Source organism: Mirounga leonina, unplaced genomic scaffold (genome assembly GCF_011800145.1).
Source record: "Mirounga leonina isolate KUSES-001 unplaced genomic scaffold, KU_Mleo_1.0 Mir_114, whole genome shotgun sequence".
NCBI classification, from domain to species: domain Eukaryota; kingdom Metazoa; phylum Chordata; class Mammalia; order Carnivora; family Phocidae; genus Mirounga; species Mirounga leonina.
Genome location: NW_023270265.1, coordinates 31,169,989 through 31,307,493, shown reverse-complemented (window position 1 = coordinate 31,307,493; position 137,505 = coordinate 31,169,989). Strand labels below are relative to the sequence as shown.

At 36.6% G+C, this 137,505-nt stretch overlaps 1 long non-coding RNA gene across 1 annotated transcript; it reads left to right on the top strand.

Annotated features, from left to right (window-relative positions):
• Positions 1-20,111: 20,111 nt before the first annotated feature.
• On the top strand, positions 20,112-104,851 carry LOC118025985. Its single transcript, XR_004683440.1, has 3 exons — positions 20,112-20,332; positions 97,423-97,500; positions 104,246-104,851. It is a non-coding gene; the product is annotated as an uncharacterized LOC118025985 (long non-coding RNA).
• Positions 104,852-137,505: the final 32,654 nt, after the last annotated feature.

Sequence of the window (137,505 nt, the reverse complement as noted above, 5' to 3'; positions counted from 1 at the left end):
AAGGGATGGCATACAATGTGTTGTGGTCCCAGATATCTTCATTGCTTAAATAATATATATATAAATAATATATATATAAATTATATATATAAATTATATATATATATATAAATTTTAGGTAGTTAAAGCAATGAAGATATCTGGGACCACAACACATTGTATGCCATCCCTTCTGGCCCTAATCATCTGCTTAGTTTCTGACTTCAGTGAGCAGTTTTATGGAGGAAAATCACATACAGTGGGAACTCATGCAGAGCCTCATGGAGGAACAAACTATTCGCTATTTCTAAGAGAAATGAGTGAGGGCAAGCATGAAGGTGTGAGCCTGCCTTCCTATTTCGAGCAAGAGCTGTGTATTTTAAACAGGCCTCTTAATGAGGCACAGAGAGCTCCAGCCAGCACCACAGCTTCTATGTGGACATTGGGAAGCATCTTGCACTGTTTGAACTATATCTACATAAAAGGCAAACAAATAGGGACATACTCTGTTTCACTAGGAATCAGTGTTGCCCAGAAGGGTGTTGTATCCCTATGGAAGTAAAATGGTCAACTGCTGTTTCTTTACAGGTAAAATGCTGTTTCTTTACAAGATACCCCCTTGTGGGGGGCCGGGTGGGGCCGTGGGAATTTGCCTCTGGGAGGGATAGCTTGAGCTTCTGCCCATGCTTAACCCTCTTCCTCACTTCAAGTGCAGCTCAAGAGAAATCTCAAGGGAGCCTCTCTGGGTCTCTTCAAAGACAACCTTTCATCCACCTCTGATGTCCTGCCCAAGTGTCCTGGAATGAACACGTAGGTAATTTAAAAACAAAACAAAAATGAAATCTTTCCATACTGTTCGGTAAAACTGACACGATTTGAGCCCCCTAGTTTCCTCAGTTGCCCTGACCACTTGGGCTCCTTCCTGGAACCCACAGATTCTTCATGATCCAAGTTGGCATCCAGCCTGGCAGGTGGTCTTCAGACCTCTGTCTGAGCTCATGGGTGATGGTGGTTGTGGGTGTTCACTGCCTCCACCTAACAAAATGCTGCTGATGAATAATATTCCTCCTGATCAAAAGAGGGTACATTTTTCAGTGTCCTTTGGTCTCCCTTCACTTTTGAAATCTGTCCGATTCCTTTAGAGGCCTCTAGGACAGGACTAGGGACAGTGTGAAGAGGCACCACCGCCCAGCTGAGTGCAGGCCTGGGAGTCCACCTGAGCTGTGTTCAAACCCTTCTTGCTAATTGGGTGAACATCTGTGGTGTTGTCTCCACATCTTGCCGACACTGTTTTAGATCTGAATCTCGGGGCCTCGTTGTGAATTGGAGGAAGTAATTTGAACGTGAAGGCAAGAAACAGGAATCAAAGTGACTATATGCTTGAAAAAATAACTTTATTGAAAAGATCTAATAAATAACTTGAGTGTAGCTCCCAGAAATCGAAGGAAGGACTGAGCAACTGAACATTGTTGGAAAGAGCAAGAACCATAGCGGAGCTGGGTGTTTCTGAACAGATGACTGGACTCCAAATAGAATTCCTCTCCATATGTATGTTGTTCCAGTTTCTGGAGGAGAGAATCGGGCTGTGCTAGTTTGGGCTTCATGCCTGCCTTTTGTATCTTGGGGAGCAAGTCCCTTTAATTGGCAGCCCCACAAGAATCTCATGGATTAGAGAAGAGGAATCCCGAAGAAAAAGAAAAACCATCAACAACCAACCAAGAGATGTCCAGTAGACCAGAGTCATAGGGTCACCACAAAGTTAATAAATGTATCTAACATATCAGTTGCTTAGCTTAACACATCATGCAAACACTTAACAAATAGATGCCAAGTAGGAAATAAATGCTATTGATACAGCAAATAGTGTAGTTACAGTATCCATACTATTACCAGTAACAATAACATCAATAGCAGCAGTACCAGGAAAACATGGTCTTTAGTTTTGGATAGGCTGGCTGTAAGGTCAGTGGAAAATCCATGATTCATTTTCTTTCATCAGAGAATGAAGGGTATGATAGTTTCCTTTGGTTGCTAAATTAAATGACACAAGATACATAAAACACTTACTACATTTTTTTGGCTTGTGGCTAAGTACTCAATTTTATGTCTGCATAGGCTCGTATCTCTAGGTCTACATCTGTATTTATATATCTTTATCTGACATATATAGGATTACATATTAGGACTCCAAGAGAATCATAAAATCCATTATTAAGATAAGTTTGAGGTTGTCTTTCTTTAACCTTTTTTTGACCCCCTTCCATCTATAAATGTGCTTCTTGAACATCCACATGCAGTTAGAAGTGACATTTCATTCCACCAAAAAAAAAAAAAAAAAAATCATCTGCTGGCAGACTCTGGGAAACCCTTAAGTTTCCATCACCAATTTTTTAAAGATAACATTTATTTGAGAGAGAGAGCATGAGTGGGGGGAGAGGGAGAATCAGGCTCCCCACTGGGCAGAGAGCCCAATGCAGGACTCAATCCCAGGACCCCGGGATCATGACCTGAGCCGAAGGCAGATGCTTAACTGACTGAGCCACCCGGGTGACCCTCCATTATCCATTTTAATAATAATAATCAATTTACCCTTTACAAACTCCACACTGATGATTCAAAGTGGGTATTAACAGCTGTACTTTAATGAGACCCAGACATAGATAAAGGAAACTGCTCATGGACTAGTTTGTGCTACTTTCTGAAGACAAGCTCAGAGGAGGAAGCTTGTGTCAATAAGAACAAATTGTCACTTTTCCAGTGATTTCTTTAACAATTGTTTCCTTTGCCTTCCCTTCTGTGGCCCATCTTGGAAAAGCAGCTGGTGCTTAATAAGGAAATGAGGTGTGCGCTCTCTTCAGAGAGGTCTCTGCTTTGAGTTGGTTGTCTTTGAAGTTCATCAAATGAGTAAACTGATTTCATGACAGAGTGCTTGCCCCATCAATGTAGGTTCCCATTATATGCCTTCTTTAGTGATGTTTCCAGAATACAAGGGGAGAAAAATTAGGCAGAAGTATTCTCCATAATATTAAATTATCTTGAGGTAAATTTGAGCTGAGACCAAGTAGACATGATCGTAGTCATTTTCCCCTGACAACTGCTTTCCTTTTAATCCAATTTAGAAAATACAGCAGATTATTTGCCCCTTGCTGCCAACCCAGAAGTCATTAAGTGGCCCCAATCGATTGGTTAAATAAGGTACAGTGCACAGCATAGTATACAGACACAGCACTCTGGAACCACTTTTTTTGACCCTATCTAATGAATATGGGGATATCTTCCCAACATACTAGTAGGTAAGAAAAGATAGGGTTCAAACAACGTTATGTAACACAATCTCGAATAGTCAAAGATTTAAAAAAAAAAAATTCTGTATTGATAGTTCTTTGTTTCCCAAGGAGTATGTGTTTCTTTATAAACATAAAGAAAATCCCTGCTCTGCTTTTAAAAAGGGCTCCATTGGCCCTTCTATCCAGCCTCTGGATCTTGGTAAGGAGTGTCACTTGATCTACTCGTCCCTCATCCCCTTCTATCAAATACACTGCTCTACCTCTGTATGATTGCCTAGGATCATTTCAGTCCATGGACCAGACCTTCTGAGATTAGACTAAAAAATCTGGCTATTTCCTTAATGAACTCACACTTAGCAATTCTATTAGCTTCCCCAATTCATTTTTTCACCTTATGTTAAGTGCATATGTGATAAACTTCCTCTAGGTGGGGTCTGTGGAGGATATGGTGTCAAGTCCTGCAATGCATCCTTGGTATTAGCACAATGCCCATCACACCATGACCGAGAGTAAAGCAACAAGCAAACAAAATTGTATGATGCTGCCAGTTGACCTCAGCAAGGTACTATACCTACCTCTTTGGGGTCTGCATAGATGACTATAATCCACATATTTTCCTTCAAGGAGAGAACAAGGTGGGGTCGAGATGGTGATCGTGTGATGAGAACACAGATCACTCCTGCGTAGGACAGAAAGTGTATGTTCAGTTGTCATACTTATAAACAAAGGTCTGAAAGCTTCAAAGGAGGTAGAAGTCCTATGGTTTAGTGAGTTTCTGGAGATAATTTATGTGGGATTTTTCACTCAAGGTGGGACTTGAAGGAGGTAGAATTTGGTAAGCGGATGGGCACTTCAGAATGAAAGGCATGAGTAATTGGGAAGTGTGAATAATTTCCAAAGCCTGAAATACGTTTGGGTGCCAGAGGAAATTGGGTTGACTATCTCATGAGGAATAGTGTAGACGCACAATATTTAGGTCATGGTCCTACAGCAGAAAGTACTTTGGGAGAGTTTATTCTCCATTTGTTGGAACAAGAAACCACAAGCGGCTTGATATTCTTAGACTGAGTGGAAGTTTCATTTATATAGAAAAAAACCTGGGGATGGGGAGACCAGTTTAGTGGTTATTCTAACATTTCATTCAAAACACAAAGAGGGACTTTAGAGTGATAGTATCGGAAATATGCTGAGATGGACAAAATCCATGGGTTGAATTCTAGCAGTTTGCAAGGTAAATAATGTTCTTTACAACCTGTATTTAATTTATCTTTCTCGGAGTAGCATATTTCAAGGCCCACCTATCCGCATACGTTTCTGCCACTCAGATATACAATTCTAGGTAATTCTAGATAATTCGGGATCACTCTGTTCTTTTGCTTTGTACCTGCCACCTGCGTGCACAATGCCCTTCTCTCCCAGCTCAGATGTCCTCTCTCAGTATTTGTGGACTCATACAGATAGTTTCTCCATCCTAAATTTCCCCACAGTATTTTTTCACATCTCTAGTCCTTGACTATGCGTGATAAGTTTATTAAATGCATATCTGTCTCCTTCACTAGACTGTGAGTTTTCATTCCCAATTTAAAGATAGCTGCAAACTTGAGAAGATTTTCTTCTAGGTCTTCTAAGGCATTTCCCCAGATATTCAACAGGACAAGGCCAAGGCCTTGCCACACTCCAAATTCATTCTATTTAAAGTATTTATGGAGCACTGGCTGTGCTCAGTCTTGTGATAGATGCTGTGAAGGGTTTAGAAAAAAATAAAATATATGATCCATATTCTCAAGTTGCTCACCAGAGAGCAGGGAATCAAGATCAGCACTTGTAAAAACAGTAAGAGGGCAAAACGTGATATTATGTAATTAAGAGTTTAATGGTATGATGAAGATGTATAGAGATTTAAGGGGATGGAAATTGGTGAGTTCTGAAGAAGTCAAGGATGGCTTCATGGAGGAGATGGAAAGAAACAAAGGAGAAATGGTGAGGGCATTGGAAAGTGTTTCCTAACTAAACCCCTGTCTCTCCTTTGTTCCCTTGTGACATGTACCTGTGGGACTTGGCCAGGACAGGTAGAGACATGGATGTACAATGGCTCAGAGTTAGGATATTTGGGAAGAGAATACACTGAGTGTGTACATTTCAAAGATAAATAAGCAGTTTTTTTTAATGAGATAAATCAGCCTAATACATCTCCAGATATTTTTGTCTGAGGTTATAATTGAATTCAGTTGACTTACCTATCTTTTTAATCAGAATCCATAAAATAGTTGGTAAATGAGGAAGGAACTGATTTCTTTATAATAATTACTAAGAAGTCCTTGTATCCAAATGCTTTGTTTTGAAGAGCTCAAAGCAGTCAGATATTCAGAGGTGAACTTGAGATATTAAAAAATATATAAATAGCTATAGATATACACAATAATCCTAATATTTCTTTGGAAGGATTTGGTTATATTTGATGTCTTTCCAGTTTATCATTCTAGAATCAAAGACAGTATGGTGTTTGCAGATTATGAAAATCCAAATCAAATCGGTTATCCCCAGAATTGAGATGTGTTTGTTTTTAGCTTTAAAGCTGCATAATGTTAACATGATGTATTTAATGAGAAGTTGCCACCAATGGAAACCTACTGCAGTACTGTATTTTCTTTCCTTTATAACAACATTATTCTTTAATAAAAGGAATGCAATGTTTATGCTGTGTTAGACTCCAAGTACTTGCGAATTAATAATTATATATGGGATTGAGGTTGTGTTGACTAACCAAAATGAGAAGGTAGAGGTAAATTTAGTACTTCAATCTTAAATAAGATTTGTTGACTTTGTTTCTGTGTGTTTAACAAACACCACCAAAATGACATTTTGTATAAATACATGTACACCTGTGATTCCTTTTTAATATAATGCACTATATTTTTCCTTATGTAATAACCACATAATAAAGCGGGGTGAGGGGGTGGTTTACCTATAATCTTAAGGCAAATCTGAACCACTTTCTCTTAGATAATCTTTGTGTATGATTGAAGAAATATGTGGATTGTCAAGGTTAATATAAAACAGCAATCAGGTACAAATAGTAAGCTTGACATGTCCTATGTGTGAGCTTTTTTCCACCTACCTCTACTGACTTTTGTCCACAAGGTGGCACTCTCTAGATATGTCTAAATTCAAGCCTTTTTAATAAAGATGCATCAAAATAGAAATCTTCCCCAACCAGCCTCCATTGTTAAAAGCCTTCCCCAAAAGCCAAGTAAATCTACCTAATGCAGTTTAGAAAAATAGCATGGTTAAATGTGTCATATAGATCAGCAACAAGGTGTCATTCTTTATATTGTTAATGTATAAAGTCTTTAATTCTGCATCAGTCCATTTAGATCTGATTTTTGTTCCCAGGTATGCACAGGAAAACAGATTGTCCCTGCCAAATCTGATAGTCCTGAAGTCTCTCTATTCCAGGCTGCTTCTTAGGAAGTCCACAGGTGCATTCCAGTGAGGGTTGTTTATGGAAAGAGAAGGGGCTTGTCCACTTTGATTGCAGTGACTACTTATCCCAAATTTTCCAGGACAAAGATAACTTTAATTTACTCCATATGGATTTTTATATTTCTAGAGTTTATGTTCCACATTTTAGATTTGAAAATAGATTATTTGAAAGGCAATCTTTATTTACTTTTCAGCCACGGATACCTGACTCTGTCAAGAGCATGAAAACAGATACTCAGTCCCTATTTAAGTTTGGTTTTTACCCTAGGAGATCTCTTGTTCATTGGCTATAGCATAGTGCAAGGATGTGGCTCTGCAGCTGGATTTTAGGAACAAGTCATCCCTATTAGTTTTCACCGCCTCTTGTGTACCTGTCTCAGGACAGAGAGAGACCCTAACCCTTGGCTTGAGATACTTTGAAATTAAACTCTCAAAAATTAGAGCACCCACCAAAAACCATGTCATTGCTCTATGGTCTGGTTCTTCTAGGCAGAATTTTATTGTCTCTTCTTTTACCATTGAGTAATTATGAAATAAACAGACTTTCAGTGGCCAAAACAATGTATTTTCTATGTCATGCAACTGAGAAGGCAGACACGGGGTAGAGCTTACAAATGAGGCTGTCAGAGGACTTCTAGCCCTTCCTCCTCTCCCTTCTGTATGTGAAAGGAAACTGAGATCTAATGAGAACCAAGGATTAGCCAAAAGTTACACTGTAACTGTTGTCACTAGGACAGGTTAGTGTCATAGAACAGGTAACGTAATGTAACAGTTTAGTTACAATCTACGTTTGTATTTTTTTGCCCATTATTTAGGTACAGATAAGTCAGTGACAGATCCTACATTTTGTTAATGTGGGTGATAAGGACTTCTTATGTTTCAAAACTTTTTTTTTTTTTTTCCGTACATGGAGCAGGTGTTTAAAATGTCCATGAGAAACTTATGTCTGAAATTAACTGAACGTAAATTAAAGGAGGAGGAGACCATAGAAATTCTCAAATGCCAAATAATGTGGAGTGTGTGGTAATTACCAGGGACTACAAGTAAAAATAAACTGATTAACTGAAAAATGGCCTTAGACAGAGAGGCATCTTGTAAAATCTTCAGACCTTCAGTGACCTCCCATTGTGGAAGGCCCTATTGTGGAAATGACAACTGGGAGGAGTTTTAGTCTTGCAAAATTAAGTAGATGTAATGAAATGGGAAAGAGGTTTGCTCTGGGAAGCCTCTTTGATGCATACGGTGTTGTGAAATGCATTACGGTCCCAGCATAAATAACCTGGATATGAGTGTACCTGATAGACATTTGTGGGTGGTAATGTAAGTGGAAAGTAAACAGAAGGACTTGATTTGATTTAAAATGAGGAGGAAATTTGATAAAACAGGGACCGTGATGGAGAGGTCAAATTGGAGAACAGGGGTTTCAGAGCAGAAACAAATCAGCTTGAAAAAATGGAGATGTGTGCAGAGATGAGTGAACTAATCAGCCAAACACTAAATACATTATACACTGGGCTCTTGCTCTGCAGGAGGAATACGTGCTATGTGACCTCAGGGGCTACAAGAGGAATGGCATAAGGCAGGTCACTTTTTACCAATAATCTTACAATCTTACTGGGGAGGAGAGATGTCAGCACCTAAGAAAATTAGATTTTAATACAAATATTAACAAAAGACAATATGACAAAAATGGCACAACATAATATATGAAGAATTACAGAGAGACAAATCATAACTATCTGAAGATCCTCACCAACGTGAAAGGGACAGATTACATTAAATCCATTGACATGGATGGAACTGGAGGGAATTATGCTAAGTGAAGTAAGTCAATCAGAGAAAAACAATTATATGGTTTCACTCATATGTGGAACATAAGGAATAGTGCACAGGACAATAGGGGAAGGTCAGGGAAACTGGGAAGAAATCAGAGAGGGAGTCAAACCATATGAGACTCTTGAATCCCCAAAACAAACTGAGGGTTGCGGAAAGGGCGGTAGGTGGGGGATGGGGTAACTGGGTGATGCACATTAAGGAGGGCACATGATGTGATGAGCACTGAGTGTTAAATACAACTAATGAATCATTGAACATTATATCAAAAACTAATGATGTACTATACGTTGGCTAATTGAATTTAAATAAAAAAATTAAATCCATGGGGCACCTGGCTGGCTCAGTCGTTAAGCGTCTGCCTTCAGCTTGGGTCATGATCCCGGGATCCTGGGATCAAGCCCCGCGTCGGGCTCCCTGCTCAGCAGGAAGCCTGCTTCTCCCTCTCCCACTCCCCCTGCTTGTGTTCCCTCTCTCGCTGTGTCTCTCTCTGTCAAATAAATAAATAAAACCTTAAAAAAAATTAAATCCATTTATTGGACAAATCTCTATCCTATATAACTACTTGAATTCTGATGATTAATCATTAAATATTAATGTGGATGATGGGGCCTACTTATGTTTAAAAACATTTTCTTGGTATGTGAAATAGTGGATTGAAATGTTGAATTAACACTGTGTAAGGTAAAATGATAGAGACAAATGGATGCCTTTGCTTCCGTATGTACGACGTCCCAAAATTTCCTGCTCTAGTCTTTGATCTAAGGGTTTATTAGCTCAGAAGAATAAGCTTTCTAAGTCCTTTACTTTTAAATGTTTATGTTATTAAAGCAAAGAAGAAGGCTGCTAAAATAGAAAAACAGTTCCTACACTTAAAAGAACTTAGTTTACATATCAGTATTTTTTAAATTAACTTTTAGATTCCCAGGGAGAATCACACATTAGATTTTTTTTTTTTTTTTGGTCAGTGGTAGTTAATTATGTACAATCATTTGTGGCATTCAAAATGTTTTAAAAACTATAATTCACTTTGTGATTTAGGCTGAAGAAATTATATTTTTCAAGGAAGCAGTTTTCAAAACTCCATTTTTATTTATTTATTGAGAGCACATGCTCAAGTGGAGTTGGGGAGAGGGAGAGAGAGAGAATCTTAAGCAGGATCCATGCCCAACAGGAAGCCTGATATGGGGCTCAATCCCACGACCCCTGAGACTTTGACCCGAGCCAAAGTCAAGAGTTGGCCACTTAACCCATAAGCCACCCAGGTGCCCCTCAAAACCCCTATTTTAAATGATTGCTAAAATGCTCACTCAATAAACAGTAGTTGCTGTTGTTTCTATTATTGTTATTATGCCTCTGTTCAAGTACCTAGATCAGGCACTGTATATAAATCAACCATAGCTGACAAATTTGCAGTTTCACAAATCACTCAGAAGATGGAACAGTCAAGCTCAGAGAGGTAGCATCTTGTTAAAAAATGGCTCAGCTTAAGTTTACTCCAAAATCTCCCTGATTCCCAAATCACTGCTCTTTCCACCAGGTTATGCTGCCTCCTTAGGGAGTACCATATTGGGAAATTGTCCCATGACAAGTGTGTATGCACGTGTGTGTGTGTTTGCATGCACATGTACGGGACTTACGTAAAATTGTTGATCTCCAGACAAGTCCCTAATCAGCTTCAAGATTTGGAAAAAATTGAGACACAGGTTAGAATTAGATTTTATTTTTCTTTCCTGATCTCAATCGATACTACCCTCATCCCACTCCAGAAGAAAAACTCTAGCAGCATGCAATTTGTTGCCATCAACTCTTGGACATCTTTTCATCTCCATTTCCTTATAGTGTCCGACCTAAATCAGGTACTCCAATATCCTTGAAAGGCTGAATGCTATTAATCTGTATTTATATCTGATGGTTCCACAAATTACACTTGGTTTTCCCTCAGGCCCCAGAAAACCCAAAAGCACATTGAATTTTATTTATTAAAAAAAATATATTCTCAGGTGTACTTACATGTAGACAATAGTTTAAAGCTCACTTATACTGAATTTTTAAATGCTTATGTCAGTTATGTAATCTAAGATTTATGAGGGTCCTTAAAGATAACATAGTCTGAGTTTTTCATGTTATCAAAGAGTAAAATGAACCTTTGAGAAATTAGGATGTCCTTAGTTTAAAATTAAATAATATTTTAAATTTGCCAAGGAAATCCAGAGAATTCACATAAATATTTCTTTCAATAGTGAGAGTATTTTGTTGTCTCTTCCTTCCCTTATGTGTTGTGGTTGAGTAAAAGGCAGCATTGCATGGGTAGTGGAGTCAGGGAGATCTGAATTTGAGATCGACTTCTGGCATGTTTAACATGGGGCTTGGAGTATGTTGTACAGTTTTCTCTACCCAAGTTTCTTTTTCTATATATTGGATGTTATAACTATCTCATTCATTCATTCATTTTAGGGATGTCTGTTAAAATTTAATTATTGAACTCTAATTGACATACAATATTACATTAGTTTCAGGTGTAAAATTGATATTGATTCCATAATTTTATGCATTATTCAATGCTCGCTAGGATAAGTGCAGTCACCATCTGTCACCCTACATTAATACAATATTGACTACGTTCCTTGTGTTATACTTTTCATCTCCACAACTTATTTATTTTATAACTGGAAGCTTGTACCTCTTCCCATTCATCAATTTCACCTGTCCCACTACCCACCTCCCCTCTGGCAAACACAAGTTTTTTCTCTGTATTTATGTCTGTTTGGTTTTTAGATTCCACATATAAGAGAAATCATATGGTATTTGTCTTCCTCTGACTTATTTCATTTAGCATAATACCATGTCATCACAAATGGCAAGATTTCATTCTTTTTATGGCTGCATAAGTTTCCTCTGTGTGTTTGTGTGTGTGTGTGTGTGTGTATACCACATCTTCTTAATCCATTTATCAATTGATGGATATCTCGGTTGCTTCCATATCTTGGCTATTATAAATAATGCTGCAATAAACATAGGCAGGCATATATCTTTTTGAATGAGTGTTTTTGTTTTCTTTGGGTAATTAGTAGTGGGACTGCTGGATTGTATAGTAGTTCTATTTTTAATTTTTTGAGGAACTTCCCTCCATACTATCTTCCATAGTTTTTTTTTTTTTTTAAAGATTTTATTTATTTATTTGACAGAGAGACACAGCTAGAGAGGGAACACAAGCAGGGGGAGTGGGAGAGGAGAAGCAGGCTTCCCGCTGAGCAGGGAGCCCGATGCGGGGCTTGATCCCAGGACCCTGGGATCATGACCTGAGCCGAAGGCAGCCGCTTAACCAACTGAGCCACCCAGGCGCCCCGGATTGATGTTTTTAAAGATTTTATTTATTTATTTGACAGAGAGAGCGAGAGAGCACAAGCAGGGGGAGCTGCAGAGGGAGAGGGAGAAGCAGGCTCTCCACTGAGCAGGGAGCCCGATGCGGGGCTCGATCCAGGATCCCGGGATCATGACCTGAGCTGAAGGCAGACGCTGAACGACTGAGCCACCCAGGCGCCCCTATTTTCCATAGTTTTGTGCCAATTTATATCCTTACCAACAATGCATAAGGGTTCCCTTTCCTCAAGAAACTATTTTAAATATTAAATGAGATAATACATGAAAAGAACATAACACACAGTCTTATTTGTAGTAAAATTTCAATAAATATCAGTTTTCAGTACTGTTGTGTCACAATCCCTGCTTATTTTTTGGCTTTGGAGAGATACTATAATCTCTCTCAAAAAGACTGATATAAAAAAAAAATGGTAGTAATTCCTGATCTTTCTACCACAGTATGTGCTCTTTCTTGCTTTCTTTGCTTCTCTCCTCCTTCCTTTCTTTGCTTCAAATCCAACCCTTCAACCCACTTCTGATGTCAGTACTGCCATTGTGGACAGCTCAGTGCACCAGATGATACATGACCTGAAGTCTCTGCAAAGTCTCTTCACTTTTCTGCCCCAAGGCTTTCCTGCCACTGGAAGCCATTCAACCTGGCCTCAAGTGTAACCAGGAAGTGAAGGGGTGTTAACACCTACTCTCCATCAGTGGGATGTGGATATTGGTGGATAAATGTGCAGTCTCCTGTCCTTCAAAGGAACCACGCTGAGGCACATTTTACATTGATCCCTCAGGATCCCCAGGATTTTAACCCCAATTGCCCACAGCAGTGATGAACTTGATTATACTTCCTTTACTGGCTTTTATCTTTCCTTGCCTTTCTCTCTCTACTATCTCTCTCTTATCATCCTATTTAGAATTTTATCTTAAATAGGCTTCCTGGAGCAAGTCCTTGCTTCAGGCTCTGTTTTTAGGGCAGTTCATCAAAGATCTACCATACTGCTTTCAGTTACCAAATTAAAACTGATTGGGACAACAGGAGGTTTTACTGATTTGGAAAAGTAAAACATCCAGAAGAAGGATTAGTTTCATGTGCGTCTTCAACCTTGCATTTTTTTTTTTTACCACATTCCAAAGATTTGCTTTATCTTCATTATTCTCCTTGGCTTCCAAAATACCTTCTTGACCCTGTGGTAGATTTTCTTCATAGTCCCAAGATGGGTTTCACTGGCTTCCAGAGCCAAATATTTTATCATTTACAGGTGGTATGGAAGAGACAATATTTTCATCCTGGGATGTTTAGAAAATGTCAGCATGGGTTTTTATGTCCATGCTGGTACCAATCACTATGACCCCAGAACTTATATACACTGACTGGTTTTGATGATTCATGGGTTTTACACTAGATCTAGGAAAGGAAGCAGCTTCCTTTTTTTTTTTTTTAATTTTTATTGTTATGTTAATCACCATACATTACATCATTAGTTTTTGATGTAGTGTTCCATGATTCATTGTTTGTGCATAACAACCAGTGCTCCATGAAGAACATGCCCTCTTTAATACCCATGACCAGGCTAACCCATCCTCCCACCCCCTCCCCTCTAGAACCCTCAGTTTGTTTTGCAGAGTCCATTGTCTCTCATGGTTCGTCTCCCCCTCCGATTTTACCCCCTTCATTCTTCCACTCCTGCTATCTTCTTCTTCTTTGTTAATTGCATTATTTGTTTCAGAGGCACAGATCTGTGATTCAACAGTCTTGCACAATTGACAGTACACACCATAGCACACACACTCCCCAGTGTCTATCACCCAGCTACACCATCCCTCCCACCCCACCCCCCACTCCAGCAACCCTCAGTTTGTTTCCTGAGATTAAGAATTCCTCATATCAGTGAGGTCATATGATAAATGTCTTTCTCTGATTGACTTATTTCGCTCAGCATAACACCCTCCAGTTCCATCCACGTCATTGCAAATGGCAAAATCTCATTCCTTTTGATGGCTGCATAATATTCCATTGTATATATATATACCATTTCTTCTTTATCCATTCATCTGTCGATGAACATCTTGGCTCTTTCCACAGTTTGGCTATTGTGGACATTGCTGCTATAAACATCAGGGTGCACATACCCCTTCGGATCCCTACATTTGTATCTTTGGGGTAAATATCCAGTAGTGCAATTGCTGGATCGTGTGATAACTCTATTTTCAACTGTTTGAGGAACCTCCATACTGTTTTCCAGAGTGGCGGCACCAGCTTGCATTCCCACCAACAGTGTAGGAGGGTCCCCTTTCTCCGCACCCCTGCCAAAATCTGTCATTTCCTGACTTGTTAATTTTAGCCATTCTGACTGGTGTGAGGTGGTATCTTATTGAGGTTTTGATTTGGATTTCCCTGATGCCCAGCGATGTTGAGCACTTTTTCGTGTGTCTGTGGCCATTTGGATGTCTTCTTTGGAAAAATGTCTGCACATGTCTTCTGCCCATTTCTTGATTGCATTCTTTGTTCTTTGGGTGTTGAGTTTGATTAGTTCTTTATAGATTTTGGATACCAGCCCTTTATCTGATATGTCATTTGCAAAAATCTTCTCCCATTCTGTCAGTTGTCTTTTGGTTTTATGGACTGTTTCTTTTGCTGTGCAAAAGCTTTTTATCTTGTTGGAGTCCCAGTAGTTCATTTTTGTCCTTGTTTCTCTTGCCTTTGGCGATGTTTCTAGGAAGAAGTTGCTTCAGCTGAGGTCGAAGAGGTTGCTGCCTGTGTTCTCCTTTAGGATTTTGATAGACTCCTGTCTCACATTGAGGTCTTTCAACCATTTGGAGTCTATTTTTGTGTGTGGTGTAAGGAAATGGTCCAGTTTCATTCTTCTGCATGTGGATGTCCAATTTTCCCAACACCATTTGTTGAGGAGACTGTCTTTCTGCAACTGGACATTCTTTCCTGCTTTGTCAAAGATGAGTTGACCATAGAGTTGAGGGTCCATTTCTGGGCTCTGTATTCTGTTCCATTAATCTATGTGTCTGTTTTTGTGCCAGTACCATACTGTCTTGATGATGACAGCTTTGTAATAGAGCTGGAAGTCCGGAATTGTGATGCCGCCAGCTTTGCTTTTCTTTTTCAACATTCCTCTGGCTATTCGGGGTCTTTTCTGGTTCAATACAAATTTTAGGATTATTTGTTCCATTTCTTTGAAAAAAGTGGATGGTATTTTGATGGGGATTGCATTGAATGTGTAGATTGCTCTAGGTAGCATTGACATCTTCACAATATTTGTTCTTCCAATCCATGAGCATGGAACATTTTTCCATTTCTTTGTGTCTTCCTCAATTTCTTTCATGAGTATTTTATAGTTTTCTGAGTACAGATCCTTTGCCTCTTTGGTTAGATTTATTCCTAGGTATCTTAAGGCCTGCGTGCAATTGTAAATGGGATCGACTCCTTAATTTCTCTTTCTTCTGTCTTGTTGTTGGTGTATAGGAATGCCACTGATTTCTGTGCCTTGAATTTGTATCCTGCCACTTGACTGAATTCCTGTAGGAGTTTTAGCAGTTTTGGGGTGGAGTCTTTGGGGTTTTCCACATAAAGTATCATATCATCTGCAAAGAGTGAGAGTTTGACTCCTTCTTTGCTGATTTGGATGCCTTTTATTTATTTTGTTGTCTGATTGCTGTGGCTAGGAATTCTAATACTATGTTGAATAGCAGTGGTGATAGTGGACATCCCTGCCACGTTCCTGACCTTAGGGGGAAAGCTCTGTTTTTCCCAATTGAGAATGATATTCACTGTAGGTTTTTCATAGATGGCTTTTATGATATTGAGGTATGTACCCTCTATGCCTATACTTTGAAGAGTTTTGATCAAGAAAGGATGCTGTACTTTGTCAAATGCTTTTTCTGCATCTATTGAGAGGATCATATGATTCTTATTCTTTCTTTTGTTAATGTATTGTATCACATTGATTGATTTGCGGATGTTGAAACAACCTTGCAGCCCAGGGATAAATCCGACTTGGTCGTGCTGAATAATCCTTTTAATGTACTGTTGGATCCTCTTGGCTAGTGTTTTGGTGAGAATTTTTGCATCCATGTTCATCAGGGATATTGGTCTGTAATTCTCCTTTTTGATGGGGTCTTTGTCTGGTTTGGCGATCAAGGTAATGGTGGCCTCATAAAACGAGTTTGGAAGTTTTCCTTCCATTTCTATTTTTTGGAAAAGTTTCAGAAGAATAGGTCTTAATTCTTCTTTAAATGTTTGGTAGAATTCCCCTGGGAAGACATCTGGCCCTGGGCTTTTGTTTTTTGGGAGATTTTTGATGACTGCTTCAATTTCCTTATAGGTTATAGGTGGTTCAGTTCTGTTATAGGTGTGTTCAGATTTTCTATTTCTTCCTGGTTCAGTTTTGGTAGTTGATACATTTCTAGGAATGCATCCATTTCTTCCAGGTTATCTAATTTGCTGGCATAGAGTTGCCCCTAATATTTTCTTATAATTGTTTGTATTTCTTTCGTGTTGGTTGTGATCTCTCCTCTTTCATTCATGATTTTGTTGATTTGGGTCATTTCTCTTCTCTTTTTGATAAGTCTGTCGAGGGGTTTATCAATCTTGTTAATTCTTTCAAAGAACCAGCTCCTAGTTTTGTTGATCTGTTGTACTGTTCTTTTGGTTTCTATTTCATTGATTTCTGCTCTGACCTTTATTATTTCTCTTCTCCTGCTGTGTTTAGGCTTTATTTCTTGTTCTTTCTCCAGCTCCTTTAGGTGTAGGATTAGGTTGTGTACTTGAGACCTTTCTTGTTTCTTGAGAAAGGCTTGTATTGCTATATACTTGCCTCTTAGGACTGCTTTTGCTGCATCCCAAAGAATTTGACAGTTGTGTTTTCATTTTCATTGGTTTCCATGCATTTTTTTTAATTCTTCTTTAATTTCCTGGTTGACCCATTCATTCTTTAGTAGGATGCTCTTTAGCTTCCATGTATTTGAGTTCTTTCAGACTTTCCTCGTGCGACTGAGTTCTAGTTTCAAAGCACTGTGGTCTGAAAATAGGCAGGGAATGATCCCAATCTTTTGGTTCCCGTTGAGACTTGATTTGTGACCTAGGATGTGATCAATTCTGGAGAATGTTCCATGGGCACTAGAGAAGAATGTGTATTCTGTTGCTTTGGGATAGAATGTTCTGAATATGTCTGTGAAGTCCATTTCGTCTAGTTTGTCATTTAAAGTCTTTATTTCCTTGTTGATCTTTTGCTTAGACAATCTGTCCATCTCAGTGAGCAGGGTGTTAAAGTCCCCCACTATTATTGTATTGTTGTCAATGTGTTTCTTTGCTTTTGTTATTAATTGGCGTATATAATTGGCTGCTCCCATGTTAGGGGCATAGATATTTACAGTTGTTAGATCTTCTTGTTGGATAGACCCTTTAAGTAGGATATAGTGTCCTTCCTCATCTCTTATTACAGTCTTTGGTATGAAATCTAATTTGTCTGATATAAGGATTGCCACCCAGCTTTCTTTTGGTGTCCATTAGCATGGTAAATGGTTTTCCACCCCCTCACTTTCAATCTGGGGGTGTCTTTGGGTCTAAAATGAGTCTCTTGCAGACAGCATATCGATGGGTCTTGTTTTTTAATCCAGTCTGTTAGCCTGTGTCTTTTGATTGGGGCATTGAGCCCATTTACATTCAGGGTAACTATTGAAAGATGTGAATTTAGTGCCATTGTATTGCCTGTAAGGTGATCGTTACTGTATATTGTCTGTGTTCCTTTCTGGTCTGTGTTACTTTTAGGCTCTATCCTTGCTTAGAGGACCCCTTTCAAGATTTCTTGTAGGGCTGATTTTGTGTTTGCAAATTCCTTTAGTCTTTGTTTGTCCTTGAAGCTTTTTCTCTCTCCTCCTATTTTCAGTGACAGCCTAGCTGGATATAGTATTCTTGGCTGCATATTTTTCTCATTAGTGCTCTGAATATATCCTGCCAGTCCTTTCTGGCCTGGCAGGTCTCTGTGGATAGGTCTGTTGCCAATCTAATGTTTCTACCATTGTAGGTTACAGATCTCTTCTACAGGCTGCTTTCAGGATTTTCTCTTTGTCTTTGAGACTTGTGTGTTTTAGTATTAGATGTCAGGGTGTTGACCTATTTTTATTGATTTTGAGAGGGGTTCTCTGTGCTTCCTGGATTTTGATGCCTGTTTCCTTCACCAAATTAGGGAAGTTCTCTGCTATAATTTGCTCCAATATACCTTCTGCCCTTCTCTCTCTTTCTTCTTCTTCTGGGATCCCAATTATTCTAATGTTGTTTCATCTTATGGTATCGATTATCTCTCGAATTCTGCCCTCATGATCCAGTAGTTGTTTATCTCTCTTTTTCTCAGCTTCTTTATTTTCCATCATTTGGTCTTCTATATGACTGATTCTCTCTTCTGCCTCATTTATCCTAGCAGTTAGCGCCCCCATTTTTTATTGCAACTCATTAATAGCCTTTTTGATTTCGACTTGGTTAGATTTTAGTTCTTTTATTTCTCCAGAGAGGGTTTCTCTAATAACTTCCATGCTTTTTTCAAGCCCAGCTAGTATCTTTAAAGTGATGTTTCTGGGGGCGCCTGGGTGGCTCAGTTGGTTAAGTGACTGCCTTCAGCTCAGGTCATGATCCTGAAGCCCTGGGATCAAGTCCTGCATCGGGCTCCCTGCTCGGCAGGGAGTCTGCTTCTCACTCTGACCCTCCTCCCTCTCATGCTCTCTGTCTCTCATTCTCTCTCTCTCAAATAAATAAATCTTTAAAAATAAATAAATAAAAAATAAATAAAGTGATGTTTCTGAACTCTAGATCCAACATCGTACTAATGTCCATATTGACTAGGTCCCTGGAAGTCGGTACTACCTCTTGTTCTTTTTGTTGAGGTGATTTTTTTCCATCTTGTCATTTTGTCCAGAGGAGAATAGATTAATGAGAGAACAAAATGCTAACAGATGCTAACAGGGTAACAACCTCCCCAGAAGATATACTCTAAAAAAATCAGAAAAGACCCTGAAGCCAGGGGAAAAAGAAAGGGAAAGAAAGAAAAAAGAAAAAGAAAAAAAGAAAAGAAAAAGAAAAAGATAAAAACAAACAAAAACAGAACAAAACAAAACAAAAAGAATATGATCAAATATGATCAGGCTGGTGCATAGATCATTTCCACACTCTAGATTTTTGGTGTATTTTGGTCTGTTAGAAGGAAGTGCCTCTCAAAATTTTAAAGAAAGAAAAACATATATGTACAAAAATAAGGGTTGATATGATGAAGGGATGGAATATGACTGTAAAGATGAAAATTATAAAAAATTTTATAAAAGGAATTGATAAGTTGTTTGAAAAAAAGAAAGAAGAGGATTTAAAAAAAAAAGAGGATGTGATCAGGCAGGAGAGTAGAACAAAACCATACACTAGAGATTTAGGATATATTTTATTCTGTTAGAAGAAACTATCTCAAAATTTTAAAGAGAGAACAACTTATATATATATGCCAAAAATATGGGTAACTACTATGAAGGGATAGAATATGACTCTAAAAATGAAAAATAAAAATGTTTTTTTAAAAAAGGGATTGATAGGGTGCCTGGGTGGCTCAGTCATTAAGTGTCTGCCTTCAGCTCAGGTCATGATCCCAGCATCCTGGGATCGAGCCTTGTATCGGGCTCCCTGCTCCACGGGAAGCCTGCTTCTCCCTCTCCCACTCCCCCTGCTTGTGTTCCCTCTCTCTCTGCTCTCTCTGTCAAATAAATAAATAAAATCTTAAATAAATAAATAAAAATAAAAGGGATTGATAAGATGTTGGTTGAAAAAGGGAAAAAAGAAAAATTCGAAAAAAAGACAGTTAAAAAAATTAACTTTGAAAGACTAAAGAATCATGGTAAAAAAGCCATGGACTCTATGTGCATTATTCCCCTAGCGCTGGAGTTCTGCTGTTCTCATTGATCAGTAAACTTGGTCTTGGCTGTCTGTTTTCGCTGATCTTCTGGGGGAGGGGCCTGTTGCCGTGGTTCCTAAATGTCTCTGCCAGAGGCTGAATTGCCCTTCCCTTGCCAGTCTGGGCTAAGTAATCTGCTCGGGTTTGCTCACAGGAGCTTTTGTTCCCTGAAAGCTTTAGGTATAGCTTTGGAAGCCGAGAGTGAAAATGGCAGCCTCTCAATCTCCACCCTGGAGGAGCCAAGAACTCGGTGCCCCACGCCTCAGTGAGCCCCCAAAGAAAAGCAGTCAGTTCACTCCCGTCTCCGCGGTGTCTGGCAGCACTCCGTGCTCACTTGGCCTGTGACTGAGCGTTTCTCTCTCTGGCACCCGACCCCGGGTGGAGTCTCCAAACCCAGCAGATCCCTGCAGTGCGCTCCCACATGGCTCCTCCCAGGAGAAGAAGGTGAGTCTTCCCGGATCTGCCGCTTGTTGGGTCCCTGCTGGAGGAGCAGGGGCCCGACTGGGCCGTGGATCACGGTTTATGGCAACCCCGAGCTGCGAGCCCCCTCCTTGGCTCTGCCTCTGCAGCTGGCTTCCTCGCTCCGGTACCTGGGAGCTCTGCTGCACTCAGGCACCCCCGGTCTTTCTCTGACCCTGAGGGTCCTGAGACCACACTGTCCTGGAGGGTTCCACCCCCCGCTTAGCCACCAGAGTGACGTCCCTCAGCAGAGCAGACTTTTAAAAGTTCCGATTTTGTGCTCCGTGGCTCTATCACTTGCCAGAAGCGGCCGACGGAGGCCCCCTCCCCCGCCATCTGTCCTCCCAAATATCGCCTGGGATTCCCTTCTCTGCACGTCCTACCTTCCAGAAAGTGGTCGCTTTTCTGTTCGGAGAGTTGTTGCTCTTCTTTTCTTCGATCTTCTGTTGAGTTTGTAGGTGTTCAGAATGGTTTGATCCCTATCCAGCTGAATTCCTGAGACCAGAAGAAATCCAGGTCTCCTACTCCTCTGCCATCTTGCTCTGCTCCCCAGGAAGCAGCTTCTTGAGATTCACATAATTTATCTAACAGAAAGTGAAACTTCTGCAAAGGGTATATATTTAGGTGGAAGCTAATGTGGTAACCAAAAGGGTCTACTATTTTACCCCACATGACAGTGTTGAAATTAAAATGAGATGATATCTGTCAATATCCATTCATAGAGATATATATCTGTATATTTACAAATATCAGTGGTTGTTGTTAGAATCTGATTTTCCTTGTCAGGGGCATCTCATGAGGTTCTATCCCTTTGTTTTTAGTCTAAGGCCATCCCACCCTGAACGCACCCAATCCTGTCCCTTTGTTTTTAATCCACAACAAGGATTCTGTATGCAAAAATGTCTCATAACCACTCACTTGGTGTTCAGTAAGAGTTGTCATCTTTGTAAGGCTTGATACACCAGCAGATGTGCATGGGTAGGGAATCCAGAGAATTTCTGTATATACAGGAGGAGCAATGCAAATCTTCCTCTGGGCGAGATTTGATGTTCACTGAAGCAGCTGTTAGGTCTCAGCCACTGCACATAGGTGAAAGGGAATAGGATATAGTTAGTATGGGATCAAGCAGTTTTTATTTTAGTAACAGCACCATACCAGACATGGACCAATCTGCCATCTAGGAGACTGTTCAATTTCATTCCTCACAAGAGGAAATAAACAAATTGATTCCACAGGAAATAGTATAGTCTACCCTAAACACAATATGCATCCTGTTCTCCATATCTTAAAGCCATCTTAAAGTACCAGTTTGGGAAATAACTTTGACTTTTTGACCATAAACTATAATTTGGTTGAAAATACCATTGTTTGAGAGTACCACTTCTAAATCTGAGATCCAACACCATACAAATTCATAAATAAAACAAGTTTTTAAATATGTGGTAGTGTTTAGAACAAGGAGATCCCAAATGGAGTAGAAAATGTGTTATTAAGTAATATGATGACCATTTCAGATATGAACAGTGTTGGTCAGAGCACAGATAGAATCTTTGGATTAAATGGCAGTGAGCAAAACATTGTGAAGTAGGCCAATAAACGTTTTTGTAAACATTTTTCTTTTTTCCTTAATAAAAGAACATAGGGTTCATGTGCTAAGGCACAAATAGGAGAAAAAATGCACTAATCCAGGGAAAAGAAATAGGTCAGCATTAATCCTAGCCTTGCTTTATAGAGATAAATGTGTTTTTTAAAATGACTAATTGAATACATGACAAGAAACGACATTCCTGGAAAATAACTAGCAATTGAAAACATATCACTACCTTGCAGAAAGCCAGACTCGTGGTAACTCATACTGAAACACAGAGTAAGGATTGGTAAACCACAGCAATAACTCAGATTGTTGTGAAACGGCTGAGAAAATTGTCTTTACTCTGCAAACTTTTGGCATCAAGCTTCTTCTCTGATCCCACCTGCTTTTGCAGGGAATCCCACATGATGCCTAGAGAGAGGAAGTCATGAATATTTCAGGATATGGTAGTCCGAGAAGTACACATGGCAGGAAAAGTAAAGAAATGAGAAAATACCTAGAATTAGATACTTACAATGTTTGTTACTTGGTGGTTCTATGTGAAAACCCTCAAAGAACCACTTGGTTTCACAAGTTGCACCATGTCACCACAGATTGGATGTAGCAGCATGACCAAATCTGGATGAATGGTATGGGAGAAACATTGCAGGGAGATGTTCAAAATGCCACAACATAAGATATATCCTGTGCAAGGTGAAGAGCAAGTACAGTAAGAGCTCAGAGATGAAGTCTGTATCAATTTATTCTACATTGTTCTGGAGGACACATTCAGAACTATGTGGAAAAGTGACGAGGTAGTTGATTTCTCCACTATACAAAGAAAAACTTAATACCAGTGACAACAGTCCAAGAGTGGAAGGTCTAATCAGGTCCTTGTCAATGAACGTAATCAGAGACCCCATTGTCCCAAGATGCTGTTGAGGATCATGTTCAGAGTTCAACTAAATAACGAGCTAAGTCTTCACAGGTTCTATGAGAAAATAACTTATCTCTCAGCTATTGCAAATATTTTTATTTCTTTGGGATTTTTGGAAATGAGGAATTTTTTGAAACATTTGAAACATGTTTGGTATGGGAGACCTGAAAGCAAGAGATATTTCACTGAGCTTCTCAGAATTTCTGAATTACAGGATAAATATATTGGCTTTTATTAATTTGAAGGTAGATTTTCTCTAATTGATGCTTTCAACTCTTTTTAGTTGTTGTTTTTCCTGAGATTTTTGGCCTCACAGGCTTGCTTTTATTCCTGTTTATGAGTTGCACTTTACTATTTCCTTGCATGATTTATGATTTTTCCTTGAAAACTGGATATTTTAAGTAATCCAGCAACTCTGGATCCTTATTTCCTCTACCTTTGGGACTTACTGTTTGCATGTTTAGTTGCTTGATAATTTGACTAGTTTAGTGTATTTGATTTTTCCAGTTGTGTGAAGTCTCTCTAATGTTTCTTCCGAGAGTATGCAGCCTTGGGCATGAACAGTCCCCCTGAGCACCTGAGATGGTCAGCCTCTATTAATATCATACCCATTTGCTTTCACTAATTGCTAGATGATTGCTGTATTTTTTGCAACACTATCCTGAGGCATAAATTGTTCCACAGTCTGATCCAATTAAAGTAAGGCCCCTTTACAGGGACAGTCTTGCCAGTCTTTGTGGTTGTTCTGACCCCCTGAAGGCTCTGTTTAATTATCTCTTTCACTGGTTCTCTCAGTTAAAATTCTTTCCTGTTTACAGTTTTGATTTTTTGTGATTAGGTTCAGAGAGCTACCAATCTCTTAATTGCTCATTTGGTGATATCCGTTGTGTTCAAAAATGCCCATAATCTCTTCCAAATTAAGTGAAACTCAATTAGGAAAATTTGTGAACTCTGTGCTTACTGTCTGCTTCTCCTAGTGGACAGAACCACTGTGCCACACTGAGTCTGGGCTGAGGGTGGAAAACAATTGCCCACTTCTCCTAGAGTGACTCCCTGTTCAGCAAGTGGGGCTCTGGGCAGGAAAGTAGTCCCTGGACTTCTGGACTTGCCCCTTTTGGCATGGAACCTCTGCCCTACAAGTTAGGTGGGCAGGGGTGCTTGGGATCAAGCTTCCATGGCCTGTTGTGCTTGAAATAGAACTTCAGCCACATGAGTGTGACTGGGTAAAGGAAGAGACCATCGTTTTTGGCAACAGCTCCCAGAATAGGGTTTCTGCAGTTCAGAGTTGGGGTGGGATGTGGGTGCCCTCCTGGGTCCTACTGTAGCCCTAGACTGAGAGCTAGTAGACAGGAAGACCTATCTGCTTTGCTTCAAATGCCTGAAGTAGAGCTTCCATCACATTGAGCTGGGGGTGGAGGAGAACAGGATAGGAAATGATATTGAGTCATGGTTTAAATGCCACAGATTCTTACTGCTTTTACCTAGATGTAGTAAATTGTCTTGAATAAATGGTTGTCCATTTGCTATATACACTTAGGACAATTTCTAAAGCCTTTAGATGGTTAATTTCTAAGTTTTTCATTAAATATTTGTTTGCCTGACTGGACAAACGTTCTCATACTGTCATTTTGAAAGTCAGTCTCACTGGTTGCTCTTAAGATAATAGCTTGTCTTGGATATTCTGCAATTTTACCACAATGTGTAACTTGGATTTGCTAGCATTTATTATGTTAATGGATCATTTGTTTGTCAATCTTAAAGCTCTCTCTCTCTTTTCCAGTTTGGTGATATTCTCAGTCACTATGGTTTATAATAGTGCATCTTTTTTATTTATCCTACTCCTTTCCCCTAGAATATTTAAGGTATGTTGAAAAACTTCTATGTCTCCATATCTCCAAATCTATTTTTCATCTTCTCTAGTTCAGATATTCTCAAATATAGTAAATATCTGAATTACCTGGAGAATTTATTAAAAGATAGATTGCTGGCTTATACCCCCAGAATCTCTGATTCCATAAATGTAGGATAGGGCCCCCAAATTTTATTTCTAACAAATTTTCAGGTGATGCTGATACTTCTGATCCAGAGACCACACTTTGAGATCTGCCGTTCTCATTCTTTTTATCTCTTTACTGAACTTCAAATGATTTCCTTATATTTATCTTTCCATTTACAAATCTCTCTTTAGCAGTGTCAGATTCGCTATTTAACTCATTCTCTATAGTTTAAATTTCAGTTGATTAATCATAGCCCCCTGTTCTTTCATTGTGGTTTATTTTCTGTATTTTCAATCTTTATCTCATTTTAACATACTTATTTTAGACCTTTTTTTTAGATCACCTCATTACATCAAGTTCTCCAATACTAATTTTTTCTTGTTGTGCCAACAGGCTGTCCATTAGGTAGGATGACTTCAACATTTGTTAATTTTTGTTTGTAAATTTTGATGTGAGATTACCCTTGAAATAAAATATTTGCTTATGGGAGTTTTGTTCATGCTGGTTATAGTCATAGTGGGCTCTGTATCATGGGTGAAATCTGGAGTTTTATTTTTGCCAGGAGCTTGTAAAACTTAATAAACCTGGACCCATTTCAGTAATAATTGTCATCAGACAAATTCACAGTGTGTGTGGTATAAATTTGGATCCCAATTCTAAATTCAAGAAAATGTGCTGTACTTAAACACTACATCTCCTGATTATCTTAACTTCCTCTCTTGTCCATTTTTTACACCAGTCATTGTTGCAATGGAAATGACCAATTTCAAAGCTTTCCTATTTCCTGAACATGAAAGAGGAGTTGAATTTACTATTGTTTTGGGGGAACAATAGAACTGACAAGTAATTGGGCTGATAAGTCTAATGCCATTTTGATGGACAGTTGTCTAGTTCCACAAAAACAGTCACAGTGTGCAGGCAGTTCTAGTTGTTTTATTTACTCATATATCCTAGCACATAGAATAGTGCCTGGCATGCAGTGTAGGTTCAATAAATTTTGGATAACTGCATAAAACTGCTAAACTGATCTCAACCAAGGAATTGGTTGTGGTCTCTGGAATCAGGCTAAAATTCCAAATCCTGATTCCCAGTCAGAGCCCTAGCCCCTGAGTTCCTTTTCCTAATGGAATCCTGGAGATTAAATTGAGACCTCTAAATGTGAGGCAATGGTAAGGGTAGGGGGTGCTCTGTGAGACCATGACTTTGTGGAACTCACTACAGCTCAAGTTCTACCTTTGCTAAGATTTATAGTATTTCTAATGTAACAAGTGTCCTTTACATTAAAAATAATAAATATCTCATTAAGTGTAAGGTACTTAGACTATTATTTTCCCAAACCCATAAAGAGGAAAGGTGAACTCATATACATAGCTTGCTTAATTTGCTAATTACTAAGATCAGAACCTGAGCAGAAGATAAAAGGGAAGCCAGCACTATTAGAAAGATCTACTCAGGGCCACAAACATATCCAGTGTTCCCGCCTTTCTTCTATGAACAGAGATCTTGTCACTGGGATAGGAGCAGATAAGTGATGTAAAAAAAAAAAAAAATCTACCTTCTCCCAGTATTCTCTACATATTTGGCCATAAGACTGCATCTGAGGGTTGACTAATGAAAATTCCCCCATAGAATCTTACAACTTTTTAATGAGTATTCCTAGTCTGTAATTATTTGTATGATTTTAATACCTGTTAAATGAAAAGTGAGGTGAAGCCAGATCAGATTTTACCAACTATCTGGTAACTTAAAATCTAAGCTTCTAAACCCCTATTATTCTTTAATTCAAAGAGTTTCTCCTTCCCAATCAATGTGTCCATCAAGAGTCAGTTTCTCTGTGATATATCTTTCTTTCTAGCTCCAGTGGGATTTAGGGAGCATTTTTAAGATTAATATAGTATATAGGGCTTATCTATAGCCTTACATTTATTGTGACTTATTCTAATAATTAAAATGTTAAGGTCTTCTACTAGACAATACGCTTCTTGAGAACATGGTCCAAGTCTTATTTTCATATACTTGGTAGCTAATATGGTACCTGGCACAGCCCACTCAATATACATATGTTAAGTGAAGACATGATATATCATCCTCACCTCACTTATCACCAAATGCTTCTGAGGATCCTTAGGCAAGAAAAATCCCTTTCCTTATGAGATCACTCCTTCCCCATACTATGGAAAGCTCTTAGGACATCTCTCTGACTGAGCTAAATGAATTTAAATTTATATAAGTAGAATAATGTTATAGTTTAGCTAATCAAAAGCTAAAATTAAAGGGAAACTAGATCTTCATTTTAAAACACTCATGCTCTTTCTTACTTAAAATACTAAAATCGGGCACCTGGGTGGCTCAGATGGTTAAGCGTCTGCCTTCAGCTCGGGTCATGATCCCAGGGTCCTGGGATTGAGTCCCGCATCGGGCTCTCTGCTCCTTGGGAGCCTGCTTCTCCCTCTGCCTCTCTGTCTCTCATGAATAAATAAATAAAATCTTTTAAAAAAATACTAAAAATCATCTATTTAAGATAGATTATTTGAATACTTAACATTTAGTTGACTAGTAGTTTTGTTTCTTCTTCCTCAAATCTTCCTCCAAGGAGTGGCAGAGAGAAAAGGAAATACTCCATTGGAATTTGCTTCATTTAATCAGTTAATGACCTAGAATCATCCTCTTCTTGCATAGTAGTTCCCTGGTTAGTGATTTCTTCTCTGCTACTTTCTGATTGGCATTATTAAAGTTTCTAGGGAGATAGGGTGGGAAAGGAACAGGGTTCCCAGAGAGAGGCAGAAGCCAAGGATTTTAGTGAATTCAGACTTGAGTCAGGCATGCCACTTCTGTGGCTTCATGTCTTTATTAAGTAGATGTCTTGACCTAGAATATCTCTTCTAGTTTAAATGTTCTGTCCTTGAATTCTGAGACTCTCTCTGCCCACGATTCTCCCCCCCTCATACCATCACCACCACAGACACAGAGAAATCCTATAACTGCAAGGAATCCACTGGGATACAGACATGATAAGAGACAGATGTTGGGCTTCTATATTTGCACACAACTTCTAGTGCCTTGGGCATCCTCCCTGTCCACACCCTTCACGGGCATGCAGGATTCTCCAATACCAACATGTTTCAGATTATGTTTGTATAAGGTACTAGAGGAAGGGTGTAGGTGAGTGGTATATGGTAGAGAGGGAGAAAGGGAAAAGCAGGGTACAGTTTGATTATCACTGTGCTTTAATCTAATAGTTATTAAATGCTCACAATCTGCCAGGCATTGTGCTGTGAGCTTCTGTTCCTAAATTTTACTATTAGAATAAAACTTTGAGTTAGGCACTATTTTAAGTTCCTTACACAGATGCAGAAAAGGCTCAGGGAGTTGAAATAAGTTGCCAAGTTCACACGGATTTTAAGTGGTGTGAATGGTAAACCCAGGCTGTCTGACACCGGGGGTTATGCTCATAATCATTGATCTATCAAGGGTTTCTTACTCTTGCTATTTATGAGCAAACAAGCAAGCAAAACTCAGTGGGAGGAGAGGATCATAAGTTTCCAAGGCCTCAATGTGAGCAGCAAGACCTGCTCCAAAGAAGAATGTTGGTCTCCTTGGCTTTCAGAGCATTACCTTCACCTGAGAAGAGCCCTACATGTGAGATCATGCAGGACCAGCTTTGAGCTATAGGCCAGAGACTAAACAACAACAAAACAACATAAACAATAAGAATATGATTTCTGGTATTCTGGTTAAAGTATATGTATTAGTATAATTGAAGAGAAGTTTACAGAAGCCTAATTCTAAAACACAGTTTCTCAATGGTTACATTCATGCATGAAATGGCTCTTTTCCTTTATTGTAAATAGAAATTTTCAAATACTTTCTCTATAACTTGAGACCTTTATTAAATTTAGTTTAATGGCACATTGATGTATTATTCATATTTATTTATTTATTGAACAGACATCAGTGAATGCTTTCTATGTGTCGATGGGTAGGGTTAATGTGATTCTGTTGGCATTGGCATTGTACCTCACGTATACTTGGCATTGTACCTGACATACAGAATATGTTCATTTAATGATAACCATTACATTGATTAAGTATCCACTAGTTCTTCACTTAGGGTTTGGGTTTGAATGAACCAGAAGTATGATTTCATCAGATGCAGGCTAAAAGTGGAATGTACTGTATATGAAAATTTTTTCTACCTGTGGGGTCTGATGACATCTTTAATAGGACAGTGTCCGGCTATAAGGACGTACACAGGTTTGGATCACTCCAACCCTTGCTCCCATTGCCTTATAGCCTTCTACCTTCTGTATCTGTGTGTCTCTATGAATTCACATGGTTGTCTTAAAAGGATAACAGTCATTGGACTTAGAGCTTACCATAACCCAGGCAGCCTCTTTCTGCCTTTTTACATCCAGAAAGAGTCTATTCCAAGATGGGGTCATATTTATAGTAAATGGGTGTTAGGATTTCAACTTACCATTTTGGGGAACACAGTTTAACCCACAACACTACTATCCCATTTTCCTTTTTAGCCATGGTTCTTTGGGAAGTTATGTTTGGATTAGGTCTCTTGATGAAGTATTATACTTCACAGAGGATGCATAAGAGGCCAAAGGGTTTTAAATAAATCAATGGATAGGACAGAATTCTCCATTGCCTCACATTCCTCAGGCTGGTCCTTTGAGAAAAATGTGTGCTGTGTTCATACAGAGAAATGGGCAGCAGAGAGGGGTTCACTGTATAACTATAGTCCACTGTTGGAGAAAGAAAGGAAAATAAATTATATACAATTCTGAGAGGCTGATATGGTGTTATCATCCCTAATTCAGTGCATAGTGCTAATACTTAATAGTTGTTAGATGAACAAGTCCCATTCTATCTTTAGCAAATCTCAGCATGATTTGAAGAAGCCTGAGAAATATCCTGCCTTCTCACTATTCATTTACATTTTTCTATCCATTTATTTATAAGCTGCCTTGTTCCAACAAGGATTTAAAATGATATAAAAATATAGGCAAGTAGCTATAACAAATATAAACTACAGAAGACAATGAGGGAATTTAGATAACATTTTGGGGGTGAGGTCCTCCAAAAACAAATGTTCTCACCACTTAATCATTGTGCTGCCCCACAAATTAGTTGAAATTTGTGTATTTTAAAAACATAGTTAACTGATAAACCTTGAATATCATGTAGCTATTTGAATTCAGGTGCAAATGGGAATACCTTAAATGGAAGTGATGTATTTTAAAAGGATTGCAATCTATTTTCTTCTTAGACATTCTGGCCCTAAATTCTTAGCTACTTGCAAAGAGAGCTGATCCTTAAAAAGTGAGACCCCTTTGCTCATCTCTACAGAGTAACCTGAGGCAACAGGATGAGGTAGGCATCTCTCTGGGCTATACAGCTGTCATCCTTCTACTGAACCTTTGCTCCTCTTGTCACGGCACAAGTCAAGATCTGGCTTCCTTGGTAACCAAGAAGTAGAAAGCCATTAGTCTTCCTCCTTGAACACCCAACATTTGCCATACCTATACTAGAGTAGTGAACATCTGTTCATTGATCCTTCCCTTTCTTCTCACTTGGTTTAGGGAAAATAAGAGAGAGCGTTACAGTGTTTTGTTTTCCTTTGTTTTCCTGTGACTATTGCAAATGTGTTAATTATTGAAATCTCCATCATTTAGGGAAAGAAATGGTGCCTAGAAGGGCATTATTAGTCATCGTGCCAGGACCGCAGGCATAAACTAGGATTTCCCCAAGCAAACCAGACCACATAGCTGCACTGTACACAAGTATTATCGATTAATGTTTATAACATGATAGCCAAGTATAATTCAGTAAAGACAATTCTATGGTGAGCAGGTGAGAGGGTTGGGTTGAACAATAAAATGCGCATCAGAAGTTTGTTTCTCTGCTGATCTGGCTTAATGAAAAGATAGATTTTAAAGAATCCTGAATAATCAACAGGCAATATATCCTTCAGGCAGTCCTCCAATATTTTTCTCTGCTGAGTTTTGAAAACTGAGCTTCTGGGAATTTGAAATTATATCTCTTGAAAACTACTTGGATTGAGGCTATTTAAGATTCACAGTTAAATGCAGCATCTTAAATAATCAAATATAAAGGCAAATTGACTTTTTAAAAAAGAAAAGAAATGTGAGGATACTAACCCACATATGTATAGAAGGCTATGCTTCATATGTTCTGAGGTAAACCATACTTGCTTCTACTTTGCAAGCAAATAAATACTTTGCCTTACTGGCAGTACATTTGTTTACTTGCTTATTTGAGTGCTGAACAGACTTCCCCTGTAATGTATGGCACGTATGCTATAAGGTATTCCAACATCTTGCTGTAATTGTCATTCATTGTAATTGTCCCTGGCAACTCAGTTTTCAAAGACAAAAGATCTGCCTAATGGAGCACCTATCCTCTTGGTTGTCATTGGCTGTCCTGCAGTGACTTCCTACCATTGGTGATATCTTCAGTGAGGCCATTTGTTTCAGAATACCAGCAACTTTTCTAGTTTGGAATAATTTCAAAGTTCATTGAGTTCACATGTTTTCATTTGGGCTTTTAATTAATTAACATAAATAGTATTTATTCACCAGGCTTGATATCACCTGGGACACCACAGCATTCAAGAATTTGGAATGTACCTGGTTGTAATTATTTGTGGTAAGCACCCCTGAGATTTAATTTTAGTATCTTGTAGAGTAGCGTCTGCAAACTAAAACCCTAGATCCAAGCCTTGTCTGCTGTCTGCTTTTGTAAATAAAGTTTTATCAGCTACACTCATTTGTTGGCATAGGCTGCTTTCACTCTACTTGGGTAGAGTTTGAGAAGCTGTAACAGAAAATGTTTGCCCTACACAGCTGAAATATTTACAGTCTGACTCTTTGCTGAAAAAGTTTGCCAAGTGCTGCTTTGGAAACTATAAAGATCACTTCCTGTAATCAAGATTCTGTTGGTTAGATTTTATTTCTTTTTTAATGGTCTATAGGAAAAGCTTTAGGTAATTTTAGATCCATACTAAGGGTTGTCAATAGACAACTTATTCAGTTCCTTCCAGAACAATCAGTGAAGTTGTGGGTTTTGTTGTAATGATGGTTCTTCCTGTGTCTTGAATATTCATTTGTCCTTAAAGCTGACAGGTAATTATAAATTGAGATGACATATCCTACATAAACATGAATGCATTTCTCCTTTTAAATGTGAGAACCCAAAGATACAAATGTGTCTTTGATTTGTGAATTGACATTTGCAAGCTTTTAATGAATTATCTATGAGAAGAATATGAGAGAAATCAACATCTGCTTTGAAATTACTGTTAAAGTTTTTGTGCCTACTCTTGTTCTTAGTGAAGATGCTGAGGTGATATATTTGTTCTTTTGTGGATATAGTTATAGAATTAGCTTTGCAGTAAATTGGCCAAGTCTTAAATTATTTTTTGAGAAATTTCCAAACAAATCCAATAAGCATCCTGGCACCATTTATAAGGTTGACTTAATTTTGTGAGGTGCTGTTTAACAATTTGCCTAATCATGTTTTAAACAAGTAATAAGTATCTGCAAATTGTACTGTGAATCTTTCCCTTTCAATTTCCTCTAAGAACATCCATTAGTATTTCAATGACTTTTGTTATTGTTATTTTGTTGGATAGTAGTCATCCTGTTACAAATTTCTGCAGTGATTAATTACTGATCACTATGTAACTATCCTTCCATCATACTTATGACTAAACAGTATAATCACTTATTTAATAATCTCTTTCACTTGACTATAAATTCCACAAAATTAGGCTCCAAGTATACACTGTCCCTCATTGTAGCCCCATAGTAATTATTTACTCAGCCTATATTATTGAGTGGCTACCTACACCAAAAACTGTGCTAATCTTGAAGGAAAAAAGTACGAAACAATCATGTCCCAATCCTCCTGGACTTCACAGTTGAGCTTCTAGAGCACGACTGAGCATAAAGAAATTGCTTAGGGATAGTCCTCCAAAGAATCAGTTAGTAAAGAGTACTAATATTCCGTACTAAATCAGTAAGAATAATGGTTAATTTTCTTTTAATTCATTGCTATAGGTCTCTAATCTCATGACTGTAGCCAATAAAAAGGATAATATGAAAAATAGTAGATGGCTCAACTTTCACCCACTACTAGAAAAATAACACCTAACAAATTAACGACAAGAGGTGCCAAGGATAGGATGAGCTTCAATTTAATCTGGATATTTTTAGAGTAAAAATATGTATTTATTGAGTCTAAAAGGCAAGGTCCTTGAAGTGACCTATAAGAGCCCGTGAAATCAATCAGGTGTTCTACTTTTCATTCTATTCCAGCCACATGGTTGCCTTTGACCTCTGTCCATGGCAAATGGGCTTCTCCCTCTGGATCTTCATTTTTTTTCTTTCCTCTGCCAGAAGCATTCCCCCCTCAAGGAACGCATGTGGGTCACCTTCTCAGTTCCTTTTTCTGGATCTTACTTCACTCATGTTAATTTTTCAGAGAGACTTTCTCTGACCTCCCCATCAAAAAATTAGCCCTCATACCAGGTTCTATCTGTACCCTTTCTCTGCTTGCTTGCTTATGTATGTATGTATGTATGCATACATTTATATACTCAATTATTTCCTTAACCAATGATACTACAGATTTAAGAAAAGGTGTTTTTATATATTATGAGGAGCAAACTTAGATCAACATGGCTGTGAGACAATAGAGAATGTCTTGGCAAAATACAGATATAATGCTACTAACATTTACAAAGGGTAGTGATTACAGAATATTTCAGTAATAGATCTAGGCTCTGATTCTTAGTAAACAACTACTCTAAGTGAAATTGAACGGCTGCACGAGTCCATGAGGTCATGGTTTCTAAATATTCTGTGGTCAGATGAATCACTGAACTCTACCTCTGAAACTAATAATACACTATATGTTAATTAATTAAATTTAAACTAAAAAATAAAATGAACTTAGTAAAGTCACAGGAAAGAATATTCTGTGGCCAATCTATGCAATATTTGAGCAATGCTTTACACATGACTATACAAATGACTCATGTACCATTAGATTTTCCAGTTTCCTAAGGCATGACCTTTTCACCTAATTCCAAAATTTCAACTGCTTATACTCACTAAGAGTCCTGGCTGAACATCACACATGGTTGAAACAGATGAAAGTAACAGATATGGCCCTTTGGTTTGCACCTGTCTCAGTGCAGAAGTCACTGCCAGTGTCTTAATTTCATCAGCCCAACTACCAAGACTTGCTGTACCCCCTATAAAGTGTTCTGGAAATCCTTAACCTTCAGAGCCAATTTAAAACCTAGGACCAACAACTCAGGCATGCCCTTGCTCCCTATACTATTCATGCAGGCTCTTAGATTAAATAAACACATTCTGTTATATGCCTTTCAATATTTATGTGGAGTCATGTGAATTTGGTATGTAAAAAAAGGCAACAGATTCAACATTCAGAACCACTACTTTGCCAGTAAGAATTACGTTAGGGGAAAGATGTGTATGGATGCCTCCTCCAAGAACTGCCTTATAGTCTGCAGGGCAGAGGACTCTCTTGACTCTCAGTATATGAGAAAACATGACACTCAGCAGGGGAGTGAAAATTGGACTTTATTGTTAGAAATCAGCCATTTGGAAAATGGTGCTGATAACATACACTTTAAAGGGTCATGGCGTTTCTCCAAGAAAATGTTTTGGATAAAAAGAAAATTTTTGTTCACAGAAGTGAAATATTCAAAATCGATGAAGAGAATATAATGTTTTTGTTTGGTTGGTTTGAAGAAGTAAACCCTTAAGAATTCCTTGTAAGTTGAATTTTGGTCTTTGAGACCGTAAGTCTGTTCTGGAGTTTGGTTGATTATGGACGTAAATTGCCTTCTGTCTGTGTATGTGTCTATAGCAATGCAATACTGACACACATTCATTATTGTCTGTTTGCATATTCTGAGGGCACCTTATAATTTCTGAACATGCCATGGGAGGTTATTGTTTTCTAGTTCAGCTGTTAGCTCTTTTAATGCCCCTCTCTGCCATCCCATGTTCTCTTTGGTTGCTGTTAGAACCTTAAGCAGGTGCTACTGCCCATAACCAGAGACCCTATTCTCCAGGGAATTCAGGACAGGTTTGCTTTCAGAGGACTGTGCTTCAGGTCTCCTAAAGATTCTTGCATGGCTCCAAAGGAGGCAGGGAGTAAGTGGGAGAGTGGGCAGCATCCAGAGTTCCGCACACAACCATGAAGGAAGCTTATGTTCTGTTGACACTGGAATTTTAACTCTATCACGAAGTATTTTCTAGTCTAACTTTAAAGACCTGACAAAATTCATTTCCATTGGTATTCCCTATTTAAAAAGTCAGCAGTTTGTCTTTAAAAAAATTTTTAAGACTTATTATTTATTTTTAGAGAGAGAGCAGGGGGAGGGGCACAGGGAGAGGGAGAGAGAGAATCTTAAGCAGTCTCCATGCCCCGCATGAGCCCAACTCAGGGCTCAATCTCACAACCCTGAGATCATGACCTGAGCCAAAATAAAGATTCAGATGCTTAACTGGCTGAGCCAACCAGGCTCCCCCAGCAGTTTGTCTTTCATGTTGAGGCTAACCTTACCTCATCAAATAGATGTGTAATTGTACTTGGAGGAAAGCTGTGGATGGCTTTGGTGACCTGAATTTTGCCTTGGATCCTAGTACTGGATGTCTTAGTGGAAATGATGGTAGTTTTTCCTGAAGGTATATGGAGACTCCCAGGACCTAATCAGTCCAGGAACATGTGACCAATTACCAAGTCAACAGTGAGGGTGGAGTCACCTCAATGACCTAATCAGCAAATTTAAGGTAAATTGACCTCTCATCTTTGACCTGAGCCTTGGCACCAGCCCCACTGCCTTCATTGTACACAGACTTTTCCACTGGCTTTGATGGTTTCTCTAGGACCATGTAAAATTATTTGTCCGTGGGCTTACCAAAATCTATGATGATTTTGGTTGAGGCACAAACCTATTCCCATGCCATTATCATTGAGTTTTATGTAGAAGTTGTTGAAATTGTGGATGGCAACAAATATGGCATCCATTTGTGAATACATTTTTTAGTAGGAAACTAAGTTTTTGGGTTTAATCTTGTGCAAAGATTGAAACTAATCTGTTATTATCTGGATGATCTTTTTTACCAATCCCCTGTGACTCTGCTTCTAGAGCTCAGGAATATGCCAGATACAGCTCAACATCTCATGCCTATGATGGAGAGCTGAAGCACAGGAAAACAGCAGGTTAACTCGCACTGACTTGAGTGAAACAAGTGTCTTCTCGCTTGCTTTCTCGTATCTGCTGTGTTCTAATACAGACAGTTCTCATACAGTTACCAAAATCAGAAGTGTCATTCTGAGCAAGAAGCACTCCTGCAGGAATAGGATAGCATAATCATAAGACCAGCAAAGTAAGGTTTGTAGTATATCCCAGGGCAGTGGGGATCTTTTGTTCCTCTAGAAAAATAGGATCAGTGCGGGACCATCAGTGTTTTACTTTGAGTCCGGTTAGTCCATCACACATTCTTAAGCTATTTGAATAGATTTTGACAATTGAAAAAATATGAAAATATGGTCTTGATCCAAATTGAAAACTCTGGGTTCATGTGGAATGAAGAAACATTTGTGTGTGTGTGGTTGTATGTATTGTTTGTATCACTGTTGGCTCATGTATGTTTTATTCCTTGGCTGGTAACTCAGTACTACTTTACTGATTTTGCTCTCTCAAATTGCTTCAGTTTTGGCCACGAGGAGCTCTTTCGGTTGGCTCTTGTGTTGCTTTGACATTCCTCCATCAAATGTTCTTCCTTGGTCTCCATCTCTCTGTGATCGTTGCCTTTGTCCTTGTCTGAGTATGTGTGAGTTTGATCTTCCTTCATATCCTAACATAAAGTGAAATTGGTAGGTTTGAGAAGAGCAGTTCTCAAGCTTGTTCTTTTTCACTTCGACATTTAAACCAAGCTACTTTAGAAGAAACGAATTTACTAGCTTGCCTAGTCCAGTTTGTAAAAGAGATTTTCTTTTGGTATTTGAAATCTAAGCCACAGATTAAAAAAATGAAAAATGAAAAATTACACATTTTACAGACAGATACACAAACACATGCATACATAGACTCTTCGGGGACTTTGTGTGAAGGGATCTAATAATGTCTTCATATCTTCAGAATTCAGAATTTCATCCTGCTTTTTTACCATTGAGTACTAAAAATGTTCAGTCTCTCTGGTGACCTGATTGTAGAAAATTCAAACATGATCATATTCATGTGTTAAGGTTCAATGATATCCTACAGCTACCTCATCAAGGATGCTTTCCTATCTAACAGGGCAGAATTTGGATAAGTAGCTAGTGTGGGCAAATCTTGTTAAGGATGTAGGATTTCAAAGACTCTATTTTACTGTGATCTTGTAATACCTAACTTTATACCTCATTCTTGTGTTTATCATCACATTGAATACAGATAAAAGGATGGATTCACTGTCTTCATCCTATATGACATGCAGCTAAAATGAGAGGTAGGAAGAATCAAACACATCGGTACTAATGCAGAAGGTTTGAAAGGGGATACTTTGAGAGTTGGGAAACATATTCTGGAGTCTCATAATATCATGTACGATACACTCCTTAGATATAATAGAAGGCAAATATCTTCATAGATCAGTGCTGCTTGGCATTCTTGAGAAAACAGGACTACAGAACAAAAAAATCTTAGAAAAGATTGTTTATGTAAGGTAATATGCCTGCTCTGCTCTTTCATTTACCTCCCAGGGTCAATGGTTACCTATTTAATCTCAGATGGTAATCAGAGATTCTTGAAAATTTTAAAAGACCACAAAGTGGTCAACCAATAGCAACTGTGATTAATTTTTTACTGTAAAGAGCCAGATCAAGACAAGTGAGCAGATTTAAAGGAAATGAAAGCACTAAGGAATCAATATACAGTTGCAAGAGCTTTTTAGTGAGACTACCATCTGAAGAATGAAACATTTTCTACAACCATTATATCAGTATGTGGCAAACAATATCTTAAAATTTACAAACAGGTTCTTCTTACTTGATCTGTAGTCTGTTCTTTGAAATGATGCTTTAAAGAGATCATTTTTAGATGTAATACTATCTATAATTGTATTTTTCTTTTCAAAAAAGTCATTAGTAAATGGGTAAAGATGAAAATAATGATTATTAGCTGAGTATAGAAGATACATATATACTTTGAATTTTAATTAACTTTATTTATGTCAGTGATGTATGAATAGTTGTTTTGTGAGACACCGAGCCTGAGAAATGGCTTAAAATAAAAAATGCTTATGAAGCAGTGAGTTTTGGAAACAGTTTCTCTAATGAGGAATATTAAAGTGATTTAGATTTGGGGATAGTGGAATTGGAGTCGTGGCTTTCTTTGGGTTGAGAGATGTATGGGTGAAGACCAAAGATATATTTTTTTTTAAATAAAATACCTTGAAATAAAAAGTTAAAGGGCCAGCAGAATAGGTCCCAGAATGGGTAGCTAGAGAAGTGGCTTAAGGATCACTGTAAGTCCTGTTTGATTGATTGAATTATGTAAGAATTTAATGTATGATTTAAAAAAATCATTAAAGTTACGGGCGCCTGGGTGGCTCAGATGGTTAAGCGTCTGCCTTCGGCTCAGGTCATGATCCCAGGGTCCTGGGATCGAGTCCCGCATCGGGCTCCCTGCTCCTCGGGAGCCTGCTTCTCCCTCTGCCTCTCTCTCAATCTCTGTCTCTCATGAATAAATAAAATCCTTAAAAAAAAATCATTAAAGTTACAAATTATTTAATGCATATTGTGAGGAAAATTGGCTAAATATTAATAAATGAACTGCAAACTGACACAACAAATGAACATCAATACACTCCAAAATGATTTAGATACAGATTTCTTAACAGCACCCACCCACCCAAAACAAACAAACAAAAAAGGTGAACTACATAGTCCCTTATTTTACTATTTTAAAAAATTTTTATATAGACTTTATTTTTTAGTTTCAAAATTACTAGAAAATTTGAGAAGTTAGTAAAGAGTTTCCATATACCCCTGTACCCAGTTTCCCCTATTAACAATTGACATTAGCATGGTACATTTGTTACAACTAATGAAATTATATTGATACATTGTTAGTATTTAGCATTTGTAGATTATTTATAATTCCTTAGTTTTTATCCAGTGGCCTTTTATTTTTCCAGGATTCCATCAAGGAGATCACAATACATTTAGCTGTCATATCTCCTTACCCTCTTCTTAGCTATGACACCTTCTCAGATTGTCCGTGTACTTGATGACTTTAACAGTTTTGAGGAGTACTAGTCAGGTATTTTGTAAAATAGCCAACTTTGGAATTTTCCTGATGTTTTTCCTCATGATTAGACTATGATTATGATTTTGTTTTTTGTTTTTGTTGTTTTGGGAGGAAAACCACAGAGGCAATACTGCTCCTAGAAATTTACTCCAGAGAAATGAAACATTTCCTCACAAAGAACACTTGAAAATGTATATTGCAGCTATAATCATAATAGCAAAAAAAATAAAATAATAATAACCCAAATGACCACCAATGATGAACGCATAATTGAATTATGCTATATCCACCCAATCAAGATCACCTGGATAAGGTGATAATATTCAGCTTTCTTCACTCTAAATCTCCTCTTTTTACCCCTTTACTATACTAAAGTTTTTGCAAGGATATCCCTATGCATAGCCCATACTTGAGGAGTGGAAATTTATCTTCCCCTCTTTGAGGGTGAAGTATCTACATAAAATATCTGGATTTATTCCGCATAAGAGATTGTCTTTTGTCCCCCATTGATTTATTTATTTAGTCATTTATTCACCATAGGGACTCAAACATATTTATTTTATAATTTGGGTAGTAATCCGATACTACCTTATTTTGTTGTTCAAATTGCTCTAGTTTTGTCAATTGCTCTTTCAGGTGGTTCTTGTGTCTCTTTGGCATATCCCCACCAAAGTGAGATTTTTTTTTTTTTTTTTTTTTTTTTTTTTAGCATTTCTTTACTTTCTGTTACTATACGATGCTCTTGTTCATCTTGTATATTTCCTTCTCCAGTGTAAGAATCAGCCAATTCTTTTTATTAGAGCATGGTATTTGAAACTGAGATCTGGATGTTAGATGTATTCTCTATTTTTTAATCTGATAGAGAGATGCAAAGAAATCTAAAAGGACCCAATTCCAAAAGAGTGCTATCCCTTTTTAGGTATAAGGAACAGTATACCACTTTCCTACTCCAGGCACTTCTCTATTTTTGGCATAGATGGGCCAAGTATTTTCCGGAGGCATAGAAGAAATGAACAGAGCTGTTTTTCACTGCTTATGGGCTACCCTACAGAAATGAACCTGTAGAATTAAGTACAAAGCTAGCGGATTTGATTCTCTCAAAGACATTTATGCTGAATATTGGACAGTATAGGAGAGTAGGGACATCTCTCCAGATCCTATAATCATTAAAAGAACTGTAATGACATTATAAACACATTCATGCCAATAAATTTAACAATTTTTATGAAGCTGATATTTTGTTTTGCAAAATTAAACTTAATGAAAGTGATAGAAGAAAAAAATTAAAATTTAAATTAAAAAAGTACATACATCAAATACATGAAAATTCTGAAGTAAGAAAAAAAAAAGAATTGCCTGATATCTGTTTAAATATGATGAATCCTAATTAAAAACCATCTCAGCTCCAATGACTTTGTGATGAACAAAACATTTAAAGCAGGAATAGGTGCTTTCAGAGAAAAAATAAAAAGTAAACTTTTCTCATTTTATAAGGTTATCATAATTTGTCACAGCACTACCTAAGTAATAGTAAGAAAAGAAAATTATCTCTCAAGCATAAACACAAAAATATTAAAATATTAGCAAATTTAATCTAATACATATACATGATATATGTATTATATATATATGTATATAATAACATGAGCAAATGAGGCTTAACCTCGGTTAAGACAACTTATTTTAATATTTTTTTTAAAGATTTTATTTATTTTTTAGAGAGCGAGCGAGAGAGAAACAGCATCAGAGGGGAGAGGGTCAGAGGGAGAAGCAGGCTCCCCGCTGAGCCGGGAGCCCGATGCGGGACTCGATCCCAGGACCCTGGGATCATGACCTGAGCCGAAGGCAGATGCTTAACCATCTGAGCCACCCAGGCGTCCCAAGACAACTTATTTTAATATTTAAAAAATCTATTATAAAGAGAATTCTTCTCAATGGATAAAAATAACTTAATAGATTTAAACACACATGATAAATATTTCCAACTTATTTGGAGTAGAAGGAAACTTTCTTAATTTGATAAAGGGTTTCAATGCAAAGTTGTCAGATAACATGTTTCTTCATGGTTAAATAACTATTAAACTCTGTCCCCTGAGTTTGGGGCAAAAACAAGGCCATCTATTCAACACTTTTTTATGCCTGGCCTCATTCATTTTGCATAAGGCTTTTCAGATTCATGCACATTGTTTCATGTATCAAGAGTTTTTTTTTTTTTTTTTTAAGATTTTATTTATTTATTTGACAGAGAGAGACAGCGAGAGAGGGAACACAAGCAGGGGGAGTGGGAAGGGAGAAGCAGGCTCCCAAGAGTATGTTTCTTTTATCAGTGAATGATGGTTCAATTGGGTGGATATAGCATAATTTGATTATGCATTCATCATTGGTGGACATTTGGACTGTTTCTAGTTTTTGGGGGGTTTTCTTTGCTATTATAAATATAGCTGCAATATATATTCTCAAGTGTTCTTTGTGTGGAAATGTTTCATTTCTCTGGAGTAAATTTCTAGGAGCAGAATTGTTGAGCAGGATATTGTTTAACTTCAGAGGGAACTGACAAACTCTTTTTCCAAAATGGCTATGCTATGGGGCGAGCCAAGCTACTCATGCTGTTTGACAAGGTCCAAGTATGGGGGATGATCCTGAAAACAGGACACTCCACAGCTGGCTCCTGCTATTCTCTTTCATTTTGTTTATGGCAATCTTTATAATTGTGGGAATATTTCTGGGGTTTCATGATAAAGTGACTACTCAGTTACGCCTATCTAAGCAATCATAATGAAACTAATTCCATGAAGAATTAGTTTCTGTAGAACAAAATAACAAAACGGTCATGCTCTGTCTAGCACCTTTCTCTTTGCGTACTGTTTTTTAGTTTTAGCGAAAGCCAATAAGCGGAAATCAATAAAGGTCATGTTAATCATTACAAAGGAAAAATGAAAGAAGGCTATGGCGGTAATCCAGAAAATGATCTAAGATTTGGAAAAACAAAAATATCCTAACATATAAATAAAGTTCCTCCGAGGCTGTCAGGAGGAGATGCTTGCAACCTGACTGTGTCTGTGTCTCCTCATTCGCAGACGCCGTCCTTTCCTACGAGAGACCCACCCCGGCTGGAGCTGGACTCCGGCAATGCTATTTTTATTTGAGAACTTTTTATCGATTAGCAGCATCCCACAAATTTCGATACATTGTATTTTCATTTTCATTCAGTTAAAATACATTCTAATTTCCTTTACTTTCTCTTTGACCCACAGATTATTTAGAAGTATTTGTCTAATTTCTAAGTACTTGGAAATTTACCTGTTATCTTTCTGTTACTGGTTTATATTTTAATTCCATTATGGTCAGAGAACATGTTTTTTTATGATTTTAATTATTTAATACTGTTAAGAGTTTGTTTTATGAACCAGAATTCAGTTATCTTGGTTCACATATGCACACTTGAAAACAATGTGTATTTTACTTTTGGGGGTGGAATAGTCTGTAAATACCAGTTAGAACCCATTGGTTGATGGTATTGTTCAGTTCTTTTATATCTTTACTGATTTTCTGTCTACTAGTTCTATTTATGGTTGATAAGGACATCCACTGCTATATTTGGGGATTTTTTCTTTCTCTATTCCATTCCTCCTTCACGTTCTCAAGTTCTCTTCTTATGTTCATATACATTTAGGGCTATTTTGGCTTCTTCATGGATTTATCCTTTTGTCATTATGTAATGCCCCACTTAATTTCTGGTAATTTTCTTTACTCTGAAGTCTGCTTAGAAATTAATATATCCACTCCAGCTTTCTCTGTCTTAGTGTTTGTATGGTAAATATTCTTTCCATCCATTTAATTTTAACCAGACTATATCCTTGATTTTGATAGCATGCAGCTGAGTCAATTTTTAAACCCACTTTGCTAATCTCTTTCTTTTTGTTAGTGTATTTAGATCATTTAGAGCCCATTAGTTCATAAACAAGTACATGGGTTTGCATTCCTGAGCTCCTCCCTCTCCAAATTTTCTCTGATACTTTACAGTACTCTGGTATTCCACTTTTCTGTGCTCTAGCCAGAAATATGGAACTTTAGCTACTCTACCTACCATGTACTTCCTGTGACTTTGCCAGCACCAGGGACATCACAGAATAGAATAACTAAAGCTCCAGCTTTTTGGCCAAGAGGAAGACAAGAAAAAAAAAACAAAAACACAACTGGGGTTTTCTTCACCCTCTTGGGGCCACAGGTCCTCTAATCAGGGGAACGTTTCCTTCCCTCTAAGTTTATGTGCTCCTCGGTGGATGTACATTTGTATGCCCATTTTGGTGGGCAATATGTGAAACAGTATCTAGCAACCTTGAAAATGAGCAGCCCTGGAATCCTGTTTTTCATCACATACCCTAAAGAAACTTTTCATTGTGTGCAAAAGGAGACAAAAGTAGTTTATCATTTTAGTATTTTTTTTGTATTAGCAAAAATTTAAATTATCCTAAATTTCTATCAACAGGGAAGCAAACGGTTTCCTTCTTCACTCCCTTCATGTCTCTGCTATAAAGTAGCCTCTTCAGAAATGCCTTTCTTGACCACCATATTAAAATGATTTATCCCTCTCAATGCCAAACTCCCTCTATCTCCTTATCCTATTTTATACCTTTAATTATGCTTAATATTATCTAACATTATATTGCACTAATGGTTCATCTCCTGTCAGTCGTTTCCCCTAGAACGCCACAAGAATGGGGATTATTGTTTGTCACTACATCACATTATATATTTATTTGTTAAAATGTTTGTTTGTTCTCCCTCTCCCTCCAGAGTACAAGTTCTCTGAGGGGCAGGAAATTTGTCTTAGTCACTGTTGCATCTCCAGTAGCTGGAAAAGTATGTGTTACAAAATAGGTGCTCAAAATATTTATAGAATATATGAATGTGTGAATTATTTAAATAGATAAAAGTTTCATGACATTTTATAATTCCCTGTATTTTTCTCCACTTTTATATTTTATAAATGATTTCAGTTAAATTATAGGTGATCTTTTTTCTCCTTGTTATGTTTTATTTTTCCAATTTATTTGAATACATTTTATTTTTAGAAGTAGAATGCTAATTTTTATTAATATCATATTTTAAAATTTAGCAACAAGTCCTTTGTTTAGCATTCAGGCCTATTTTATTTTATACCCACTCCTCTGGCAACCTATTTTTCTAGCCAAAGAATTTAGTACTCATGAATGAGTATTTGGCATGGAAAACTGAGAATTTCCATATTATGCTCTATGGTTACTTCTCTAGCTTCTAACTCTGCACACATGCTATTCTTTTCATCTGGAAAAGACAACCTAGGATAAGATTCCATGGTAACTAAATTTTGTGATGACTGTGTTTAGGAAAAGCTAAATCGATTCTTTTAAATGCATACCTGTTGAGAGCATTTTATTCGCTAATGTGTATTATGAATCTCCAAGAGAGATTCAGCTTGTTTGCCCATAGTTCCTTCTTAAATTTGAATGGTTTTCTGCTAAGTATTTCTTTGACTATTTCACAATGTGGACCATTATATCTTGCTATATTTCATACTTGGTTCAGGCAAATAATCTTTTAATCTTGAAAATTCCCTCACTACAAATTGATTCACATATTAGATACTGAATGCTCACCAAATAAGCCATAAGTGATAACTATCAGAAATTTCTAGAGGGAATTCAGCACTATGTCTACTGTGACCCTGGAAGGACAGTCCTCTTTGTTCTTAACCTCCTGATGATGAAATCCAGCCTGTTAAATTGACCCCCATCTTACACCCTCCTCTACTACCTGAAGAGTGCAGTGAGTTAGGGCATTTGTGAAGAATTTGTTACCTCTTGTTACTGATGAATGGTTCACTGGGTGAACGTGTTCTGCACATATGAGTCAAAATCAATTTGACAGGTGGAAGTCGCCTTCAAACTTTTCATGAGAACGAGAGAAATGAATGTACCCTGAATTGTTTTCTGCTCTTTCAATGTTGGTTGACAATGAAATTTTTAAGGATTACAGAGTCAAAGTGGGTGGTTTTAGAGAAGGAATGTGTTGGAATTTCATTTGGTTTCATGATCAAATAAATGGACTAATTCAGATTAAGGCTGAGTTCTGAATGTAGGCTTAGTTTGCTCTTGTAGAATTCCAATGTTGTATCCACTTCAAAATGTATTCAGAGAAGGAACCATTGTCACTCCATCTGCTTTACATTTGACAAAAGTAATCCTTTTAGAAAGGTTTCAGCTGAAATCACTTAGGAGATAGAAAAGCCCATGGTGACAACAGTGAATTTGGGAAATTCATTTGTCCTTTTAAAATTATTAATTTATCAGGATAGTGTGAAGATCCACTAAAAAAGTTCTAGTTTGAGCTTCCTAATTCATTGACGAATTTCCAAATGTGATTCTCTTTGCCATTTGACAACCATTTTTCAATGATTGAGAAAAGTTTTCAAGTTATGCAGCAGTATTACCGTGTTCTTGTTGTGGTTAAAACCTGTGTACTAAGTATTTACTGAGTACTAGGGATAATTCTAAATATTTACATATATTGTTTCATATAATCCTCAGCACAGTCTATGAGGTGAATGGGATTATTCCCTTTATTGATATTCCACCACTAAGAACACTGACATGACAAGAAAATAGGGTACTCTGTCCAAGGGGCCAAGCTGGGATTCAAACTCACATAGTCTTTGTTCAAAACCTGAATATCTAGGGCGCCTGGGTGGCTCAGTCGGTTGAGCGACTGCCTTCGGCTCAGGTCATGATCCTGGAGTCCCTGGATCGAGTCCTGCATCGGGCTCCCTGCTCGGCAGGGAGTCTGCTTCTCCCTCTGACCCTCCCCCCTCTCATGCGTTCTCTCTCATTCTCTCTCTCTCTCAAAATAAATAAATAAAATCTTTAAAAAAAAAAAACCCTGAATATCTAATCATGGCTGTACAGTATGCAAGGGAATTTAAAAGTATAGGCTCTGAAGCAAAAAGCACCCCAAATTCCAGAGTTTACTGTATATTGCAAGACTTTGAATAAATTGCTCAATCTAGTTAAGTTTCAGTGTCCTCATCTGTAAATTAAGGAGAAGAAAGGTTCCCATTTAATAGGCTATTTTTAAAGATTAAAGGCGTTCATGCATGTGCATAGTGGGGCTGAGTAAACAATCAGAAGTTGTTACCTGTTACTCTGATACTATTATTCTGATTATGTCAGAAAAGTTTCCCCATATTAACCGGTCGGTTCCTCTGTGGAACGTTCTGCCAAAGGCTTATCTGGAAAAAAAAAAAAAGTAGCGATACAGTAAAAGTTTAGCGTTTTTCAAGCCACAGATAAGATTTCCTGCAAGAACACATTATTTTAAATCACTCTTGAATCAATCTCCCCTTTTTCAAAAGGATAGTAGTTCAATGCCATCATCATAAACGTCCCTCTCATATTCATGATTCATAAAGTCTCGAAATGTGTATTGAAATGTGTGGTCCAATCAGCAAAGAAATAGCACCCCTGCCCTCTCAATGGACCACAGAGATGCTCTTACTACTACATTCTTCGGTTTTCTACATGGGTCCAGTCAGCTTCACAATCCCTAACATCAAATCAAGAGTTTTCCCCAGGGAATTGACTGGCTGATTATTGCAGGAAGAGAGCGTATGCATTGACTTAGAACTGATTTACAGACACAAAACAGATTGACCCTCCTAAAAGACCCAGGAAATAGTAAGTTCCTAATGAATATTCTTGAGTTTTAAAATCTTTGTATTGTACCTACTGTATGAAAAATGGTTCTCCACTCTAGACGCGTATAAATTCAGTTCAGTTTTCACATGTTTTTGTAATCCAGATACTTTTTAAGTAAATAAACAGTCTTCTCTCCAGAATTCAGATTTAGCAATAATCTGCTTAACGGTTCAACTCAAAAGGCTGTCTTTTGCAGGTTATTTTCTGGCTTCACCCATGAATCTCCCTTGACAGAATCCAGCAGGGTAAATTGCATTACTGCACATTACAATCATTGTCAATAATTCCTTTTATCTTTCAATACTTTCTTGCAGTACCTTCATCTGTCAGTTTGTATCCTTCTTTTGAATCACCTTCTTTTGACCCTCAAACTCACAAGATCTGTGGCTCTGGTCTAACTGTATCATTATCTACCAGGGAAAGGGATTTTGCTTTAAAAAGGTAAATGGTCTTGTTTCCACAACTGAAAGTCTGATTTTAGGGGCTTTCTCCAGTCAAGCCCTACACTGGTACTCCAACAAAATAATGTAGAAAAAGCTTGAGCACATAATTTTGAGATTTAAGAGTCTTACTTACAGATCCTGTTGTTCATTTGAACAAAGACTTTAAAAAATATGCCTTTAATAAATTTTGTCCTCTACAATTTTTCTGTTGAATGCAAAGTGATAGGATCTCATCATAGACTCAGTGTTGACCATATGGTTATAAGCAGCTCTTCATGAATGGCAACCACAGGGGCTGCTTTGGATGAACTATCAGCAAGATATCTCATCATTGCAAGCAGGAAAAGTTCACGTGTGATCATGTCACATCCTACTGTAACATACTGTCCTCCTTTTAGCCTTCTGCCAAGAAGGCTTTGGTGGCTCCAGACACCACTCAGATGCCTTAATAACAATTTAAACAATCAGCTACATCATTTATGGCTTGTGTTTTTCTTTATTTCCTTGATTATTTATTTTTTTAGGATGAGAGGGGGATCTGAATTAATCATGTCGATGCTGCAAAAGTAGATGTCATCTAACTGATCCCTACTCTTTATGTCTCCCCGTCTTTTGTATCCACTTTGTTCCCACCCCCAACTAAACTGTTCTTTCAAGTAGTCCAATCCAGGGACCATTTCTCTGTATTGGCCTTGCTTTCCATCTCCACAGCAGCATTTAGCACATTGCTCTGTGACATTGGACATGTTGTTTCTCTCACCCTCTCATCACAGATCTCCCTTGGATTGTGGAATCATGTAAATTAGTCTTGGTATCTCTTCTTTCTCTGTCTACCTTCTCTACCTGCTACTGGATACTGGAAAGTTGAGTCTTCATAGATAATACTGTATATATCTCTACCTCCTTTAGTTCCAAAGCTTTATTTTTTTAAAAGATTTTATTTATTTATTTATTTGTCAGAGAGAGAGAGCAAGCACAAGCAGTGGGAGTGGCAGGCAGAGGGAGAAGCAGACTCCCTGCTAAGGAAGGAGCCCGATGCAGGACCTAAGCCCAGGATCATGACCTGAGCCAAAGGCAGATGCTTAACCAACTGAGCCACCCAGATGTCCCAGTTCCAAAGCTTTAAATACTGTGTTCTGATGACTTTCAGATTTGAATCAGGAGTCGTCACTTTGAGCTCTGGACCTGGACACCAAAAGGAGACTAAAGTACTAACATATGCTTTTAAATGGCTCAGAGTTGATAGGTCTCCCAGTTTTCCACAGAACTGTTTCTCTTCCCTTCCCCATTTCAGTAAATGAGTCTACATTCCACTCCATTGTTGACTTTACATAGGTAGTTATTCTTAATTCTTTCTATATCTTAGAGAATATGCAGTGTTAATTTTGACCAGTGAGATTTCTATAGGAGAATATTAGCAGGAGACTGAATGTAATGTTCTTTTATCTGGCCCAATCTCTTGTATCTTCTTAGCTTTTTGCTCTTTTATCATCCTACCAAGGGGGCTTCTGGATTCTTAATTTTTACTAAATTTTTATATTGCATATTTAATGATGGGACCATGTACAGAAGATAATGATACTAAAATTTTGTCAAAAATATAATTATTGAAAGAAATGAAAACAAATTTCCGGACTTAAGATGTTTTGACCTACAATATCCCTCTTCTTTGATAACCTTAATACCTGTGGTTTTTATTTATGAACAGCTAACAGCTGACTCCATTGGAGGATGAGGTGAGAGGAACATGGCTGATTGAGTCTGAACATAGAATCAGAGGAAAGATATGTCCATCATAAGCCTTTTGTCTTTGAGTACTTTTTTTTTTCAAACTTAGAAATTGATTTAATCTTACATAAGAAAACGAAACAATGATGCAGAGTAGAATGTCAAATATATCTGTACATGAAGTATATTCTGAGTCAACCAAATTCTTTCTTGAAAGGGAGCTAGTCTCTAAGTCAAAATTTTCATTCCACACATAATTTTGAACTTAGAAAAAAAAAAAAGAGTGTTTTGAAAAGCAGGAGTTTCATGTAACAAAACACCTAAGAAGGAAAACTTTTGGCATACCTGGAATCCTACACCTCTGAATCAAGAAGGAATTCTGGTAAAGACAATGTCTGTCTTTCTAGAGGTTAACAAGTTCAGAGGGGAAAGTGAGGAAGTGTTTTCGATAAATAGCACATGACTCAAGAGGAGACCCCGGTTATAAAACTGTTGAGGACAGGAATATGTTGCAAGCGCCAGCGTAAAACAAAGACTTCCCATAAAAATTCACTTAAATATTTGGAGAGGAAAGCTATTTTCTGTGATGAGTGTAAAGACCTTCTGGAAATTTATCTTTGCAAAGTTACACTGGAAAAAAAATGTTTTATAAGGGAGCCAAGGAAAGACTGTTGCTCCTCCTCCTATCAGAGTTCCTTGCTCTTCCTTATTCCTCTGCCCTGAGAAACATGAGAGGATGATAAGAAAGGGAGAAAGAATTCTAATCTCCAGCACATGTTATCTGAAGACTTTGGTGGCATTTATAGATACTCAAAAGAAAATGACGCTTTTGGAGGCAGATGCACCTACTTTGAATGAAGTGATGTAAACCAGGAGCTGATACTTCTTTCTGGAAAGGGCTAGAATATAAATATTTTAGGCTCTGTGGGCCATATGATTTCTTTTGCATCTGTGCAACTCTGCCAACACAGGGCAAAAGCCTTCCTAGACTACATGTAAACAAATGGGTATGGCTGTGTTCCAATAAACCTTTATCCACAGGAGCAGGTGGAGCGCCAGATTTGACCTGTAGACTTTTTGTTGCCAATCACTACTTTCAACTATTGAAGGATGCTTGCTAAAGGAATTTTTACCAGGGAAAAAAAGGACAAAGATTCAGTGCAAAGTTTACTAAATCCAGGGTTTCAAAAGCCTCATCGGGGCATTCAGTTCCTATTAAACTCACAAAAAAGAACATTTGTAACCTTCTTTTAGTTTTCAGTTTTAAATTAAAATGTGAAAACTCATAAAAATATATATAATACTGTTATTTACATAATTTGAGAAAATAGCAAATAGACTTACAAGATATGAACCTTAATTTTTAGCACTGCACTGGAAGCAAATAAAAAGCCTACTTAAATGGTGGTTTGCTATCTTTTAGGAATAAATTAAATCATAAATCTGGAGTTTTTCCAGTCCGTCTTCTGTTAGAACAATATAAGCTTATCTCCAAACCTGGTGAGAAGTCTTAGATCATGTCTGAAATCTTAAAAGCTTGAAAAGAAGTATTATTATGCTTATAGTCTAAGCTAATTGAAATAGGGGGTACAATTGTAGCCTTTGATAGTTTACTCACTACTCCTTTGATTATATCTTTGCATAAAATTTTCACCATATTCTAAAATATCTCTCACCAAAGAATCAGCTTTGTGGCCACGGTAGAGTGGAAAGTGAAAGATTTGTAAATCAGGCTTCTTAAGAAATATGCAAGATTTTGATGCAGATTTCAGGCATATAGTAACAAGCATGCAGTTTTGGAGAAATAGAGCCAAAGATCCATTGCAGTGAAATTGAAATAAGAACTTTATACATACTATAGAATTGAGACACCTCTTGAGGCGCTGCTTAGATTTCAGTTAAAAAAAAACAATATTTTATGAGACGTGGGTGGAATCAAGAAAGCACCAGTATCATCAGCTACTAGTGAAGGAGGGTATGGATCTAAATGGTAAGCAAGAGAATCAAGGTCAAATCACCCTAAGGATTTATGGGAAAAGTGTGGGATTTTTAGAACCTGAAAATTGGAGGATTTGAAAACTATTTTCTTTACATGTGAACAAAATCATACTTTGGCTTTAGGATGCACAGCCATTTTTTAATTTTATTTTATATTTTATTATTTTATTATTTATTTATTTTATTTATTTATTTTTACCTCTGCAGGTTTGTACAATAAATCCGTAAGGCCATAGATCCACTTTTTTTCCATAGATCCATTATTAAGGCAAAGTCCCAGTGATTTGCAAAGATTATTTTAAACAGTTTTGTTTTGTTTTGTTTGAGGGTTTTATTTTTCCACTGTGGAAGCTGGAACATGGGTGGTCCCCTAAGGAAAACATGATCTTAAAAATGTAAAAAAACTAATTATCCTGTCATTATGGTTTGAACAAAGAAAGGGGGAGCAGGCAAACATTTTTTTTTTTTCAGTTGGGGTAGCTCAGCTTTTCATGTTCACCCAGAGCCTATAGAATTGCTTCAATTAGTCACCGGAGCCTTGCACCAGTCCTCTTGCCAACTGTCTAAACCATACACAGGCAGTCCACAGGGCCGTGGAGCAGCAACATGTTGTTCTAAATTATGCACCGTGGCTTTGGAGTCCTTAGCCTCTTGCTTTTTACAGCAACTGTAGTGAGGATGAAAAAGTATATTTTTCTAACACATATGATGATGCACTTAATGTATTCTCTCCAGTCCCTGTATTCTGGGTATATTTTCAGTTGCATAGAGCATACAATGTAAATGAGATGTGGAGTAACAAATTTAAAGCTTTTATAGAAACCTTTAATTACTATTTATGACTCCCCTGGCATTACCTAAACTGGCTACTATTCAAGTAATTACAAGTTCCCCAATGAGTGTGGTGTGTGCATTGTTGACTAACAACAGATGTAGTGAGCAATGTGATTTATTATTAAGGGAAAGCCACAAGGTAGGTTTTTTGTTTTGTTTTTTATCAATGATATTCTGCCTCTGCCTGCCAGGAAGACAATGAGAAAAGGCATTTTTTAAAATGGTGGCATTTTTCTGTCCTGTAGTTCTTCTTGGATGAGGATTCCTTAACCCCATCATTTTTCTTTAGTACATAATATCAATAGCGTAATAAAAGGGACAGATATGCTCACCTAGTCATACGGTAATTTAAGCATCATGAAAACCTATATTGCATTTGTAGTTATGTAATTAATGCATTTACTGAGACCTCCCTAGAGGCAAAGCACTATTCTGTTGCCTTGTTAAAATCATTAAAAAAATAGTGCTTGACATAAAGGGGAGCATGATCTAGTACATGATTCTTTCTTTAGTATATGACATTATTTCTTAAAATGACAAGATGGTATAAATTTTATTAATCCAACATTTATTGACTACCTACTATCTGTCAGTTACTGGTTAGACTCTGGAATTCAGAAATTAATATCCTGGCCTTTAGATGCTCATGATCTAGTGAAGGACAGGGAAAGCTACATAAATGGCATTGTTAGATGGCAGAGAGCATAAGTGATTGGATTTCCAACCAATATATTAAGGGAGTAGGAGGAATGAGATTAAAACTGAGTGGAGCTGGGGCACCTGGGTGGCTCAGTTGGTTAAGTGACTGCCTTCGGCTCAGGTCATGATCCTGGAATCCCGGGATCGAGTCCCGCATCAGGCTCCCTGCTCAGCAGGGAGTCTGCTTCTCCCTCTGACCCTCCTCCCTGTCATGCTCTCTGTCTCTCATTCTCTCTCTCTCAAATAAATAAATAAAATCTTAAAAAAAAAAACAACAAAAAACTGAGTGGAGTTGTTGGGAAGACATCTGGGAGAAGGTAGAATATGGACTTGCTTAAAAAAAATGTAAGACTTAGTCCTGATTGAACGGACTTTCCAGGTAAAATAATGGCTTGATATGAAAAATATATATATTCACAAGGATAAAACTGGAAGAAATGTAGTTGATATAAGACTGAAATCAGCCACAATTATTGTGTAGACATCTGTTTGATGGGATGATATAGTGGTAAAATTAAAAGAAAAAAAGATAATTATTATTTTCATGATGCTTAGAGTCTAGCTGGAGGGTAAGAGCATCTATTCTGCAGGATCAGATTTGTTTTTACATAGTTTGTTGTAATGACAGAAACTTGGATTTTGAAGCTATGTACCTACTCTAACTCTTACAGATTGTATGAGTATAGAGAATACACTTGGAATTGCTTTACTAATTATGACACTTCAAAGAAATGTCTGACTTGACTCAGGGGATATATAAGTACTGCTTCTCCTCAAATATCACACAACTGACTTCTTTGAAACCCAAAGGGCTTCCTTGGACAGAACAGATAATTTTGGTTTTTTTTTTGTACTTGATTAGCGGTGACAAAATGCTGTCAAGAATGATTCTACCTCTTTGGAAGGCAGATGGCATCATATTTCACCACATTGGGAACCTTGTTTTTGCAACTGACCATCAGAGAGTCCAGAAAGGAAGTTGTTATCACTTCTTGAATGTCAGTGTAAGAGTTTTAGCCTCTCAGGTTGGAACTCCAGCTCTGTCTCCAACAGCAATGTGGAAGAAGTTAGGATGAGCCAGCAAACCCATCAGAAGTGGGGCCACTGCTGCAGCACATAGCGCTAATGGCCAAGAATCTCATGCTTATGTAGATTGCTCCATAAGACCTTGTGTCATTCTTGACTTGAAGTACAGACTTTTGGTGGTGGTTGGAGTGTTCTCTAGTACTATGATGTATCCTCATTTAGGTGAGTCCAGGCTGAGCAGGGCTGGTCAGTAAACCCTCTGAAACGTGGTACTATAAAGGGAAGGATGACCCCAGGATGTCAAGAAAGTAAACATTTGCAGAGAAGAACTTGAAGTCAGCCTTAGCTGATTATGTGAGAGCCTTGTCCTCCTTGTGCAGTGCAGGCTGGTGTCCCAAATACCTCTCACTCACCACTCATATTTTAACTTTAAGAAAATCTCTTTTACTTTTTTGTATGAATCATATTAATATTAAATAATTTTACATAACCTTTATCCCTCACACAGCTCTGAGAAGTGGATGAGTACTATATTTGGTCTTGGAGACACTTCACATTATTTCCATGACTCATGTCTTAGACTCTAAGTATTTTTATTTATTTTTATTTTTTTAATGCTACAATGTGGCTTTTCTCAGTTCCCTAGACCTTCATATCTCTGTCTTTGGACGGATAAACCCAATGTTGGTATCTGATTATATAGCATTTCTAAAATTATAATACCCATTGACATTTACTCTAGCTGACCTCTTTACTGACAGTTGTCATAGCCTGAGAAATGTGTTGGAGAAGTAGACTGTTCTCTCATACTTAAAGCTCACTCAAAGCCCCATGGAAAATTGTTAGGGTATCTCTGTGCTTTGCCATCTCTTTCTAATCTTTAGTCAGAATTGATCTAAACAGGTGCATTAGTGTCCGAAGAAGATAAAAAATCCCAATGAGATGGGTGCAACATAACTCATTTACACATTTTATAATACTGGAAGCCTACTGACTATTACAGTTGACCCCTTGAATGATGAAAGGGTTAGGGGCATTGAAACCCCCCTCCCCATGCCCACACAGTCAAAAATCTATGTATAACTTTTGATTTCCCCAAAATTTAGCTAGTAACCTACTGTTGACCAGAAGACTTACTGATAACAAGAACAATTGATTAACACATATTTGATGTGTATTGTATACTGTATTTATACAATAACTAGAGAAAACAAAATGTCACTAAAATCATAAAGAGAAAATACATTTATGGTACTGTATTTATTTTTTTAAAAGCCTATAAGTGGACCTCTGCAGTTCAAATCCATGTTGTCCAAGGATCGGCTGTATTTCAAACTTTAAATGCCTTTACCTCAAATTTAAAATGACTATAGATATTCATGTAATAACGAAGTCTAAAAATTCCAATTAGATGTGTGCTCAGCAGAGGATCTTGAAGACTTAACAAAGATCTATTTATGCATGTTAAAAGATTCTGCATTTCCCATTTTCTATGATGGTGTGTGCATTTTAAATACTAAGGGATTAAGAAGCTTGAAAAAAAGATTGTCAAGGGCTGACCTGCATAGATAAATAAAAGTGTTAATCTGAGAGAAGAAAGTTTGAATTAGAAATGAGATAATTAAAAGTGAAGATACATACAGTGGAACAAATAAGTAGATAAGGATGGGAGATTTAGGTCCACCAATAGGCAGTCTTAATAAGTGTGTCATACTATCTCATTGATCAGCTTGGTGCCTACCCATTTCTATTTTTAGTGGAACCCGTAGAAAGTCTATCAGTAATGTGGTTTAAAAACAGAAGAGCAAACAAGCACTGTACTCGATACAATATAATGGGGCCAATGACCATTGAACCATGACAGTAGAAACCACATTTTTAATTAATTAATGAATGAATTGCATGCCCTTTAAATGACCCTAATATCTTTATTACTTCATGGCTCTTTACATGCAAGCTCTTGATCTTTTTTCACACAGTTTTCATAATGAGTGTGCTTAATTTTCATTCAGAGGAGGCAATCCTTGTGGCAAAGCAGTATGGGAAACAATTGCTATTCTTTGCTGTGGCAGCTTTTGCATGAGGTCCTAAGAGCATATTGGGCACTATAATTTCTTGAGAATGGATGTAATGATAGTTTAGCATCCATTACTTTTAAATGCCGAATCGTGATTATTCCATCTAATAGGAATGGGATATTCTTGGTTTTATAAATTACTATAGTTCATGTTGAAATGTGTACCAAATTATTAAATATTACCACTACCCTAAAAATGTCTCATTCTATCTCACTGAGAAATTTTTTTTCTTTTGACTGCTTTTCATTCCACCTTTTTGTTCTAAGCTACTTAGATAGAGACCCTAATAGTGAGCTCTTGCCTTTGTCAGAATGGTGTGAAATTTTTTTTATTAATATTTTATTTCCAAAAACCTTGATAAACAAGTGCTTTTCCAAAAATACTTATGTTTCTCAAGGGTTTTGAGTGCTTTCTGGTTATACCAGAGAACTTTGTGACTGTCAGAGACACAAAATTTCACTTCAATTTGGATGTATGCTTTATTATTTTGTTTTCAGTGACTTGAATCAAGTTACTGAAATGTTGATCCAAAAATAACCGTTGAAAAAATTCTGCACCACCTGGTTGATTCAATAGTGGTGAAAAGACACTATCCCTGTCAGGGTCTGGCCTATTGTGTCCTACCCCAGGTGACTTGTCTTATAAACACAAAGTACAGATGGTTCCATAAACCTGATGGTAAGGCAGTAAGAATGAGACATCTGTGAAATATTTGAGATAGCCAGGTAAAAAGAAATCTGCAAGTGAAAGCCATCCTTGTTATTATAAATGGAAATATCAAAGATCCTGGGGAGGTAACTCTAGAATTCAGATCATTTTCCAAAACATGGCAGTGCCCTTTCCCTCCCATCACCCACAACCAGAGAGAAAAGTCTTCTTTGAACCACCCAAGTGGGTGTAGGGAAAGCTCCTCAAACATTTGTGCTTTGGATATTATATTATTACAGAAGTCAATAGATACCTTAACTGGCTGTATATAAATGAACATTTACTTTGACAGGTTGTTCAATATGCTCCATGCTGTCCAGCCAACATACAGTATGAAATGAAATTAGAGAGCAGGAAACTTTTGTCAGCAGGAATATATAATTACAATGTATTTACCAAGTGTGTACCTGGGAGCTCTATTAAATTACTACCTAATTAAAAGGCAGTTTGTTCTTTATTCAAGCTGCAAGTTAGAGTATGTGGAGTGTTCTTACAGTAGTTAAAAGAAGCCCGATAGTTCATAGAACAGTTCAGAACACAGATGGAGGCTTCAAAGTGGATCCAGGTTTTTTCATTAACCATTCATGGGCTTTCAATTAATCCCCATTTATTTTTGTTACGTTATTTCAGACTAAAGATTTTTCTCTTGTGGCCACTTAAAATTGGATAACTTAGTGAATAGTTTATAATATTGATAAAATTGATACACCCCCACCCTTGAAGTTTTCATTTAGCAGAAAGAATGCACAGCCTTTTGAAAAACTTGTTCCTGAAATGCCAGGTTTATAGTACATGGGGGATCCTGTTCCACTTCAGAGACTCCAGCTCAGTGGTAAAAACGTAATGGCAAATTGTCAGATTTATTCTGTATTTAAATAAACAGATGTTAGTGAGAGAAATGGTACATAGTGACAAAAGAGCATTCAGTAATGACATCTGTGTGTGTGTGTGTGTGTATATAAATGTTCATTTATATACAGCCACACACACACTTACAACTATAACGCAGGGATTATGAAGCTCTTGTTCACTGTGTTTCAAGGTGCTTATGACTAAGGACAATGTATTTCAACTGGAAATATCTAAATAGTCCCAATTTAAAGCCATTCTAAAAAATATTAGGGGAAACAAATGGTTGCAGCAGAAATTTGCAATTCAAATAGCACCAATTTCTCTCCTGTGCAGCAAGCTGTTTGCTTCCATTCAGGAAAAACAACAACAACAACAGCCTTCAGACCTCTACTCATGCTGTGAACACCTACCATACAGAGTTGAAATAGGCGTTAATTGTCCTATCATATCACTGTTGTTTTTCATGTAATTTTATCCATGCTTCTCAGGGTGTTGTTAATGTTTTAAAATACTTTGCATTTAATCATAATTACCTGAACCTCTCTCACACACTTTTGCAATTCTGGCTGTTGAGGTCCCATAAATAATGAAATAGGTTTGTCTTAACATTTTTCAGTATTGTTTCTTTTTGTCTTTTCTGTACTCATAATTGGGCCTTGAGTAAAGGAGTAGAGCAGAGTGCAGTTTCCTCTTGGGGACTTTTTCCTTCAGATAAGCTTGAAGATTTGTATTGTTCCTTTTCCTATCACAACACATTGAAAGAAAATGTCACCTGTGGACATTGTTGCAGTACCCCAAGCTGGCTGACTGAGTGGTGAATTCAGTCCCTAAAAGACACATAAAGATGAATGTGCAGATGGAGGAAACGGTTGAGAATAATTTTACATGAAAGAGAACTACAGAGTATTACAGAAGTCAATAGATACCTATACCAATCTATACCAATATATAGTATTGGTATATAGGAATTCTGCACATGAGGTGGAATTTATTTTCCAGCATCTTCCAGGACTCACCCTGTGATGAAAATCAATTTATCAGGTGCAAACAAAGTTTGGCAGAGGGAAAAATAAGTGCTATATAGAAGATGAAAATAGAGAACAGAGAATCTGTCTATATCACTCTAAAAGTTTGAAAAGTAAAAAATAAAGGTAACTAGGTATTGTGGAACATAATTACTTTTCTGAATTAACAGGCTGGTTTGAGATTGTATGGACAGATCTGAGTAGATTAAAATAGAGGCATTCCTCCTTTCCCTCCCAACAGAGACAAAGAGTTGTGTGTATACAGGCACACTCTTGCCTAACCGGAATATAATTTGTATTTGGAATAGTGACTGAAAGTTTGAGAAAATAGCAAATAATTACTATTTTTCTTTTCTCTATGATTAGATTTCAATGAGGACACAACAAATAAAAATAGTAATGAGTGTTTCATATACATTCTTTTAGATTTAATCTATGTATTTTTTTTCCCCTCCTAGAATTCCTCCCACTCCTTCTTACTGTTCTATATTTATTGGCTCATAGGAGGGAGGGAAGGTAGAAAATACAGAGATTTCTCCTGGCTGTGGTTTCTAAAAACCAATGTCTGTGGAAACAGAGCTTCAGAATCTCAGCAAAATGATGGAGAGAAACATAGAGTAAAAAGGATCCTGCCATCTTAGACAAGAGATAGGTTTCCCTATCCTATGAAGCAGATAGAGGGAAGTAATGAAAAGAAATACGTTGACGTATTGAAGAAAAAGTTCATTTCTTTTCTCTGATACAGCTCTTGAAAAATTTGTCCGGTGATACAAGGTAGATGGAACAACAGAAAACCTTCCAGATTCGTAGGTCCCTGGTGCCACAGTAACGCAGTAGTAGAGATAATTCCATTAATCCAACATCGGCAGGGAAACAGGAGAACCGATAGACCTCAAGGTGCCATGAAGACAATATTGCTAATGAAGATCTGGTCCATCTGTGCAGACCAATGACTAAAAAAATAAAAATCTTCATTTGCCAACGCCTTAGCACTATGTATCACTCCCAGCAACTTGACATAACACCAGAAGAACTCTGAAAAGTCTATGGTTCAATTTTCCTGTCAACTTCCATTTCCCCAATCCTAGTAGATGGAGGCTTGAGACTGAAACGACTTTGTTTTTGTAGAACTCAATAAAATGCTCAACCTGAGGTTGTACAGTGCTGACTTTGAGTTTAGTGGGCCCAATTTGTGAATGATGGGTTTTGTTAGATTGGCTTCCCATGAAAGTAGAAGTCTGAGACCAGACATGCTTGTAGGCAGTTTATTTGTGAAGTCATCCCAGGAAGCCAGGGTAAGGGAGGAAGAAAAGTGAACAATAAGGAGAGGAAAAAAGTCACAACATAAAAGTGCATTATTGTAGTTGTTGCTGTGAGTAATGAGGCTTTGATTCTTCTAGGGTCTCTGAGTAGCCTGACAAAAGCTTCCAGAATTGTACACTGGCTCCTTCCCCCACCCCCCAGTCCACCCCAACTGGTCAAGGGTTAACTCTCTTATATCTGCACTACATTTTTACGCGAGGAAGGCCCTGAAGCTGGAGACCATAAAAAGATGCACAGCATGTCTTTAAGTTGGAGTACTGTCTGCATGGAAATGTTCACCACTGCTGTATTAGAAATCAGATTTGGTCCAAGCAAAAAAGATAAAGAATATAAAAAAAGCATCTGGTATAGTCCTTTCCTTGCATGACTCAGAACCACTTTTGGATATTATGTCCATCTCTTACTGATTCTTAAAGATGGGAGCCAGATAAAATCTCTTTTAAAAACTTATATTAGGGAAGAGTTCATTGAATCTACTATAGTCGCTACTGCTGCAAATAGTGCTGAGACCATGAAAATAATAATCTTCCTCCTCTACCACTGATTCTATATTCCTACATCTTTTTTCAGCCTTTCAGTGTTCTATAGTTTTTGCCTGCTGATATGACTCAGCCCTTGTTCCTGAGGAATGTTGCCCTTGTTAGGCTGTAGTTGAAGACACAAAGCACCAAGAAAGGCTCCCAGTAAATCTGTTGATTCCAGAGACTGTCTCTCTACTTCCCCCAACCCTCATTATATAGCAATAATCCTAGCTCTTTTAAAGTAAAACAACAATAATAACATGAATATCCCAGAGTGATCAGGTTGCAGTTGTAAGTTTGGGTTTGAGGAAAAATCGACTATGTCCCCTGGTGTAAGTTCACCTCACTGACTGGGAACCAAGACCTCTTTATCTAAAAGAGTATGAGAAGCACAAATTTTGCAAGTGGCTCACTAGCAGTGATGATGGGAGAGATCAGTTCTTCTAAAACTTGGCTCCCAGACCTGTGTATTCCATCTATGGGAGACTCAGCACATGTAGGCTATTGGTTTATTATATATATTGCATTCTGGAGGACAGAGTGTTATTCTGGAATGTTAGTGGAGCCTTTAATGGGTCACTCTAATATTTTATTAGACTGATCAATTCCATGTGGTATACTGTATGGTAAGGCCAGTAAGTTATGTGATAATGTAGTAATTGGTACTCCTTAACTGCAAACTTGACCAGTTGGTCCAAAGTGATGTTATACAATAGTCTATGTCAGGATATGAGAAATTCTATAAGTACTCTAATGGTGCTGCTATAAGACCACTTTGAGAAGGGAAGGGAAACCTATCTGGACTAGATTTCAAATTGAATAAGGATACACAATTGCCATTTACAGGGTAGAAGGAATCCAATGCCTTCAACTAGATAGAAATTACAAACTAATCTCCTCAAGGGATTTTACTCTTGGGGTCACAGAGTGGAATTCTGTTGATTATATGTCTGCTGTTCAGCTGTTTGAGTAGCTAAATCAGCTTCACTTAGAGGGGCTTTTCCCATTGCGGTCATGCACTGACACCATTCAAAATGGATACACCTTTTGTAAGCCAGTTGTACAAGCAGAGATTCACAGACTATTGAAGCTAAATAACAGCCATTGGATGAACCATTCTGTCCACTTGTGACTGTGGTTGTGTGCTTCCTTTGCAGTGGGTCCTCTTTGATGTTCACTGATAGGATACACAAATATTTGTGTACTTAGTGCCCACTAGCATGGATTCATGAATATGCATCAACCTCACAACTTATTGGATTTGAGTTCCCAATTTTTTCCAGTCCCCTGACCAGCCAGCCAAGATATTTGTAATTTTTCATGAGTCATGTATATCCTTAGTTCAGACCATTTTTATCTCCATAAACAAACAAACAGGTATATTTCTAGAAGTTCCCCTCACCACTGTCTTTTAGGGCTAATTCTCAAACTAAAGAGTGGCAGAATAACATTTCAGCTTGCACTGATATTAGCTGGACAAGGCTTCTGCACAGCAAGCCTGATTTTTCTCTTCTTCATTCATGTGGTTTGAGGGAATGGCACAGAAGGCCACAGCCGTAACCTTTGGTGCAACATCAGTAAGGAGGGGAAGTATCTTGTTTGTGTGCATGAAACTGACTTGCACTCTCTGGACCACTCAGGCACAGTTTTAAATGTATCATTTCCATCATATCATAGATTGCTGTTGATTAGCCTGATGTTATCAATAAAGAGTTTAGGCATGAATATAAAGGTGATTTAACATTTCTATGGGCTGTATCATGACAGAAATCAGGAGAGTTAACCTTGGGTTGAGACACTGAATGTGTATTGCTCTATTTTCCATATAGAAGCAAACTGAATTAAATTCTCATTATTGATGGGGTTTGAAAAGAACACATTTTTCAGACAAATAGCTCCATACCAGGTCCAAGAGGCGGTATTGATGTATTCCAGGAAACAACCCTCATCTATCAGAACAGTTAGGATTGTGGATATCACTTAGTTAAACTTGTAATTATTAGTTATCCAAAACAATACTTTGATTTTTGTAAATTCCTTAAATTTTTTAGGGTGGCATTAATCTCCGCAAGGGATTGTGAGGAACTATAATGCTTCAGATTTCTCTTTGTCAGGATGGGGATAGTATTAGGGGAGTTTCATATATACTTCAAGGACTCTATAGACTTGCCATATGACTGGCATCTAATCAAAAATTCTGACACACAATTTTTTAAAAAGGATTAGTTTATAGTTGTTTCTTAAACAACAGATAAAAATAACTTAATCACAATTCAGATAATAGAGACAAAATTTTAAAATAAATACTTGTGTTAGAGGAAAAGACGGTTAAAAGTGGAAGGAAACCTATAGAATTCCAATAGAGAATTAGTACTTGCAAAAATTAATAAATTAGCAGTTTTATAACAAAGTATACAATATTAAAAAACCCACTGTATGAATATAAAAAGAATCTGGACACAGTAGAAAACAGGAATAATGGGTTCAATGACAGGTCAACAGAAAAGCAGTTAAACTGAAGCACAGATAGGACTAAAATAGAATAGAACAGGGTGTGAAAGACATGTGAAACATCAAATCTTTTAATGTCTTGGGAATTAGAGTCCTATAATGAGAGAAAAGGGAGGATGAGGGAGACAAAATTTGAAGACATAATGACTGAGAATTCCCCCAACCTGATAAAAGATCCCAACCCTCAAACTCCAGAAGACACTGAAACCTAAACAGGAGACATGCAAAGAAAGTAACCTTTAGATGCCTCCTAGTCAGATTGCTGGGTATTATTATTTTTTTAAGAATTTATTTATTTGAGAGAGAGAATGAGAGACAGAGACCATGAGGGAAGAGGGTCAAAGGGAGAAGCAGACCCTCCGCTGAGCAGGGAGCCCAATGTGGGACTCTAACCTGGGACTCCAGGATCATGACCTGAGCTGAAGGCAGTAGCTTAACCAATTGAGCCACCCAGGCGCCCAGATTGCTGAGTATTAAAGAAAAAACCTGAAAGCAGCTAGAGAAAATAGAAACATTATCTTCAAAAGAGCGACAATAAAACTGATGTCGGACTTTTCAATAGAAATGATGGAATCCAGAAAACAAAAATGACATTTTTTTTTTAAATCACTGGGGAAAAAAAATAATTCCAGTCTTGAATCCTCTACCTAGTTAAAATATTCATCAACAGTGGAGGCAAAATGAAGACTCTTTCAGGCAAACAAGAGCTGAAAGAATTTATTACCAGAGATTCACACTGCATGAAATCTGAAAGGAAGTTTTTTAGGCTGAAGAAAAAAATGATTTCAGATGGAAGCTTTGAACTACATGAAAGAATAAAGGATGACAGACAAGATAAACATGGGGGTAAATAGGAAAGAATGTGAAAGGGTGAAAAACAGCAACCGTGTCTTACATAGCATGTAGAAGGAAACTATGATAGCAAGAAAAACACAGGGAGAGTTAAATTTTTTTTTAAGTTCCTTGCATTATTCCAGATGTAGTAAATATACTAATTCAGGGTAGACAATAATAAGACAAGTATGCACATCTAGGATATCCACTAAAAAAAAACAGAAAAGTGTACTAACAATCTAATAAGAATACTCAGTTCTGGTTTTTTTTTTTTTTTTTCTTTTTTTCTGGGCACGAGGAATATATCATTGAACAAGCAAAAGTCCCTGCTCTTTTGAAAAGAGATAGAAAATAATCTTACATATAAGACAAGTTAGGTAATGAAAGCTATCGGTAAAAATAAATGTTAAAAATTGTTATTTCTTGACCTTTTGGTAGATTTAGGCACTGACCCAAGGGTTCAACATGCATAGCTGGATTTCTTTTTTCTTCACATCAAGCTTATGAAGGATATATCACTATCTAAATTTTACATATGGATAAAGTAAGGTTTATAGAAATGGAGTGATTTACTGAAGGGTACAAATGAATAAGTGACATAAGCAAGTTTATAGCATGTTTTTTTAAACATCATAGCAAAAGCATTTTTTTTCCATGTTATAAGTTTTTTCAACCTTATTTTAAGTTTCTACATAATTTTTTGGTGGATATTCAAGGCACAGTCTATGCCAGGCAGTATTTTAAAAAGCAATTCCTCTCTTGTGGGTTACAGTAGAGTCTGTAGTGCTATCCCATATGTTCCATGACATTTACTAGGCTTCCTTTTATTTTGGTTAGGAGACAGGTGGCTAGTTTAGGCCAATGGACTGTGAGTAAAATAATGTGGAAGCAGTTAAGGTATGATTTTGTTCAGTTACCTTCCCCTGACACAGTGCCACATTTTGAGATAGCTGAATCACAGGATGGAGTGAGTCTGGATCTCTGATTAGTGATTGGATAGAGGAGCTACCCCTTGACCTGCATCTTTGTGTGAGAGAGAAATGAACTTCTGTTTGTGCAAAGCCAATGTATAGTTCATTTTCATAGGGTAGCCTATAGGTTGTTATCTTAACGGATGCATGAGCTATTTAGCTTGGGTCCATTTTTTGGACTACACATATAATGCCATATTGAAAATAATTGTAGATTAAATATTTTCTATATTTTGGGATTATTTCCTTGGTATAGATAATCAGACATGGAATGAATGGTTCAAAGTTTCTGATGCTTACCTCCAAGTTGCCTTCCCAAGTGTGGTTTTTATCATAGGTCCATTGAGTTGAGTGCCATGTTTTAGACTATCAGGATCATTAATCATTAAGGTCAAAATCATATATTCAGACACATGAAACAGGAAAGAACCTCATTGTTCTGATTAATTTTTATATGATTATTGGTGAAGGTGAACTTGTTTTCCTACATTTACTTTTTAAATAGTTTTATTGCACTCTAACTGACCTATGATAAACTGTATATATTTAATGTCTAACATTTGAGAAGTTTTGACATCTGTATATGCCAGTGAAACCATTGCCACAATCAAGATAATGAACATATCCATCACTCTCAGAACTTTCCTTATGCTCCTTTATAATCCCTCCCTCTTGTCATCCCCAAATTAAAAGATACTGCTCTACTATCTCCAACATATTTATGTTGAGACAACTGGTGCCATCCATGTCTCTGTTCCTTTGTATATAATACATCTTTTCTCCAGGCATTTTTAAGATTTTCTCTTTATTACTGGTTTTGGGCAATTTGATTATGATAGGTCTTATGGTTTTCTTCATGTTTCTTGTTTTTGGGGTTCATCAAGACTCCTGGATCTGCAGATGTGTAGTTTTCATCAAATTTGGGAATCTTTATCCAAATTATTTCTCCAAATATATTTATAATTACATGTACATTAAGCTGATTAAAGTAATTGTATTTTCATGGATGCTTTGCTTATTTTGTTATTTTTCTCTGTATTTCGTTTTGGATGATTCTTATTGCTGTGTCATCAAGTTCACCGATCTTATTCTCTATGATGTTCATCTATTAATCTTATCCAGTTGTGTTTTTCTCATGATAATTATAGTTTTCATCACTAGAAATTAGATTTGGTACTTTTTTATATTTTCCCAGTCTATAATCAACTTTGTGCACATGTATTATAATAGCTGTTTCCATTTTCTCATCTGCTAGTTCAAATGTCTGTGCCAGATCTAGGCTAGTTTTTTTTTATTTGTTTTGTTTTAATTGAGGTATAATTGCTATTTAACATTAAATTAGCTTCAGGTGTACAACATGATTTGCTACTGTATATATTACAAAATGATCAGTACAGTAAGTGTAGCTAACATTTACTGTCATACATTGGTGCAACTTTTTTCTTGTGATGAGAACCTTTAAGATCTACTTTTTTTTTTTTTTAAGATTTTATTTATTTGTCAGAGCAAGAGAGAGCAGGCACAAGCAGGGGGAACAGCAGGCAGAGAGAGAAGCAGTAGGCCAATGCTGGGCTCAATCCCAGAACCCTGGGATCATGACCTGAGCTGAAGGCAGACGCTTAACCAGTTGAGCCATCCAGAGGCCCCAAGATCTACTTTCTCACAAACTTTGAAACATGCAGTATAATATTAACCATAGTCACCATGATGTAAGTTACATTCTCATGACTTATTTATTTTATAACTAGAAGATTTATTTTCTAACTTGTACCTTTTGACTCCTTCACCCATTTCACCCACCCACCAACCCCTGATTTTGTCAACCACACGTCTGTTCTTTGTTATCTATGAACTTGGGTTTATTTATTTTTTTTAGATTCTACATATAAATGAGATTGTACAGTATCTGTCTTTGACTTATTTCACTTTGCATAATGCCCTCAAGGTCCACCCATGTTGTTGCAAATGGCAAGATTTCATTCATTTTTGTGGTAAATATTCCATTATATATATAATGTACATACACCATATTTTCTTTATCCTTTCATCCATCAATGGACACTTAAGTTGATTCCATATCTTGGCCATTATAAGTAATACTGCAATGAATATGGAGGTGCATATATCTTTTTGAGTTAATATTTTCTTTTTGTTTGGTGGAATTGCTGGATCATATAGTAGTTCTCTTATTATTTTTTTTGAGGAAATTCCATACTGTTTGCCATACTGTCTGTGCCAGTTTGCATTTCCATCAAGGGTTCTCTATTCTCCATTCTTGTCAACACTTTTTATTTTCTGTCTTTTTGATAATAGCTATTCTAACAGGGAGGAGGTGATATTTCATGGTGTTTTGAAAAATAAAATTACAAGTATAGTTGACACATAATGTTACATTAATTTTAGGTATACAACAATGTGATTCAACTTCTTTACATCTTATGCTATATACTAACTGTAAGTATGTTACAATATTGTTGACCATATTCCCTATGTTGTGCCTTTTATTCTCATGATTTATTCATGCAATAACTGGAAGCCTGTATCTCCTATATGTGGAATCTAAAAAAAACAAAACAAATTAAAAGCTGAATCAGACCTATAAATAGAACAAATTGATCATTGTGGTTTTGATTTGCACTTCCTTGATGATTAGTGATGTTGAAAACATTATCATGTACCTTGCTGGCCATCTGTATTTCTTCCTTAGAAATAAATATCTATTCAGAGCCTCTGCCCATTTTTAAATTGGATTGAGTAATTGTTTTGTTTTGTTTTGCTACAGAGTTGTATAAGTTCTTTATATATTTTTTATACTAACCCCTTATCAGATACCTGATTTGCAAATATCTTCTCATTTTCAGTAGTTTGCCTTTTCATTTTGTTGATAAACATTTCCTATGCAGAAGCTTTTCTATTTGATATAGTTCCACTTGTTTATTTTCCTTTTGTTGCCTTTGCTTTAATGTCAAATCCAAAAAAATCATTGTCAAGATCAATGTCAGTGGCTTACCACTTATGTTTTCTTCTAAGATTTTTATGATTTCCAATCTTACATCTAAGTTTTAATTCAGTTTGAGTTCATTTATTTTTTGGGGTAAAAATAGGGTTTTATTTTTTTTTTTTTTTTTTTTTTTGCACATGGCTGTCCAATTTTCCCGTCAACATTTATTGAAAGGACTGTCCTGTTGCCATTGTATAATCTTAACTCCTTTGTCATAAATTAATTAACTATATATGTGTGGATCTATTCCTGGGTTCTCTATTCTGTTCCATTGATATACATGTCTGGGTTTTTTGTTTCTTTCTGCTTTCACAAAAAAACTAAGACTTTATTTTCCCTGATTTCAGAATGTTTATATGAGTGTTTCCCACCATAATTAAGAGTTACTGAATTTTTTTCTATACATTTTCTGAATTTTCTTTGTGACTGGTAGCTATTACCAAAACTTTTGACTAAAAAACACTTTTTTCTAGAATTCAGCACAAAGCTTACAGATGTGTATATTTTTCTATTCAGATAATTCAGAGGATAAAAATGAGAAGCTAGGATGCCTAGAAAAAGAACATACGAAAATATATACAATTAAATTATCTGGGTGATATGTTCTCATTGAGCACATTAACATTTTTTTAACTGTCAAAATCTCTTTATGTTCGGTCTTGTAAACTATAAGGTAAAGCACAGTAACTTATGGAATAAGGAAAAACTTTGACTTAAATTTCACATTTAACAACTGCTATTTATAGGTTGTTTAATGAGCTTCCTATTTTTTATTCTAGTATAAACATAATAACTCATTATTATAAGAACATTTTCTCCACAATGTTATTCTATAAAATGAGTCTCTGCCAGGATATGAATCACTTAACATTCAATCAACAAATATTTTTTAATCATATACAGATTTATACTATTTAGAGTCAAACACATATTTCCTATCAATGAGCAGTAACAGTTTTAGTAGATGGAGACAATCCCAGGGAAGAACATACCATATTTCAAATCAGAGAATAAGAAGCCACCTGAAAATCAATTTACTAACAGAATTTTCTGTTTATCATTTTTAGCTTATTTCTGAGAAGATAATTATTTCAAAATAATTTTAAAACATTTAAACAAAATGTCCAACTCAATCTATTGCATCATGACATTTAATAAAGAAAACTTCCAAGATTATATAAAATATTTGATTTTGATAATACTTGAATATCAATTCTTAAAATGTTTATCAAAAGTCAAGATATGAAAAGTAAATTAAATTATTAAGTCTAATCTGTATACAAAAATACTGTTCTTGCACATGTAAATTTTAATTTTCCTGAAAAATTTTTCCCAAACCTATGTCCCAAACCTTTCTTTTAATTCTATTATTAAAATAGTTTGTTCAACAAGTAACTTTTTTTGATTAGTATATTTTAATTCATATTCTACAACAGTCTACAGTCACATTTGATTTAGGTTGCTACAAGACTAAAGAAATTTAAAAAGATCATGATATGAAAACATAACACATGTATTTGACCTTATTAGAGAAAAAAATGAGCTCTAAAATAGATTTTGAATTTCATTTAGAAAAAATTTTAAACATACCTTTTATGAAATGTATAAATTAGTGGATTTGTTAATAAAATTTCCATTTTTAAGACAAGACAATGAAAGGAAATATTCAGTTCAGAATTGGAGAAGGAAAATTTTCTTTAGGCAAACTGAAACCAGTGTTTTTTCAAGTTGGATAGTGGTATGTTGCTCATTGTAGTCATAAACTGAAAACTAGTTTCTTAAATGCTCTAAGTCAATTAGAATGTTCTTTGAATTCTATGAAATGTCGGGTTTGTAAGTATTTAGAGTTGTTATATATCTTCTTGTTGAAATGTCCACTTTATGATTATATAATGTCATTCTTTGTCTCTTTTCACAGTCTTTGTTTCTAGTTTGTCTGATGTAAGTATTGCTATTCTAGCTTCCTTTTGACATCCATTTGCATGATAAATGTTTCATCATCCCCTCTTTCAATGTGCAGGTGTCTTTCGGTCTAAAATGAGTCTCTTGGAGGCAGCATATGGATGGTCTTTTTTTTTTTTTTTTTTTTGTTAATCCATTCTGACACCCTAAACCTTTTAATTGGAGTGGTTAGTCCATTTACATTCAAAGTAATTCTTGATATGTGTATTTATCGCCATTTTATTGTTTTGTCATTGTTTCTGGAGATTTTCTCTGATCCTTTCTTTTCTTTGTCACTTTTGGTCTCTCCTTTGATTCAAAGAGTCCCACTTAATATTTCTTGAGCACTGGTTTAGTGATGACAAATTCCTTTAGTTTTTGTTTGTCTGGGAAATTCTCTCTTTCTCTGATAGCCTTCCTGGATAGATTCTTGGTGGCAGGTGTTTCCCATTCAGCACTTTGAATATATCATGCAGCTCCCTCTGGCTTGCCAAGTTTCTGTTGAATAATCTGCAGCTAGCCTTATGGGTTTTCCCTTGTAAATTAATTATTTATTTTGTCTTTCTGTTTTTAAGATTTTTTTCTTTTTTCTTTATCACTGTATTTTTCAAGTTCAATTACAATAGGTCTTGGTGTTAGCCTGCTTTTTATATATTTTGATGGGAACTCTCTGTGCCGCCTGGATCTGGATCTCTGTTTCCTTCCCCCAGATTAGGGAACTTTTCTACTATTATTTCTTGAAATAAATTTTCTGCCCCCCCACCCCACTTTCTCTCTTTTGTTCTTCTGGGACTCCTGTAATATTAATGTTATTATGTTTAACAGAGTCATCAAGTTCCATGTCTATTCTTGTGTTCCATCATTCTTCTTCCTCTCTTTTTTTCAGCTTCTTTGTTTTCTGTCATTTTGTCTTCTAGGTCACTAATCTGTTCCTCTGCTTCTTCCAGCCTGCTCTTTATTGCATCATGCCTGTTTCTAATCCTGTTTATTGCATTTTTCCTCTCTGATAGGTTCTTTTTAAACTCTTTTATCTCTGTGGTAAAGGTCTCTCTGGTGTCTTGTATTCTTTTCTCAAGCCCAGTTAGTATCTTTATGATTGTTGCTTTAAATTCTCCATCAGGTATGTTACTTATATCCATTTTGCTTAGTTTTCATTTGGGATGAAATCCCCCATCTTGTCATTTTGTCTAAGTTTCTGCCTTCTTTTGCGTGTTAGAAAAGCCAGTTAGGTCTCCTGCTTCTGAATGTAATGGCCTTATGAAGAAGAAGTCAAGTAGTACCCAGGGCCTGCTGCTTCTGGGAGTGTCTCTGCTGTTGTGTTTTGGCTGCTCTGTCCTTCAGCCAATTGGTTGCAGAGGCTCTCCTTGCCTGCTGTGGGCAGTGTTTGATCCCTGGCCTAAATGTATTGACTTTTAAGTAGGTGTGCTCTTGCCTGTTGTGAAATGAGTCCTGACACCAATTCCAGTAGAATTGAGGCCCTACAGAACTCTCTGGTTGGGAGACATGGTGTGGGCAAGGGCTTGTGCTGGTCTTTGGGGGAGGGGAGGGGCCCACCACACAGGGCCTGAGGCAAGCTTAACTGAGAAGGGCAGTCCCCTCAGAGCACAAGGGTGGGGCTTGGTCTCAGCAAGGTAGGCAGCCAATGTCAGTGTTGCACTGCTTCCCACAGATGGCTCTGTATTTATGCTGAGGGAAGGAAATGGTGCCAGCCAGCTCCTTTTTTCCAGAGAGGCATCTCTATGAACACTGTGTCTCAGGGACATACTCTGAGAAGAGTGAACAATCTCCCCCTGTGTGCTCCAGACGTTCCCGATTGCCATTTGCATACTGTCTGCCCCCTTGATTGTTTGTCTGCCCTCTCTCCAGGAGCAGCACAGCACCCTCTGGGACCTATCCCAGCCAAGCTCACTGATCTTTTAAAACTCTAGGCTTTAAGCCGCACTGGTTGCAAGAACTCATGGAATTCAGGCTGTCTCATTTCCTAAGCTGATTGCTTTGGGAAACATTCTCCTTGTGTGTTCCCCTGTGAGGTCCTCTCTTTCTTGTCCTTCTCTGCAACCATGGCTCCTTCCCCTCCACAGCACCCATGATCCTTCTCTCTCCAAAACCATGTCTCTTCACTTCCTACCTTCTTTGATATGGCCTCTTCATTCCCTTTAGTTGTGGAGTTTGTTCTGTAAGTCTTTTCTGGGGTCAATTTCTGGGGTATTTAGAATGATTTGATAGTTACCTAGTTGTGTTCATGGGACAAAGCAAGCCTAGGATCCTCCTACTCTGCCACCGTCTTGCAATGTCTCTGATATATGTGTCTGTTCTTATACCAATACCATACCATTTTGACTGCTATAGCCTTGTAATATACTTTGAAATTAGGGAATGTGATGCCTCCAGATTTGTTCCTCTTTCTCAATATTGCATTGGCTATTTGGGTTTTTTGTGGTTCTATACAAATTTAAGAATTATTTGATCTATTTTTGTGAAAAATGCCATAGGGATTTTTATCAAAATTGCATTGAATCTGCTTTGGATAGTATGGACATTTTAATGATATTTACTCTTCCAGTCCATGAACATAAAATATCTTTCCATTTGTTTGTGTCTTAATTTCTTGCATCAATGTCATACTTTTCAGTATACAGATCTTTAACCTCCTTGGTTAAGTTTATTCCTTAATATTTTATTCTTTTTGATGGAATTGTAAATTGAATTGTTTTCTTAATCACTTTTTGATAGTTTGTTACTAGTGTATGGAAACACAACAGATTTTTGTATATTGATTTTGTATCCTGAAACTTTACTGAATTTATATAATGGTTTTGTAGTAGTTTTTAGGGTTTTCTATATATAATATCATGCTATCTACAAATAATGACAGTTTTACTTCTTCCTTTTTGATTTGAATGCCTTTTATTTTTCTTGCCTAATTATTCTGGTAAGGACTTCCTAGCATGTATTTTCAAAGTTTATCCATGTTGTAGCAAGTTTCAGTATTTCATTATTTCTCAAGGCTGAATGATACTCCACTGTATGGATATACTACATTTGTTTATCCATTCATTCAAGATAGATATTTGTGTTTCCACTTTTTGGGTATTTTTGGATATTGTGAATAATGCTTCCATGAACATTACAAGTCATCTGAGTCCCTGCTTTCAAAGGCTTGGAGTTCATTCTAACTTTTTGAAAGGTACAGAATTCTATGTTATTTTTTCTTTCTGTGCTTTCAATATCTTAGTCCATTTTCCTTCGGGTCTCCATCATTTCTGGTAAGTCAGCCTTGATTTTTATTGTTCTCCTGTATGTGATGTGTCATTTTTTCTGACTGCTTTTAAGATTTTGTCCTTTAAGCTTTATTGAGATAAAATTGACATATAACATTTTGAAAGTTTAAGGTGTACAATGTGATGATTTGATACACATGTATTCAGTGATTGCCACAATAAAGTTAGTGAACATCCCCATCACATCACATAATTACCATTTTTTTTTTTTTTGTGGTGAGAACATTTAAGACCAACTGTGTTAGCAACTTTTAAATATATAATTCAGTGTTATTTCCCAGCACCATTTATTGAAGAAACCATCTTTTCCTCATTGTATGTTATTGTCTTCTTTCTTATAAATTAAATATTTATGCATGGGTTTATTTCTGGGTTCTCAATTTTGTACCATTTATCTATGTGTCTGCTGGGTCAATACCATACCATTTTGACTAGTATGGGATTGTAATATAATTTGATCAGGAAGTATGATGCCTCTAAATTTGTTGCTCTTTCTCAATACTGCTTTGGCTATTCAGGGTCTGTTGTGGTTCTATTAAAATTTTGGGATTGTTCTATTTCTGTGAAAAATGCCATTGGAATTTTGATAGGGATATGCATTGAATGTATAGATTGCTTGGGTAGTATGGATATTTTAACAATACTAATTTTCCTAATGCATGAGCACAGAACATCTTTCCATATATTTATATCTTCAATTTCTTTAACCAGTGTCTTAGTTTTCAGTGTACAGATCTTTTATTTCCTTGCTTAAATGTATTCCTAAATATGTTATTGTTTTCGATGCTATTGTAAATAAAATGGTTTTCATAAATTATCTTACAGTTCACTGATACATAGAAATGCAAATTATGTTTGTATATTGATGAGGTATCTTACAACTTTACTGAACTTACTAGTCCTACAGTTTTTTTTTTTATTTTTTTATTTAAATTCAATTTAGCAAACACACACTGTATTACTAGTTTCAGAGGTAGAATTCAGTGATTCAAAAGTTGCATACCTCAGCCAGTGCTCATTACTTTAAGTGCCCTTATTGCTCATCACCCAGTTATTCTATCCCCCCACCCTCCAGCAACCCTATAGTTGTTCCCCATAGTTGAGTCTCTTACAGTTTACCTCCCTGTTTTCCTCTTATTTTTTTCTTCCCTTCCCCTATATTCATCTGTTTTGTTTCTTAAATTCCACAAATGAATGAAATCATATAGTATTTGTCTTTCTCTGAGTCCTACAGTTTTTTTTTTTTTTTTTTTTTTTTTGGTGGAGTCCTTAGGGATTTTTATATATAATATTATGTCATCTGCAAATAGAGACACTTTTACTTCTTCCCTTCCAATTTAGATGCTTTTTTTTCCTTCTCTATCTGCTCTGATACTATGTTGAAAAAAGTAGTGAATGTGGGCACTTTTGTTTTATTCCTGATTTTAGAGGAAAAGCTTTGAGCTCTTCAACACTGAGTATGATATTAGTTGTGGTCTTGTCATATATGGCTTTTATTATATTGAAGTACATTACTCCCATTCCCAGTTTGTTAGCATTTTTTTAAATCAGGAAATTAAGTTGAATTTTGTAAAATGTTTTTTCTGCATCTATTGAGATGACCATATGATTTTTATCCCTCATTTGTTAATGTGGTTAATCTGGGATCAATAAATCCCACTTGCTCATGGTGATCCATCATTTTAATATACTGTAGAATTCAATTTGCTAATATTTTGTTGATGAATTTTACATTTATGTTCATCAGAAATTGGCATGTAATTTTCTTGTTTTATCCTTATCTGGTTTTAGTATCAGGGTAATGGTGTCATAAAATGAGTTTGGAAGTGTTTCTCCTTTTTATTTTTTGGAAGATTCAGAGGGTTTGGCATTAGTTCTTCTTTAAATGTTGGGTAGAAGTCACCAGTGAAGAAATTTGATCCTGGACTTTTTTGTTGGGAGTTTTTAGATTACTGATTTAATCTCTTTATTTGTAACTACTTGGGTTTGGATTTTCTATATCTTCATGAGTCCCTCTTAGTAGGTTTTAGATTTATAGGAATCTATTCTCTTCTTCTAGATTAACCAATTTGTTTGCATATTATGATTCACAGTAGTCTTTTATGGTGTTGGTGTTTGTGTGGTATCCAATGTAATGTCTTCTTTTTCATTTATAATTTTGAGTTCTTTCTTCTTTTTTTCTTGGTGGATCTAGCTAAAGATTTGTCTATTTTGCTTATTTCAAAAATCTAGTTCTTAGTTTTTATTGATCTTCTCTACTTTTTAGTCTCTATTTCAATTATTTCCTCTCTGATCGTTTTTAATTTCTTCATTATACTAACTTTGGGATTACTTTGTTCTTTTTTTCTTTATTCTTTGAGGCACAAAGTTAACTTGCTCATTAGAGATGACTTTTTTTTTCTGAATGTAGGTATTATTTTGATGAATTTCCCTCTTAGAACTACTTTTGCTGCATCTGGTAAGATTTAGTATGTTGTATTTCCATTTTCATTTGAAGATATTTTTTGATTTCTCTTTGTTTCTTCCTTGAGCCATTTGTTTAGGAGATTATGGTTTAATCTCCATATTTGTAAATTTTCTAACTTCTTGTAATTAATTTCTAGTTTCATACAATTGTCATCAGAAAAAGTTGCTTCATAGGATTTTAATATTTTTTAAGACTTGTTTTGTGACCTAACATGTGAACTGTCTTGGAGAATGTGCCATGTGCACCTGAGAAGAATGTGTATTCTACTAGTGAGTGGAATATATGTTAGGTCCTTCTGTTCCAATGTGTCCTTTAAGTTCAAAGCTTCCTTATTGATTTTCTGTCTGGACTATCCATCCATTATTGAAAGTGGTGTATTAAATCTTCTAATATTATTGCTGTCTATGTCTCCTGTTAGGCCTGTTTTTATTCACTTAATGTCAATGCTCAGTATGTTGGGTGAATATTTACAAATATGATACCCTCTTTTTAGATTGACACCTTTATCATTATATAATAACCTTTGTTTCTTTTACAATATTTGGCTTAAAGTCTATTTTGTCTGATACAAGTATAGTAATTCTTGTTTTCTTTTGGTTTCCATTTGCATGAAATATCTTTTCCCATCACTTCACTTTCAGTGTGTCCCTAAAGTAAGATGATTCCCTTGTAGGCATTGCATATTGGGTATATTTATTTTTTATCCTTTCAGCCACTTGCGTCTTTTTACTGGAGAATATATCTATTTACATTTAAAGTAATTATTGATAGGTATAGACTTATTATTGTCGTTTTGTTAATTGTTTTCCATTTGTTCTGTAAATCTTTTTTTTTAATTTTTTTAAAGATTTTTTTTTTATTTATTCACGTGAGAGAGAATGAGAGACAGAGAGCATGAGAGGGAAGGGGGTCAGAGGGAGAAGCAGACTCCTTGCTGAGCAGGGAGTCTGATGTGGGACTCGATCCCAGGACTCCAGGATCATGACCTGAGCCGAAGGCAGTCACTTAACCAACTGTGCCACCCAGGTGCCCTGTTCTGTAAATCTTTTATTCCTTCTCTTGCTCTCTTCCTTTTTGATTTGATAGTTTTCTATAGTGGTATATTTGATTTCTCTTTCTCTTTTATGTATCTACTATAGGCTTTTCCTTTGTGGTTAGCATGGAGGTTATATAAAACACATATTTATAATAGTCTATTTTAAGTGGATGATAACTTCAAACATAAAAGCTCTACATTTTTATACTCCCTCCCCCACATTTTGTTTTTGATGTCACAATTTTCATCTTTTTACAATATTTGTTATATCTTTTAACAAATCATTGTAGTTATTAATATTTTTGTCATTAACCTTTCTGCTAGAGTAAAAAGTGATTCCTTCTCCACTATTACAATCTTAGAGTATTCTGAATTTATGGATTTACTTTTCCAGTGATTTTTTACATTTTGATAAGATTTTCTGTAACTAATTAGCCTTCTTTCATTTCATCTTAAACTCCCTTTAACATTTCTTGTGAGGATGGTCTAGTGGTAATGAACTCCTTCAGCATCTTCCACTTTGTAATGTGTACTTTAGTACTCTCCATGTCTTTTTTTGGCTGGATGGCTCACACTTTTTGGCACTGAATAATACTCCATTGTCTACATGTAGTTGATTTGTCCATTCACCTACTGAAGGTATATTTTAGTTTCTTCAGTGTTTGGCCAATTATGAATAAGCCTGTTATAAATACCCATGTGCAGGTGTGTGTATGTGTATATATAAGTTTTCCATTCCTTTGGATGAATACCAAGGAACAATTGCTGGATCATACACTTGAATGTTTTGAGTTTTGTAAGAAACTGCCAAATTGCCTTCCAACAGGGCTGTACCATTTTGCATTCCTACAGCAATGTGTGTTACTACTGTTCTACATTCTTGACAACATTTGGTATTGTCAGTATCCCAGGTTTTGGCTATTCTAATAGATGTGTAGTTGTATCTCATTGTTTTGCTTTGTACTTCCCTGATGATATACGATGTGGAACATCTTTTCATATGCTTATTTGTCATTTGTATATCTTTTGTGTCAAAGCTTTTGGCCCATTTTCAAGTTGGGTTATTTTCTTGAGTTTTAAGAGGTCTTTACATATTGTGGATAATAGTCCTTTAGCAGTTATATTTATTTCAGTGTGTTTTCTAATTCTATTGATACTGTTTTTCACAGGGCAGAAATTTTCAATTTTAATTCACTCCAGTTTCACAACCATTTCTTTCATGGATTGTATCTTTGCTGTTGTACTTAAAAAGGCATTGCCATACCCAAGGCATGCAGGCTTTATCCTAGGTTTATCTTCTAGGAATTTGAGGGGTTTTTTTAAATTTTTTTATTTAAGTCCATGATCCATTTTGAGTTAACTTTTGTGATGGGTATAAGGTCTGTGTCTAGATTTAGTTTTTTTTGCTTTCGTGTTTTTTGGGGCGGGGGGGTTGGTGGGTTTTTTTTTTTTTTTTTTTTTTTTTTTTTTTTGCATGTGGATGTCTAGTGTCATTTGTTGAAGAGACGATCTTTGTTCCAGTGTATGGCTTTTGCTTCCTTGTCAAAGGTGAATTGACGATATTTATCGGAGTATATTTCTATGCTCTATTCTGTTCCACTGATCTATTCTTTCACATACTGCATTGTGCTGATTACTGTAGCTTTTCAGTAAGTCTTGAAGTCATGTAGAGTAATTCCTTGAACATTGTTCTTTTCTGTTTTTTTAATAATACGTGGCTAAATGTATTGCATCTGAACTGGAAATTTAAGAAAACTCTCTTTGTAATATTACAACTAGATGTGTTCCTTCAAATACAGTTTACTCAATCTAAAGCCTCCTGGAAGTCATATTGAAATGTTTGTCAAGGGCCATGCTAAATAAAGGTGGTACTTACTGTGATTTTGTTTCTTCAAGTGTGTACACTTCTGAGTGGAACTTTTTATGCCTGTCCAATCCTGTTTTGAATTTTACATTAGGTCTAAGTTCTATCTGAGCTGAAGACTTCTATTTTCTGATGCAGTGAATACTTAGACCTTAAGCTGGCCTCAAAATAAGCTTTCCTTGTTGTAACATATTGCAAATCAAATTCAGCCTGGCATTTAATCAGGTCATTTAATTTTAGGAATGTGTATGTGATCTTTCTATGATACTTCAAAATCTTCCTTTATCCCCTTTAAAAAAAAAATCATTAGGACAGAGACACTCAGTCTTTTTTCTTAATAAAAAGAAAGGAATTATAGGTTAGAAATGAGAGATGAGACATTCAAACCAGCTGATTATAGATATTGCCAAACTTGAGCTTTTCTATAGTTACCTCTTAGGTTCATTAACAATAGCCAAATTTTGTATGAGTAGATGAATAGAATTCTAAGAAAATAGTACTGCTGCCATGTTAATATTTATATTACTTCATACACAGAATTCAACACAGTTCTTGAGGCATGGAAATTATTAAATGAAGAGTTCATCTAGTTTTGTCTCATTTACCCATCACAAAAACAGTAATTAATAACTATTATCATCTAAATTTAAAAAATAAACTGAGGCATAGAGGAGGAAGTTGACAAGTCTCATAACTAGTGACCCAGAGCTGAGATTCAAATTCAGGTTCTCTAAGTAACATGCACACACACATGCACATTCACACAAACATGTACTCCTGTTCTTAACCATTGTCCCCTCTTGCATCATAATTATTATCCAGTGCCAAATGCTTATTTTGTGATGGTGGAATGTGGGAGGATAATATTTAACATATATTAAATATTTACCATGTAGCAGAATTAAAATGACTTTAGATATAAGTAATATTCAGTATTTTCCCTGTCAATAGTACCATTCTTCTCCCTGTCAAATATTATGTGTATTATCATTCACATGTATAATATTTTTTTCAATTTAAGGCACAGGAATTTGTGATACAATTTAAAATTTTTTGACTATATCCTAAATTTGTTTGTTTTGAAATATTCAATACATATATAGGAACATATTTATAAGATATGAAGGATAATCAAATGGCCACATGTGTACTCACCACAACTTAAAAAACAGAACACTATTGATGCATTGTGTCTCTCCCTGATCATATTCTTCCTTCCCTTCCCACAGGGATAACCACATTTTGAGCATGTGTTTATCATTCTCTTACTTAAAAACAGTTATACAGACAAGTATTCCCATATGAAATATATTAGTATTTATTGCTTTTGAACTTTATATAAATGGTGTTAGACTCTGTGTATTCTATTGTGACTTAATTTTGTCAAACATTGTTGACACAATTTATTCATGTTGATGCAAGTAGCTGTATACTTCCTTTATTCCCAAAGCTTTATCAAAATATACTTAGTTTATTACACATTCTCCTTTCAGTGGAAATTCGGTTTCCAGATTTTGCTCTTATAAACAGTGTGCTACAAACACTTGTTTCCATGTCTTCTGGTGGTACACTGACTCAAGTTTATCCAGAGTGTATGTGCCCAAACGTGTAAATAATGCCAAATTATTTCCCTAATTTTTGGACCAATTTACATTTCTCCTTATACTAGTTCTCAATGCATCATATCCTTATCAACAGTTGATATTATTTAATTATCTGACATGTATCTCTCCATCTATAAGATTTCTATATATATATCATCTGTCTATGTCATCTACATATCTATAGAGAGAGTCTGAGTAATTGACTCAAAACCTATGTTAAGATTTTTGGTGTATGAACTAGAGATTCACTCAGGAAATAGAAAATTGGAAAGAGAGAGGAGGAACTTGAAGGTTTATGTAAAGTTAAGATATTTGAGCACCATGATCTGGCCATATAGGAATATAGAGAATTCTTTAATATCAGGAAAAACAAAGATCAAAAGCCTCTAACAGCCAGGAAAATCTCTTGGGATCTGGATGATCATTCAGAATCAGGCACTACTCTTGAGAACTGGTACTCTTCCTATCTTTGTAGTGGGAGTAAATCATCAATCTCTGCAGGTGGGGAATTTCCATTCTTATAACTCTCTCAATACTGAGTGAAAAACCAAAAAGACTCAGAAAAAATGAATGCTTAAATTTCTCTATATGTTTCTTGTTCAAATGAAGGAGAGATAAATATTCATCTAATTAATTTTTATTCTAATTGATCAAAGGTCTCCTGACAGTTTGCTTCATAATTATATACAAATACCAATGACTGTATCTTCACTTATATCAGCTTTTTGCACTCAATACATTTTTATTACAAGCCTATAGAAATCCTTCTATAACATGATTTTGCTACCTACAAAATTCTACATTATGCTTCTATTCAATGTTGGTTTCATGTCTTCATGTTCTTTCTTGGCACCTTTCTCTACATACCCCTGGCCTCATCATCAGTGCCCTGCTTTGCTTGTTCTGTTACATGGGTGTATCATTCATGACTGCCCTCATTAAGTCTCTGAACATCAGTGTTTCCATTGTTCTTCCTCTTCGTATTCTGCCAATTAGAATTCACCTTTGCTGGTTCCCACTCTGATTACTCACAGTAGGGAGTAATAATTACTCACAGTAGGGAGTATTGGGTGTTCTTGGAGTGTTATCTTTCATATCTGCATATATATCCTGTAACTTTGGAGACAATGTCTCAAGTGTCAGAACTGGTGGGATTTCAAGGCACTGTGACAGGGTAGAAGTAAAGCCACTTCACTGTCTTTTATATAATTGTGAAATAAGGCTTAGCCTCTTCCCTTTACATTTGGGGCCATGCCCTCTATGTGACTGAACTCAACTTCAGTTACCCTATATGCAGCAAAACCAATCAGTGAAATGTCAGTATCAGCAAGGAAAGGGTTTGAGAGGCAGCCAAATGAGGAGATGGAAGAGCAAGCCTGAAATCTGCCTCTCTGAAGGGGGAGAGTAAGAGAAACTTAATGGCAAAAGAAAAAGAATCTGGGTATAGAGGAGAAGAACTACATGACTTTAAAATCAGATAAATGAAGTTATTAAGAGGGAATTGAAGTCATTTTGTTGCCTCCACCTGCATGGATCTTGTGCACACATGGTGTGTGATCCATGACCAGAAAATGGCATCCTTGGCATGATCCAAGGGTGGATTTTTAGGCCCTTCTACATCGGAAGTCCATCCATCAGATACTTGCACATACTCAAAGAGAAAGTTGGTGGTCCTGACTAGTTCTGGCCAGTTTCTTTGTGAAGGCTTGAGTCTCTGCAAAACAACTAAATCAACATTTTGGCAAGCATGTTATCTTACGGAAACATGGTGGCCGACAGCCTTCTGAGAACAAGTAGATGTTGGTAAAAAGTTGTAGTTAAGCTTATTAGTTCTATTAACTCTTTGGTTACTGGTTTTAGTCCCCACTATCTTCTTGAGGGACTTGGGATGATTGCTCCATCTACTTCCTGCTGAAAGAGGGGTGGAGATCAGTTAGAGGAATGAACTTTATTGCACTCATTTGGAAATATTCCTTATTTCTAGGTTAAAACTCAACATTTTGCATTACTAATTCTTTTGTTCTTTAACTAATAGTTTTTATAAAACATTGCAGAGCACATTTTATGATTAAGTAGCAAAGAAGGAGAATTATGAATATGGGCATTTCACATTGAGTAATCTTAGTAAAACTGACTTAATTTCTTGGAAGGATCCAAGAAAGAATCCCTGAAAACCAGTCCAAAACTATTCTGGCACTTTAGGAGAGATTTGTTGTAACCAAGTAACTTGTCTTGTTTTGTCAAGACAAACTTTAACTTCTGAGGGAATATTAATATATGTAGAGCATGATAAATTATCAACTACACAAACTCTTCCTTGTTCCGTTAAAATAAAAATTTATTGTTTAAAATTACTCTGGCCAAAGAGTTGAAGGCCTTTTGTTGGGCTGCTCTGTATGGTTTGGGCAGTTTCATTCATTGTGATTCCTAAAGTCATTAAAAGATTTGTACTTATATATTCATGTGATGCCACTCTCTCCCAGATATGTACCAAATTTTATACTTCTGATTTCTGGGAAAATAATTAGATTATTTTGTTGTTTCTCTCTTTAACCTACTGAGCAGTTTGAGAGAAATCAGTCTAAAGAGTGACTTTATCAGAGTTATATATCAAAAAAGGGGTGACCAAAAGTCCTAAAAGACAAGTACTTTCCATGCTTCAGCTATCGTTTATAACCACAGGAAAAAAAACTGGGGGTACACATAACATCTGCTAATTCAGGGGGCCCGATGTTTTTGTTTTGCAGAATCACTAAAGGTGCCATTTGTATGGTTAAGTTTAGTGTAATTGGTAAGAGGCATTCAGGGAAGGGTGTGGGGGACCCATGTAGCCAAGTTTATCAGTATCCTACAGAGAGGAGTAGAATCAGATGAGGAAATTTTGTTAAAAGTGTGTTTCTCCAATGTCTCTGGAAGGTGGTGAAAGGAACAATGTACAATTAAATTTATAAAAGGTGAAGTCATTAACTCCTATGGTTATATTGTAAGCATAAGGAAAATTACAAGCTTCTCACAGTGGATTTCAATTACTGAATGTGGGGAACCCATATTTTGGGATAGTTAAGAAAAAAGGGATGGGAGCAGTGAGGAAAGCTAACTTGATTAATATGACTCTATAAGGGAGTGCGTCAATTTGGGTGTTTTGAAAACTTATAGACCAGAAAGAAGTTGGTTATGGGCATCACTATAGGGTTGTTGTCATACTCTGAGTGGGGCTTAGGATAACATGCCCAACAGTGAGGAGGATTCCCAGCCTTGGCCAATGTTTGAAAAATCCTAAATCTTCCCAAGAGTGAGATATTGTAAACAATAGGAAAATGGAATGAGAAAAAGTAGTAACATTCATAATGTATAAGCTATGAGTAGTTCACAGATTATTTGCTACTTATCATAGATGACTGTTTTCCAAACAGCTCTACTAAATAGCTCTTTCAGGTACATCAGAGGCTCACTGGTGCAAGCAGGGTTCTTTCTGAAGTTCCCTTAGAGTATATAGGCAACCTGTGGAATCTTGTGGACAGCCTAACTTGAGTGTGGTGAATCCATGGCTTAATACCCTTCAGTTTCACTGAAGAATGGGTAGTCAATAGCACCTCATGAGGTCCTCTTCAGTGAGGTTGGAGTTGGTCCTCCAGGTTCTTGTTCTTCCAGATCTTCAAAAACATCAAGTCTCTAGGATTTAGGTGGTACAAGGGCATATCTGTGGGGTACATCAACCTGCAGGAAGCAAACTTATATAGAGTATTTCCTAAAGATTAAATGTACCTGATAGTATCCAGTTTCCTAACTTGAGCCCCATCCAGAACTCCTATGTCATGAAAAGAGTATAGAAAGGGTCTTACATATGACATTTCATAAACATTTAAACCAAACCTGCTACTAGGGGCCCCTCTTGCCCTGCTTTGGGTAACCAGGAGGGCTTTTTTCCAAGTTAAGTTGGTTTCTTGGAAAACTTGTACCAATTTTTTTTTTCCAAGTGTGTGGTTCTATTTTCCCTGTCAATTGGGGTTTTCAGGAAGTAGGTAATTTCCATTGAAAGCCCAAGGCATTGGATACTGCTTGTATGACTTTTGCCACAAATGATGCTCCATTGTTAGTGGCAATCCAATTTAGGAATAATTTTGTTTAAAAGTGTTTTTGAAGTTGAGGATCCAACTTTGGATTTCAGCTCAGGTCATGATCTGATCTTGGAGTTCTGGGATCAAGCCCTGTATTGGGCTCCATGATTGAGGATTCATCTCTACTTCTGTCCCTCCTCCTGCTCATGCTCTCTCTCTTTAAAATAAATAAATCTTAAAAAAAGTGTCTTTGACAACTTTTCAGGTCTTCTCTGAATGCATGAAAACTTCACCCCAGCTTCTGAAGGTATCTACAAATACTAGCCAACTCTATTTGTCAGTCTTTTCCAAGATAGCTCCCTCAAGGATGTACACCATTTAGAACTAGTGGGGGCCCAGACTTATGATTGTCTTTAGCCCAGATGAATTTAGCAGATTTTTGACTATCATTTGAATCACCTGCTGAAGATCAGGACCCACAATATACTTCAGGATCCATTAAAGATTAGCATCTTGCACTTAATTAGTCATATTCACCAAAGCACCCATTATCTCTTTCATAAGATGTTCAAACATGGAGGCTTGATCTACCTGACTGTTCTCTGGTGCAATCAAGCAATCTGATTTCTGGTCTCCTCAGTAGTGGACAATAGCTACCACCTTGGGTTCCAAAATAGCCTTTAATAATTCTAAAATCTCTTTGGCATATTTAATTTTTCTATTTCCTATAGTTAACCCATTTTCTTTCTAGATCGATCCATGTGCATAAACCACTGAAAAGGTATATTTAGAATCAATAAAAACAGTCACTCTCTCATCCTTAACCTAAATAGAAGGATCTTATGAGAGCTACTATTTCAGTCTTCTGAGCTGAGATACCTGAGGGAAGGCTTCTACTTACAGTGTCTGTTGATGGATCACAACTGAATATCTAACTCTTTATCATCCCTGATACATAAAACTCTCATCCGTGAATATCTCAAGGTCTGGTTTTGCCACAGGCAGATCCATCACATTGGGATGGCTGGAATAAACTTGTTCAATTATCCATATATAGTCATGTATGTGTCCCTAAGAGTTAGTAGGGAGCAAAGTCACAGTGTTACCTTCAAAGTAACATTGGAATTGTCAAATAAGATGACTTGATATTTGCCTCATCTTCACAAGGTGGGCCAGTAGCCAACCTTTTGTTTTGGTAGGGACAGTACATAATATGGATTATGCACTAGAGTAGGCTGTCCCCATGTAAATTTTTCTTCTTCTTGTAATAGATCACAAGGGGCCACTATTGTTCTCAGACATACAGGCCATCCCTTAGTTATTAGGTCCAATTGTTTTGAAAAATACACAACAGGTCCTCTTATGTTACTCCAATTCAAAGTTACCACTCTCAGATTGATCACCTGTCTTTCATGGACAAAGAAATAAAAAAACACTTTCTGATATCTGGAGACCCCAAGTGGAAGCATTGAGTAGCTTCCCTTTAGTAACGTGGAATGCCTATGGCATTCTCTGGAATTAAGAGGCCCATTTCCTCCTCCTCTAAGGACTTCATACAGGGGTTTATCAGTGAGTTCAAAATTGGGTATCCAAAAATGGTGGAATGTATACAATTGTCTTTTAGTAGTGGGAATGCTTTCTTCCTGTAAGGGAGCAGATTCCTTTGTCTCTGACATTTCAAAGCCCAGCTATTTAACACATAGATTTTTTATTTAATTTAATTTTAATTTTAATTGTATTGTATTGTATTATGTTAGTCACCATACAGTACATCATTAGCTTTTGATGTAGTGTTTCATGTTTCATTCTTTGCATATAACACCCAGTGCTCCATGCAATACATGCCCTCCTTAACACCTATCACTGGCTAACCCATCCCCAACCCCCTTCCCCTCTAAAACCCTCAGTTTGTTTTCCAGAGTCCATAGGCTCTCATGGTTCGTCTCCCCCTCTGATTTCCCCCGTTCATTTTTCCCTTCCTTTTCCTAATATCCCCCATGCTATTCCTTTTTATTCCACAAATAAATGAAACCATATGATAATTGACTTTCTCTGCTTGACTTATTTCACTTAGCATAATGTCCAGTCCCATCCATGTTGATGCAAAAGTTGGGTATTCATTCTTTCTGATAGCTGAGTAATATTCCATTGTATATATGGGCCACATCTTTATCCATTCGTCTATTGAAGGGCATCTCGGCTCTTTTCACAGTTTGGCTATTGTGGACATTGCTTCTATGAAGAGTAGGGTGCATATGGCCCTTCTTTTCACTACATCTGTGTCTTTGGGGTAAATACCCAGGAGTGCAATTGCTGGGTCATAGGGTAGCTCTATTTTGAATTTTTTGAGAAACCTCCACAGTGTTTTCCAAAGTGGCTGTACCAACTTGCATTCCCACCCTTTCTCCACAACCTCTCCAACATTTGTTGTTTCTTGCCTTGTCAATTTTTGCCATGCTACCTCGTGTAAGGTGGTATCTCAGTGGGGTTTTGATTTGAATTTCCCTGATGGCTAATTATGATGAACATTTTTTCATGTGTCAACCATTTGTAGGTCTTCTTCAGAGAAGTGTCTGTTCATTTCTTCTGCCCATTTTTTGACTTATTTGTTTTTTGGGTGTTGAGTTTGAGAAGTTCTTTATAGATCTTTGATATCAGCCCTTTGTAGTGTCATTTGTAAAAATCTTCTCCCATTCTGTGGGCTGCCTCTTTGTTTTGTTGACTGTTTCCTTTGCTGTGCAGAAGACTTTTATCTTAAGTTCCAAAAGTTCATTTTCACTTTGTTTCCCTTGCCTTTGGGGTTGTGTCTTGAAAGAAGTTGCTGTGGCTGATGTCAAAGAGGTTACTGCCAATGTTCTCCTCTAGGATTTTGATGGATTCCTGACTCACATTGAGGTCCTTCATCCATTTTGAGTTTCATTCTTCTGTATATAGCTGTCCAATTTTCCTCAGCACCATTTATTGAAATGACTGTCTTTTTTCCACTGCATATTTTTTCCTGCTTTGTCAAAGATTATTTGACCATAGAGTTGAGGGTCCATATCTGGGATCTCTATTCTGTTCCATTGGTCTTTATGTCTGTTTTTGTGCCAGGACCATGCTGTCTTAGTGATCACGGCTTTGTAATATAGTTTGAAATCCAGCAACAGGATGCCCCCAGCTTTGATTTTCTTTTTCAACATTTCCTTGGCAATTCGGGATCTTTTCCGATTCCATACAAATTTTAGCATCGTTTGTTACAGCACTTTGAAAAATGCGATTGGAATTTTGATCGGGATGACATTGTAGTTATAGATTGCTCTGGGCAGCATAGACATTTTAACAATGTTTATTCTTCCGATCCATGAGCATGGAATATTTTTCCATCTTTTTGTGTCGTCTTCAATTTCTTTCATGAGTGTTCTGTAGTTCCTAGAGTATAGATTCTTTACCTCTTTGGTTAGGTTTATTCCAAGGTATCTTATGGTTTTTGGTGCTATTATAAATGGAATCGATTATCTAATTTCTCTTTCTAGAGTTACACTGTTAGTATATAAGAAAACAACTGATTTCTGTGCATTGATTTTGTATCCTGCCACATTATTGAATTGCTGTATGAGTTCTAGTAATTTGGGGGTGGAGTCTTTTGGATTTTCCACATAAAGTATCATGTCAAATGTGAAGTGAGATAGTTTGACTTCTTCTTTGCCAATTTGAATACATTTTATTTCCTTTTGTTGTCTGATTGCTGTTGCTAGAACTTCTAGAACTATGCTGAACAATAGTGGTGAGAGTGAGTATCCTTGTCATGCTCCTGATCTTAAGGGAAAAGCTCTCAGCTTTTTCCCATTGAGGATGATATTCACTGTGAGTTTTTCATAGATGGATTTTATGAACTTGAGGAATGTTCCCTCTATCCCTATAGTCTGAAGAGTTTTAATCAGGAAAGGATGCTGTATTTTGTCAAATGCTTTTTCTGCATCAATTGAGAGGACCATATGCTTCTTCTCTCTCCTCTTATTAATGTGTTCTATCACATTGATTTGTGAATGTTGAACCACGCTTGCATCCCAGGGATAAATCCCACTTGGTCGTGGTGGATGATCCTTTTAATCTACTGTTGGATCCTATTAGCTAGGATTTTGTTGAGAATACTGGAATCCATATTCATCAGGGATATCAGTCTGAAATTTTCCTTTTTGATGGGGTCTTTGCCTGGTTTGGGGATCAAGGAAATGCTGGCCTCATAGAATGAGTCTGGAATCTTTTGAAACAGCTTCAGGGGAATAGGTATTATTTCTTCTTTGAATGTTTTGTAGAATGCCCAGGGAATTCATCTGGCCCTGGACTCTTGTTTTTTGGGAGGTTGTTGATCACCACTTCAATCTCGTTACTGGTTATTGGCCTATTCAGGTTGTCAATTTCTTCCTGCTTCAGTCTTGGTAGTTTATAGGTTTCCAGGAAGGCATCCATTTCTTCCACGTTGCTTAATTTATTGGCATATAGTTGTTGATAATAATTTCTAATTGTTTATATTTCCTTGGTGTTATTCATGATCTCTCCCCTTTCATAATTTTATTAATTTGGGTCCTCTCTTTTTTTTGGATAAATCTAGCCAATGGTTTATCAATCTTGTTAATTCTTTCAAAGAACCAGCTTCTAGTTTCGTTGATCTGCTCTACTCTATTTCTGGTTTCTAATTCATTGATCTCTGTTCTAATCTTACTTCTCTTCTAATGTATGGCTTAGGCATTATTTGTTCCTTTTTCTCCAGTTCTTTAAGGTGTAAAATTAGTTGGTGAATGTGGGATTTTTCTTTTTTCTTTTCTTTTCTTTTTCTTTTTCTTTTCTTTTCTTTTTTTTTTTTTTTTTCTGGGGGAGGCTTCGATGGCTATGTATTTCCCCCTTAGGACTGCCTTTGCAGTATCCCCACAGGTTTTGGACCAATGTGTTTTTGTTCTCATTGGTTTCCATGAAATGTTTAAGCTCTTTGATTTCCTGGTTGACCCAAACATTCTTGAGCAGAGTGGTCTTTAGCTTCCAAGTGTTTGAATTTCTGCCAAATTTTTCTTGTGATTGATTTCCAGCTTTAAAGCATTATGGTCTGAGAATATGGAAGGAATAATCTCAGTCTTTTGGTATTGGTTGAGACCTGATTTGTGACCCAGTATGTGGTCTGTTCTGGAGAAAGTTCCATGTGCACTCAAGAAGAATGAGTATTCTATTGTTTTAGGGTGAAATGTTCTGTATATATCTATGAGGTCCATCTGGTCCAGTGTGTCATTCAAAGCTCTTGTTTCATTGTTGATTTTATGCTTAGAGGATCTGTCTATTGCTGAGGGTGGAGTGTTGTGGTTTCCTACAATTAATGTATTATTATCAATATGACTCTTTATTTTGGTTAACAGTTGGCTTATGTAGTTGGCTGTTCCCATGTTGGGTCTTCTTGTTGGGTAGCCCCTTTAAGAATGATATAGTGTCCTTCTGTGTCTTTAACTACAGTCTTTAGCTTTAAATCTAATTTGTCTGAAAGGCAATTGATACCCCAGCTTTCTTTGAGGTCTATTGGCATGCAAGATGGATCTCCATCCCTTCACTTTCAGTCTGGATGTATCTTTAGGTTCAAAATGAGTCTCTTGTAGACAGCATATGGATGGGTCCTGTCTGTTTATCCAATCTGCAACCCTTTGCCATTTTATGGGAGCATTTAGGCTGTTCACGTTGAGAGTGATTATTAAAAGATATGAATTTATTGTCATCATGTTGCTTGTGAAGTCCTTGTTTCTATAGATTGTCTCTAAATTTCTGTTGTATATCACTCTTGGGGTCTTTCTCCTTTATAGAACCCCCCTTAATATTTCTTGCAGGCCCAGCTTAGTGGTCACATATTCTTTCAGTTTCTGCCAGTCGTGGAAGCTCTGCATCTCTTCATCCATTCTAAATGACAGCCTTGCTGGATAAAGTATTCTTGGCTGCATGTTCTTCTCATTTAGTAACCTGAATATGTCTTGCCAGCCCTTTCTGGCTTGCCAGGTCCCTGTGGATGGGTCTGACATTATTCTGATGTTTCTCCCTCTGTACATACGGAATCTCTTCCCCCTAACTGCCCTTAAGATGTTTTCCTTGGTTCTAAGATTTGCGAGTTTTACTATTACATGCTGGGGCATTGGTCTATTCTCCTTGATCTTGGGAGGGGTCCTCTCTGCCTCTAGGACATGAATCTTTGTTTCATTCCCCACATTAGGGAAGTTCTCAGCTATGATTTGCTCAAATATATCTTCTAGTCCTCTCTCTCTCTCCACCACCTCAGGGATCCCAATAATTTTTACATTGGGACGTTTTATGGCATCACTTATTTCTCTAATTCTGTTTTCATGGATTTTAAGCTGTTTCTCCCAGGCCTCCTCGTTTTCCTCTTTTCTATCAGTTTGTCTTCTAGATCACTAATTCATTCTTCTGCCTCATTTACCCTAGCTGAGTATCTAGATTAGATTGGATCTCATTGATAGCATTTTTAAGTTCTGCCAGTTCAACTTTCATTTCTGTCCTTAGAGACTCTAGGCCACCATTAATCGATTTCTCCATTCTAGCCATCATCTTCATAACTGTTACCCTGAAGTCTATTTCTGACACCATGCTTATATCTGTATCCATTTGTAAATCTGTGGCAGAAGTCACAGTCTCTGAGTCTTTCCTATTTTGGGGGTTCCTCCTCCTAGTCATTCTGTTGAGAGGTAGTTGAGGGAATGTACAGAGTCCAAATTATTGACCATATCCCAAGCAAGATGCACCTGTTTATAGGGACCTTAGGGTTGTTGACCTCTTGTTCTCCCAGCCTGTCTTCTGGGGGAGGATCCTGCTGCACTGTTACTCAGGCAACCCTGTTTGGGCAGAGTTGCCCTGCCCCCTGTGGCAGGGGATGGGCTCAGTGAAAACCGGTTTTGGGGGGCTTTTTTTTTTTCTCTGGAGGCTTTCTTTGGTGGCTTTCTGTGTGTCTCTTTTGAGAGTCAGATCAGAAGAGAACATTTCCCACCCTCTGCCTCAGAACAGAGAGATTGCAGTCTGTTCTTCACTGAGCTCTCCAGGCCACAATGTCTCTGTTTCTGTGCTGCTAAAACTGTAGCATCCTGGGTTGTGGGCCCCGCAGCAGCACTCCCAGCTCTTGCTTCTAGGTCCATGCACTTCTCTGCCCTTTGTGCTTCTAAAACTGCCAGCTGCCCCCAGTTTGCACACACGACCCTGTAGCTCCAGGTTTCAGTCCAGGGCAGGGGGGGCTGCCCTAAAGTCCTTTCCGTGCTGCTACTGGTCTGCAAGTCTGTGCCCAGTCCACAGAGTGGGAGGTTTTCACACTCTGGCAGGGCAGGATCCTGGAAGCTCCCAACCCCTTCCGTTTATCTTCCCATATCTGCCCACGGAATCATGGCTCCCTGCTTCATACCTTGAAGCCAACAGCTGGCTATATTCTGTTTATAGAGATCCAGATATATCTTCTTACATCTCAGGCTGATTTCGTGGGTGTTCAGAGTGGTCTGGTAGATATCCAGTTCAATTCAGGGGATGGTTGGAATAGGATCCCCTACTCCTCTGCCATCTTAGCCCCCAGTCTAACAGAACAGATTTTTTAGACCTTATAGCCTTGCTCAGCCAAGAAGTTTAGGGTCAAAATCATATTTTAGTCTGAGGTTTTCTAGTCTTGCTAGCAACCAAACCATCTACATGGGTAAAGAGGGTTCCTCCCTGAAAGTCCTTGGCTAAGATTTCCACCAAAATACTTTGGATCAGGGGGAGAGTTTTTAAAACCTTGGGGAAGGGGTATCCAGCAATAGTGCTGCTTACTCTTAGTCTTGAGGTCTTTCCATTCAAATGCAAACAGTTCTCCAGAGTCTGAACTGAGAGGGCTACAAAAGAATGCATCTTTTAAATACTGTACAGTGAAACTTTGAATGTCCCCAAAGTTGTTAATAGTATATGGATTGTGTACCAGCAGGCAGATATCATCTACAATTTGGTTAACAGTTTTTAAATCTTGCACAAACCCAAGTTTTTGTACAGATAAAATGGATGTATTGTATGGTGATTAACAAAGGCCGGTGAGGTCATATTCCAAGAATGCAGAAAGAATGAGCTGAATAGTCCTTTTAGCTTATTCCTTTAAGGGCTTGTATCTGAGGTTTGGAATCTTAACTCCATCGTGAAGTTTAACATGTATGATAATTGCTTGTCCTGGCTTCTCATCTATCCAAACAACCTACCTTTATTTATTTATTTTAATAATTTTTTAAAAAGATTTTATTTATTTGAGAGAGAATACAATTGAGGGAAGGAGCAGAGCCCCCCATCTTATCTTTTAGATGACATCTTCAGGCAACTCTAATAGGACTTTCAGCATTCAATTTAGTTTATAAGTCATGACCCAGTGAAGGGATAGGGCATTCAGGCATATAAAGAAAAATGTGTTTAGTCAACTGAGCCACCCAGGCGCCCAAGAAAAATGTGTTTAAGGTGAATTTGACCTATGTGGCAATCTAGTGGTCGGAGGAAGCTTTTAGTCAATACTTCCCAGAAAATTCCCATTACAGCGATAGTTTGATTTGAAAGCCAAGAGAGCCAGGTATTTAGTACTGAATAGGTGACCCCAGTATCAATCAAAAAATCTGAGCTTATTTGCCCTTGTAACCTGGGGTTCCTTGTGGGAAATGACGGCAGGCTCTGTAAGATATACAGGAACCACTGGGCCCCTTCATTCCTGGTCACTATCAACCGATTCTAGCACCTGGTGGGGGGGGGGTGCAGCTTAGGGCTCTGTCTCCTCAAGAGACCTCTATGAGCTTGGGCATTTTCTTTTTCAATGGGCCTCTTCTTTATAATAGACACATTGACAATATCCCAAACTTCTTACCTGGGTTGACCTCATCCTTGTAGTGGTTCTTGTCCTGGTCTTGAATTCCCTTGAGTTAGGGCAGCAGCTAACAAAGTAGCCAGCTGTTTCATTTTTTTTTTAATTTTATTTATTTATTTGAGAGAGAGAGAATGAGAGAGAGCACATGAGAGGGGTTAGGGTCAGAGGGAGAAGCAGACTCTCTGCCAAGCAGGGAGCCTGATGCAGGACTCGATCCAGGGACTCCAGGATCATGACCTGAGCTGAAGGCAGTTGCTCAACCAACTGAGCCACCCAGGTGCCCCAGCTGTTTCATTTTCCAGTGACCTTTTCTTTCTTGCATTTGGTTTTTGCTGTTCAAAATCATAAAAGCAAATTTAGCCAACTTTAACCTAGATATCCCCAATGCATCCTCTAGCTTTTGGAGTTTCTCTTGAATATACATGGCACTTTGCCTGATAAACATCATACTGACCATTTTCAACTTTTCTGGAGTATCCAAACCAGTATCCAATCTATCTCAATGTTTGTTTGTTTGTTTTTTTCAAGAATTTCCAAAGGGTTCTCATTTTTTGCTTAACTTCTTTTAAAATTTTTTAACTTCTTTTAAACTTTTTGCTTAGGGCCCCCTTTTTAGAAATCCAACTAAAATACAATCTCAATAGTGTTTGAGCTTACCTTGGTATCCATGGTAGGAAGAATCATCATAGCATCAGCATTTAGGAGGTTACTGGGGGTTTCAATTAGCTTCTTCCCTAGCCTTTTTAGGACCATGTAGTGTTCCTCAGAAGTGAGGAAAGTTGTTAATAAATTTTGTACATCTGTCCAAGTGGGGTTATGGGTGGCAAAATAGGTGAGAACAAATTTTTCACCCTCTTGAGGCAATCTCTATAAATGGTCATAGTGTTTATTCAAGTAAACAGATACAAGGTAGAGAATGGAGAATGGATCCAAATCTTCCCTGCATCTAAGCTCCAATTGCCTTAGCAGAGATTGGCCTCCTTGGCGATGAGTGGCTCCCTGACCAAATTGAGTACCACGTAGGCAATGAGAAGGGAAGACCATTCCTACTTCTTGGCCCCCCAAGGTAGGAGGTCCTGGTTCAGGGTCCTGCTGGGGCTGAAGTTGTTGGGACTAGTGCTGTGAGGGAGTTTAATTCTGTAACTAATAAAATATCCTATTTTCCCTGGTTAGAATTGGGTAGCACATGCTTTATAATTGGAGTAAAATTTTACATTTTCTCTGAGCTGGCTTATTCTGATATTTTGAAAGCATAGAAGATGGAACATAAGGTATTGCATCCTATCTTTTCCCCTTTACAAAACAAATCTAATTGTAATGTGGTATTCTAATTTATGGATGTGTTGACTATTTTTCTCTAGGGTCTAACAAATATTGTGGCCAAGCAGTATTGCAAAAAAAGATATATTTTTTTCTTTTTATAGGTTTATAACTAAACATTGCTCAATTTTGTAGAATACAGTCAAAAGAGCTGCATTTGGGGACTGAATTGCCATTTCCCCTTCTCCAATCAGAACATGGCTGATTTTATCTGAAGATACCAAAAGCTATAGCAACAAACAAACCAAGCCCAGATTTCCTCTGTGAGTATTAGTTCCTCCCTAATTTCTAGTTCATCCCTAAAAGTCAGAGCTTTACCAACTGAACCAAAGGGCTTCCTAGCCAACCTTTCTTTTAAAGGCTAAGAACCCCTCCCCCCCAGCTAGAGGCTGGATGGAAGGAAGAAATCAGAGAGCCCAATCAAATAGGAGTAAGAAAGAAGCTCATGTGCCATCACACACAAAGTACTCACCGAGAGATGTCCATCCAAACTGAAACCAAAAACCATTTCCCTGCCACAAGAGTTAAATTAAAATGCTAAAGGTCAGTGGTGGGGTAGGGCCCTGGGGGCTGTCCCTAGGACAAAGAGTGAAGGCTGCTGCATGGACTCCTCATCAGATACCCATTACTGGCTGGGGGCCAATGAACCATGGGCAGTTGTTCACCAAATTTTTAACCAAACTGAAGTTTGTCTTTTGCAAATGCAGTCACTAAAACATCAAGGATGCAGCAAGGAAAGGGTTTATTTGAGATGCAGCCAAACAATGAGACAGGAAGGCAAGCCTCAAATCCACTTCCTAGAAAGGGGAGAGTCAAAGATACTTAAAGGTAAAAGAAAAAGGATCTGAATATAGGAGAAAAGAGCTATGTGTCTTTAAAATCAGATAAAGTTAGAAAGTAAGGGAAGGTTGAAGTCATTTTGTCTGCACCTGTGAGGATCTGCTTACATTTTCATGTGGTCCGTGACCAGAGAATGGCATCCTTAGCATGATCCAAGGGTGGATGTTTAGGCCCTTCTATGTCAAAAGTTTACCCATCAGACACTCATGCATGCTCAAAGAGAAGGTTGGTGGTCCTCACTGGTTCTGGCCAGTTTTTTTATGAAGGCTTGAGTCTCTGCAAAACAACTAAATCAACATTTTGTTATCATGGTGCCAGGCAAGAGTGTTTCTTAGAGAAACATGGTGGCAGACAGCCTTCTGAGAACAAGCAGATTTGGGTAAAAAGTTAAAGTTGCTCTTATTAGCCCCATTAAACCATTGGTTACTGGTTTCATATCTGGGATATTATTTTTGAATAGTAACTTAAAGAAATATTACCTATAGATAGATAGTCAAATAAACTGTGCATCGTGAAAACCACTAGTGTAAACCTTTAAAAAAAGAAAAAAAACTACCTGAGTCTGAGTAACACTGCCAGAAAGTAGGAACTGATGGAATTGTGGGGCTTTTAACTTTCTTAGGCCAAGTTTATTTGAAATCCCTATCCATATTTTAATTTCTTTATTGAGGGGAAGTAGACAACCCACGCTTGATCCTTTTAATGAAGAATAACCTTAAATGTCATTGATGTGGTTTTGATAAAACAATCACACAATATAGAGCTGCTCAGTTTTTGTGTAGCAATGAATACAAAGTACCTACATTCCAAGGTCTAAAATACATTTGTTCCTTTTTAATTTTGCCTTTATTAAAAAAGATCCTTATGCAAAAAAGAACAATATTAAAACTGCATAGATTAAACATTTTTAAATGATCTCATGATCATATGAAGGTTGGTAACATTTAAGTAAAAGAGAAAACTCAATTATCAATGTCCTCTTCCAGCAGCATCTGAATAAATATTAAGCTCAATTTGAATCCAAACACGGTTTCCTAGTAACTGTACAGATTTTTAAGCTTCATTGTGTTACCCTTTCTGGAACTTCTGGTTTTGCTTTATTGATCTTGCTGTTCATGCCCTGTAAAGCTCATAAACATTGCTCAGACCAAACCTACTCATTGATGATCTCCAAATGACTTGGGTTTTATTTTGTAATACTAAAATCCGTTTCATGCACCAGCTGCTGCCTCCCACACACACACAGACTATCTCTATTAAGGAGTTTTCCTTTCTATAAGTCATTTAGTTCCATGTGTTAATTCTCACATCCTATGATAACCTGGATTTCATGACCTATACTTAAAGCCAAGAGAGTAAACTAAGTTTGTGTTAAGGGCCTCGTTAGCACTATAAGAGATAATGGGTAAAAGGTGAAGTACAGGAAATAAACTACTCCCACTTCTGCTACTTGTCAAGTCTGGTTAGACTGCCTGGAGGACCTCTGTCTTAGGGAGGTAACAGAGGGATGGCTCTAGGGGAGTGTAGATTGGGGGAGAACATTTGAAATGTTACTCTTATTCTGTCTTTGGAGATGCCTCTACGGTCAGGAACATTACTTGTAATTTGCAACTGCAGCACATGAGGATAAAGGAGATCCAAGGAACCTTTTTTAACCTCTCTGTGGTTCCTTTTATCCATTTATACTCAAAACTAATCTCTCATCTGAGGACATATCTAATTTTTATTTCACTGCATTCTGGAGACCTCTGACAGACACTGGTGATCTCTTATCATGTTCACTATATTCACTGGTAATACCATCAGCTTTCAACAGAGCTAAGATGACTTAGTTCTAAAAGAACCAGTTTATTAAATCCTCAAATCTCTCAATAGCTCTCAGTCTGTCCTAAATATAACTTTTTAAGGGCGCCTGGGTGGCTCAGTTGGTTAAGCGACTGCCTTCAGCTCAGGTCATGATCCCAGGGTCCTGGGATCGAGTCCCGCATCGGGCTCCCTGCTCTGCAGGGAGCCTGCTTCTCCCTCTCCCACTCCCCCTGCTTGTGTTCCCTCTCTCGCTGTGTCTCTCTCTGTCAAATAAATAAATAAAAATCTTTAAAAAATAAATAAATAAATAAATAAATATAACTTTTTAATTAAATAATTTTAGAACTCAGATTTCTAATCAGAAGAATCAGTGGCAAGCAATTGAGTCTCTCCAATTTGAAATTGGGAATACTGTTTTGTGTTTTGTGTTTTGTGTTTTGTTTTGTTTTTTTAGGTGACCAGTAAGAAATTTTAAGTTAACCTTTATATTCTCTATGGCAACATTCTTTGAAGTATAGCCCTTGAACCCTTGTATCATCCAATGTGATCTCTAAATATCAAACTTCCTGGGTTGTATTCGAGTCCTAGAATGAGAATCTCAGAAGCAGGGTGAAGAAATCTACATTATAAACTGCATTTAAATTGCATTTTTCTTTCATGATTATTTTACTGATTGGCATTGGCAAAGCAGTTATCTGAAGCTAATAAAAAGTCATACTTTAGCTCCTTTTCTTCTGAAGGTAAAATGACACTGACTATTAAATCATTTTTAGGATTTGCCAGTGCTCTCAATTCTGTCATTCCTTTGCTGGTATAATTTTAACAGGACACCTCTGGTACCTCAGAAGGAGCTTGGGAATTGAACCTAGTCTTGCAAGTGCTGACTCTGTCACTTACTAGCTCAGTAAGTACACAAGCCAGATACTAAAACCTTTCAAATCTATTAGCTGCCTTATCTGAAAATGAGGTTATTAATAGTGTCTTTCATTTAAAGTAATTGTTTCATGGCATTTTCAAGGCTGGGACTTCTTGGAGGTGTTCTATATACTATAGTGATGGGAATATATAAGCAAAACAAATGTTCACTCCAACTTTTCTTTGAAATACTTAGTTTTTCTCTAAAGTGAAAGCAAGAAATATTAAAACTATGAATACTGTGGTGAAGCTTTTTAATAAAGGTACTCTTTCACAATGAAGTCTAACTTGCAGAGTCAATTCTGTAAAATATTTCTGAATGTCTTTATTGTGTCTCCAGTTGTTGAAGATATAGTATGTAATGATTTTGCTAATGGGTGACAATATGGCTAACATATGGTGAAATTTAAATTTGTGGATGAAAAAATTGTGTGCAAATCTGTAGGGTTACCTGGAGCTATATATAAACCTTTTAAGGATATAAATATGTAAACACAGTACTACTTGTGAATATGTCAGGGTGTGGGGATTTCAAGAAAGGAATAGCACTAAAAGACTGAAATATAACATTTATAAAACATTTGAGTTTATGCATTAATGAAGATAATAATGAATTCATGTGATTCTTAACTGAGAATCAAAAACTATGTTTAGAGAGTTGAGAATACTGCTTTGATTACTTGCTTTCAGTCATCTTTCTCTGTGGGCATTAATAATGCATATTTCACCCTGAAGCTGGCTTTAGTAGATGCTCAATGAACATCATGCAATTAAAAAAGTTAGAGCTTTCAGTGTCTAATGTGAGGACCCTGGTGGTGACTGGCCAAGAAGACATGTCTTCCCTCACTTTCTTTTTCTTAAATACCTAACAGTATGTTTGGTTTTTGAAGTTTAGTGTCATTCTAGGTAGCAAATAATGCCAACATAGTTCAAAGAGTTTTGAAAGATCTATCATATTTGCATTTGTGTCAGTGTTACTCCATTCATATTTCTTTGAGGTATAGCTAAAGGGCCAGCCTACCATAGTCAAGGGAAGATGTAGGACATTTTGTCACTCACCTCCTGATAAGAGAATTAGCTGTCCATCTGTATCTCAGGAAAAGCTTTTCCAGGCTGCAGCATAGGGGACCCACAAGAGAATCTGTGGCATGTTGCAAATGATGGATTACTACAAAATTAGAAAATACTTTTCTTTAAAAATAACACTGCACAGTTTCAAGGTTTCACTATGACAACTATATTCTCAGACACTTGCTTTATGATAGGCTTTCTTAAGCAGAAAAGGGAAAATCTTACCTCACAGGTATCAACCTTATCTTGTGCATAGATCTGAACTGAACATGTGAACATTATGTGGTATACGTCTTGTGGCATGAAGAAAAATGGTTGCAAACCACTTGCCTGTAAATCATATTTTTGCTTTCTACTAATGCAAAAGGGAAGAGAAATAGAATAGTGTCTATGATCCTTTCCTGAAAAATGTATTGTTGACCTGAAACAAAAATCAAGAAATTTTGTGTTTTCTTGAGACTGTTTAGATAAACCCTTTGAGTATGCTGTTTCCTTCTGGGACTTGTCTTGATAGACTCATTCTACAGAGTTCTAAAGTTAAAAAAAAAAAAAGGGTGAGGCAGGGTGCCTGGGAGGCTCAATTGGTTAAGTGTCTGCCTTCGTCTCAGGTCATGATCCCAGGGATGGAGTCCCACATTGGGCTCCCTGCTAAGTGGGGAATCTGCTTCTCCCTCTGCCCCTTCCATCCTTCATGTGTGCTCGCTCTCTCACAAAAATAAATCTTAAAAAAAAATGATGACACACACAGACTAGCAACAGAGGCAAACTATTACCATTTCTAGGCCTGTTGGAGGGAAAGAAAGAAGCTGTCCAAGAACCTTTAAAAAATGTTGAGCCCTGAAAGAAAATCCTCCCATAGGATATATAAACACTGAATGTATCCACCAAAACTATAGACAAAGAGTAGAAGAAATAAATCGCCTCCTGTCGTCTAGTTCCTAACAGTGCTTCCTATTGGCCAACTCAGCTAGAAGCCAGAGAGTGAGGAAGTAATCCAGGGCACAAAGCTAGCAAGGAAGTGCAGACAGAGGGTGAGTCTGAGAGGAAAAAGGAGTGTAAACAACAAAAGCAGTACTTTGTTAGATGTGAAGGAAAAATAAAATGAGAAAAATTTGATTCTTTCTCTTTCTGCCAGGTGATTTTGCCAACTACCAATTTCTATATACTCAGGAAAGAAGTGAGCAGAAACATGATGCTGAGAAAATCTGGAGCTAACATATTATCTATTTCAAACAGATCTGGGACATACTTTTGATAATGATGACTCTTAACTTTAATCAAGGGAGCCCAGACTAAGTCAGCTATGTGTTATTTCTGCATTAAAACCCAGATGGGAGTGATGCTTTCCTTTGATGGTGGGTCTGCCTTTGTTGGTGCCATGGAAGATAGAGAAAGCATCAAATGATACATTACTTTCTTTGTTGGTGCCACAGAAGATAGAGAAAGCATCAAATGATACATTACTTTATCTGCTGCTGGCAAGTGTGATACTCTATTTCAGTGTGTGTTATGACTTCTGTTCCTAGAAACAAAGGAAGAAAAATTAAGCTGTTAAAAAACCTTTTGAATATTCATAACAATATGCCCATGCATGATTATTTAGAACAGGAAGTCACTACCAGATAAATAAGTTAAAAATGAATCATTTTTCTTCCTTTAGCCATATTCAGTCAGTTTTGAGGCAACTACTTACAGTTAATCTTCATTATTGCTAAATTACTTTTGCTTTGGTGTCTCTACTAGTAAAGGTGCATAGACCATGGGGAGCTGTCCACATCAAAATTAGTACTTGAACAAATAAAGTGGCTTACTTGTTATATATTAATCATGGAGTAATGGGGAATGGAAATACACTTGGCTCCAAAAGTGCTTGAGTTTTTCTTAATCAGAAATGTGCTTAGGAACACTATTGAAGCAAAGATAGATTAATGACAGATTTCCTAAACACAAGGAAAGAAAGATATTATTAAAAGGTTTCTTAAATTTTAATGGTTTATAGTATGAAGATTTGGACAACAAAAGTTACAGATATAATTTTCTTGATTCAGATTACTGGCAACATATATCACTGGTTTATCTGACCAATAAAATTTAATACAGCTTGTATGTGGAAAATTTAATTATGTATTTAATATAGATGCAAGTAGAAATACCCATGCATGAGCAAAGACAATGAAGTGGAGATTTGGTGGTAATAATTTACCAACTGAAACTATAAATGCTGTGCATGCATCAATCTATCTAAAATAATCACTATGCTAGTGTTTTAAAGTTCATTTTTTAAAAAAATTACTCATAAAATTTCTCCCCAAATATTGTAGTTAAATTGCAAATATATATTATTATCAAAGTATTTGTGTATCTCACTACTCCTCACTAGCTTGTGCCCCTTGACTGCAATAATAAATCCCCAGAATACATATTTTGAATCCATAACATCAGAATGAATATATAAATGCTTTGAATACAAAAGTTGGTCAAAGTTCAGTGAGTTTAGGAATAGGATACACCAAGTTTTGATTCAAAACAAAACAACAGAACATACAGGCATATCTCATTTTACTGTGCTTCACTTTATTACACTTCACAGATCTGTCCCCCCCACCCCACAAATTGAAAATGTGTGGCAACCCTTTTCTGAGCAAGTCTATCAGCACCATTTTTCCACCAGCACCAACCACCTGTTCATCCATCCTCCATCTCCTCAGGCCTCCCTATTCCCTGAGACACAATATTGAAATTAGACAGTTAACAATCCTGCAGTGGCCTCTAAGTGTTCAAGTCAAAGGAAGAGTCACACATCTCTCACTTTGAATCAAAAGGGAAAAATGATTAAGCTTAGGGATCTGGGCAAAATCAATTGAAAACATTCTGGAATGGATTCACCATTCTAGATGCCATTAAGAACATTCATGATTCATGGGAAAAGGTCAAAACTCAACATTACCAGGAGTTTGGAAGAAGTTGATTCCAAACCTCATGGATGATTTTATGGGGGTTCAAGATTTCAGTAGAGGACATAACTGCGGATGGGGTGGAAACAGCAAGGGAATTAGAAGTGGAGCCTGAAGATGGGACTTAATATTGCAATCTCATGATAAAACTTAAATTAAAAAGAAAAGCAGCTCCTCATCTGTTAAAGATTTATTTGGGAGAGAGAGTGAGGAGGAGGAAGAGGAAAGGGAGACAAGCAGACTCCCCACTGAGCAGGGAGCCTGTCACAGGGCTTGGTCCCTGGACTCTGACATCATGGAATCAGATGTTCAACTGAGCCACCCAGGCTCCCTGAGGAGCTACTGCTTATGGATGAAAAAATAAAGTGGTTTCTTGAGATGGAAACTACTCCTGATGAAGATGCTATACAGATTGTTGAGATCACAACAAAGGTTTAGAATATACATAAACTTAGTGATAAAGCAGCATCAGCATTTGAGAGGATTGACTAAATTTCAAAGATCTATTGGTAAAATGTTACCAAACAGCATTGCATTCATGAAAGGAAGAGTTCCCACAGTAGCCATCCACATTGAGGAAAGACCCTCCACCAGCAAAAAGTTCCAACTCACTGAAATCTCTAATGGTTAGCATTTTTAGCAATAGGTATTTTTTCTTTTTTTTAAGATTTTATTTATTTATTTGACAAAGAGACAGCGAGAGAGGGAATACAAGCAGGGGAGTAGTGGGAGAGGGAGAAGCAGGCTTCCCGTGGAGCAGGAAGCCCGATATGGGGCTCGATCCCAGGACCCTGGAACTATGACCTGAGCCAAAGGCAGATGCCCAACGACTGAGCCACCCAGGCGCCCCTGTAATAGGTATTTTTAAATTAAGGTATATACATCGGGTTTTTAGATAGTCTTTTAAGTATGCAATCATATGCTAAAATGTAGTGCAAATGTAACCTTTAAATACACTAGGTAACAAACAAAAATTTCATTTGACTTGCTTTATTGCAATATTCACTTAATTGTAGTAGTCTGGAACCAAACCTGCAATGTCTCTAAAGTATGCCTGTACATTATTTTCTTATAGAGAACTCACTAGTTCTAGTGGCATTGATAGAAATATATTAGGTTCCAAATAATAACACAACTTTAGATCATTGCAGTTTAACAGGGAGGATCATTTACTTACTTAGGTCTGTCTGTAATCTCAACAATCAAGATATGTTCTCGTGTTCCTACTGCACTATGCTTATCAAGATGCCATGTTGCCTTACATCCACGAGAGAGCCGAAAAAGAAAAGAAGGGCTATAACCCCCATTTATAACAGATAAAAGTGTAGTTGCTTTGGTTTATTTGTTGAGATTCCATGAATGTTTTATTTGATAAAATATCCTGTAAAAATATTTTGAAAACACTAGGCAAAAAGCTCTCTTAGATCTTTTTCATCAACAAAATGCTCAATAGGCTATGCTTTAATATATAAATAACAAAACTGTTATCTCTCTCCCAAATGTAAAGCCTATCCCATCCTAGTTTTGATGTGAAATCATCCCAGGAATCAGTAGAATTGCTGCGTAAGTCATTTGGACATGAGTTAGCTTATTTTTAGAAATTTATTGTTTTAAGTGTCAATGGATCCTGAGGGAAATTTTCCAATTGCCATATAACTTAAGATTCATTTCTATACCATAGGAGAGGAAAAAAAAATATATGGGAATGGAGTAGATTCCATAGACGATAGATTAAAGTGGTTAAGATGTCCCAGATATCATATATATATAATATATATATATATTATATATAATGTATGTGCCAAGAATGGATAAGAGTAGAACCCATAAAATTAGCAAAAGAGCTCAAAGAAGACAAAATAACCTAGGGGTTTCCCTAGGGGGAACCTCTGTTTGGGGCAAATAAAGACCTACTTTATGAAAAGAGGTAGAAAATTAAGTCAAAATGAATGCCTTTCAGTTTTGAAATATTACAGAAGTTTCTCCATAAGCTTATGATACACCTATAAGAGACAACAAAAGGAAGTTGATGTTTTTGACATTACCCTAAAAATGTCAGTTTATAATACATGTTGTTAGTTACTGACCTCTTCTAGTAAAAATCCCTTAGTGTTACTGTCCCCCACTCCAAACCCCACACTGGTAAGAGACCACAAGACAGACCCAAAGAAATGTTTTCAAAATTCTAGTGAATTCATATATATTTAAAGTGCTCATTAGGTACAATTCTCTATGCTGAGCAGAGAAAAGCAAAAAAAAAAAAAAAAAAAAAAAAAAAAAAAAAATAAAAAAAAAAAAAAAAAAAAAAAAAAAAAAAAAAAAAAAAAAATATATATATATATATATATATATATATATATATATATAAGGTATAGTGCCTATATCTTTATGAATCCTTAAAATTAGGGAACTAAAATATAGAAATAGAAAGGCATTTTAAGCTATTGGCATACAACCTGAAATAGTGGAAACACTCCTATTTAATTCTCACCATATAACAGTATTATCCCTGTTTTGCAGATTGTTTGGATTTGGAGAGTATCTTGCTCAGTGTTATTCTTTCAACACTGACACTGCTTATTTGTTGTGTATCTCATTTTCTTCACTTATTGGGATGTTCATGTTCTAAATCATTGCACTGTAATACATTTTAAATAATGAAGTTATGTTAGACCTTCCTGTTTCATTAAGCCTTTTTTTTTTCTTCAGCCAATGACACAGTCTCTTCTTAACAAAGGAAATCGAGAGTTTGCATTAAAAACCATGGGATCTGCAATCTTTCCTTCCTGTATACAAGAAGGATGGACATAAAGATTAGTACAGATGCAAATAAAAGTCCTGCCAAATAATCCTATCACTGTTGTCCTTGAGGTCAGTGATTTTGACTTTCTGGGTATCTGTTTATGTCTCTTCCTCCTCCCCGATGCCTTCACTTTTCCCTCTATTACCCTAGCATTAAACTGTGAACACTTGCTCTCTCAAAGCCTAAAGAAACATAACTTTCTTTTTTCATTTTGGTCAACAATTTTTCCTTCATGACCACATTCAATAAAGAAGCACTAAACTTTTTAATTTTTTTTATAATGTTTCCTAGAAAATCTCAGATCATGGGCTTGTTGCATCTATCTATTAGGAATGGCCTTCTGAGGATACAAATGGCCTTTAAGCTGCTCAATTTAATGGAATAATCTAGGGTTCTTACTTACCTATACATTAATATGCTAGTGGATACTGTTGACAACAATGTGTTTTTTCTTGAAATTCTCTTCTTTCACTAGAAAGTGAATGTTTTCACTTTATTATCTCACTTTCTTTAAGAGTACACTGCATTCTTCTCTCTAGTTTCTTCCTTGTGTTCTCAAATAGTGGCAGTGCTCTCCTGGAGTCTTTCCTCCCCTGCCTTTTCTTTTTCTGAGTCATTCCATACATAACTCCATGATATTGCCTCTATAATAATGACTTTATATCTTTGGTTCTGACCTCTCTCTTGAGCTAAAAAATTGACCCTCCAGTGAATCCATTCTTATACTTCTTTTGAACCTGAAAATCAACAGTCCCTTACTAAACTCTGCCCAAATCTGCAATATTTCTAGTCCTGACCTCTCCTACCTGCTTGTTCCACCTTTCAGGAGATATCTCTCTGTGAATGCTCCTTGAACACATCAAACTTTAAATATATATATATATATATATATATAGTTTCCATTAAAAAACTATTCCTATTTTATTCATTTTTACAAATGTCCTACCAGCTAGAAGTGATGTCACAAAATGGCAACATCTGTAGTTCCTGACTCTGATCTACCTCACAAGAAGAACAAATAACTACTATTCATGGGCAAGACACCACTGAAGGAATCCTAGAACCACACAGACCAAGAGAGACCACATCGCTCATTCCCCAGGCTAGCAAAGTACCATGCCAAGAGGTGTCCTCTGAATGTACCATTCCCCACAGTGGAAAAAGAGAGACAGAGTACACATCCAGAACCCCAGCATGATGGGTCACTTCCTGGGAGTCCCCACTCTGGTCTTACCCCATAGGATTACAGGGGACTCCGTGGAGCTTGACCACTAGAAACCTAACTGTGACAGAGAAGGGGAGAGGAGCTTCCAACAACAGGCACTTGGATCTTGGAAGACCCAATTCCTACCCATAGCACCTAAGTAGTGGTCCTGGCCAGCAGCTTTGCTTATCTATAGAATCAGTGGCACAGTCTGACTAGGGAACCTGGTGGTATATAGGTCTGTATGATATGGGTTCTCACACAAAGAGATTTGCTAGCTTCAGAGCCAGTTCTGCCCAGGCAGTGGAATTACATCAGAGCTCTGCCCATTGCTGATGGAAGCTCCCAACCTCATGTGACCAGAAATCGTGCCCAGAATGCCTAAAAAGTTGTATAGGCCAAAACCACTTGGGCAGAGAGAATGACAGTCTGCAGAGCAAAGCCAGTGGCTCTGTTTGGCCAAGGAAATTGGGACAAAGGTTGCCTTGAGTCAATAACAAACAAAACCCTTACCTGCCTTGAAGCAAGTGCTTGTACTGCTGTTGGGCATGGAAACCAATTTGTAGCCCCATCCAGTGCTGAAAAATCTTTCAGCCTGCCTGACCACAGAACCTAACCAAAATACATAGGAAGCTGCACTTCCCATCCAATAGCCATATATAAAGTGGCACTTAAACACAGAGCAAACCCTTGTCTCTTTCCATTTGCACAGCAAAACCAATGGTTCTATCTAGCCAGAAAATTCAGTGCATAGTCATGCCTGTTTCAGGTCCCTTAGAGCAAATGGGTCAGTCACTGGGATGCTTCATGCCGCCGTGCCAAGGCAGAGAAGCTAATTCATAGGCTTACCTACTGCTGAATTTGGTACCCAGTCCTGACTGACTACTAAGCATGACCAAAAAATCCAGGTGAATGCAGAATCTCTCCAGTAGATTTGCTTAGGCAGGGAACCAAGCCATCAACCTTATCCAACTGTTCTCAGCCAGTGTACCCTTCCACCCCAAAGCTCGGTAGTGACCTTACCCCAAAATAAACCTGATAGCAAGCCCTACCTGCTGAGAGTTTTACAAGCAGATGCATCCAGAAACCCAAATGCACCAACTAGAGATGAACTGTCTCTGTCAAAGCAAACCTGCCAAGTCTGGAAGTGGAGACCACTTACTCAAATGCATAAATACCAATGTAAAGAATCAAAGGTCATGAAAAATTTGGTAAACATGACATGCCAAAGGAAACTAATAAAACTTGACCCTAAAGAAATGGAGAAATCTGAACTGCCAAAGATTTTAGAATAATCCTCCTCTTGAAGTTTAGTGAAGTATAAGAACACAGACAACTAAACAAAATTAGGAAACTGATACATGAACAAAATGAGAAGTTCAACAATGATAAAGACCATCAAAAAGCAAAACAAAAAAATCCTAGAGCTGAAAAATACAATGACTATACTGAAAAATTCAGTAGAGATCTTAAAAAGCAGAGTCAACTATGGGAAGAAAAAAAAAAAAAGTCAACTAGAAGAGAGGACTTTTAAAATTATCCAATCAGAGGAGTAAAAAGAAATGAATAAAAGAACTCTGTAAGACTTATGGGACACAACCATAAGAAACAGTATGCACCTTATGTAAATTCCTGAAGAGTAGGAGATTAATTATATCTTAAACAATAGTGGCTGAAAAAATTTTCAAATCTAGTGAGAAAAATGGACACCAAAATCCATGAGGACTCAAAAAACCCAAATAGGTTGAACCTGAATAGGGCTATACTGGGACACATTAAATTGTCAGAAATAAAAGAATTTTGAAATCAACAAGAAAAATGAGAGAAGTTGCCTATAAGAGAACCTCCTTAAGACTATAGGTGAATTCCTAATAGAAATGTTTCAGGCCAGGAGAGAATGAGAAGATGTATTCAAAATATTGAAAGATAAAACCATCAACCAAGAATTCTACACCTGGCAAAGCTGTCTTTCATAAATGAAGGAGCAATAAAGACTCTTTGAGAAAAATAATGCTAATTACATTGTAAAAACATAAGGTAGTATAAAGCTCACTGATATTGGTGAATATGTAAAAAATATTTAGATTCTATAATATGGTAATTTTGGTGTGTAATTTACCTACAATTCCAGTTTAAAATTTACCTTAAATACAATCATCTGTTATTAGTTACACAATATAAAACTATGTAGATTAACATCAATAACCTAAAATGTGAGGGGAAGTTATAGTTAAAATGTAAAGTTTAGGAATTCTATTGAAGTGAAATTGTTATCAGTTTAAGTAGGATGTTATAATTTTAAGATATTTTATGTAAGCTTTATGATAACTGCAATGGAAAAACCTGTTGAGGTTATACAAATAAACATAATAAAATGTCAAAGAACATTGATACCAAAAGATATACACACACACACACACACGACAGTAAGGTATAAACAAGGAACAACTGATCTACAAAGCAGTGAGGGAAAAAATAGCAATAGTAAGTCCTTACCTATCAGTAATTTCTTTAAACATAAATGGATTAAGTTCTCCAATCAAAAACTATGGAACAGCTAAATGGTAAAACAACAAAACAAAACATTCAAATGCTGCCTATAAGAGGTATAATTTATCCTTAGAGACACACACAGGTGAGAGGAGGGGGATGGAAAAAGATATTTCAAGAAAATGGTATCAAAAGAAAAAAACAGTAGTGAAGCTATACTTATCTCAGAAAAATAGACTTTAAGATAAAAATAGTAAAACAAGACAAAGAAGCTCATTAAATAATGATGAAGGGGTCAATCCATCAAGAGCATAACAATTTTAAGTACTTATATGCCCCACATCAGAACACACAAATATATAAAGCAAAATATACAGAAGTAAAAGGAGAAATAAACAGCAATATAATAGTTGGGGATTTTGTACCTGCTCTCAGTAATGGATAGGTAGATCATACAGAGAATCAATAAGGGAATAGAGGATTTGAAAAACACTATAGGCAAAATAGACCTAAGAGGCATATACTTAACACTCTATCAGACAACAGGAGAATACACATTCTTCTCAACTGGCCATGGGATATTTTCTTTTTTTTTTTTTTAAGATTTTATTCATTTGAGACAGAGAGATACAGAGAGAGCGAGAGCATGAGCAGGGGGAGAGGCAGAGGGAGAGGCTCTCCCTCTGAGCCAGGAGCCTGATATGGGCTTGATCCCAAGACCCTGGGATCATAACCTGAGCCAAAGGCAGACGCTTAACCATCTGAGCCAGCCAGGCGCTTCTGCACAGGGTATGTTTTCCAGGATACACCATATGTTAGGCAACACAACATGTCTTAGCAAATTCAAAAAGATTGGAGTATCCTCTCTGACCATAATGGCAGAAAACAAGAAATCAACAACAGGAAGAAAACTAGAATATCCACAAATGCATGGAAATGAAACAACACTCAACAGCTAGTGGACCAAAAAAAAAAAAAAAAAATACAGAGGAAATAAAGTTCCTTGAGAAAAGTAAAAATGGAATGGAAACCCAACATACCAAAATTTATGAGATACAGCAACAATAGTTTTAGGAAATTTTATACCAACAAATGCCCACCAAAAATAAAAAGTTATCAAATAAACAACCAAATTCTATACATTAAGTAGCAGAAGAATAAAACAGAGCCTGAAGTTAAAAATAAGAAGGAAATAATAATGAATAGAGCAGAAATAGAGAACTGGAAAACAAGAGAACTGATTAACACAAGTAAGAGTTGGTTCCTTTAAAAGATAAACAAAAATTACAAATCTTTATGTAGACCAAGCAAGAAAAAAAGGAGCCAAATCAACAAAATTATAAATGATAAAAGAGACATTTCAATGAATACCATAGAAATTAAAAGGATCAGGAGGTCACTATGAACAACTATACATCAATAAGCTGGACAACCTAGAAGAAATGGAAAAATAATTGGAAACATACAACCTACCAATACTGAATCAGAAGAAATCTAAACAGAGCAGTTACTAGTAAGCAGGTTGATGAAGTAATAAAAAATCTACCAATGGGGGTGCCTGGGTGGCTCAGCCATTAAGCATCTACCTTCGGCTCAGGTCATGATCCCAGCGTCCTGGGATTGAACCCCGTGTTGGGCTCCCTGCCCAGTGGGATGCCTGCTACTCCCTCTCCCACTCCCCTTGCTTGTATTCCTTCTCTCGCTGTGTCTCTCTCTGTCAAATAAATAAATTCTAAAAAAATACCCAAAAAATCTAATGAAGAAAAGCCCAGAACCACATGAACTCACAGATGAATTGTAGCAAACATTTAAACAAGAATTAATGGCAATCCTTACTCTTACAGAAAAACTGAAGAGAAGGGAACACTTCTGAACACTTATCTTGTGAGGCCAGCATTATCTGATACCAAAGCCAGAAAAGAACACTACCAGAAGAGAAAATATAGGTCAATATCCCTGATGAATACAGATACAAAAAACAAAACAAAACAAAACAAAAAACCCTCAATAAAATGTTATCAAACTAAATAAATCAGCACATTAAAGAGATTATTTTACATGATCAAGTGGGATTTATTCCTGGGTTTCAAAGATGGTTCAATATCTATAAATCAAACAACATATTAAATCATATTAATAGAACGAGAGAAAAAAATTATGTCAATGGATACTGAATTTTGCCAATTTTTTTTCTGGATCTATTAATGATAAAAACTTCTAACAAAGTAGGTATTGAGTGAACATATGTAACATAATAAAGGCCATCTATTACAAGCCCACAGCTAACACCATATTCAATAATAAAAGGGTGAAAACTTTCTAAGAGCAGGAACAAGACAAAAGTGTCACTCTCACTACCTCTATACAATGTAGTATTGGAATCCTAGCTTGAGCAGTCAAGAAAAAAAAAAGAACATCAGAATTAGGAAGAAAGAAGTAAAATTGTCTCTACTGGCAAATTACATGGTGCTATATATAGGGAAAAAATCCAAAGACTCATCCAAAAAATATTAGATCAATGAATTCAGTAATTGCAGGATACAAAATTAACATACAAAAACTGTAGCTTTTCTATGCAGTAACAAATTTTCTGAAGCATAAGAAAATGATTCTATTTACAATAGCATTTAAAACAATAAAATACTTTGGGATACATTTAACCAAGGAGGTGAGAGTACTATACATTGAAAACTATAAGACATTGATGAAAGAAATCCAAGACACAAATAAATGGAAAGATATTCTGTGTTTATGATTTGGAAGAATTAAAATTGTTAAAATGCCTGTATTACAAAAAGCTATGTATAAAATCAGTACAATTCTTATCATGATTCCAGTGGCATTTTTTTTTTTTTGCATAAGTAGGAAAAAAACACTAAAATTTATACAGAACCACAAAAGACTCAATCATGAAAGCAATCCTGGGAAAAACAAAACAGTAGGTATTAGGCTTTTGATTTCAAGCTGTATTATAAGCTGTAGCAATCAAAACAGAATTGTACTGGCATAAAAACAGACAAATAGACCAATGGAACAGAATCAAGGGCCCAGAAACAAACTCAAGCATATACAGCCAACTAATATTTGACAATGGAGCCAAAAATGCTCAATGGAGAAAAAACAGTCTTTTCAATAAATAGCACCACTATTGGAAAAATTGTATTTTCACATGTAAGAGAATGAAACTAGACAACTATCTTATATCACTCACAAAAGTTAAAATATACATGAAAAAGCTAATAACTAAGCAATGAATAGTAATACAATAATAGTAGGGGACTTTAATACCCCACTTACATTAAAGGATAGATCATCCAAACAAAATAAACAAAGAAACATTGGCTTTGATTGACACATCGAACCAAATGGATCTATTAGATATATTCAAAACCTTCCATCCTAAAACAGCAGAATACACATTCTTTTCATGTGTGCATGGAATAGTCTACAGAATAGATCACATATTAGGTCACAAAACAAGTCTCAACAAATTCCAAAAAAATTGAAGTCATATCATGCATCTTTTCCTACCACAATGTTATCAAACTTGAAATCAAGCATAAGAAAAAATCTGGAAAGAACACAAATACAGGGCGCCTGGGTGGCTCAGTTGGTTAAGCGACTGCCTTCGGCTCAGGTCATGATCCTGGAGTCCCGGGATCGAGTCCCGCATTGGGCTCCCTGCTCGGCAGGGAGTCTGCTTCTCCCTCTGACCCTCCCCCCTCTCATTCTCTCTGTCTCAAATAAATAAATAAAATCTTTAAAAAAAAAAAAAAGAACACAAATACATGGGGATTAAATAATTTCAACATATACAAAGCTATAGTAATCAAAACAGTATGGCACTGGCGCACACGTGTGCACACACACACACAAAACAAAACAAAAACACATAGATCAATGGAACAGAACAGAAAGCTCAGAAATAAACTCATGATTGATCAATAAATCTTTGACAAAACAGGCAAGAATGTGCAATGGGAAAAAGTCTCTTCAACAAATGGTGCTGGGAAAACTGGACAGCTACATGCAAGAAATGGAACTGGACCACTTTCTCTTACCTTACATAAAAATAAACTCAAAATGGATTAAGGACCTAAATGTGAGACCTGAAACCATAAAAATCCTAGAAGATAGCACAGGCAGTAATTTCTCTGACATTGGCTATAGCAACATTTTTCTAGATGTGTCTCCTAAGAGAAGGGAAATAAAAGCAGAGATAAACTATTAGAACGACATCAAAATAAAAAGCTACTGTATAGCAAAGGAAACCATGAAAACTAAAACGTAATCTGTGGAATGGGAGAAGATATTTGCAAATGACATGTCTAATAAGGGTTAGCATCCAAAATAAAGAACTTTACAACTCAACACCAAAAGGACAAGCAATCCAATTAAAAAATGGGCAGAAGACATGAGCAGACATTTTCCCAAAGAAGACATATGGAAGGCCAACAGAAATATGAAAAGATGTTGAACATCACTCATCATCAGGGAAATGCAAAGCAAAATCACAAAGACTTTTCACCTTACACCTGTCAGAATTACTAAAATAAAAAACACAAGAAACAACAAGTGTTGGCAAGGATGTGGAGAAAAAAGAACCCTCATGCATTGTTGGGGGGAATGCAAACTTGGTACGGTCACTGTGGAAAATAGTATGGAGGTTCCTCAAAAAATTAAAAATAGAAATACCATGTGATGCAATAATTCTACTACTGGGAATTTACCCAAAGAAAAGAAAAACGCTAATTTGAAATGCATTCTTATGTTTATTGCAGCATTATTTACAATAGCGAAGTCATGGAAGCAGTCCGGGTGTCTATCAATAGATGAATAAAGAAGAAGAGGTACATGTATACAATAGAATATGACTCAGCCATAAAAAAGAATGTAATCCTGCCATTTGCAACAACATGGATGGATCTAGAGGGTATAATGCTAACTGAAATAAGTCAGAGAAAGAAACACCACATGATCTCACATGTGGAATTTAAGAAACAAATGAACAAACAAAAAAGAGATAAACCAAAAAAAAAAAAAAACAAAAACAAAAAACCCTGACTCTTAACCACAGAGAACAAACTGATGGTTTCCAGAGGGAAGGTGGGTGGAGGATGGGTGAAATAGGTAAAGGAGATTAAAAGTACACTTAATAATGAGCACTGAGAAATGTGTAGCAATGTTGAATCACTATTTTGTAACACCTGAAATTATTGTAACACTATATGTTAACTATACTGGAATTAAAATTTTAAAAAATAATGAACTTGAAACAGATTAAAGGCTTAGATGTAAGAATGGAAACCATAAATTCTATAAGAAAACATAGGAAAAAATTTATTTGACATGGGTCTCGACAAGGACTTTTTGGGTATGTTATCTCAAGCACAAGGAAGAAAATCAAAAGTAAAAAAAAAAAAAATGGGGTTATGTCAACTTAAAAACTATCACACAGCAAAATAAATGCTCAACAAAATGAAAAGACAGCCTATTTAATGGGAAATAATATTTGCAAACCATGTATCTGATATGGAAATAATATCCAAAATATTCAAAGAACCCATACAACTCATTAGCAAACAACCCAATTACAAAAATGGGCAAGACACCTGAATAGATTTTTTTTTCTAATGAAGATAAACAAATGGGCAACAGGTACATAAAAGGAGGCTCAATATCACTAATAATTAGAGAAAAGCAGATCAAAACCACAATGAGATATCACCTCATGCTTGTTAGAATGGCTAACATCAAAAAGAAAAGAAATAAATGCTGGCAAGGATGTGGAGAAAACTGAACCCATTGCACTGTTCATGGGATTGTAAACTGGTACAGCCACTATGGAAAACACTATGGAGGTTCTTTTAAAAATTAAAAATAGAAGCTACCAGATGATCAAGTAATTTTAATTCCAGGAATATATTCAAAGGAAATGAAAACACTATGTTGAAGAAATATCTGCACCCTTGACATCATAGCAGAATTATTTGCAATATCTGAAACATGGAAAAATGTAAAAGTTTGTCAGTAGATTAATGAATAAAAAGATGAGATACACACACACATACACATACACTGGAATATTATTCAGCCATAAGAGGAGGAAATGCTCCCATTTGTGACAACATGGATGGCAAGTGAAATAAGTTAGAGAAAGACAAATACTGTATGATTTCAATTTTTTGTGGAATTAAAAAAAAACCTCATAGATCAGAGGTGGGAGGTGGGGAGAGGAGAAATTGGATGAAGGTGGTCAAAGGTGTAAACTTCCAGTTATACGATATATATGAAAGTTGCTAAGACAGCATATCCTGAGAGTAGTCATCACAAAGAAAAAAAGTTATGTTTTTGTGTTTTCTTGTATCTGTATAAGATGGTGAATTTTATCTAAATTTATAGTGGTAATTATTGTTTGATATATGTAAATCAAATCATTTTACACTTTATACAGTGTGATATGTCAGTTATATCTCAATAAAACTGGAAAAAAATAAAATAAATAAAATAATTGCTCCATGATATCCATTATTTCTCTAGCTTAAAATATTGTTGGGACAAAGTAAATGCTCATTTGAAAAATTAGTTGAATAACACAACACATTATTTTACTCCTCTCTGTTCTTTCATCCCAATTTCCACATCCAATTAATTTCCAAGTACTTCAAAGTCCCTTCACAACACTTTTTGAGCTGGGGCTTTCTTTCTCCCTATTTCCATTGCCAGATCTTCATTGTCTTTGTAGCAATGGCTTTCTACCTATTTCATGATCTTCAGTCTCTTCACCTTTATATGACACTGATAGTTTAAAACAAATAACACGATTCTGGCCATGTCATTGGCTAGGCTCAAAATTTTCTTCAGTCACCATTCTACAACCTATGTCCATGCCAGGACCCAATACTAATTTCTATTTTTCTACTTCCATTAGCTTTATTCGTATTTGAATAAATGACAGAAGGAAGGCAAAAGGAATAGATCTGACTTTGTACCCATTTTTCACCAATTTCTGTTCTCTCATCTTTTCTCTACACATCCAAATAGTCTCTATATTTCATAGCCCAATTAAAGTGCTTAATGAAAAATATTCTGATCTGTACAGTCAGTGGCAACTTCTTTCTTCTCCAAACTTCAATGGCACCTTGAATTTGGAACAACATAACATGTTATTGCTGATCATTTCTGTAATGATTTTACTTATTGAGCACATGCTATGTGTCAGGCTATAGTAAAGTTATAAATGGTAAAACAGACTCAGAGTGGACCACATAAAGTTTATAAACTTTATAAACTTTTTTTTGTGTGTTTTGTGAAGAATAGGAGCATATAAAAACTAATAAGGCAGTTGGTTAGGGGGGCTTGCATTTCTGGGCCCCATAGTACTGAAACAATTAATTCACAGGCTACCTTGCCCAGGGCCCTAGAGACAGACTGAAACAAGCCCCTGGTCTTCCTGTGACCACTCCTTTTAAGATAGAGAGAGAACTGTTTTGCCTAAAACTGAACACAAAGAATCAAGCAAAATTAGGAAATGGTGATTATGTTCCTAATGAAAGAACAAGATAGGGTTGCCTGGGTAGCTCAGTCAGTTAAGCAGCTGCCTTCAACTCAGGTCATGATCCCTGGGTCCTTGGATCAAGTCCTGCATCAGGCTCCTTGCTCAGCAGGGAGCCTGCTTCTCCCTCTGCCTGCCTCTCTGCCTACTTGTGATCTCTCTCTGTCAAATAAGTAAAAATCTTTAAAAAAGGAAAGAACAAGATAAAAACCAGTTAAAAAAAAAAAAAACACCTTAATGAAATGGAGGTAAGTAATTTACCTGATAAATAGTTCAAAGTAATAGTCATAAACACGCTCACTGATCTCAGGGGAAGAATAGATGAACAGAGACAAAACTGCAGCAAAGAGACTGAAAAAAATAAAGTACCAACAGAAGTCATTGAGAGGAAGAATAAAATGAGCTGAAAAAATATATTAGAGGGGTTCAACAGCAGATTAGGTGAAGAAGGAAAATAGATCAGTGACCTGGATGACAGAGCAGAAGTTAACAAAACAGAGCAGCAAAAAGAAAATAAAAATAATTTAAAAAGTGAAGATATCTTAGGAGACCTAAGGACAACATCAAACAGATATTCACATAATAGGGGTCTCAGAATGAGAAGAGAGAGAGAAAAGGACAGAAAACTTATTTGAATAAATAATGGCTGAAAACTTCCTTAACCCAGGAAAGGAAATAGACATCCAGAGATACAGGAAGCTCATGAGTTCCAAATAAGATAAACCTAGAAAGATCTACATCAAGACACATTATAATTATAATGTTACAATTAGAAGAAATAATTTGAAAAGGAACAAAGGAAAAACAACTTGTTACACACAAGGGAACAGCAATAAGACTATCAGCCAATTCTTTAGTGGGAGTTTTGTCATGTTACTCCCTTCTGGCCTATATTCAGAGTGCTGAAAGGTAAAAATAGTCAACCAAGAATTCTCGATCCAGCAAGGGTGTCATTCAGAATTGAAGGAGAGATTAAGAGTTTTCCAGATAAGTAAAAGCTAAAAGAGTTCACCACCACTAAATCATCCTCAGAAAGAAATGTTAAAGAGACTTCTCTAAGATAAAAAGCCAGTAATACAAAACATATAAAAGTAAAAATCTCAGTGGAAGAGAGAATTAAATTAAAAAGGTAGTGAATTAATGACTTATAAAGCAAGCAGAAGGGTAAAAGACAAAAGTGGTAAACTCAATTAAACATACAATATGTAAGAGATACACAAAGTAAAAAGGTGTAAAATATATTATCAAAAATATAAAAAGGAAGAGTATTAAAAATACAAAGCTTTGGAATGTGTTCAAAATGAACTCAGCAACCTAAAAGAGATTTATAAACAGAAGATGTTATATGTGAAGTTCACAGTAGCCACAAAACACTTACAATGAATACACAAAGCAAAAAAAAAAAAAAAAAGGAATCTAAAGAGAACAATCAAAAGGAAGATGGAAAGAAAAGAAGAAAGGAACAGAAGGGAACTATAAAAATAGCCAGAAAACAATTAACAAAATGGCAATAACTATATACCTATCAATAATTGCTTCAAGTATAAATGGACTAATTGCTCCAACCAAAAGATAGGGTGCCTTAATGGATAAAAACCAAGAACCTTCAATATGCTGCCTACAAAGACTCACTTCCAACCTAAACACATGGACTGAAAGTGAAGGAATGACAAAAGATGTTTCACACCAATAAAAAATAAAAGAAAGCTGGGATAGCTATACTTATATCAGACAAAATAGACTTTAAAACAAAGACCATAATAAGAGGTAATGAAGGGCATTACAGAATAATGAAGAAGGTCAATCCAACAAGAGGAGGTAACATTTGTAAATTTTATGCACCCAACATAGGGGCACCTAAATATACAAAGCAATTATTAACAGACACAAAGGGAGAAAATGACAACAATACAAAAATAAGGAAATTTAATACCCCACTTACATCAATGAATATGTGAGGCCTTAAACAGCACATTGGACCAGATGGACTTACTAGATATATATAAAATATTCCATCCAAAGGCAGACTACACAGTCTTACTCCAGGAGAGATCATATGTTCGGCCCTAAAACAAGTCTCAACACATTTAAGAAGATTTAAGATTATTTATTTATTTGAGAGTGAGAGAATGAGCAGGGGGAGAGGCAGAAGGAGAGGGAGAGAGACAATCTGAAGCAGACTCCATGCTGCCCATGGGCCAGACTGCAGGGCTCAATCTCACAATCCTGAGATCATGACCTGAGCTGAAATTGAGTCAGATGCTTAATCAACTGAGCCACCCAAGTGCCCCAAATTTAAGAAGATTGAAATCATATCAAGCAACTTTTCAGAACACAGTAGTATGGAATTGGAAATCAATCACAAAAAGAAAACTGGAAAAATCACAAATATGTGGAAGTTAACATGCTACTCAATAACAAATAGGTCAATGAAGAAATTGAAGGAGAAATAATAAAAAATTAAAAAATACTGGGGGGAGGAAAAGATGGCAGATGTGTAGGGGACCCTATTCCAACCAGTCCCTGGAATTGAGCTGGATATCTACCAGACCATTCTGAACACCCACGAAATCAGCCTGAGATGCAAGAAGATAAATCTGGATCTCTACAAACAGAATCTCGCAGGCGGGTGGTTTTAGGTATGAAGTAGGGAGCTGTGATTCTGCGGGCACATATCCAAAGATAAATGGAATGGAGAGGGAGCTGTGGGGATCCTACACCACCAGAGAGTGATAGCCTCCCTCACTGGGGATAGGGCACAGACTCACAGACTGGTAGCAATGGGGAAAGGACCCTAGGGCAGCCCCCCTGGACTGAAACGTGGAGGGGCAGGGCCATGCATGTGAACTGGGGGTGGCTGGCGGTTTTAAAAGCACAAAGGGCAGAGACGTGCCCCCAAGCCCCGACCTGGAGGCCAGGACTGGGAGTGCTGCCAAGGGGTGCACAACCCAGGATGCTACAATTTATAGCAGCACAGACAGAAATGGAGATAGTGTGGCCTGGAGAGCTCACCAAAGAACAGACTCTGAGGCAGAGGGTTGGAAATGATCTCTTCTGCTCTGACTCTCAGAAGAGACATAGAAAGCTACCAGGGAAAGCCTCCAGAGAACCCCATAAAAACGGTTTTCCCTGAGCCCATTCCCCTACCACCAGGGGCAGGGCAACTCTGCACAAACAGGGTTGCCTGAGTAACCAGCCCAGCAGGCCCATCCCCCAGAAGACAGGCTGGGAGAACAAGAGGTCAAAAACCCTAAGGTCCCTATAAAACAAGTGCATCTTGCTTGGGTTGTGGTCAATAATTTGGACTCTGTACATTCCCTCAACTACCTCTCAACAGAATGACTAGGAGGAACCCCCAAAATAGGAGAGACTCAGAGACTGTGATTTCTGCCACAGATTTACAAATGGATACAGATATAAGCAAGGAGTCAGAAATGGAATTCAGGGTAGCAGTTGTGAAGACAATAGCTAGAATGGAGAAATCGATTAATGGCAACATAGAGTCTCTAAGAGCAGAAATGAAAGCTGAACTGGCAGAATTTAAAAATGCTATCAATAAGATTTAATCTAATCCAGGTAATGTAACAGCTAGGGTAAGCAAGGCAGAAGAATGAATTAGTAATCTAGGAGACCAATTGATAGAAAAGAAGGAAAAAGAGGAGGCCAGGGAGAAAAACTCAAAATCCATGAAAACAGAATCAGAAATAAGTGACACCATGAAATGTTCCAATGTCAGAATTATTGGGATCCCTGAGGAGGTGGGGAGAGAGAGGACTAGAAGATGTATTTGAGCAAAACGTAGCTGAGAACTTCCCTAATCTGGGAAAGGAAACATTCATGTCCTAGAGGCAGAGTGGAACCCCCCCAAGATCAAAGAAAACAAGCCAATGTCCTGGCATGTAATAGTAAAACTCGCAAATCTTAGAACCAAGGAAAATATCTTAAGGGCAGTTAGGGGGAAGAGATTACTTATGTACAGAGGGAGGAACACCAGAATAATGTCAGACCTATTCACAGAGACCTGAGAAGCCAGAAAGGGCTGGAAAGACACAATCAGGGTACTAAATGGGAAAAATATGCAGCCAAGAATACTTTATCCAGCAAGGCTGTCATTTAGAATGGATGGAGTGATTCAGAGCTTCCAGGACTGGCAGAAACTGAAAGAATATGTGACCACTAAGCTGGCCCTGCAAGAAATATTAAGAGGGGTACTATAAAAGGAGAAGGACCCCAAGAGTTATATAGAATGGAAATTTACAGAGACAATCTATAGAAACAAGGACTTCACAGGCAACATGATGACAATAAATTCATATCTTTTAATAATCACTCTCAACGTGAACAGCCTAAATGCTCCCATAAAATGGCACAGGGTTGCAGATTGGATAAACAGACAGGACCCATCCATATGCTGTCTACAAGAGACTCATTTTGAACCTAAAGATACATCCAGACTGAAAGTGAAGGGATGGAGATCCATCTTGCATGCCAATAGACCTCAAAGAAAGCTGGGGTATCAATTGCCTTTCAGACAAATTAGATTTAAAGCTAAAGACTGTAGTTAGAGACACAGAAGGACACTATATCATTCTTAAAGGGGCTACCCAACAAGAAGAAATAGGGGGCACAGACTGGGGATAGGGCACAGACTCACAGACCAGTAGCAATGGGGAAAGGACCCTAGGGCAGCCCCCCTGGACTGAAACCTGGAGGGGCAGGGCCATGCATGTGAACTGGGGGTGGCTGGCGGTTTTAAAAGCACAAAGGGCAGAGACGTGCCCCCAAGCCCCGACCTGGAGGCCAGGACTTGGGAACAGCCAACTACATAATCCAACTATTAACCAAAATAAAGAGTCATATTGTAATAATATGTTAATTGTAGGAAACCTCAACACTCCACCCTCAGCAATAGACAGATCATTTAAGCATAAGATCAACAAAGAAACAAGAACTTTGAATGACACACTTGGCCAGATGGACCTCATAGATATATACAGATCATTCCACCCTAAAACAACAGAATACTCATTCTTCTTGAGCACACATGGAACTTTCTCCAGAATAGACTACATTCTGAGTCACAAATCAGGTCTCAACCGATACCAAAAGACTGAGATTATTCCTTCCATATTCTCAGACCATAATGCTTTAAAGCTGGAAATCAAACACAAGAGAAAATTTGGCAGAAATTCAAACACTTGGAAGCTAAAGACCACTCTGCTGAAGAATGTTTGGGTCAACCAGGAAATCAAAGAAGAACTTAACCATTTCATGGAAACCAAGGAGAATGTAAACACATTGGTTCAAAACCGCAAAGGCGGTCCTAAGGGCAAAATACATAGCCATCCAAGGCTCACTCAAAAAAAAAAAGAAGAAGAGAAAAATCCCACATTCACCAACTAACTTTACACCTTAAAGAACTGGAGAAAAAGCAACAAATGATGCCTAAGCCATGCATTAGAAGAGAAATAAGATTAGAGCAGAGATCAATGAATTAGAAACCAGAAATAGAGTAGAGCAGATCAACGAAACTAGAAGCTGGTTTTTTGAGAGAATTAAAAAGATCGATAAACCACTGGCCAAACTTATCCAAAAAAAAAAAAAAGAGAAAGGACCCAAATTAATAAAATTATGAATGAAAAGGGAGAGATCATGACTAACACCAAGGAAATAGAAACAATTATTAGAAATTATTATCAACAACTATATGCCAATAAATTAAGCAACCTGGAAGAAATGGATGCCTTCCTGGAAACATATAAACTACCAAGACTGAAACAGGAAGAAATAGACAACCGGAATAGGCCAATAACCAGTAACGAGATTGAAATGGTAATCAAAGACCTCCCAAAAACAAGAGTCCAGGTCCAGATGGATTCCCTGAGCAATTCTACCAAACATTCAATGAAGAAATAATACTATTCTCCTGAAGCTGTTTCAAAAAATAGAAACAAAAAGAAAGCTTCCAGACTCATTCTATGAAGCCAGCATTACCTTGATCCCCAAACCAGGCAAAGACCCCATCAAAAAGGAAAATTTCAGACTGATATCCCTGATGAATATGGATTCCAATATTCTCAACAAAATCCTAGCTAATAGGATCCAATAGTAGATTAAAAGGATCATCCACCACGAAGAAGTGGGATTTATCCCCATGATTCAAGGATGGTTCAACATTTGCAAATCAATCAATGGGATAGAGCACATTAATAAGAGGGGAGAGAAGAAGCCTATGGTCCTCTCAATTGATGCAGAAAAAGCATTTGACAAAATACAGCATCCTTTCCTGATTAAAACTCTTCAGACTATAGGGATAGAGTGAACATTCCTCAAATTCATAAAATCCATCTATGAAAAACCCACAGCGAATATCATTCTCAATGGAGAAAAGATGAGAGCCTTTCCCTTAAGATCAGATATACAACAAGGATGCCAACTCTCGCCACTATTTTTCAACATAGTACTAGAAGTCCTAGCAACAGCAATCAGACAACAAAAAGAAATAAAAGGTATTCAAGTTGGCAAAGAAGAAGTCAAACTCTCTCACTTTGCACATGACATGACACTTTATGTGAAAATCCAAAAGACTCCACCCCCAAATTACTAGAACTCAGACAGCAATTCAGTAATGTGGCAGGATACAAAATCAATGCACAGAAATCAGTTGCTTTCTTATACACTAACAATGCAACTGTAGAAAAAGGAATTAGAGAATTGATTCCATTTACAATAGCACCAAAAAGTATAAGATATCTCAGAATAAACCTAACTAAAGAGGTAAAGGATCTATACTCTAGGAACTACAGAACACTCATGAAAGAAATTGAAGAAGACACAAAAAGATGGAAAAACATTCCATGTTCAAGGATCAGAAGAATAAATATTGTTAAAATGTCTATGTTACCCAGAGCAATCTATACCTTCAATGACATCCCAGTCAAACTTCCAGTGAAATTTTTCAAAGTGCTGGAACAAACAATCCTAAAATTTGTAGGGAATCAGAAATGACCCTGAATTGCCAATAAAATGTTGAAAAAGGAAAACAAAGCTGGGGCATCACGTTGCTGGATTTCAAGCTATATTACAAAGCCATGATCACCAAGACAGCATGGTACTGGCACAAAAGCAGACATATAGACCAATGGAACAGAATAGAGAGCCCAGATATGGACCCTCAACTCTAAGGTCAAATAATCTTCAACAAAGCAGGAAAAAATATGCAATGGAAAAAAGACAGTCTCTTCAATAAATGGTGCTGGGAAAATTGGACAGCTATATGAAGAAGAATGAAATTCGACCATTCTCTAACACCATACACAAAGATAAACTCAAAATTGATGAAAGACCTCAATGTGAGAAAGGAATCCATCAAAATCTTAGAGGAGAACATAGGCAGTAACCTCTTTGACATTGGCCACAGCAACTTCTTTCAAGATACATCTCCAAAGGCTAGTGAAACAAAAGCAAAAATTAACTTTTGGGACTTCATCAAGATAAAATCTTCTGCACAGCAAAGGAAATGGTCAGAAAACGAAGAGGCAACCCACAGAATGGGAGAAGATATTTGCAAATGACACTACAGAAAAAACACTGATTTCCAAGATCTATAAAGCCCTTCTCAAACTCAACAACCAAAAAACAAGTCAAAAAATGGGCAGAAGACATGAACAGACACTTCTCCAAAGAAGACATACAAATGACTAACAACACATGAAAAAGTGTTCATCATCTTTAACTATCAGGGAAATTCAAATCACAACCACATTGAGATACCACCTTACACCAGGTAGAATGGCAAAAATTGACATGGCAAGAAACAACAAATGTTGGAGAAGTTGTGGAGAAAGGGGAACCCTCTTACACTGTTGGTGGCAATGCAAGTTGGTACAGCCACTTTGGAAAACACTGTGGAGGGTCCTCAAAAAATTCAAAATAGAGGTACCTTATGACCCAGCAATTGCACTCCTGCGTATTTACCCTAAAGACACAGATGTAGTGAAAAGAAGGGCCATATGCACCCCAATGTTCATAGCAGCAATGTCTGCAATAGCCAAACTGTGGAAAGAGCCGAGATACCCTTCAACAGATGAATGGATAAAGAAGATGTAGTCCATATATACAATGGAATATTACTCAGCCATCAGAAAAGATGAATACCCAACTTTTACATCAACATGGATGGGACTGGAGGAGATTATGCTAAGTGAAATAAGTCAAGCAGAGAAAGTCAATTATCATATGGTTTCACTTATTTGTGGAACATGAGGAATAGCATGGAGGATATTAGGAGAAGGAAAGGAAAAAGGAACAGGGGGAAATCAGAGGGGGAGACAAACCAAGAGAGACTATGGACTCCGAGAAACAAACTGAGGGTTTTAGAGGGGAGGCTTGTGGGGGAGTGGGTTAGCCCAGTGATGGGTATTAAGGAGGGCACATACTACATGGAGCAATGGGTGTTATATGCAAACAATGAATCATGAAACACTACATCAAAAACTAATGACATATTGCATGGTGACTAACAAAATTAAAATAAAGTAAAATATAAAATAAAATAAATAAAATGAAATAAAATTTAAAAATAAAAATAAAATAAAAATAAAAAATACCTTAAACAAATGAAAATACAATATACTAAAATCTATAGGATGCAGTAAATATAAATATAAAAGGGAAATGATTCATAGTGAGATAGGCCTCCTTGAAGAAATAAAAATCTCAATCTAAATTTGTACCTAAAACTAGAAAAAAGGGACCAAAAAGCCCAAAGTTACCAGAAGGAAGAAAATAATAAAGATCAGTGTTGATATAAATAAAATAAAGACTACAAGGGAAATATAAAAATCAATAAAACTAAGAGCTGATTCTTAAAAAGATTGACAGAATTATTTACTCTTTAGTTAGATTCACTAAGAAAAAAAGAGCTATGGCTCAAATAAATAACATCAGAAATGAAGGAGGCAAGTTACAACAGATACTGAAGAAAAATAAAGGATCACAAAAGACCATTATGGACAAATAAATGTCAATTAATTGGACAACCTAGAAGAAATAGATATATTCCTAGACACATACAAATTACCAAGACTGAATCATGAAGAAATAGCAAATCTGAACAGAACAATTACTAGCAAGGAGATTGAATCAGTAATCAAAAACCTTCCAACAAACAAAAGTTGAGAACAGTTGGCTTTACTTGTGAATTCTATCATTCAAAGACTTAATACCTATCCTTCTCAAACTCTTCCAAAAAATTCAACCTGAAACATGCGTCCAACTCATTTTATGAGGCCAGCATTACCCCGACACCAAAATCAGACAAGGACACCCTCCCCCCATAAAAAGGAAAGAAGGAAGGAAGGGAAGGAAAGAGGGATGGAGGGAGGAAAGAAAAGGAAAGGAATGGAAAAGGAAAGGAAGAGAAAAGAAAAAAGAAAAAAAAAGAAAAGAAAAACAGATTAAATTACAGGCCAATATCCTTAACAAATATAGATGCAAAAGTCTTCAATGCAATGTTAGTGGACCAAAATCACTGATACATTAAAAAGATCATACACCATAATTAAGTAGGACTATTCCAGGGATGCAAGGATCATTCAGCATTTACAAACTGATCAATTTGATACACCACATTAACAAAATGGAAGATAAAAATCATGCTATCTCAATAGATACAGAAAAAAAAAATTCACAAAATTCAATATCCATGAATGATGAAAATACTCAACAAAACAGGTATAGAGGGAATGTACCTCAACATAATAAAGGTCATGTATGACAAGCCAATAGCTAACATATTCAATGGTGACAACCTGAAAGCTTTTCCTCTAAGATTAGGAACAAGACAAGAATATCCATTCTCACCACTTCTATTCAACATAGCATTGGAAATCCTAGCTAGAGTAATCAAGCAAGAAAAATAAATAAAAAACATTCTAATTTGAAAGGAAGAAATAAAACTGTCACTATTTGTGGATGATGTGATTTTATATGTAGAAAACCCTGAAGAAGATACAAAAAAAACATTAGAATTAATAAACAAATTCATATATTTGCAGGATACAAAATCAATATACAAAAAAAGTTGATTTTTATACATTGACAATAAACTTCCAAAAAGGAAAATTAAAAAAACATCCTATTTATAATTGCATCAAAATAAAATACTTAGAAATAAATTTAATCAAAGAGGTGAAAGATCTGTACACCAAAAAAACTACAACACACTGATGAAAGAAATTGAAGATGACACAAATAAATGGAAAGATATTCTGTGTTCAGGGATGAATTAATATTGTTAAAATGTCCATACTATCCAAAGCAATCTACAGATTCAATGTAATCCTGATCAAAATTACAATGGCATTTTCACAGTAATAGAACAAAAAAATCCTAAAATTTGTATGGAACCACAAAGGACCCTATGTATCCAAAGCAATATTGAGAAAGAGGAACAAATCTGGAGGCATTGTGGATTCTGTGAGTTTAAAGTATATTGCAAAGCTATAGTAATCAGAACAGTATGATATAGGCATAAAAACAAATATATAAATAAACAGAAAAGGATAGAGAACTCAGGAAGAAACCCACACATACATGGTCAATTGGTTTACAACAAAGAATTTAAGATTATACAGTGGCAACAGGACAGTCTCTTCAATAAATGTTGATGGGAAAACTGTACCACTATCTTATACCATACACAAAAGTTAACTCAAAATAAATTAAAGACTTAAATGTAAACCATACAACTCCTAGGAGAAAACATAGAAAAGTAAGCTCCTTGTCATCATTCTTGGAGATATATATACTTTTTTTTTACTCTGACTCCAAAGGCAATGGCAACAAAAGCAAAAACAAAAACACCAAAACAAACCAAAACTAAACTAGAAACAATTAGGGCTACACCAAACTAAAAGGCTTCTGCACAGCAAAGGAAACCAACAAAATAAAAAGGCAACCTGCTGAATGGGACAAGATATTTGGAAATCGTATCTGATAAGGGGTTAATATAAAAATATTTTTAAAACTTATATAACTCAATAACAACAAATAATCTGATTAAAAGTAGGCAGAAGATTTGAATAGACATTTTTCCAAAGAAGGCATACAGATGGTCAACAGACACATAAAAAGATGCTAACATCACTAATCATCAGGGAAATGCAAATCAAAACCATAAGGATGTATCATCTTACCACCTGTCAGAATGGCTATTATCAAGAAGACAATCTATATCAAGTGTTGGTGAGGATGTGATGAAAAGGGAACACTTGCGCACTGGTGGTAGAAATGTAAATTGCTGCAGCTACTATGGAAAACAGTATGGCAGTTCCTCAAAAAAGTGAAAATAGACCTACCACATGATCCAGCCATTTCACTTCTAGATATTTATCTGAAGAAAATTAAAACACTAATTCAAAAAGATATATACACCTCTATGTTCATTACAGCATTATTCACATTAGCCAAGATATAGAAACAACAAAAGTATACATTGTGGGTGACTGAGTAAAGAAGATGTGATACACACACACACACACAGACACACACATGTATATATTTATGTGTATATACACACACACATACACACACACTGGAATAGCACTCAGCTTTAAAAATAAATTAAATCTTGCCATTTGCAACAATGTGGATGGACATCATTGAGGCATTATGAGAAATGAAATAAGCCAGACAGAGAAGGACAAATTTCATATGATTTCACTTATACATGAAACCTAACAAAAGAAGCAAATGAAACAAAACTGATAGACACAGAGAATACATTGGTAGCTACCAGAGGGGAGGGAGGATGGACAAATTTGGAGAAGGAGGTCAAGAGGTACAAAATTCCATTCATAAAATAAATGTCATGGAGATGTAATGTATAGCATGATGAATATAGTTATTAATGTATTGCATATCATATAATTTTATATGGTGATGGGGGAAACTAGACATTGTGGTGATCATTTCATAGTATATACAAATATCAGATCATTATGTTATATACCTGTAACTAATATAATGTTAATTGTCAATTGTATTTCAATAATAAATAAAAGAACCAATGAGAAAACTTAAATCACATTTGTATTGCGATATAAAGGATGAATAAATGCATTTCCCCTAATAGATTTTAAATTTGTGCAAAGACTATATCTACTTTTTTTCTCCTATAGCTACTATCTCTGACCTTCACATGGTAAATAAGTATTTGTTGAATAAAGACATATAAATATTGCCCCAGCACATACCCTACCACTCGAAAGACAATCATTTTGGAAGAGCACTGTAAGGGATGGCCCAAACTGAGAATATACCTGCCAGCCCATGCAAATAAGAAGTTATGCTTACTAAGAGAACAGCACCTGTTTCTAATTAACCTTGGCATAGTCTTTGTGGTTGGTGGGGTTGATGGTGACCCATGCTGTGTTCTAGCAAATCCTCTCATTTTAGCTGACACAAGTGAGATGGGATACAATAATGCAGGTGTCACCTTAAATCGCCAGCCCAAAGGATTCTTCCTCTTGGAAACTAGAGAGGCTGATGTTTCAGCACCTAAGACACACAACCAAGCATGTTCTTGTTAGTGAAATGAAATGTTGTCACAAAGTAATGCATTCATACTTCTCCCTAAATGCTGTGGTCTTGATTTTCACTGATCTCATAGTGGTATTGTTTTCTCTCATATAAGGGAATTGATGCAGATATAATCACTCAAGTTCTTAAATGCCATTACTTGACATCCATTGCTGAGAAATGATTCATTTGAGATATTGTCATCAAAGGCAGGAGACTTTACCACCCAAGTGTCTAAATTCAAAAATAGAAACCAAAAATTTTTCATCTCAAATGCACACTTGTGCCAATCAATAATGCTCTCTGGAGTATGCTTTGGAAGATTTTAAGTATGTGCCAGGCTTCTCAGCTAAAATGAGGATCTTTAACCCTTTCCTACCCATCCCCACTCTTTTTTTGTTACTTAATCTAGTACCATTTTTCTCATCTTCCCTTTTTTTCAATGTCTCATTTCAATATCTCAATCCTCACTTCACTTAATTCCACACTCAGCATAGACTCTGAATAGCGCTGACCCAAACTGTTTTCTTACTTACTGCCTTTTCCACTGTATCCTCCCATCACTCCTGTTCATCCCAAAGCCCCTTAAAGACACATACTGTTGGGGAGTCTGGGTGGCTCAGTCGTTAAGTGGCATTTTGGGTCATGATCCCAGGGTCCTGGGATCGAGCCCCACATCGGGCACCCTGCTCTGCGGGAAGCCTGCTTCTCCCTCTCCCCCTGCTTGTGTTCCTGCTCTCACTAACTCTCTCTCTGTCAAATAAATAAATAAAATCTTAAAAAAAAAGGCACATACTGTCTTCTATCTTGTTTAGCTGTAGTCACCTTTGCATCACTTATCTAGTGTGAGAGTAGGATTCCATGACTCTCACAAAAGTTAAATAAAAAAAAAAAGACTTTAAATCAGTTATGACAGGAAACGTGCATAAAGTTTCTATGATGTATAAGGCAACACTCTATACTCTTCCTGAAAGATATACAAATAATGCTATATAAGTGTTCAGAAACCATGACTACTTGATGTTCAAATGAGTTGCCTTAAAGTGTTTAGTAATTGCCGTACTAATGAGTTGAGATGAAATGAATTCTAATCATATTTTAAATTCTTCAAGAAAGTCTTCCTGGGGGTGGTATATCATAATATTACATGAAGTTTCAAGAGACAATACTTAAGTAGAATTTCCTAAATTGGAAACTTACCTAGAATTTTTGGAGCAATGTACTTGAACTATTCTAATTTGGATTACTCAGGACAAAACAGTAAGTAGTGTGTATTTCTTATTAGCTATTGCCTTGGTTTTAATGTATGCTGTAATTTTATTTCCAGGGGTTGTCAGACCTTTCCATTTGAAGCTGTGTGTGAGAGAGAGATAAAGACAAACAGACAGAAAAACAGAAATGTGTGCTGACTCAAGAGAAATTTATTTAATGAATTGTCTGTTTTTGTAAAGAAATTTGTTTTAAAAAAGAAGTTGTCATAATTTTCCAGTAGTTTCCCCTTCAGGTGTTGGCTAATCTAATATCATTCAACTTACTAGAACTTTTATGTGATATTATATAAATACCTTAAAATTGAAAGGACTCATTTTTTAAAAATATCACTATATTAAGGACATTGGATGAATCTTTTAGTTCTACCACTTTTCATTTTATCTATTCATGGAATTTAATTTCATATTTTTTTCAACTTAGAGGTAAATAAACATTTTAATTGGTTGTTTGGTGTTTTAAAGTTGTATTTTAAAGAGACACATGCATATGCAGAATCATTCTAACCTGGGATACAGAGATAAAGAGTCTGGCTTATTTTTAAAGGATGAAGCAGCAGTAAGAAAGAGAATTCTGATGAGGACCCATGATCAGTTAGTCCATATTTTTAAATCTTAAAGATCATGAAAACAACTAAAATAATGAAATAGAGTGGTATTAAAGAACCTATATGAATTGTCCCAAGACTTCCAATTTGAAAATGTAACTCTTTAATAAGAACAAAATGAAAAACTGTAATTTGACCAGATTCTGTCCATATCTCCTAATGACATTTTGGCCATATTCTCCTCATTTAGTCCAGTAAAGTTAAATTGCCAGTTCACTGTCAGAACTCTCAAGATCCTGAATTTGGAAGATTGGAATACTTTACTATTAGCCATTCCTTAATCAGAATTTTACCAGGTTTCAGGTATCATGCTATCAAAACACCTACAAGGGATATTAAGTAACAAATTTTAACTTATTTCATCATTTTATGAAAGAATTAAGAGGCATGACAGTATGTAAATACAAAATGTTTAGAGAATTTCAGTATAAATGTTCAGTAGAAATACAAATAGCTGCCTGCTAAAAATGGCTTAGGTGGGTATCAGTAATTCCTGCTCAAATTTAATGTACTTCCATCACTAAAAGAATTAGGATTTTACATTTTTACAGCACCTTTTATTTACACATATTGAAAATTTCCACAACCTCCATTTTCTCAACCTCCTGGTGATTTTTTTTTTTTAATTTCACAAACGGGGAAACTGGGGGAGGTTAATTGGCTTTTCACTGCAGTGAAGGGTGAGTCAGTGACAGAGCCAGAAATAGACACCAAAGCTTCATCTCCTCTCCTCCTGGTTCACATCATGAGAAAGAGCTTTCTGCTTGTAAATACATTTAATGACATGGTTCCTGGAACTGTTAATTAGGGTAGTTTTTAAAACCCACCTGGTTTCAGAGCTAGATAGAAATTTCCAAAGGTATCATGTTTTAATTTAAAAAAAAGTTGGGAAGTTTTCTATCAATTTTGTGAGACTTGGGAACTTTGTAGTGGACCCAGCGCAACCTAATAGTAAAATTTGTGTATAGTTACCTCCATGCATGCTTACTAAGTATGCGCAACCATATTCTCCTAAGGGAGTTACAAAAATTGTGTTTACAACTTTTATACCAGGCAAAGCCACATTTATTTCATTGGGAACATGCACCCATACACATGTAAAATGGTGAAAAAAACTGTACAAAAGGGAATATACTCAGGATTGGCTTTATCTGTCTTAGTTGCATATTTGACACATAGTTAAAAGTTTCTATCAATGATGAGTTTATAGGAAAAAGGAGCTGATAGACATCACAGATGGTGGCTGCCAAGAGTAATAATAATAATAGTAATAAATACCTTAGCCTTTATTAAATGCGTGTATGAAGCAAGTAATGTTTTAACATACTTAGAGAACTGGTTTAATTTGTGGTGTCCAGTTTTTAAGAGAGAAAGCAATTGGCCATTTTTTTAAACTAATAGCCAGAACAGAGAGAAGACCTTTGAAAAGTATTGATTAATACTAATATTGGAAATATTTAACTTGGAAAAGATTTGTGAGAATATTAAATATTGTATGGGATACTATATGGAAAGCACATTAGACTCACCCCATATAGCATCAAGAAACAGAACCAAAAAGAATGGGTGGATGCTATAAAGGTGCAAAATTTTAACTCCAGATAAGGAGATTTCTAATAAAGATGTGCAAAAATAGGATGGGCTCCAGACATTTCTGGGGGTGAATAAGCCTATGCTCTATTGTTGAGGGGATTCATTCACCAAATGAATTGTTGATTTAGCTGGAATTTAAGGTCCTTACAAGCACAGAGGGTCCATTATTCTTATTGACAGGATGTGTAGTGAAGCATTAATTTCTGTGGGGAATTCAGAACAAAGAAAGGGAGAAACCACTGAAGAGATTGGGAGGACAGGAACTAAAGGGAGGAGATTAGAGTTTACTTGGATAAAAAGGAACATTTAGGCCATTTTAAGGAAAAAGAGAAATGAGGAAAAAAATAGCCTATTCTTCTAAGAAATTGTCAAAAGAACAGCCTTGAAAGAGTTGACTATACATATTCAAATTGGTAAGAAAGAAATTAGACTTAAAGGCCAAGAATATGTTTTGATGTAGTTCGACAAATAATATGTTGTAAAGGACAAAGAACATGGACCTTGGAACCAGAAAGATTCAAATTCATATCCTGATTAAATAATCTCCATCTCAGAAGCAGTCACATTTATAGAAACTGAACAATGGTTACCAGGGGATAAAGTAAGAGAGAATAAAGGAGTTGTTTAATTGGTACAATGTTTCAAGTTTGTAAAAAACAAAAACAAAAAACCCCACAAAAAATGTTTTACAACAATGTGAATATACTTAACACTACTTAACTATACACTTAAAATGGTCAAGATGGTAAATGTTATGTGATTTTTAGCATAGTACAAAAAAGCCTCTCTAAAATCTGTGTATAAGATCTCTGAATACTAAGCTCCCCATCGCGTAACAATTTTATGTACTTGTTGGGAGTATTAGCTGAATTCTATTAAGTGACTATACAGAGTAACACACAAATGAAAATGTCAAAAACGTTTTCATTTTTTTCCCATTTTTCTCTCTCTTCCTAACCTGTTGTGAATTTTATCCAGAAAAACATGGGAAGTAGTTACATGAAATTACCTTTTCTGTGCATGATGGTGGTAAATTTTAAAGTCATTTTCCAAGGCAAAAATTTCCCTTGGAAATTCTTTTAATTTTGGATAGAATGCTGAATGATACCTTTTCTAAGTATATACAGTTGTTTTCTTCTCTAAAATTTAACATGTTATTACTCTGAATATTTTTCAAAATAGTTGGCTTATGTGTAACAGCCATGTTGCATGAAAAATATAAAATTCATCTTCAAATGCATCCTTTTATTCAGCTCACAAGGGCAGATCAAGACAAGACTGAGGCAGCAGATTTACTTCTTCAATCTTAGGCTTACTGCAAGTCAGTGGTTCTCAAACTCTTTTTGCATCAGAATCATCAGCAGGGCTTGTTAAAACCCAGATTGCTGGGCCTTACCCCCAGAGTTTCTGATTCAGTGGGTATAAGGTGGGTCCTGAGAATGCATTTCTAACTCATCCCAGGTGAATGCTACTGCTACTGGTCAGCATACCACACTTAACACGTAAGTACTCATTACTCCTCTCATACACACTGGGTGAAACAGTAGACAGTATCTCCCAAATTGTTAAAATCTCTCAGTCTCATAAATGAAATTGCACATGTGAGGTAAATGGCTTTATAAGACCCATTATACCTAACTCCTAAGCAAGTAAATTTCGAAAACTAGGGGAAAAAATTAAAATGAATAAAACACACATAGACACCTCCTTGATGAAGTTTCTTGGCCACTTGTGAAGAAACCCACTCATTCCACATTCCAATCCTAGTCAGCGATACACTGTCTAGCCAAAATCTGTCTCTTGCTGGTTTAACTCACCATTAAGTATCAAGCAGGTCCAGCGCTGATACTAATCACTGAGAAGAATGCTGATTTGACAGCTGTGCTGGAACTGAGGGTGACAGAGTCTGTACTTGGACTACAATTTTGAGGTTATATAATGTGCTAAGGATCCTTCTGACTTTAAACCCCTTCTAACATCATAATGCAAGATGGGTTAAAAGATATCCACTTCCTTTAATGACCACACTTTTTAGGCAAATAAAATCAAGGTACGGCCCTGCTTCCCCCACAGTGAGTGAAGAGGATAAAAAGAAAATGTTGCAGCTCATCTCTGTAAGCAAGAGATCAAATATTGAAACCACATGTGACAAGCCTGATTTATCTGTGCCACTATACATTTTTTTCTGAACACAATATCCATTTTTCTAACTACTTTATTCAATTTGCTTCCATAAAATTCAGTTAAAGCTCTTGTTTTAAATTGCTCCAAATTGTTTATTCAGTTCTGTTTGATTCAAAGCTTTGCTTTTCCTTTCCGGTCTCTCCCTTTCTCTGCCCATTATGCATACTTTCCCTGAAAGAATCTTCTCCTGGGAGGGTAATTATCATGTCTCTTGTAATGGTGTAGTTAAGGTTGTGTCAAAAGGATACTTGCATAGTAGGATTAACTACTCTTTTGTAGGATTTGTTGAAATCAAAGTAATTATTTCCAGTTACAGTGGTGAATCTACTCTAAGCAGAAACTTGGAATATTTAAACTCACTGGTGCAGTGAATTCAGCCTAGGCAAGTAATGGAAAAAAACCTTTTACCTAAGACTGACAGTTATACTCCAAAAAGTATCAGGTAATGGGAGAGAATTAGCTTCCTGATTTGCAGAAAAATAGATGGTCTTTCTTGCATTTCATGTTTGTGCATTAAAAAGAGCAATAAATAATTTCAATAAATTCGGGATGCCAAATTAAGGAGAGGGGAGATGACTTTTTCAGGTTTTCAGGAAGAACTGTAGATCCTAAATTTAGGTATCCTCAAATTTTTGTTGAGTGTGTTAAAGGCATCTCTAGTTTGAGGAAAACACAGTGAGAGAAGGCATGTCTTTACTTCAAGAATTCAGCACTACCATTGCTTTCTGAATTATAGTATGAGACACAACTCCCTGCGAGGAGGAGAGCAATAGTAGGAGCCTTATTGTACTATTTTCATAGTCAAAGAATATAGAACAATCCTGTTAACATCAAGAACATAGGAGAGGAACTGAATGATACAATATGTGCTTACTATTACTATTACATACACACAAACAAACGCATTTTAAGTCCTGATTCTACTGAATGAGAAAAAATATAGAATAATTGTTTCTGGGGCGCATGCAGATGGTAGGGAAAATCACACCTAGGTAAGGTGAGAGTGCTGTCTCTCAATAAAGGAAAATTTATTAGGTTGTCAAGAAATCAGTTTTAACAGCTTAGGTTCCCACAATAAAAGTTGTCTATCAGAGAATCAAAGAAACTCAAGTTGGTATAAAAGTCTACATAAAACATAGTCCTTTGTCTAACTATTTCCACATAGTTTCCTTATTTTAACATGAATATCCAGGATTTCCAATCTTGGGGCAAAAATAAAATTATGAGCATAACTTTATTTGGAATAATAAGAACTTTGGGAATCTTTTAAAAAATCATTACATCAATAACTCCTGCATAACTGGCACAACTAACAATGAGGTGAAAGATATCAAAATAGAATCTCTGCTCTTTAGGGTTGTTTCATACATTCAAAGTAATTCTGTGGATGTGATAAGCCCAGTTCAAGTCAAACACTTCTGGAGTGCCAGTGATTATAAAGATACAATGCTAGGCACTGTATTGAACATTAGGGATTATAGCAAATCCTTGTCTTCATTGAGCACACAATCCAGTAGCAAAGCCAAGTACAACTCAGGCTCTTTACAGTGATTAATGTTATGTAAGATAATTAATTTGGAGTTCTGTCAAGAGTGCTAGGCAGTTATAGGAAAAGAAAGATTGAGTATAACCAAGAAGCAATCAAAAAAATGTCCTGAAAGGTTTGGTATTTGAGCTTGACTTTAAATGATAAATAGCTCATTGGTATAATCTTTGACTTCGCTGGGATACCATATATCATATCTTGGCATGTCAAAGGCATAGAAGGAGTGTCTTATTTGCATGTAGGCAACAGGGGTAAGTAGTCCATTGCAATGGGAAGGTGTGTGACAGAGTATAATTGGAGATGTGCTTCAAAAAGCAAGCTGGGTAATTAAGAATGAGGTTTAGTTTAATTTTTGCAACCACCTTATGAATCAGCTAGCATAGACATCATTATCCCTATCTTATCCCTATAATAAAGCAGAAAATTTAAAAGTTTAGACCCAACTCCCTTGTAGGAGTTGATTGAATCGTTTTTATAAGTCTATTTTCTTTGGGGTCAAAATCAGCAAGGCTAGCAGTCAGGAAGGGGAGATGGACATGAAGTGGGGAATTCCAGAGACAAATGTGAATCTAGGAAAACTATCAATTCCCCCAATCTCACTGATGGTGATAGGCTCTAGGAAAAACTGGGACCTTTCACCACAGGTGTGCACACACCCGCCCTAGGATTCAGAGAAGGTAAGGAAGAAATCTGGTTGCAGCTGTAAGAACTTTGAGCCCATCTATTGCTTCACTCCATAAGATGAGTGTGTGACAACATGTTTGAGTTGCATATGAGTTGCAATAGCACCTTCCGTATGGTGGCCTGCAGAGAATAAAATAGCTACTCCTTTACTTATGCCTTGCAAATCTCATAAAATTTCTCAGTGGCCAACAATAATTCAGAACATCATAGGGAAGATAATTCTGGGATGGTAATCCCAGTTTAGCTAAGCTGACTTGTACAAAGCGACCACAGTTGCAGAGATTCTGGATACTATTATATTCCTCTAAAGAGTGATTTTTGTTCTAGCAGGTAATTTATATGATGGGACTTAAACTCCATAGTCTATGTCTTGGGCTTGGGCCACAGTGGAAACTTCCATTCAGTTTTTTCAGCTGACTTCCTGGTTTTTTTCTGATACCTGTATTGTTCAGCAGTCAAATTTGGGAAGATTTTATATATATCACTCCTGTGTCTCCCTTCCTTCTGGGAAACCCCCAACTAAATTTTAGTCTGTCATACCATCAATGAACTCTGTCCTCTGACATCTCAGACCAGTTAGGGTGTTGCTTTCTGCTGCTTCATTCCACCTACAATTTGAGAGATGTCCTCAAACAAACACCAATAGGCAACTCTCACCAGATATGATTCCTGTTTTCCAAGGCTAGTGTTACAGACTGAAGTTTAATCCCTTGGGAATTAATCAGTTTTTAGATGAGGTCATAAGATGTGCAGCCATGATGGGATTAGTATCCTTTTAAGAAGATAGACACAAGAGCTTGTTCTGAGCACACACAAAGAAGTCATGTGAGCACACAGCAAGAGAGCAACCACTTAAAGCCAAGAGAAGAGGCCTCAGAATGAAATCTACCTCACTGGCACCTTGATCTAGGACTTCCCAGCCTCCAGAAATGTGAGAAATAAATTCCTACTGTTCAAGCCACCTAATCTATGGTATTTTGTTATGGTAGTCCAAGAAGATTAAGACAGGGTTTCATACCAAGATGTGGGACATGACTCTAACAAACACCTGAAATTGTGAAACAGTTTTGGACCTAGATAAAGGGAAGAGGCCAAATGAGTTTTGGGGTACATGCTAGAGATATGACCAGTAAGAGCAATTCTGGTGATGTCTCAGATGAGAATGAGGAACACATTATTAGAAACTGAAAGACAATCCTTATTATAAAGTGGCAAAACTGTGTTATGATTTTTTGTGAGTGATGAAAATGGATATTTGATAAAAGAGGTTTCTGAGCAAAGTGGTTGAAGGAGAGACTTGGCTTAGAGTAAAAATGCAAGGAGAGAAACTGAAGAAAAACATTTTAAACAAAAGGGACCCAGAACTTAAAGATTTCAAAAATTCTCAACCTGTCTGTATTAAATAAATAAATAAATAAATAAATAAATAAATAAATAAATAAATAAATAAAT